General features: G+C 38.2%; 5 protein-coding genes across 5 annotated transcripts; 2 read left to right on the forward strand and 3 right to left on the reverse strand.

Annotated features, from left to right (window-relative positions):
* Positions 1-4,773: 4,773 nt before the first annotated feature.
* On the forward strand, positions 4,774-7,885 carry LOC311294483 (uncharacterized protein). Its single transcript, XM_084415392.1, has 4 exons — positions 4,774-4,911; positions 5,004-5,100; positions 5,186-5,257; positions 5,563-7,885. Exon 4 carries the CDS (start codon positions 6,418-6,420, stop codon positions 7,498-7,500), a length of 1,083 nt encoding a protein of 360 aa, XP_084271518.1. The 5' UTR covers positions 4,774-4,911; positions 5,004-5,100; positions 5,186-5,257; positions 5,563-6,417; the 3' UTR covers positions 7,501-7,885.
* Positions 7,886-10,845: 2,960 nt separating this feature from the next.
* Positions 10,846-13,170, forward strand: LOC311294568 (uncharacterized protein). The gene is made up of 4 exons (XM_084415517.1): positions 10,846-11,893; positions 11,986-12,082; positions 12,168-12,239; positions 12,545-13,170. Exon 1 carries the CDS (start codon positions 10,878-10,880, stop codon positions 11,610-11,612), a length of 735 nt encoding a protein of 244 aa, XP_084271643.1. The 5' UTR covers positions 10,846-10,877; the 3' UTR covers positions 11,613-11,893; positions 11,986-12,082; positions 12,168-12,239; positions 12,545-13,170.
* A 42,492-nt stretch (positions 13,171-55,662) lies between these two features.
* arhgap25 (Rho GTPase activating protein 25) lies at positions 55,663-73,680 on the reverse strand. The gene is made up of 11 exons (XM_084414208.1): positions 70,038-73,680; positions 65,957-66,156; positions 65,395-65,476; positions 65,129-65,242; positions 62,734-62,938; positions 60,445-60,577; positions 60,298-60,371; positions 60,078-60,199; positions 59,351-59,511; positions 57,734-58,347; positions 55,663-56,708 (listed from the first exon to the last, which is right to left on the reverse strand). The coding sequence occupies exons 1-11, from the start codon at positions 70,099-70,101 to the stop codon at positions 56,507-56,509; spliced, it is 1,971 nt and encodes a 656-aa protein (XP_084270334.1). The 5' UTR covers positions 70,102-73,680; the 3' UTR covers positions 55,663-56,506.
* On the reverse strand, positions 72,806-91,522 carry cds2 (CDP-diacylglycerol synthase (phosphatidate cytidylyltransferase) 2). Its single transcript, XM_084414209.1, has 13 exons — positions 91,364-91,522; positions 86,981-87,120; positions 85,505-85,601; positions 83,667-83,764; positions 82,424-82,563; positions 81,407-81,465; positions 80,270-80,352; positions 80,021-80,108; positions 79,621-79,689; positions 77,586-77,738; positions 77,134-77,253; positions 76,822-76,925; positions 72,806-73,832 (listed from the first exon to the last, which is right to left on the reverse strand). The coding sequence occupies exons 1-13, from the start codon at positions 91,427-91,429 to the stop codon at positions 73,700-73,702; spliced, it is 1,350 nt and encodes a 449-aa protein (XP_084270335.1). The 5' UTR covers positions 91,430-91,522; the 3' UTR covers positions 72,806-73,699.
* Positions 91,523-94,669: 3,147 nt separating this feature from the next.
* Positions 94,670-111,671, reverse strand: hs3st1l2 (heparan sulfate (glucosamine) 3-O-sulfotransferase 1-like 2). The gene is made up of 2 exons (XM_084415478.1): positions 111,315-111,671; positions 94,670-96,068 (listed from the first exon to the last, which is right to left on the reverse strand). The coding sequence occupies exon 2, from the start codon at positions 95,989-95,991 to the stop codon at positions 95,080-95,082; it is 912 nt and encodes a 303-aa protein (XP_084271604.1). The 5' UTR covers positions 95,992-96,068; positions 111,315-111,671; the 3' UTR covers positions 94,670-95,079.
* Positions 111,672-111,897: the final 226 nt, after the last annotated feature.

The following is a 111,897-nucleotide window of genomic DNA, read 5'->3' on the forward strand; positions in this document are numbered from 1 at the left end:
TACAGGTGCTGTACAGTCTGACCCTGGTGCTGGCTCCTCTAAGCAAGTAACACTGGGTACGTGTGCAATACATTACTACTTTTAAGTTTTAAATATGGCTGACTGTATGTTCTGCAGTAGAGGGAAATACAGTGTCCCTGTTGAAGCCAGCACACATACACACAGTCTCCCACACAGAGGTCAGTATGCAGCAGACAGAACACCAAACATAACCTGCTTTACAACAGTTATGCTTTACATTGGCCTATTTTTATTTATTAGGGTGGAGGAAATGAAGACACTCTGTCTGTGTGTCTCAGACAGTTGCTGATGTGAATGCACTGGGTTTTTACTATGGCAAACATTTGAATGTGTGGCATAAAAAAGGGACTGGCCCTTACACATCTCTTTTATTGTAGGATTTTTCACAACCTGCCCCAGAAACTGAGGCCTCTACCTCAATGGGCTTCAGAAGAAATGTGTAAGGATTTAAAACCCTTGACATAAATTACAGTCAGTCCTGTGTTTGTAGGAAGTCAAGGAACTTTTTGTGATCTGATGAGCCTCCAGAAAACTTGTAATGATCATGTTTGTGGTGGAATTATGTTTCAGGTGGAAACAGACTCAGTCAGGGCCCTGTACAAAAGGAGTCTTGAACTAGACTGCACACTAGGAGACTTGAACTAGACTGTTCACTAAAGGAGACTTTAACTAGACTGCACACTAAAGGAGTCTTGAACTAGACTGCTCACTAAAGGAGTCTTGAACTAGACTGTTCACTAAAGGAGACTTGAACTAGACTGCTCACTAAAGGAGTCTTGAACTAGATTGCTCACTAAAGGAGTCTTGAACTAGACTGCACACTAAAGGAGTCTTGAACTAGATTGCTCACTAAAGGAGTCTTGAACTAGACTGCACACTAAAGGAGTCTTGAACTAGACTGCTCACTAAAGGAGTCTTGAACTAGATTGCTCACTAAAGGAGTCTTGAACTAGACTGCTCACTAAAGGAGTCTTGAACTAGATTGCTCACTAAAGGAGTCTTGAACTAGACTGCTCACTAAAGGAGTCTTGAACTAGATTGCTCACTAAAGGAGTCTTGAACTAGACTGCACACTAAAGGAGTCTTGAACTAGATTGCTCACTAAAGGAGTCTTGAACTAGACTGCACACTAAAGACTGTTCACTAAAGGAGCTGGACTGTGCGCTGAGGAGGCTCAAAAAATAAATAAATTGGAGCTGGATTAAACTGATCTCAGTATGTGAACTTATTTAACCAAGTAACACTTTAGTATGAATATTTATTAATGCAACTTTCTCTTGCTCTCTTTCTCCCTCCCATCCCACAAAACCAATAAAACAGTTTGAGACCTATCTGCAGTTTCAATGTGCTTTTTTAAGTGTAATATTGTATGGTGATTGCATCTACAGTACATCTGCACCAGCTGGGTGGTCCGCTCTGGTGACTCTGAAGTGCCGAACACATGTTGAAATGTGCCTTTAGGAGGCCAAAGGTCATCTCGATCTTCACTCTGGTTTTACTGAGGGCCACATTGAAATGGTGCTGTGGCCCTGTCTGAGGGTCATGATAGGGGGTTATTGTGTAAGTTTTTCTATCTCAGTTCAAGTTAACAGTGTTTTGTACTGTACCAAATTTAACTTGCTTTCCTCAAAGCGCTGAAACAACAAAGACTCACGGAAAATTTGTGAGTCAAGCACTGGAGCCAGGCCATTTGGCATCCAAACTTGTGATCATACGTTCATGACCACAAGTCGTCTGCAGATGAAATGTTTAGTAGATCATTGTTATATCTGTTAATGTTACTATTCATTTAAAGATTCATCTCACAGAAAATAATCATCTCACATATTCACATCATCTCTACCTGAACATTAAGGCTGTGATAGGACTTCCTATTAACATAATCTGCCTCATGTTGGAGCAGTGGAGATTGGAGCAATAGACTGCATACATGTTGCAATGACTCTATCTATCATAAGATTAACAGAATAATAATTAAAAAGATTTAAAATAATTCTTAACATGTATTGTATAATACATTTGTGAAATTTGCTTTTTTTTTTAAGTGTTCATGTGATGTCACCCTATCAATATATCTTAAACCAGCAATTTTATAAAAGCCCTCTTTTATGGACATGGTCGATAAATGTCCGGGGAACACTATTAAAGAAACTATCATGTACTCCTGCAGAGCGACCTTGCGAATGGTTTGACAAACCGTGTTTTCCCCTAGCTTCTGTGCGTCAGCCACCGTGCAAGTACCACTTACAAAAAAAAAAAAAACGCAACGCAATATTTGCGGTACAGTAAGTGCATGAATTCGACGTGTTAAATTCTTTATGTGCGGCGAAAGAAGTTTGCAAAGATAAGACATTGCTTCCGCGGAAAATCTGTATCTTTCATACAAATAACAAAAAGGGGATTTTGTCATGCTAAAAACTTTTTTTATTTGATTTTTACTTGATTTGGAAGAAAAGGTGAAGTCATTGCGACACTTGGAATAAGTTACGTCATATGGCAAGCCGTTTTAGCTTAAATTGTACCCAGCGTTACTCGTCGTAATTGCATTTTTACTAGTAAGAATTCAATTAGAGAGCTCTACAATTCAATTCTTACTAGTAGCAATTACAATTAGACAGCTCTCTAATTCAATTACTACTAGTAAGAATTACAATTACAGAGCTCTCTAATTCAATTATTACTAGTAAGAATTACAATTACAGAGCTCTCTAATTCAGTTCTTACTAGTAACAACTCCAATTAGAGAGCTCTACAAATGAATTTTTACAAGTCGTATGTCTCCATTGACTTCCATTCATTTTTAATTACGGAGCTGTACAATTGAATTGTTACTAGTAAGAATTACAATTAGAGAGCTCTACAATTGAATTGTTACTAGTAAGAATGCAATTGCAGAGCTCTTTAATTCAATTCTTACTAGTAACAATTTAAATAGAGAGCTCTCTAATCCAATTATTACTAGTAACAATTCCAATTAGAGAGCTCTCTAATTCAGTTGTTACTAGTAAGAATGTAATTGCAGAGCTCTTTAATTCAATTACAGAGCTCTGCAATTATACATATCTTTAGTTCATATTTTTACTAGTAAAAATTCAATTAGAGAGCTCTGTAATTGCATTCTTACTAGTAAGAATTTAATTAGAGAGCTCTCTAATTGTAATTGTTACTAGTAATAATTGAATTAGAGAGCTCTCTAATTGTAATTCTTACTAGTAACAATTCAATTGTAGAGCTCTCTAATTGTAATTCTTACTAGTAACAATTCAATTGTAGAGCTCCATAATTAAAAAATGAATGGAAGTCAATGGAGACATACGACTAGTAAAAAATCATTTGTAGAGCTCTCTAATTGGAGTTGTTACTAGTAAGAATTGAATTAGAGAGCTCTGTAATTGTAATTCTTACTAGTAATAATTGAATTAGAGAGCTCTCTAATTGTAATTGCAACTAGTAAGAATTGAATTGTAGAGCTCTCTAATTTAATTCTTACTAGTAAAAATGCAATTACAACGAGTAACGCTGGGAACAATTTAAGCTAAAACGGCTTGCCATATTATGGTACAATTTAAGCTAAAACGGCTTGCCATATTCGTCACCTATATGTTTCTTTGCTCTCAGCTGATTGGTCAAACTTCAGTCTGAGATCTTGAATCCAGCACATAACCTGCCCCGGAGCAGGTTAGCCGTGCAGCGTAAGATACCATGGCAACGAACACCGATTAAAGCCAAGCTACTATCATAGTACCTAACCCAGGGTTGGCGGAAACTAAACTGAAACATAGCTGGTGTTGACCTAAACCGGCTTCATGGTACAGGCCCCTGGAGTTGTAAGGAGGTGCGGATCGAGCCTGATATAAATTATTAACAATATTTTCGAGCCGCATCCTCGCTTCATTCTCAAATATTATTGTTTGTCTAAAGTGGTGTAGACAAACTATATAATAAAATATGACCAAGGATACAATCAGCCCACGCAGTCGTCTCTCCATAGTAAACAGCGGCGTGTTGTCTGACGGATTTTCCACCTCTTTGTTTACTTCCGGGAGTTCTGTTGGAATTTTCCCGCACGTTAATTCTGACCAAACGAAGTGCAGTTATGGAAATGCGTTCAAGACACATCTGGCCAACGAGTGATGTGGACGTTGCCACGTGACTGCATTTTGGTTCGTTTTATCAACTCATAACTACAGTATAGTGTGAAAAGGAACCAAAACGCCTGAAAAATGCTACAAAGTAGGCTATCATTTTTCGCCCTTGGTCCGGACCAAATGAACCGAACTGAAGATGTGAAAGCAAAGCACCCTTAATCAAACAACAAAAGAGAGCGAGAAGATTGAATCTTTATTTGATTTATTCAATGAAACATTCAATTTATTCAATTTCTGTAGTATCCCTGTACCTGAATAGCCTACTGTTAGACCTGAAAACCTTAACGCACTTGCATTTGTATTTTTTATTTTATTGTAAATATATTTATTTGTTCTTGTTTACGTGTCAATTTAATTCAAGGTTGAAATTAAGCTTCCTTGTGTGTAAACTCATGCACAACAGAAATACCCATAGAGTGAACAAACATTTAGCTGACAGCTGCTGTTGATGAGTGACAGTAACGTTTGTAACTAGGCTACTAGACTTTTTTGAAAGTTATATATGTAGCCTGTGGATTTGGGGTGCTCTCTTTTCCCTCTCTTCTCCCTCTTTCTCCACCTCTCGCTCACTTTCACTCTTTCCCGTATTGCTACGTCACCTAATGTGGGTGGGAGAGGTCGGCAATTAAGCGCAGGCAGGTGTATAGGCACCTGGGGTCCTCATGCCGGTAGCCATTCATTGTAGCTAGTTACTGACGCGTTGGAGTGCAGCAGTGTTCCTGGGTGCTGTTTGTTGTGCAAGGTATGTCCAGACTATCTGTTGTTGTATGACTATAATGGTTATTTGGGTTCAGTGCACTAAGGGAGGTTTTAATGTTTTCTTGATGGGTTAAGGTGTTACCGAGCGATTGCCAACGGCGCTACTGTTTTGTGTGTGTGCATGCGTTTCCAAAATACGTTGGGAATGCCTAGAGTGACAAGCGTAGAGAAGGTACCCTTTTATTCTATCTGTTTTAGCGTATCTTTGTTGGTTTATTACGTTAATTGTAATGAGGCTCCGTTGTTATGTTCGCCAGCGTCCAGTGACCCTGGTGAATGCGTGAAGCACGGAACACTGTCTACTCACCCAATCGCTAGCTTGCAAAAAGGTATGTTATGGTTTTAATTATAATGTGTTTGGTAAAAAGCAAAACGTGTAATAAAGTTATGTGCTTCATGGTCTTTGCTGAAAGAAGTAATGGTGAAGGGTTTTTCTTGCAGTAAATCTACCGGCTTACGTCTGGTTAGGATCTAACAGTATTTAATTTATGGGTCTTGTGTTTGCCGTGTGTGCGCGTGCATTTAGTAGCTATATGTAAATAGACTGACTGATTATGACTCGTAGGCGCACAGAGCACTCAACTGGGTCTCTTGTTTCTTTTTTGTTTGTTTGTTTGTTGGTTTGTTTTTATAGAGGCTACAGCAATCAGATTGTCGGCTGCTGTTCTCTTGAATGTGTTTGAATGTGTATGTATGTGCAGGTGCTGCTTCTTAGACACTTGTCCGTTTGGTTTATTGATTTATTGTATTTTTCTTTTTTTTCTTTTCTTTTACCACTAGCCGGCGGGCTGTAAGAGATGTGTGTTAGTGAACTGATGGTGGCCACCGGCTAGCGGTTTCTTCTCTTTGTTTGTCTCCCCTCCCCTTCCCTATTAATAGCCTAATGTGGATTGGGCTTATAGGAGCGATTAGCCTACCGGGCTCTAGTCTGGTTTCCTTAGAGTGTTTCACCCATTTGGAACTGATGTGTGCAGTGTAATGCTGTGAAGTGTGCATCTGTTGTAATAGCTCAACCAGCAACGTTGCTGTGGTGTGTAAGCTGAGTTTGTAGTGTTTGTTCTACTCTAAAGTGGTGTGCCTTAGCTCACGTGTGGTATCGAAACCTAGGCCTGTTTAAGCTTACATTCTGGTGGCTCACTCTACTATGGCTTATCCCTGTTAAATGATGAATTTGTGTGTTATTTATTGACTATCTAAAGCGACTCATTTTTTTTACTAAGATAAAATAAACATTGTATCTTTTTACTTTGCTAAACCAAGCCTGTGCGTGCTCCTTTATAAAGGGGTCCCCTTGCCCTTACCAGTCTTGTCCAAGGGGTGGCGTAGTCAGCACTGCCATCGCCCCACTAGGGGGCAACAATTTGGCGTAGTCGGCAGGGTAGCATTTGTGTCGCTAGGTTAGTTTATTCAAGCAGCACCTGTGTGTGTGTGTGTGTGTCTGAGAGAGAGAGTACGCAAGTGTGTATAGAGAACAGCAGCTGGCAACAAAATGAGTGACGGAGAGGAGTCCGCGGTGGAGTTACAGCAGCTGCGACGACGTTTGGAGCAGCTCCAGGCTGAAAATGAGAGACTCTCGGGGGGAGGGACAGCGGACAATGCTAGTAGCAGTACTACTAGTACCCAGCCTGCTCGACGGGAGCAAGCGCTCTTTATACCTCGAGAGCGGCGATGCCCGAAGTTTTCTGGCTCTGCAACTGCAGGGTCTTTGTCTGTTGAAGAATGGATTGAAGAGGCAAAAAGTTGTATTCGGGCAACGCATATGTCTAATTTTGACAAGGCCCTGTTTTTGTTTGATCACTTAGAGGGTGAAGCCCGAAATGAGATTAAGTACCGTCCTATAGCCACACGTGAAAACCCTGAGTCGATAATTGAAGTCTTAAGGGAAGTATATGGGTGTGCTAAATCATATGTGTACTGGCAACAGCGTTTCTTTAACAGAAAGCAAAAGGACAATGAAACTTTGTTTGAGTTCTCTCATGCTTTAATGGAAATGTTGGATAAAGTAAAACAGTCAAATGAAGGTGCCATTAGGAACCCTGATATTGTTTTGCGAGACCAGTTCTGTGAAAATGTTTGTGATCCTATGTTACGCAGGGAACTCAAGCGACTGGTACGAGCAGATAGTGGGTTGACTCTTCTAGCCGTACGGAAAGAAGCTATAAGGTGGGTGCAGGAGGGTCAGTCCAACCGAGACCGTAGCTATCGTGCTCCAGGTGCAAGCAGTGAAGCTCAGGTGGTGTCGCAATGTGTTACAGCCCCCCAGTCATCGGAATTCATTGAATTAAAAGACTTGGTCCTTAAGCAACAAGCTCAGTTAGACATGCTCGTGAGGCAGTTAGGACACCATAGTGGTAGATCACAGCCCCCTCCACCACACCGGGGTGGGCGATACAAACGTGCCCCCAATGGTCAGCCCATTTGTCTACGGTGCGATCAGCCAGGCCATATAGCCCGCTATTGCCAGGCAGTTCCCCCCACCCACAATAGTAGGTTAGCTTCACGTTTGCCCCCTGATATCCCCCCTAACCAAGCACCGGGCCCAGACAACCTCCCTAGTCAATCGGGAAACTAGCAATTCCCAGTGTGCAGAGCCACACGCTGGGAAGGGACGTGTCTGGCTCAATTTATTCTCAATCATATGATAAGTTAGTTAAAACTTGCCCTGTATTGTCTGTTTCTATGGGAGACGTAACAGTTCCCTGCTTGATTGACACTGGGTCAATGGTGACCACCATCACCGAGAGTTTCTTTCGAGAGCATTTTCATCATCTACAAAGGAAGGATTGTAGATGGCTTGGGCTTAAGGCCGCTAATGGTTTAGACATCCCCTATATTGGTTACCTAGAGTTGGATGTGGGGGTACTGGGGCAATGCATTCAGGGGAGGGGAATTTTGATTGTTAAAGACCCAGAGAATAGCACTCTTAAAGACCGTAAGCTTGTAACACCCGGGATACTGGGAATGAATGTAATTGGGGAATGCTATCCGGTCCTTTTTAAACAACATGGGTCACAGCTCTTTCATTCCCTTCCTGTGAAATCGGCGGCACCGGCAGCCCGACGTGCGTTGAGACACTGCGAACAGATCCAGGCCATTGTAAATGCACAGAAGCCGTTCAAAGTGAAAGTCCATGGGAAAAGGGCAGTCTGTCTGGAGGCAGGAGCCCTAACTATGGTCCCGGTTACATGCCCCCAGCTTGAGTCCGTAGAGTTTTTGCTGGAGCCCTTGGACTTTGACGAGGAGCAGTTGCCCGAAGGCCTACTAGTGTCCCCTACCCTGGTGCCGGCTAGAAAGGGTTTTTTATATGCACCTGTAGTGAATGTGGGTAACACAAAGGTATGGTTGCCCCCACGCCGCCCTATTGGCACTGTACAAGTTGTGGCAGCAGCTGTAACAGGAACAGCTGCCTCTATATCAGTCGACCCTTCATGGGAACAGTGTCAAGCTTATGTCTCCACCCAGGAGGTAGTTGAGTGCTGCAGTGTCCCTGAGTTCACGGTGCCAGACTTTCCGGGGTTGACCCAGCAACAAGCTGCTGAGGCCAGGGCCCTCCTTGTCCAGTATAGCAACATCTTTTCCCAAGGGGAGGGAGACCTAGGATGCACGTCCTTAATCAGCCATGAGATTCCCCTGTTGGACAATGCTCCTGTTCGACAGCCATATCGTAGAATTCCACCCTCCCAGTATGAAACTGTAAAAGCGCACATCCGACAGCTCTTAGATAGTAAAGTCATCAGAGAAAGTAGCAGTCCATATTCTTCTCCTATAGTCTTGGTGACTAAGAAGGATGGGAGTTTGCGCCTTTGTGTAGATTACAGGCAGCTAAATGCAAAAACCCGCCGTGACGCATATCCCCTTCCCCGTATCGAAGAATCGTTGGATGCACTTTCAGGAGCAAAATGGTTCTCCACCTTGGACCTTGCAAGTGGATACAATCAGGTGCCAATGGTGGAGCAGGATAAATCTAAGACCGCCTTCTGTACGCCTTTTGGCCTATTTGAGTTTAACAGAATGGCATTTGGACTGTGTAATGCGCCTGGAACGTTCCAGCGTTTAATGGAGCGCATGTTTGGCGATTGCAGATACCAGTCCGTTCTACTGTACCTGGACGATGTGATCGTCTTTTCCGCCACCATCCAGCAGCATTTGGAAAGACTGGGAGAGGTGTTTTCCCGTCTGCAAAAACAGGGACTAAAAGTAAAACTGTCAAAATGCCGTTTCTTCCAGCACCAGGTTAGTTACTTGGGGCATGTGGTCTCCGCTGAGGGAGTTGCCACGGATCCCGCCAAGATAGAGGTGGTTAAGGAGTGGAGGCGCCCTGGACATCTGGCTGAATTACGATCTTTCCTCGGTTTCGCGAGCTATTATCGGCGTTTCGTGGAGGGATTTTCAAAGCTGGCAGCCCCGCTCCACCATCTGGTAGGAAGACTCAGTGGACCTCGAAGGAAGGGAAAGACCCCCCCCGTTCCTTTGGCCTCGGCCTGGGATGAAGGATGTGAGCAAGCATTTCTGTCTCTGAAGGAGCGACTCACCTCGGCTCCAGTGCTGGCTTATGCCGACTTTAAGAAGCCCTTCATCTTGGAGGTAGATGCCAGCCACGGAGGTCTTGGTGCAGTCCTCTCCCAAGAACATGGAGGGAAAGTACGCCCAGTCGCATTTGCCAGTCGGGGACTCAGAGCTGCTGAAAGAAATATGGAGAACTATAGCTCCATGAAGCTCGAACTACTTGCGGTAAAATGGGCAGTTACGGAAAAGTTCCGTGAATATTTGCTGGGGAACCATTTCACAATCCTTACTGACAATAACCCCCTGAGCCATTTGCACACGGCAAAGCTGGGAGCAACCGAGCAGCGGTGGGCTTCTCAACTGGCATCATTCAATTTTACCCTCAGATATCGTCCGGGCAAGAGCAATCAGAATGCCGACGCCCTTTCTCGGCAGTATCTGGAACGCTTCACCTTCGGGACAGAGGTCCCCGCGTTGGGCGCATTGACCAGCCTTGGTCCGACGCCGGCCATAGAGGGCCAATGCGAGGAGGTGGTGGCCTTACCGGGGCGTACACCTCAGGATCTCAGCTCGCTTCAGGATGCTGACCCAGTCATCGGGCCCGTGAGGAAGTACTATCAAGAAGGGCGACGGCCAGGTGCAATGGAGCGTGAAGCGTTACCCAAGTCCAGCAGGGCCCTGCTCCGGCACTGGGACCGCCTAGTCAACGAGGAAGGAGTTCTGTACCGCCAGATTCATGCACCAGGGGGGGGTCCAGAGACTCTCCAGCTGTTGCTGCCTCAGTGCCTGCAAGCCGAAGTCCTACGGAGTGTCCACGATGAGCAAGGGCACCAAGGCATGGAAAGAACACTCCAGCTACTCCGAAGCCGATGTTTTTGGCCCAGTATGACTAAAGATGTTGAACAGTGGTGCCAGCAGTGCCAGCGATGCGTTCTGGGGAAGGCCGTCCAGCCCAAAGTCCGTACGTATTGGAGCACGATGCAAGCTACTCGACCGAATGAAATCCTGGCTCTTGATTTTACTCTGTTAGAGCCGGCCAGTGATGGACGAGAGAATGTCTTGATTCTCACAGACATATTTACAAAGTACTCGCAGGCTGTCCCTACTAAAGACCAAAGAGCTCCTACTGTGGCCAGGGCCTTGGTGCAGCAATGGTTCCATAGGTTTGGTCCCCCAGCTCGTATACACTCTGACCGAGGGCGAAACTTTGAGAGCCTCCTGATCCAGCAACTGTGTCAGATGTATGGTATACAAAAGAGCCGCACCACTCCGTACCATCCTCAAGGGAATGCCCAGTGTGAGCGGTTTAACCGCACACTCCATGACTTGCTGCGCACACTACCTGAGATAGAGAAGCGTCGCTGGCCACATCATCTGCCTCAGCTCACCTTTGCCTATAATATTACCCCACACCAGACCACAGGGCATACACCATATTATCTGATGTTTGGCCACCACCCAAGATTGCCAGTTGATTTCTTGCTTGGTATCAGGGAGGCTGCTCCAGACACCAACACCCTAGAAGAATGGGTTGAAAAGCACCAGCAAAGTGTCAGGATGACTCATGAACATGTCAAGCAGAGATCAGAAGAACTGGCCCTCAGGCGGAACCAGAACCATAATGATCAGGTGAACGATGCCGGCTTCCAAGAAGGAGATTTGATCTATCTGCGGAACCACCCACATGGGAGAAATAAAATCCAGGACTACTGGAACTCTGTGGCCTATCGAGTTGTACGCTGCCCTTCTGGAGCAGGAGCGGTATACACTGTGATCCCTGTAGATGCGGGTGGACCTGTTCGACAGGTGCATCGTTCTGAGATGCGCGCCATCCCCATGGGATTGAGGCCCGGGCCAGGTGGTGTTCCTGGTCCAGCTTGGGAAGAGGAGACCCTCAAAGATCCTCCTGCCTGGAACGATAGTGATGCCCGAGATGTGATCATTTGGTATGGGGCAGAACAAGAACCTCAAGCTGTACCTGCGCCAACCGGCACCTCAGCGTCTGAAGAAATTGACAGCGAGGATATGGCTGAGGTGCCTGAGGACAATATTGTGGCTGTGCGCCGTTCAGCGAGGTCTACAGCAGGGCAGCACTCCAATCTCTACCATCTACCCCGGCCGACTTGTGGCAGAAATGATGGTCCATCAGGAATAGAGGGTGAAGACTCCTGGGCATGAGGTGTCATCGTCGGGCCGCCGATTCATTTGGAGGGGGTGGATTGTAGCCTGTGGATTTGGGGTGCTCTCTTTTCCCTCTCTTCTCCCTCTTTCTCCACCTCTCGCTCACTTTCACTCTTTCCCGTATTGCTACGTCACCTAATGTGGGTGGGAGAGGTCGGCAATTAAGCGCAGGCAGGTGTATAGGCACCTGGGGTCCTCATGCCGGTAGCCATTCATTGTAGCTAGTTACTGACGCGTTGGAGTGCAGCAGTGTTCCTGGGTGCTGTTTGTTGTGCAAGGTATGTCCAGACTATCTGTTGTTGTATGACTATAATGGTTATTTGGGTTCAGTGCACTAAGGGAGGTTTTAATGTTTTCTTGATGGGTTAAGGTGTTACCGAGCGATTGCCAACGGCGCTACTGTTTTGTGTGTGTGCATGCGTTTCCAAAATACGTTGGGAATGCCTAGAGTGACAAGCGTAGAGAAGGTACCCTTTTATTCTATCTGTTTTAGCGTATCTTTGTTGGTTTATTACGTTAATTGTAATGAGGCTCCGTTGTTATGTTCGCCAGCGTCCAGTGACCCTGGTGAATGCGTGAAGCACGGAACACTGTCTACTCACCCAATCGCTAGCTTGCAAAAAGGTATGTTATGGTTTTAATTATAATGTGTTTGGTAAAAAGCAAAACGTGTAATAAAGGTATGTGCTTCATGGTCTTTGCTGAAAGAAGTAATGGTGAAGGGTTTTTCTTGCAGTAAATCTACCGGCTTACGTCTGGTTAGGATCTAACAGTATTTAATTTATGGGTCTTGTGTTTGCCGTGTGTGCGCGTGCATTTAGTAGCTATATGTAAATAGACTGACTGATTATGACTCGTAGGCGCACAGAGCACTCAACTGGGTCTCTTGTTTCTTTTTTGTTTGTTTGTTTGTTGGTTTGTTTTTATAGAGGCTACAGCAATCAGATTGTCGGCTGCTGTTCTCTTGAATGTGTTTGAATGTGTATGTATGTGCAGGTGCTGCTTCTTAGACACTTGTCCGTTTGGTTTATTGATTTATTGTATTTTTCTTTTTTTTCTTTTCTTTTACCACTAGCCGGCGGGCTGTAAGAGATGTGTGTTAGTGAACTGATGGTGGCCACCGGCTAGCGGTTTCTTCTCTTTGTTTGTCTCCCCTCCCCTTCCCTATTAATAGCCTAATGTGGATTGGGCTTATAGGAGCGATTAGCCTACCGGGCTCTAGTCTGGTTTCCTTAGAGTGTTTCACCCATTTGGAACTGATGTGTGCAGTGTAATGCTGTGAAGTGTGCATCTGTTGTAATAGCTCAACCAGCAACGTTGCTGTGGTGTGTAAGCTGAGTTTGTAGTGTTTGTTCTACTCTAAAGTGGTGTGCCTTAGCTCACGTGTGGTATCGAAACCTAGGCCTGTTTAAGCTTACATTCTGGTGGCTCACTCTACTATGGCTTATCCCTGTTAAATGATGAATTTGTGTGTTATTTATTGACTATCTAAAGCGACTCATTTTTTTTACTAAGATAAAATAAACATTGTATCTTTTTAGTTTGCTAAACCAAGCCTGTGCGTGCTCCTTTATAAAGGGGTCCCCTTGCCCTTACCAGTCTTGTCCAAGGGGTGGCGTAGTCAGCACTGCCATCGCCCCACTAGGGGGCAACATATAACTGTCTGAAAACAAAACAGTGTTCACAAACTGTCTAAATATGTTCACCATGGTTCATTTCTGCATATAAAAAAAAGAGTAAACTATATAATCGCATCCTAGTAAGATGTAGTCTAAGTCACAATTTGAATTGCTTTAACGTTTTTAGGGCCCAAGCCCTGAAGGGGCGAAGGCCCTATTGTTTTCGTTAGGATTATTATTATTATTATTGTTCTTCAAGGGTTCGGGGGCTTTTGGGGCCTTTAACGTGCTCAAAAACTCATGAAACTTTGCACGCAGGTCAGAACCTGCGGCCATTAGGGCCGGGCTGAAGCTGGTACCCGGGCGTGGCAGGGGGGCTCAACAGCGCCCCCTAGAACACAATCTTAAATCTTGGACACATACAAGAACGTATTAGTATGAAACTCGGTACACATATAGATCTCATCGGGCCGAACAACTTTCGCACTCTACGTTATTAGCTCTGCCCAACAGGAAGTCAGCTATTATGGGTTGTTTGAAAAATGCATGCTGTGGAATTTAATGTACTCCTCCTAGGGAATTGATCCGATCCACACCAAACTCGGTCAGCATGAAGTCAAGACATTGAGGATGCTAAATTGCGGACGGATTTTTGATATCTCGAACGGTTTGGCCGTGGCGATGAAACGAAATTATAGCGAGAAAAGATAAACAGGAAGTGTGTTATAACTTCTGCATACATTAACTGATCTTGATGAAACTTCCACAGTGTGTTCGTTGTAAGAGGCCGATCACATGGATGTGACTATTGTGAGTCAAAGTTATAGCGCCACCAACTGGCAGCAGGAAGTGTGTCACTTTCAAAATGCTTTGAAATCACCCTCTTATTTTTACCCGATTTGCTTCAAACTTTATGTGTATAATGTAGACACTTGGCAGATGTAGAACTGTGAAAGGTTTATTGATATCTTAAATACTGTTGCCGTGGCAACGCATCAAACTTTAATATTCTTTCCAGATGCTTTTGAGACTCTAAACATACTTGAAATTGGATGAAACTCGACAGACACATCACATTTATTAGCCGGTAGACATGTGCAAAGTTTCAGAAACGGGCGTGGTGAGGGGCTCAGTAGCGCCACCTTTAGTCAAAAATGGGGGCTTAGTTTTAAGTAGAGTCACAAAAATCGTTATGTATATTGTTCTCATCAAGCCGGACAACTTTCTAATTTATAGTCATAAGCTGTGACCAACAGGAAGTGAGATATTTTGGTTTGAATGTGATTTTTTGTAGAATTCTCTCCCTCTCTCTCTCTGCCTCTGCGTCTCTGTGTGTGTGAGGGGTGGGGGGATTTTTCTTTTGAGTGAGATTTGTTTAAAATTCCTGTTTTTCAAGGTTTCAGGGGCTTTTGGGGCCTTTAACGTGCTCGAAAACTCTTGAAACTTTGCACACAGGTCAGAACCCGCGGCCATCAGGGCCGGGCTGAAGCTGGTACCCGGGCGTGGCAGGGGGGCTCAACAGCGCCCCCTGGAACGGGATCCGAACACTTGTCCATAAATCAAACACACTTGGATGTAATGATATGAAACTCGGTACACATATAGATCACATCGGGCTGAACAACTTTCGTGCTCTAAGTTTTACGCCAGCCCAACAGGAAGTCGGCAATTATGGGTTGTTTGGAGAACGCTTGCTGTGGAATGCGAAGTACTCCTCCTAGAGAATTCATCCAATCCCCACCAAACTCGGTGTGCATGAAGTCAGGACATTGAGGATTCTAAATTGCGGACGGATTTTTGATATCTCGAACGGTTTGGCCGTGGCGAGGAAACGAATTTATGGCGAGAAAAGAGAAACACGAAGTGGTATAACTTCTGCATACATTAACGGATCTTGATGAAACTTCACCAGTGTGTTCGTGGTAAGAGGCCGATCAGATGGATGTAACTATTGTGAGTCAAAGTTATAGCGCCACCAACTGGCAGCAGGAAGTGTGTCACTTTCAAAATGCTTTTGACAAAAGTGGGGGGGTTAGTTTTACCCACAGTTTTAAAAATCAGTACGTACATTGGTCTCATCGAGCCGGACAACTTTCTAATATACAGTTATTAGCTCTGAACAACAGGAAGTCAGATATTTTGGTTTGAATGTGGATTTATTTGCAAATTCAGCCTCTGAATTTTTACCCACTCCTGCTAAGTGGTTTATTTATTCACATCAAACTTTTTCAACATGATGAAAATACATTAAAGATGCTAAATTGTGAACGGATATTAAATATTTCAAACGGTTTTGACATGGCGAGGGATTAAAATAATGTCAAAAAAGGAATCAGAAAACATCTCATATATTCTTAAAATTTAATTATACACCATTTATTTTTATATAAAATTATACAAATATTAGAACTAAACCTATTTTATTCTGTTTTTGCAATTCAAAAAGTATGAAAAAGTTAAAAACAGGCTATTTAGTGCTATTTGTTTCAACAAAAAAGCAAACATAGGGCTATACTGCCCTCTTGTGTCCAAAAGGATATCAAAATAGTATATAAAACGTTTTACTAGGTAGGCCTATTGTATTTAAATATAAATTTATTAGGTATATGACTGTGAGGATATTTTCCCATCGGTTAAGCGACGTGTGACACGAGCGGGTGCTTTTAAATCGCTAATATAAAAGTGAAAGTAAAAAAACGGACGTCCGCACGGACATTGATAATGGTGCACGTTGGAAAGAATGATACTTTTAAACATAACACTAAACCGCCGTTAGGTGTCGCCAGGCGACCATCTTAATGAGCGAGTCATTGATTCATTCGTTCAAACGATTCATTCCAATGACTGAGTCATTCATGATTGAGACAGATGTTTATGGATTGACCATTGAATCTTTGAGTCAAGCGATTCGTTTCAAAATGCTGAATCATTCAGTAATGAGAAAACAAGTTGCTGTGATCTTTGTTTAACTATTTTTGCTGCTGAAACAGAACAAAAACAGTCAATATTGCATCTAAAATGTAAGTGACTTAATTGTAACTGTTTATTAACCTGTTGTATGAAATCAATGTCACAGTTTCAATCGTGATTGTATTCAGGAAATAGTTGCCTACTCGTCAAGTGAGGTTGCTTAACTCTATCATATGTTATAAAATATATAAAAACTCCATATTTGTAATTTTTATAGTCAATATGTTGTTAACTGGGTTGCTTTTTTGTGTGCTGCGCTCATTTGTTTACAATTCTCCTGGAGAAGCAGCATGAGCCTCAGCAGTGCAACCTTGTTACCATTGATCAGTAATACATTTATTATTAACTGCTGATTGCAACTTAAAATGAATGTAATGAAATTAGAATAATCTCTCGTTTTAGTGATTCCCAAGTTATTTTTTTGTTATTGACGTTCTAATCAGGCTATACTTTGGTCGGGCAAGTAAAATTCTCTTTCAGGTAGGCCTATTGAATTTATATATAAATATATTAGGGATGTGACTGTGATAAAATTTTCCCACCGGTTAATCGACATGTAACACCGCTGAGGGCTTTTAAATCGCTAACTATAGTATACTATATACTAGTAAAATACAGACGTCCGCACAGACATTGATAATGGTGCGGAGTAGAGCGAGCATTTTCAATGTATTCCTATGGATGTAGGAATTAACTAAAACATTTTATTTATGTTTTTGTGTCCACTGTTCAACCGCAACCGCGTCACACACACATTCCAGAATTGCAATCTTGACATTCATTATAGCCCTAATACAATATAATAATAAAAATAGTCAACCTAACATAAACGAATTACACTGCTCTGTTTAAATAGTCAGTAGTACAATCTGTACCATTCACAGTAAGCAGAGCTCCACTGTGATGTTTCCAAGAACATTTTTGCGCGTGTGAAGAGGATGATTTTTTCCATCGATATTGGAACACGAGTGAAGTACAAAGCCTATAATAAAGAATAGTTTAGCATCCAAATACATCGCAAAAATTGAAACATTTTGATTCTAATGAGAGGGTTACGTGAGACCAACACTGCTTACTTTCGTTTTTATTTTTACATTAAATTTAAAGGATTTGTTGTGGAATATTTTGAGTGTATCATAAAATCAGAATAAGGTAAGACAAGTAATATTTTCTGTCTTATATATATATATATATATATATATATATATATATATATATATATATAGATATAGATAGATAGATATTTATATACACACACACACATATATATATATATATATATATATATATATATATATATATATATATATGTGTGTGTGTGTGTGTATGTATATATATATATATATATATATATATATATATATATATATATAAATATAGCTGCGAGCAGCGATGGAGGGCCAAAGCCGGTGGCACCGCCATCCCCGGTGCCTTTAGGTAACTAAAGGCACCGGGGTTGCGGTGCCACCGGCTTGGGCCCGTAATCGCTGCTCGCAGCTATATTTATATTTAGGGCCCAAGCCCTGAAAGGGCGAAGGCCCTATTGTTTTCGTTAGGATTATTATTATTATTAGGGCCCAAGCCCTGAAGGGGCGAAGGCCCTATTGTTTTCGTTAGGATTATTATTAGGGCCCAAGCCCTGAAAGGGCGAAGGCCCTATTGTTTTCGTTAGGATTATTATTATTATTTTTCTTACGACTATTTAGGCATTTTTGGGGCCCTTAACATGCTCAAAAACTCTTGAAACTTTGCACACAAGTCAGAACCCGCGGCCATCAGGGCCGGGCTGAAGCTGGTACCCGGGCGTGGCAGGGGGGCTCGACAGCGCCCCCTGGAACAGGGTCCGAAAACTTGGTCCATAAATCAAACACGCTTGCATGTAATAATATGAAACTCGGTACACATATAGATCTCATCGGGCCGCACAACTTTCATGCTCTAAGTTTTACGCCAGCCCAACAGGAAGTCGACTATTTAGGGTTGTTTGGAAACGCATGCTTAGGAATTTGAAACACTTCTCTTAGGGAATTCACCCGGTCAGCACCAAACTCTGTGTGCATGAAGTCAAGACATTGAGGATGAAAAATTGCCAGGGGATTTTTGATATCTCGAACGGTTTGGCTGTGGCGAGGAAACGAATTTATGGCGAATAATGGGACACAGGAAGTGTATTATAACTTCTGCATACATTGACGGATCTTGATAAAACTTCAGCAGTGTGTTCGTGGTCAGAGGCTGATCACATTGATGTGACTATTGTGAGTCAAAATTATAGCGCCACCTACTGGCAGCAAGAAGTGTGTCACTTTCAAAATGCTTTGAAATCACCCTCTTATTTTTACCCGATTTGCTTCAAACTTTATCTGTATAATGTAAACACACGGCAGATGTAGACCTGTGAAAGGATTATTGATATCTTAGATACTGTTGCCGTGGCAACGCATCAAACTTTAATTTTCTTTTTGGATGCTTTTGAGACTCTTAAGATGCTTGAAATTGGATGAAACTCGACAGACACATCACATTTATTAGCCCGTAGACATGTGCAAAGTTTCAGAAACGGGCGTGGTGAGGGGCTCAGTAGCGCCACCTTTAGTCATAAATGGGGCGGTTAGTTTTATCAACAGCAACAAAACTTGGTATGTGTATTGTTCTCATCAAGACGGACAACTTTCTAATTGACATTAACCATCTCCGACCAACAGGAAGAGAGATATTTTGGTTTGAATGTGGATTTTCTGAAGAATTTTCTCTCCCTCTCTCTGTGTCTGTGTGTGTGTGAGGGGAGGGGGGGGATTTGACTATTGCTTTTATATTGTTAATCAAGGTTTCAGGGGCTTTTGGGGTCCTTAACATGCTCAAAAACTCTTGAAACTTTGCACACAGGTCAGAACCCACGGCCATCAGGGCCGGGCTGAAGCTGGTACCCGGGCGTGGCTGGGGGGCTCAACAGCGCCCCCTTGAACGGGGTTCAAAAACTTGATCCATATATCAAACACGCTCGCATGAATTAATATGAAACTCGGTACACATATAGATCTCACCGGGCCGAACAATTTTACCCCCGTCAAGTTTTACGCCAGCCCAACAGGAAGTCGGCTATTATGGGTTGTTTGGAAAACGCTTGCTGTGGAATGTGAAATACTCCTCCTAGAAAATTCACCGTGTCCCCTTCAAACTCGGTGTGCATGTAGTCAAGACTTTGAGGATGCTAAATTGCGGACGGATTTTTGATATCTCGAACGGTTTGGCTGTGGCGAGGAATCGAATTTATGGCGAGAAAAGAGAAACACGGAAGTGGAATAACTTCTGCATACATTAACTGATCTTGATGAAACTTCAGCAGTGTGTTCGTGGTAAGAGGCCGATCAGATGGATGTAGCTATTGTGAGTCAAAGTTATAGCGCCACCAACTGGCAGCAGGAAGTGTGTCACTTTCAACATGCTTTTGACAAAAGTGGGGGGGTTACTTTTAACTACAGTAAAGAAAAAATAGTTTGTATATTGTTCTCATCAAGCCGGACAACTTTCTAATTTACATTCAATAGCTCTGGCCATCAGGAAGTCAGATATTTTGGTCTGAATGTGAATTTTTTTGCAAAATCAGCCTCTGAATTTTTAGCCACTCCTCTTAAACTATTTATTTTATTCGTACCAAACTTTTTCAACATGATGAAACTACATTAAATATGCTAAATTGTGAATGGATAATAAATATCTCAAACGGTTTTGCTATGGCGAGGGATTAAAGTAAAAATCTTCTAAAAATGTAATTATATACCATTTATTTCTATATAAAAGTATACAAATATCACAACTAAACCCATTTTATTCTGTTTTTGCAATTCAAGAAGAATGAAAAAGTTAAAAAAAGGCTATTTAGTGCTATTTGGTTCAACAAAAAAGCAAACATAGGGCTATACTGCCCTCTTGTGTCCAAAAGGACATCAAAATAGTATATAAAACTTTTTACCAGGTAGGCCAATATTGTATTTAAATATACATTTATTAGGTATGTGTCTGAGGATATTTTCCCATCGGTTAATCGACGTGTGACACGAGTGGGTGCTTTTAAATCGCTAATATAATAGTGAAAGAAAAATAATGATAATGTTGCACACACAAATCACACACATGTGGGAAAGAATGATGCTTTTAAACAACACTAAACCGCCATTAGGTGTCGCCAGGCATCCATCTTAATAAGCGAGTCATTGATTCATTCGTTCAAACGATTCGTTCGAATGAGTCGATCATGATTAAGACAGATGTTTATGGATTGATCATTCAATCTTTGATATGTCGTCGCCCATTGCATCTAAAATGTAAGTGACTTAATTGTAACTGTTTATTAACCTGTTGTATGAAATCTAGGGGTGGGAGAAAAAATGTATTCTTAGATGCATCGCGATGTGGACGTGGACGATTCTGAATCGATTCACAAATGTCAAAAAATCGATTCTCTAAAAAAATATTTTTCTAATAACGTAATATTGACGGAAGGCAAAAGGCGGAACTCTAAGCGGACGTGCGTGCAGTCTGTGGCGCGCACATAACAGAGAAGTTTCTTCTGCTCACCAAGGCTGCATTTATTTGATTAAAAATACAAACAAAAACAGTAATATTGTAAAATATGATTCCAATTTAAAACAGCGCACTTTCTATTTTAATATATTTTAAACTGTTATTTATTCCTGTGATCAAAGCTGAGTTTTCACCATCATTACTCCAGTCGTCACTGTCACATGCTCCTTCAGAAATTATTCTAATATGATGATTGATGCTCAAGAAACATTCATTATTATTTTAAATGTCGAAAACAGTTGTGTACAGTCTTTGATGAATAGAAAGTTCAAAAGAACAGCATTTATCTGAAATCTAAAGCTTTTGTAACGTTAAACACTACCGCTCAAAAGTTTGTGGTTAGTAATAATTAAAATTTTATTTTTGGGGGAAAGAAATAAAATAAATCAGTACTTTTATTTATGAAGGATGAGTTAAACTGATCAACAGTTACAGTAAAGACATTTATAATGTTAAAAATATATATATTTGAAATATATGCTGTTCTTTTGAACTTTACATTCATCAAAGCATTTTGAAAAAAAAAAATCTGTACACAACTGTTTTCAACATTGAAAATAATAATGAATATTTATTGAGCATCAATCATCATATTAGTATGATTTCTGAAGGGTCATGTGACACTGAAGACTGGAGTAATGATGCTGAAAACTCAACTTTGATCACAGAAATGAATTACTATGTAAAATATTTTAAAATTGAAAACAGCTGTTTTAAATTGGAATAATATTTCACAATATTACTGTTTTTGTTTGTATTTTTAATCAATAAATGCAGCCTTGGTGAGCAGAAGAGACTTCTCCTAAAAACATTAAAAATCTTACTGACCCCAAACTTTTGAACAATAATATATATATATATATATATATATATATACATATATATGTATGTGTGTGTATGTATGTATGTATATATATATATATATATATATATATATATATATATATATATATATAAATATAGCTGCGAGCAGCGATGGAGGGCCAAAGCCGGCGGTACCGCCACCCCGGTGCCTTTAGGTAACTAAAGGCACCGGGGTTGCGGTGCCACCGGCTTGGGCCCGTAATCGCTGCTCGCAGCTATATTTATTATTATTATTTTTCTTACGACTATTCAGGCATTTTTGGGGCTCTTAACATGCTCAAAAACTCTTGAAACTTTGCACACGAGTCAGAACCCGCGGCCATTAGGGCCGGGCTGAAGCTGGTACCCGGGCGTGGCAGGGGGGCTCGACAGCGCCCCCTGGAACGGGGTCCGAAAACTTGGTCCATAAATCAAACACGCTTGCATGTAATAATATGAAACTCGGAACACATATAGATCTCATCGGGCCGCACAACTTTCATGCTCTAAGTTTTACGCCAGCCCAACAGGAAGTCGACTATTTAGGGTTGTTTGGAAACGCATGCTTAGGAATTTGAAACACTTCTCTTAGGGAATTCACCCGGTCAGCACCAAACTCGGTGTGCATGAAGTCAAGACATTGAGGATGAAAAATTGCCAGGGGATTTTTGATATCTCGAACGGTTTGGCTGTGGCGAGGAAACGAATTTATGGCGAATAATGGGACACAGGAAGTGTATTATAACTTCTGCATACATTGACTGATCTTGATAAAACTTCAGCAGTGTGTTCTTGCTCAGAGGCTGATCACATTGATGTGACTATTGTGAGTCAAAGTTATAGCGCCACCAACTGGCAGCAGGAAGTGTGTCTCTTTCAAAATGCTTTGAAATCACCCTCTTATTTTAACCCGATTTGCTTCAAACTTTATGTGAATAATGTAGACACACGGCAGATGTAGACCTGTGAAAGGTTTATTGATATCTTAGATACTGTTGCCGTGGCAACGCATCAAACTTTAATATTCTTTTTTGATGCTTTTGAGACTCTTAACATACTTGAAATTGCATGAAACTCGACATACACATCACATTTATTAGCCAGTAGACATGTGCAAAGTTTCAGAAACGGGCGTGGTGAGGGGCTCAGTAGCGCCACCTTTAGTCAAAAATGGGGGCTTAGTTTTACATAGAGTCACTAAACTCGCTATGTATATTGTTCTCATTAAACCGGACAACTTTCTAATTCACACTTATTAGCTGAGAGCAACAGGAAGTCAGATATTTTGGTTTGAATGTGATTTTTTGGAGAATTTTCTCTCTCTCTCTCTCTCTGTCTCTGTGTGTGTGAGGGGTGGGAGGGAATTTCCAATTGATTTCAGTGTGTTTCAAGGTTTCAGGGGCTTTTGGGGCCCTTAACGTGCTCGAAAACTCTTGAAACTTTGCACACAGGTCAGAACCTGCGGCCATCAGGGCCGGGCTGAAGCTGGTACCCGGGCGTGGCAGGGGGGCTCAACAGCGCCCCCTGGAACGGGATCCGAACACTTGTCCATAAATCAAACACACTTGCATGTAATGATATGAAACTCGGTACACAAATAGATCTCATCGGGCCGAACAACTTTCGTGCTCTAAGTTTTACACCAGCCCAACAGGAAGTCGGCAATTATGGGTTGTTTGGAGAACGCTTACTGTGGAATTTGAAACACTTCTCCTAGAGAATTAATTAAATCGCCACCAAACTCGGTGTGCATGAAGTCAAGACATTGAGGATGCTAAATTGCGGACGGATTTTTGATATCTCGAACGCTTTGGTCGTGGTGAGGAAACGCATTTATTGCGAGAAAAGAGAAACACGAAGTGGTATAACTTCAGCATACATTAACTGATCTTGATGAAACTTCAGCAGTGTGTTCGTGGTAAGAGGCCGATCAGATGGATGTAACTATTGTGAGTCAAAGTTATAGCGCCACCAACTGGCAGCAGGAAGTGTGTCACTTTCAAAATGTTTTTGACAAAAGTGGGGGGGTTAGGTTTACCCACAATTACAAAAATCAGTAAGTATATTGGTCTCATCGAGCTGGACAACTTTCTAATTTGCAGTCATTAGCTTGGACCAACAGGAAGTCAGATATTTTGGTTTGAATGTGGATTTATTTGCAAATTCAGCCTCTGCTTTTTACCCACTCCTGCTAAGTGTTTTTTTTTTTATTCACACCAAACTTTTTCAACATGATGAAAATACATTAAAGATACTAAATTGTGAACGGATATTGAATATCTCAAACGGTTTTGACATGGCGAGGGATTAAAATAATGTCAAAAAAGGAATCAGAAAACATCTCATATATTCTTAAAATTTAATTATACACCATTTATTTTTATATAAAATGATACAAATATTAGAACTAAACCTATTTTATTCTGTTTTTGCAATTCAAGAAGTATGAAAAAGTTAAAAACAGGCTATTTAGTGCTATTTGTTTCAACAAAAAAGCAAACATAGGGCTATACTGTCCTCTTGTGTCCAAAAGGATATCAAAATAGTATATAAAACATTTTACTAGGTAGGCCTATTGTATTTAAATATAAATTTATTAGGTATATGACTGTGAGGATATTTTCCCATCGGTTAAGCGACGTGTGACACGAGCGGGTGCTTTTAAATCGCTAATATAAAAGTGAAAGTAAAAAAACGGACGTCCGCACGGACATTGATAATGGTGCACGTTGGAAAGAATGATACTTTTAAACATAACACTAAACCGCCATTAGGTGTCGCCAGGCGACCATCTTAATGAGCAAGTCATTGATTCATTCGTTCAAACGATTCATTCCAATGACTGAGTCATTCATGATTGAGACAGATGTTTATGGATTGACCATTGAATCTTTGAGTCAAGCGATTCGTTTCAAAATGTTGAATCATTCAGTAATGAGAAAACAAGTTGCTGTGATCTTTGTTTAACTATTTTTGCTGCTGAAACAGAACAAAAACAGTCAATATTGCATCTAAAATGTAAGTGACTTAATTGTAACTGTTTATTAACCTGTTGTATGAAATCAATGTCACAGTTTCAATTGTGATTGTATTCAGGAAATAGTTGCCTACTCGTCAAGTGAGGTTGCTTAACTCTATCATATGTTATAAAATATATAAAAACTCCATATTTGTAATTTTTATAGTCAGTATGTTGTTAACTGGGTTGCTTTTTTGTGTGCTGCGCTCATTTGTTTACAATTCTCCTGGAGAAGCAGCATGAGCCTCAGCAGTGCAACCTTGTTACCTTATTTGGTATTGCACTCGGGAGTGAACGACATCAGGCTGCGCCAGACGGAAGTTCTGAAGAAAGACTTCAGGAATCTGATCGATACGGTACGCAGCACATCGCCTGATATAACGATCATTGTGTCAGGACCGCTTCCCACGTACCGTCTAGGACATGACAAGTTTAGTAGATTATTCGCGCTAAATGAATGGTTAATGTCATGGTGCAATGAGCAGAAACTGCTCTTTGTAAATAATTGGAATCTGTTTTGGGAGCGTCCCAAGCAGATTCGGATCGGATCTTCTGTCAGATAACATCTCCAAAATGTTAAATACCTTTTGACTAGTAACCAAAAGTCCAAATCATAGTCTCTGCTGCACCAAATTAACTGATATAAATACTAGTGTAGAACATTGCATAGAAACTGTGTCTATTCCTCGTTTAGTGCGATCAAATAATAAATCTACTGCAGGATTTAGGAAAAATCTAATTGTTATTAAAACAGAAAATGTTGCTATTAGTAAACAAAAACAATTTCTAAAGCTAGGTCTTTTAAACATTAGATCACTCACACCTAAGGCAGTTATTGTAAATGAAATAGTCACAGATAATAACTTCGATGTACTTTGCCTTACTGAAACCTGGCTTAAACCAAATGATTATTTCGGTCTAAATGAGTCTACTCCATCAGGATACTCCTATAAGCATGAGCCCCGTCTGATTGGTCGTGGCGGCGGTATTGCAACTATCTATAGAGATATTCTCAATGTTACTCAGAAAACGGGTTATAAGTTTATTTCATTTGAAGTACTTGTACTAAATGTTACGCTCTTAGATGATAGAAAAACATCCCTATTATCTTTAGCCTTGGCTACCGTATATAGACCACCAGGGCCTTACGCTGATTTCCTAAAAGAATTAGCAAATTTTCTCTCAGATCTATTGGTCAATGTCGATAAAATATTAATTATTGGAGATTTTAACATACACGTAGATAATCAAAATGATACGTTAGGGGCTGCGTTTATAGACTTATTAAACTCCTTTGGGGTTAAGCAAAACGTTACCGGACCAACTCATCGTTTTAATCATACACTCGATTTAATTATATCACATGGAACCGATCCAACCGATATAGATATCATTCCGCAAAGTGATGATGTAACTGACCATTACATGGTAACTTGCATATTACGTACCCCGGTAATATATCATGCTGCGCCGCGTTATCGATTAGGCAGAACAATCCTTCCATCCACCATAGATAATTTTTCTAATTGCTTATCGGATCTGTCTCAGCTGCTGCCTGAACCTAAACAAACAGATGAACTAGACGAACTAACCAGCACTATGAGCACCATTCTCTCTGGAAAATTGGATATTGTTGCACCTATGAGACTAAAAAAGGTCAGAGAGAAAATTAAAGCACCATGGTACAACAATACTACTCGTGTTCTAAAGAGAGAAACCCGTAATTTAGAGCGTAAATGGAAACAAACTAATTTAGAGGTTTTTAGAATCGCTTGGAAAGACAGTACGTCACGCTATAAAAAGGCCCTAAAAGCGGCCAGGGCTGAGCACCTCCGCAAACTAATAGAAAACAACCAAAACAATCCTAGGTTCTTATTTAACACCGTGGCTAGACTAACAAATAAACAAGCGTCACCTGAACAAAATATTCCGTTACAGTTTAGTAGTAATGATTTCATGAATTTTTTCACTGAGAAAATAGAAAACATCAGATCCACAATTGTAAACGTTCAATCTTCAATCGCGCCTTATAATTTAGCCTCGATTATCACCCCGCAAGAACAATTACAGTGCTTTACAACTATAGAACAAATAGAGTTAAATAAACTTATCATTTCCTCTAAAACAACAACATGTTTATTAGATCCCATACCAACTAAACTATTGAAAGAAGTGTTACCTGTAGTGGAAGAGCCTCTCCTCAATATTATTAACTCGTCTTTATCTTTAGGTCATGTTCCAAGAACATTTAAATTGGCAGTTATAAAACCTCTCATTAAGAAACCACAATTAGACCCAAATAACCTAGCAAATTATAGACCCATTTCAAATCTTCCATTTATGTCTAAAATATTAGAAAAAGTTGTGTCTGCCCAACTGGGCTCTTTCTTGCAAGAAAATGACACCTATGAAAAGTTTCAGTCTGGGTTCAGGCCGCATCATAGCACTGAAACTGCGCTTGTTAAAATCACAAATGATTTACTCTTAGCTTCTGACCAAGGCTGTATCTCAATACTAGTTTTACTTGATCTTAGTGCTGCGTTCGATACTATAGATCACACAATACTCTTAGATCGACTACAAAACTATACCGGTGTTCAAGGACAAGCATTAAGCTGGTTCAGATCATACCTATCTGACCGCTACCATTTTGTCTATTTAAACGGAGAAAAATCGATCATAACTCCAGTAAACTATGGAGTGCCGCAAGGATCTGTGTTAGGACCTCTATTATTCTCAATATATATGCTGCCACTTGGAAATATTATAAGGAAACATGGAATTAGTTTCCATTGTTATGCTGATGATACTCAACTATATATTTCATCACGGCCGGATGAAAACGCTAAATTATCCAAATTGACAGAGTGTGTTAAAGATATAAAAGATTGGATGACGCACAATTTTCTTTTATTAAATCCAGATAAGACAGAGGTAATACTTATCGGTTCAAAAAACCACCCGCAAAACCTCTCACAATACAACTTTAACATAGTAGGGTGTCCTGTTACTTTATCCTCTACAGTAAAAGACCTGGGTGTTATATTGGATTGTAACTTGTCTTTTGAAAATCATATTTCATATGTTACAAAAACAGCCTTTTTTCACCTTAGAAATATTGCTAAGTTACGTAACATGCTATCAGTTTCTGATGCAGAAAAGTTAGTTCATGCATTCATGACCTCGAGACTAGATTACTGTAATGCTTTATTAGCTGGTTGTCCTGCATCCTCAATAAACAAGCTACAGTTAGTCCAAAATGCCGCCGCTAGAGTTCTTACTAGATCAAGAAAGTTTGACCATATAACACCAATTTTATCATCACTACATTGGTTACCTATAAAGTTCCGTATTAATTACAAGGTATTGCTACTGACTTATAAAGCCCTAAACGGCTTAGCTCCAGTTTATTTAACGGATCTTCTATCGCCCTATAATCCATCGCGCTCTTTAAGATCACTAAATTCGAGGCTTTTGGTCATACCTAGGATATCCAGATCCACCAAAGGAGGGAGATCATTTTCACATTTAGCTCCAAAACTCTGGAATAGCCTTCCTGATACTGTTCGTTTCTCAGATTCGCTCTCCCAGTTTAAAACTAGATTAAAGACGCATCTCTTCAGCCAGGCATTCATATAATATTTTAATCTTACAGTTAAATCCGGTCTCTACTTCATAAACGCCAGAGGAGAACTGGCCCCCGACTGAGCCCGGGTTCTCCCAAGGTTTTTTTTTCTCCATTAGGTCACCTGATGGAGTTTTTCGGTTCCTTGCCACTGTTGCCTTTGGCTTGCTCAGTTGGGGATACTTAAATTGATTAATCGATTCAACAGTGCTATTAATCTGCATTATCAAACGTGGATGTTTTACACCAGAAACAAACACTGATGTACTATTTTATTTAATACTGTGAAGCTGCTTTGATACAATCTGTATTGTGAAAGGCGCTATATAAATAAAGTTGACTTGACTTGACTTACCATTGATCAGTAATACATTTATTATTAACTGCTGATTGCAACTTAAAATGAATGTAATGAAATTAGAATAATCTCTCGTTTTAGTGATTCCCAAGTAATTTTTTTGTTATTGACGTTCTAATCAGGCTATACTTTGGTCGGGCAAGTAAAATTCTCTTTCAGGTAGGCCTATTGTATTTATATATAAATATATTAGGGATGTGACTGTGATAAAATTTTCCCACCGGTTAATCGACATGTGACACCGCTGAGGGCTTTTAAATCGCTAACTATAGTATACTATATACTAGTAAAATACAGACGTCCGCACAGACATTGATAATGGTGCGGAGTAGAGCGAGCATTTTCAATGTATTCCTATGGATGTAGGAATTAACTAAAACATTTTATTTATGTTTTTGTGTCCACTGTTCAACCGCAACCGCGTCACACACACATTCCAGAATTGCAATCTTGACATTCATTATAGCCCTAATACAATATAATAATAAAAATAGTCAACCTAACATAAACGAATTACACTGCTCTGTTTAAATAGTCAGTAGTACAATCTGTACCATTCACAGTAAGCAGAGCTCCACTGTGATGTTTCCAAGCACATTTTTGTGCGCGTGAAGAGGATGATTTTTTCCATCGATATTGGAACACGAGTGAAGTACAAAGCCTATAATAAAGAATAGTTTAGCATCCAAATACATCGCAAAAATTGAAACATTTTGATTCTAATGAGAGGGTTACGTGAGACCAACACTGCTTACTTTCGTTTTTATTTTTACATTAAATTTAAAGGATTTGTTGTGGAATATTTTGAGTGTATCATAAAATCAGAATAAGGTAATACAAGTAATATTTTCTGTCTTATAAATATATATATATATATATATATATATATATATATATATATATATATGTGTGTGTGTGTGTGTGTGTATATATATATATATATATATATATATATAAATATAGCTGCGAGCAGCGATGGAGGGCCAAAGCCGGTGGCACCGCCATCCCCGGTGCCTTTAGGTAACTAAAGGCACCGGGGTGGCGGTGCCACCGGCTTGGGCCCGCAATCGCTGCTCGCAGCTATATTTATTATTATTATTATTGTTCTTCAAGGGTTCGGGGGCTTTTGGGGCCTTTAACGTGCTCAAAAACTCATGAAACTTTGCACGCAGGTCAGAACCCGCGGCCATTAGGGCCGGGCTGAAGCTGGTACCCGGGCGTGGCAGGGGGGCTCAACAGCGCCCCCTAGAACACAATCTTAAATCTTGGACACATACAAGAACGTATTAGTATGAAACTCGGTACACATATAGATCTCATCGGGCCGAACAACTTTCGCACTCTAAGTTATTAGCTCTGCCCAACAGGAAGTCAGCTATTATGGGTTGTTTGAAAAACGCATGCTGTGGAATTTAATGTACTCCTCCTAGGGAATTGATCCGATCCACACCAAACTCGGTCAGCATGAAGTCAAGACATTGAGGATGCTAAATTGCGGACGGATTTTTGATATCTCGAACGGTTTGGCCGTGGCGATGAAACGAATTTATAGCGAGAAAAGATAAACAGGAAGTGTGTTATAACTTCTGCATACATTAACTGATCTTGATAAAACTTCAGCAGTGTGTTCGTGGTCAGAGGCCGATCACATTGATGTGACTATTGTGAGTCAAAGTTATAGCGCCACCAACTGGCAGCAGGAAGTGTGTCACTTTCAAAATGCTTTGAAATCACCCTCTTATTTTTACCCGATTTGCTTCAAACTTTATGTGTATAATGTAGACACACGGCAGATGTAGACCTGTGAAAGGTTTATTGATATCTTAAATACTGTTGCCGTGGCAACGCATCAAACTTTAATATTCTTTTCAGATGCTTTTGAAACTCTTAACATACTTGAAATTGGATGAAACTCGACAGACACATCACATTTATTAGCCGGTAGACATGTGCAAAGTTTCAGAAACGGGCGTGGTGAGGGGCTCAGTAGCGCCACCTTTAGTCATAAATGGGGCGGTTAGTTTTATCAACAGCAACAAAACTTGGTATGTGTATTGTTCTCATCAAGACGGACAACTTTCTAATTGACATTAACCATCTCCGACCAACAGGAAGAGAGATATTTTGGTTTGAATGTGGATTTTCTGAAGAATTTTCTCTCCCTCTCTCTGTGTCTCTGTGTGTGTGAGGGGAGGGGGGGATTTGACTCTTGCTTTTATATTGTTAATCAAGGTTTCAGGGGCTTTTGGGGTCCTTAACGTGCTCAAAAACTCTTGAAACTTTGCACACAGGTCAAAACCCACGGCCATCAGGGCCGGGCTGAAGCTGGTACCCGGGCGTGGCTGGGGGGCTCAACAGCGCCCCCTTGAACGGGGTTCTAAAACTTGATCCATATATCAAACACGCTCGCATGAATTAATATGAAACTCGGTACACATATAGATCTCATCGGGCCGAACAACTTTACCCCGGTCAAGTTTTACGCCAGCCCAACAGGAAGTCGGCTATTATGGGTTGTTTGGAAAACGCTTGCTGTGGAATGTGAAATACTCCTCCTAGAAAATTCACCGTGTCCCCTTCAAACTCGGTGTGCATGTAGTCAAGACTTTGAGGATGCTAAATTGCGGACGGATTTTTGATATCTCGAACGGTTTGGCTGTGGCGAGGAATCGAATTTATGGCGAGAAAAGAGAAACACGGAAGTGGAATAACTTCTGCATACATTAACTGATCTTGATGAAACTTCAGCAGTGTGTTCGTGGTAAGAGGCCGATCAGATGGATGTAGCTATTGTGAGTCAAAGTTATAGCGCCACCAACTGGCAGCAGGAAGTGTGTCACTTTCAACATGCTTTAGACAAAAGTGGGGGGGTTAGTTTTAACTACAGTAAAGAAAAAATAGTTTTTATATTGTTCTCATCAAGCCGGACAACTTTCTAGTTTACATTCAATAGCTCTGGCCATCAGGAAGTCAGATATTTTGGTCTGAATGTGATTTTTTTTGCAAAATCAGCCTCTGAATTTTTAGCCACTCCTCTTAAACTATTTATTTTATTCGTACCAAACTTTTTCAACATGATGAAACTACATTAAATATGCTAAGTTGTGAATGGATAATAAATATCTCAAACGGTTTTGCTATGGCGAGGGATTAATGTCCAAAAAGGAAACACTAAAAATCTTCTAAAAATGTAATTATATACCATTTATTTCTATATAAAAGTATACAAATATCACAACTAAACCCATTTTATTCTGTTTTTGCAATTCAAGAAGAATGAAAAAGTTAAAAACAGGCTATTTAGTGCTATTTGGTTCAACAAAAAAGCAAACATAGGGCTATACTGCCCTCTTGTGTCCAAAAGGACATCAAAATAGTATATAAAACTTTTTACCAGGTAGGCCAATATTGTATTTAAATATACATTTATTAGGTATGTGTCTGAGGATATTTTCCCACCGGTTAATCGACGTGTGACACGAGTGGGTGCTTTTAAATCGCTAATATAAAAGTGAAAGTAAAAAAACGGACGTCCGCACGGACATTGATAATGGTGCACGTTGGAAAGAATGATACTTTTAAACATAACACTAAACCGCCATTAGGTGTCGCCAGGCGACCATCTTAATGAGCGAGTCATTGATTCATTCGTTCAAATGATTCGTTCCAATGACTGAGTCATTCATGATTGAGACAGATGTTTATGGATTGACCATTGAATCTTTGAGTCAAGTGATTCGTTTCAAAATGCTGAATCATTCAGTAATGAGAAAACAAGTTGCTGTGATCTTTGTTTAACTATTTTTGCTGCTGAAACAGAACAAAAACAGTCAATATTGCATCTAAAATGTAAGTGACTTAATTGTAACTGTTTATTAACCTGTTGTATGAAATCAATGTCACAGTTTCAATCGTGATTGTATTCAGGAAATAGTTGCCTACTCGTCAAGTGAGGTTGCTTAACTCTATCATATGTTATAAAATATATAAAAACTCCATATTTGTCATTTTTATAGTCAGTATGTTGTTAACTGGGTTGCTTTTTTGTGTGCTGCGCTCATTTGTTTACAATTCTCCTGGAAAAGCAGCATGAGCCTCAGCAGTGCAACCCTGTTACCATTGATCAGTAATACATTTATTATTAACTGATGATTGCAACTTAAAATGAATGTAATGAAATTAGAATAATCTCTCGTTTTAGTGATTCCCAAGTTATTTTTTTGTTATTGACGTTCTAATCAGGCTATACTCTGGTCGGGCAAGTAAAATTCTCTTTCAGGCAGGCCTATTGTATTTATATATAAATATATTAGGGATGTGACTGTGATAACATTTTCCCACCGGTTAATCGACGTGTGACACCACTGAGCGCTTTTAAATCGCTAACTATAGTATACTATATACTAGTAAAATACAGACGTCCGCACAGACATTGATAATGGTGCGGAGTAGAGCGAGCATTTTCAATTTATTCCTATGGATGTAGGAATTAACTAAAACATTTTATTTATGTTTTTGTGTCCACTGTTCAACCGCAACCGCGTCACACACACACACACATTCCAGAATTGCAATCTTGACATCACAGCCTGTTCATTATAGCCCTAATACAATATAATAATAAAAATAGTCAACCTAACATAAACGAATTACACTGCTCTGTTTAAATAGTCAGTAGTACAATCTGTACCATTCACAGTAAGCAGAGCTCCACTGTGATGTTTCCAAGAACATTTTTGCGCGTGTGAAGAGGATGATTTTTTCCATCGATATTGGAACACGAGTGAAGTACAAAGCCTATAATAAAGAATAGTTTAGCATCCAAATACATCGCAAATATTGAAACATTTTGATTCTAATGAGAGGGTTACGTGAGACCAACACTGCTTACTTTCGTTTTTATTTTTACATTAAATTTAAAGGATTTGTTGTGGAATATTTTGGGTGTATCATAAAATCAGAATAAGGTAATACAAGTAATATGTTCTGTCTTATAAATATATATATATATATATATATATATATATATATATATATGTGTGTGTGTGTGTGTGTGTGTGTGTATATATATATATATATATATATATATAAATATAGCTGCGAGCAGCGATGGAGGCCCAAAGCCGGTGGCACCGCCATCCCCGGTGCCTTTAGTTACCTAAAGGCACCGGGGATGGCGGTGCCACCGGCTTGGGCCCGCAATCGCTGCTCGCAGCTATATTTATTATTATTATTATTGTTCTTCAAGGGTTCGGGGGCTTTTGGGGCCTTTAACGTGCTCAAAAACTCATGAAACTTTGCACGCATGTCAGAACCCGCGGCCATTAGGGCCGGGCTGAAGCTGGTACCCGGGCGTGGCAGGGGGGCTCAACAGCGCCCCCTGGTACGGAATCCGAACACTTGTCCATAAATCAAACACACTTGCATGTAATAATATGAAACTCGGAACACATATAGATCTCATCGGGCCGAACAACTTTCGTGCTCTAAGTTTTACGCCAGCCCAACAGGAAGTTGGCTATTATGGGATGTTTGGAAACGCATGCTGTGGAATTTAATGTACTCCTCCTAGGGAATTCATCCAATCGCCTCCAAACTCAGTCAGCATGAAGTCAAGACATTGAGGATGCTAAATTGCGGACGGATTTTTGATATCTCGAACGGTTTGGCCGTGGCGAGGACACGAATTTATGGCGAATAATGGAAACAGGAAGTGTGTTATAACTTCTGCATACATTAACTGATCTTGATGAAACTTCAGCAGTGTGTTCGTTGTAAGAGGCCGATCACATGGATGTGACTACTGTGAGTCTAAGTTAAAGCGCCACCAACTGGCAGCAGGAAGTGTGTCCCTTTCAAAATGCTTTAAAATCACCCTCTTATTTTTACCCAATTTGCTTCAAACTTTATGTGTATAATGTAAACACACGGCAGATGTAGACCTGTGAAAGGATTTTTGATATCTTTAATAATGTTGCCATGGCAACGCTTCAAACTTTAATATTCTTTTTTGATGCTTTTGAGACTCTTAACATACTTGAAATTGCATGAAACTCGACAGACACATCACATTTATTAGCCAGTAGACATGTGCAAAGTTTCAGAAACGGGCGTGGTGAGGGGCTCAGTAGCGCCACCTTTAGTCATAAGTGGGGGGGGTTAGTTTTATCAACAGCAACAAAACTTGGTATGTGTATTGTTCTCATCAAGACGGACAACTTTCTAATTGACATTAACTACCTCCAACCAACAGGAAGAGAGATATTTTGGTTTGAATGTGGATTTTCTGAAGAATTTTCTCTCCCTCTCTCTGTGTCTCTGTGTGTGAGAGGGGAGGGGGGAATTTGACTATTGCTTTTATATTGTTAATCAAGGTTTCAGGGGCTTTTGGGGTCCTTAACGTGCTCAAAAACTCTTGAAACTTTGCACACAAGTCAGAACCCCCTGCCATCAGGGACAGGCTGAAGCTGGTACCCGGGCGTGGCAGGGGGGCTCAACAGCGCCCCCTTGAACGGGGTCCCAAAACTTGGTCCATAGATCAAACACGCTTGCATGAATTAATATGAAACTCGGTACACATATAGATCTCATCGGGCCGAACAACTTTCCCCCGGTCAAGTTTTACGCCAGCCCAACAGGAAGTCGGCTATTATTGGTTGTTTGGAAAACGCTTCCTGTGGAATGCGAAGTACTCCTCCTAGAAAATTCACCGTGTCCCCTCCAAACTCGGTGTGCATGTAGTCAAGACTTTGAGGATGCTAAATTGCGGACGGATTTTTGATATCTCGAACGGTTTGGCCGTGGCGAGGAATCGAATTTATGGCGAGAAAAGAGAAACACGAAGTGGAATAACTTCTGCATACATTAACTGATCTTGATGAAACTTCAGCAGTGTGTTCGTGGTAAGAGGCCGATCAGATGGATGTAACTATTGTGATTCAAAGTTATAGCGCCACCAACTGGCAGCAGGAAGTTTGTCACTTTCAACATGCTTTTGACAAAAGTGGGGGGGTTAGTTTTAACTCCAGTAAAAAAAACTCAGTTCATATATTGATCTCATCGACCCGGACAACTTTCTAATTTAAAGTCATTAGCTCTGACCATCAGGAAGTCAGATATTTTGGTCTGAATGTGGATTTTTTTGCAAAATCAGCCTCTGAATCTTTAGCCACCTTTATCTAAGTGGTTATTTTATTCCCACCAAACTTTTTCAACATGATAAAAATATATTAATGATGCTAAATTGTGAACGGATAATAAATATCTCAAACGGTTTTGCTATGGCGAGGGATTAAAGTAATGTCAAAAAAGTAAACACTAAAAGGCTCATATATTCTAAAAATGTAATTATACACCATTTATTACTACATAAAAGTATACAAATATCAGAACTTAACTCATTTTATTCTTTTTTTTTTCAATTTAAGAATGAAGTTTAAGTTTAAAAACTGCCAGAATGGTTGTTTAGTCTAAACAATAAATAAATAAAGTCAAACATAGTGCTATACTGCCCTCTTGTGTTCAAAATCAGGTAGGCCTATTATATCTATATAAAAATATACTAGGTATGTGACGGTGAGAATATTTTACCACCGGTTAACTGACGTGTGACACTGCTGGGGGCTTTTTAATCGCTAACTTAAAAACGAAAGTAAAATATGTTCGTCCGCACGGACATTGATAATGGTGCGGAGCAGAGCGAGCGTTTTCAATAAATTCCTATGGAAGGAGGAATGACCTAAGAAACGTTGACTCTGTTCTGCTCGTTCCTCGCTGAGGACGCGCACCATTATGAATGCCTGTGCAGCCGTGAGCATTTTAGTTTCATTTTCGGGGCGGATTGCTTGAATGTATTTAAAAAAAGCACAATGTTGTGTTTTATTGCGACTGTACAAAAATATAAGTTACCACTTTGCAGTTTGAATGATGTTCTGAACAAAATGACAGAGTATGTTTTTATGTGTCCACTGTTCAATCGCGCCCTCGTTTTAGTGATTCCCAAGTTATTTTTTCATTTAAGTTTTTTCATTGTTCTAATCAGGTCAGGCAAGTAAAATGATCTGTCTTATCCCTTACATTTTTATATAATTATATAAATATATAATACACTACTGTTCAAAAAATTGGCGTCAGTAAGATTTTTAAGCTAAGTTTCTTCTGCTCACCAAGGCTGCATTTGTTTGATTAAAAATACAAACAAAAACAGTAATATTGTAAAATAGTATTCCAATTTAAAACAGCTGCTTTCTATTTTAATATATTTTAAACTGTTATTTATTCCTGTGATCAAAGCTGAGTTTTCAGCATCATTATTCCAGTCGTCACTGTCACATGATCCTTCAGAAATTATTCTAATATGATGATTGATGCTCAAGAAACATTCATTATTATTTTAAATGTCGAAAACAGTTATGTACAGTCTTTGATGAATAGAAAGTTCAAAAGAACAGCATTTATCTGAAATCTAAAGCTTTTGTAACATTAAACACTACCGTTCAGAAGTTTGGGGTCAGTAATAATTTTTATTTTATTTTTGGGGGAAAGAAATAAATAAATCAATACTTTTATTCATCGAGAATGAGTTAAACTGATAAAAAGTTACAGTACAGACATTTATAATGTTAAAAAAAATTATATTTGAAATAAATGCTGTTCTTTTGAACTTTACATTCATCAACGCATTTTGAAAAAAAATCTGTACACAACTGTTTTCAACATTGAAAATAATAATTAATATTTATTGACCATCAATCATCATATTAGAATGGTTTCTGAAGGATCATGTGACACTGAAGACGGGAGTAATGATGCTGAAAACTCAGCTTTGATCACATAAATTAATTACAGTGTAAAATATTTTATAATAGAAAACAGCTGTTTTAAATTGGAATAATATTTCACAATATTACTGTTTTTGTTTGTATTTTTAATCAAATAAATGCAGCCTTGGTGAGCAGAAGAGACTTCTCCTAAAAACATTGAAAATCTTCCTTACCCCAAGCTTTTGAACGGTATATATATATATATATATATATATGTTTGTATAATATATATATATATATATATATATATATATATATATATAAATATAGCTGCGAGCAGCGATGGAGGGCCAAAGCCGGCGTTACCGCCACCCCGGTGCCTTTAGGTAACTAAAGGCACCGGGGTTGCGGTGCCACCGGCTTGGGCCCGTAATCGCTGCTCGCAGCTATATTTAGGGCCCAAGCCCTGAAGGGGCGAAGGCCCTATTGTTTTCGTTAGGATTATTATTATTATTATTATTATTGTTCTTCAAGGGTTCGGGGGCTTTTGGGGCCTTTAACGTGCTCAAAAACTCATGAAACTTTGCACGCCGGTCAGAACCCGCGGCCATTAGGGCCGGGCTGAAGCTGGTACCCGGGCGTGGCAGGGGGGCTCAACAGCGCCCCCTAGAACACAATCTTAAATCTTGGACACATACAAGAACGTATTAGTATGAAACTCGGTACACATATAGATCTCATCGGGCCGAACAACTTTCGCGCTCTAAGTTATTAGCTCTGCCCAACAGGAAGTCAGCTATTATGGGTTGTTTGAAAAACGCATGCTGTGGAATTTAATGTACTCCTCCTAGGGAATTGATCCGATCCACACCAAACTTGGTCAGCATGAAGTCAAGATATTGAGGATGCTAAATTGCGGACGGATTTTTGATATCTCGAACGGTTTGGCCGTGGCGATGAAACGAATTTATAGCGAGAAAAGATAAACAGGAAGTGTGTTATAACTTCTGCATACATTAACTGATCTTGATGAAACTTCCGCAGTGTGTTCGTTGTAAGAGGCCGATCACATGGATGTGACTATTGTGAGTCAAAGTTATAGCGCCACCAACTGGCAGCAGGAAGTGTGTCACTTTCAAAATGCTTTGAAATCACCCTCTTATTTTTACCCGATTTGCTTCAAACTTTATGTGTATAATGTAGACACACGGCAGATGTAGACCTGTGAAAGGTTTATTGATATCTTAAATACTGTTGCCGTGGCAACGCATCAAACTTTAATATTCTTTTCAGATGCTTTTGAGACTCTTAACATACTTGAAATTGGATGAAACTCGACAGACACATCACATTTATTAGCCGGTAGACATGTGCAAAGTTTCAGAAACGGGCGTGGTGAGGGGCTCAGTAGCGCCACCTTTAGTCAAAAATGGGGGCTTAGTTTTAAGTAGAGTCACAAAAATCGTTATGTATATTGTTCTCATCAAGCCGGACAACTTTCTAATTTATAGTCATAAGCTGTGACCAACAGGAAGTGAGATATTTTGGTTTGAATGTGATTTTTTGTAGAATTCTCTCCCTCTCTCTCTCTGCCTCTGCGTCTCTGTGTGTGTGAGGGGTGGGGGGATTTGTCTTTTGAGTGAGATTTGTTTAAAATTCCTGTTTTTCAAGGTTTCAGGGGCTTTTGGGGCCTTTAACGTGCTCGAAAACTCTTGAAACTTTGCACACAGGTCAGAACCCTCGGCCATCAGGGCTGGGCTGAAGCTGGTACCCGGGTGTGGCAGGGGGGCTCAACAGCGCCCCCTGGAATGGGATCCGAACACTTGTCCATAAATCAAACACACTTGCATGTAATGATATGAAACTCGGTACACATATAGATCACATCGGGCTGAACAACTTTCGTGCTCTAAGTTTTACGCCAGCCCAACAGGAAGTCGGCAATTATGGGTTGTTTGGAGAACGCTTGCTGTGGAATGCGAAGTACTCCTCCTAGAGAATTCATCCAATCCCCACCAAACTCGGTGTGCATGAAGTCAAGACATTGAGGATTCTAAATTGCGGACGGATTTTTGATATCTCGAACGGTTTGGCCGTGGCGAGGAAACGAATTTATGGCGAGAAAAGAGAAACACGAAGTGGTATAACTTCTGCATACATTAACGGATCTTGATGAAACTTCACCAGTGTGTTCGTGGTAAGAGGCCGATCAGATGGATGTAACTATTGTGTGTCAAAGTTATAGCGCCACCAACTGGCAGCAGGAAGTGTGTCACTTTCAAAATGCTTTTGACAAAAGTGGGGGGGTTAGTTTTACCCACAGTTTTAAAAATCAGTACGTACATTGGTCTCATCGAGCCGGACAACTTTCTAATATACAGTTATTAGCTTCGACCAATAGGAAGTCAGATATTTTGGTTTGAATGTGGATTTATTTGCAAATTCAGCCTCTGCTTTTTACCCACTCCTGCTAAGTGTTTTTTTTTTATTCACACCAAACTTTTTTAACACGATGAAAATACATTAAACATGCTAAATTGTGAACGGATATTAAATATTTCAAACGGTTTTGACATGGCGAGGGATTAAAATAATGTCAAAAAAGGAATCAGAAAACATCTCATATATTCTTAAAATTTAATTATACACCATTTATTTTTATATAAAATTATACAAATATTAGAACTAAACCTATTTTATTCTGTTTTTGCAATTCAAAAAGTATGAAAAAGTTAAAAACAGGCTATTTAGTGCTATTTGTTTCAACAAAAAAGCAAACATAGGGCTATACTGCCCTCTTGTGTCCAAAAGGATATCAAAATAGTATATAAAACGTTTTACTAGGTAGGCCTATTGTATTTAAATATAAATTTATTAGGTATATGACTGTGAGGATATTTTCCCATCGGTTAAGCGACGTGTGACACGAGCGGGTGCTTTTAAATCGCTAATATAAAAGTGAAAGTAAAAAAACGGACGTCCGCACGGACATTGATAATGGTGCACGTTGGAAAGAATGATACTTTTAAACATAACACTAAACCGCCATTAGGTGTCGCCAGGCGACCATCTTAATGAGCGAGTCATTGATTCATTCGTTCAAACGATTCATTCCAATGACTGAGTCATTCATGATTGAGACAGATGTTTATGGATTGACCATTGAATCTTTGAGTCAAGCGATTCGTTTCAAAATGCTGAATCATTCAGTAATGAGAAAACAAGTTGCTGTGATCTTTGTTTAACTATTTTTGCTGCTGAAACAGAACAAAAACAGTCAATATTGCATCTAAAATGTAAGTGACTTAATTGTAACTGTTTATTAACCTGTTGTATGAAATCAATGTCACAGTTTCAATCGTGATTGTATTCAGGAAATAGTTGCCTACTCGTCAAGTGAGGTTGCTTAACTCTATCATATGTTATAAAATATATAAAAACTCCATATTTGTAATTTTTATAGTCAGTATGTTGTTAACTGGGTTGCTTTTTGTGTGCTGCGCTCATTTGTTTACAATTCTCCTGGAGAAGCAGCATGAGCCTCAGCAGTGCAACCTTGTTACCATTGATCAGTAATACATTTATTATTAACTGCTGATTGCAACTTAAAATGAATGTAATGAAATTAGAATAATCTCTCGTTTTAGTGATTCCCAAGTTATTTTTTTTGTTATTGACGTTCTAATCAGGCTATACTCTGGTCGGGCAAGTAAAATTCTCTTTCAGGTAGGCCTATTGTATTTATATATAAATATATTAGGGATGTGACTGTGATAAAATTTTCCCACCGGTTAATCGACGTGTGACACCGCTGAGCGCTTTTAAATCGCTAACTATAGTATACTATATACTAGTAAAATACAGACGTCCGCACAGACATTGATAATGGTGCGGAGTAGAGCGAGCATTTTCAATTTATTCCTATGGATGTAGGAATTAACTAAAACATTTTATTTATGTTTTTGTGTCCACTTTTCAACCGCAACCGCGTCACACACACACACACATTCCAGAATTGCAATCTTGACATCGCAGCCTGTTCATTATAGCCCTAATACAATATAATAATAAAAATAGTCAACCTAACATAAACGAATTACACTGCTCTGTTTAAATAGTCAGTAGTACAATTTGTACCATTTACAGTAAGCAGAGCTCCACTGTGATGTTTCCAAGCACATTTTTGCGCGCGTGAAGAGGATGATTTTTTCCAGCGATATTGGAACACGAGTGAAGTACAAAGCCTATAATAAAGAATAGTTTAGCATCCAAATACATCGCAAATATTGAAACATTTTGATTCTAATGAGAGGGTTACGTGAGACCAACACTGCTTACTTTCGTTTTTATTTTTACATTAAATTTAAAGGATTTGTTGTGGAATATTTTGAGTGTATCATAAAATCAGAATAAGGTAAGACAAGTAATATTTTCTGTCTTATATATATATATATATATATATATATATATACACGTGTGTATATATATATATGTATATGTATATGTGTGTGTGTGTGTGTGTGTGTGTGTGTATACATATATAGATAGATAGATAGATAGATAGATAGATAGATAGATAGATAGATAGATAGATAGATAGATAGATACCGGTAGATAGATAGATAGATACCGATAGATAGATAGATAGATAGATAGATAGATAGATAGATAGATAGATAGATAGATAGATAGATAGATAGATAGATAGATAGATAGATAGATAGATAGATAGATTGATAGATTGATTGATAGATAGATATTTATATACATATATATATATATATATATATATATATAGATAGATAGATAGATAGATAGATAGATAGATATTTATATTTATATATATATATATATATATATATATATATAAATATATAAATAAATATAGCTGCGAGCAGCGATGGAGGGCCCAAACCGGTGACACCGCCACCCCGGTGGCTTTAGTATAACTAAAGGCACCAGGGTGGCGGTGCCACCGGCTTGGGCCCGCAATCGCTGCTCGCAGCTATATTTATTATTATTATTATTATTATTTTGTCAACCTTTCGGGCACTTTTGGGGCTCTTAACATGCTCGAAAACTCTTGAAATTTTGCACACACGTCAGAACCCGCGGCCATCAGGGCAGGACTGAAGCTGGTACCCGGGCGTGGCAGGGGGGCTCGACAGCGCCCCCTGGAACGGGATCCGAACACGTGTCCATAAATCAAACACGCTTGCATGTAATAATATGAAACTCGGTACACATATAGATCTCATCCGGCCGAACAACTTTCGTGCTCTAAGTTTTACGCCAGCCAAACAGGAAGTTGGCTATTTAGCGTTGTTTTGAAACGCATGCTGTGGAATTTAATGTACTCCTCCTAGGGAATTCATCGATTCGCCTCCAAACTCGGTGTGCATGAAGTCAAGACATTGAGGATGCTAAATTGCGGACGGATTTTTGATATCTCGAACGGTTTGGCCGTGGTGAGGAAACAAATTTATGGCGAAAAAATGAAACAGGAAGTGTGTTATAACTTCTGCATACATTAACTGATCTTGATGAAACTTCAGCAGTGTGTTCGTTGTAAGAGGCCGATCGCACAGATGTGACTATTGTGAGTCAAAGTTATAGCGCCACCAACAGGCAGCAGGAAGTACATCACTTTCAAAATGCTTTGAAATCAGTGTCTTATTTTTACCCGATTTGCTTCAAACTTTATGTGTACAATGTAGACACACGGCAGATGTAAACCTGTGAAAGGATTATTGATATCTTAGATACTGTTGCCGTGGCAATGCATCAAACTTTAATATTCTTTTTTGATGCTTTTGAGACTCTTAACATACTTGAAATTGCATGAAACTCAACAGACACATCACATTTATTAGCCAGTAGACATGTGCAAAGTTTCAGAAACGGGGGTGGTGGAATGGCTCAGTAGCGCCACCTTTAGTCAAAAATGGGGGTTTAGTTTTTCCTAGAATCACAAAACTTGGTATGTGTATTGTTCTCATCAAGACGGACAACTTTCTAATTTACATGAACCATCTCCGACCAACAGGAAGAGAGATATTTTGGTTTGAATGTGGATTTTCTGAAGAATTTTCTCTCCCTCTCTCTGTGTCTGTGTGTGTGTGAGGGGAGGGGGGGATTTGACTATTGCTTTTATATTGTTAATCAAGGTTTCAGGGGCTTTTGGGGTCCTTAACGTGCTCAAAAACTCTTGAAACTTTGCACACAGGTCAGAACCCACGGCCATCAGGGCCGGGCTGAAGCTGGTACCCGGGCGTGGCTGGGGGGCTCAACAGCGCCCCCTTGAACGGGGTTCTAAAACTTGATCCATATATCAAACACGCTCGCATGAATTAATATGAAACTCGGTACACATATAGATCTCATCGGGCCGAACAACTTTACCCCGGTCAAGTTTTACGCCAGCCCAACAGGAAGTCGGCTATTATGGGTTGTTTGGAAAACGCTTGCTGTGGAATGTGAAATACTCCTCCTAGAAAATTCACCGTGTCCCCTTCAAACTTGGTGTGCATGTAGTCAAGACTTTGAGGATGCTAAATTGCGGACGGATTTTTGATATCTCGAACGGTTTGGCTGTGGCGAGGAATCGAATTTATGGCGAGAAAAGAGAAACACGGAAGTGGAATAACTTCTGCATACATTAACTGATCTTGATGAAACTTCAGCAGTGTGTTCGTGGTAAGAGGCCGATCAGATGGATGTAGCTATTGTGAGTCAAAGTTATAGCGCCACCAACTGGCAGCAGGAAGTGTGTCACTTTCAACATGCTTTTGACAAAAGTGGGGGGGTTACTTTTAACTACAGTAAAGAAAAAATAGTTTGTATATTGTTCTCATCAAGCCGGACAACTTTCTAATTTACATTCAATAGCTCTGGCCATCAGGAAGTCAGATATTTTGGTCTGAATGTGAATTTTTTTGCAAAATCAGCCTCTGAATTTTTAGCCACTCCTCTTAAACTATTTATTTTATTCGTACCAAACTTTTTCAACATGATGAAACTACATTAAATATGCTAAATTGTGAATGGATAATAAATATCTCAAACGGTTTTGCTATGGCGAGGGATTAAAGTAAAAATCTTCTAAAAATGTAATTATATACCATTTATTTCTATATAAAAGTATACAAATATCACAACTAAACCCATTTTATTCTGTTTTTGCAATTCAAGAAGAATGAAAAAGTTAAAAACAGGCTATTTAGTGCTATTTGGTTCAACAAAAAAGCAAACATAGGGCTATACTGCCCTCTTGTGTCCAAAAGGACATCAAAATAGTATATAAAACTTTTTACCAGGTAGGCCAATATTGTATTTAAATATACATTTATTAGGTATGTGTCTGAGGATATTTTCCCACCGGTTAATCGACGTGTGACACGAGTGGGTGCTTTTAAATCGCTAATATAATAGTGAAAGAAAAATAATGATAATGTTGCACACACAAATCACACACATGTGGGAAAGAATGATGCTTTTAAACAACACTAAACCGCCATTAGGTGTCGCCAGGCATCCATCTTAATAAGCGAGTCATTGATTCATTCGTTCAAACGATTCGTTCGAATGAGTCGATCATGATTAAGACAGATGTTTATGGATTGATCATTCAATCTTTGAGTCAACCGATTCGTTAAAAATGCTGAATCGTTCAGTTATGAGAAAACACGTGATGCGTGATGGTTCTGCCGTGATCTTTGTTTAACTATTTTCGCTGCTGAAACAGAACAAAAACAGTCAACATTGCATCTAAAATGTAAGTGACTTAATTGTAACTGTTTATTAACCTGTTGTATGAAATCTAGGGGTGGGAGAAAAAATTTATTCTTAGATGCATCGCGATGCGGACGTGGACGATTCTGAATCGATTCACAAATGTCAAAAAATCGATTCTCTAAAAAAATATTTTTCTAATAACGTAATATTGACGGAAGGCAAAAGGCGGAACTCTAAGCGGACGTGCGTGCAGTCTGTGGCGCGCACATAACAGAGAAGTTTCTTCTGCTCACCAAGGCTGCATTTATTTGATTAAAAATACAAACAAAAACAGTAATATTGTAAAATAGTATTCCAATTTAAAACAGCTGCTTTCTATTTTAATATATTTTAAACTGTTATTTATTCCTGTGATCAAAGCTGAGTTTTCAGCATCATTACTCCAGTCGTCACTGTCACATGATCCTTCAGAAATTATTCTAATATGATGATTGATACTCAAGAAACATTCATTATTATTTTAAATGTCGAAAACAGTTGTGTACAGTCTTTGATGAATAGAAAGTTCAAAATAACAGCATTTATCTGAAATCTAAAGCTTTTGTAACGTTAAACACTACCGCTCAAAAGTTTGTGGTTAGTAATAATTAAAATTGTATTTTTGGGGGAAAGAAATAAAATAAATCAGTACTTTTATTTATGAAGGATGAGTTAAACTGATCAACAGTTACAGTAAAGACATTTATAATGTTAAAAATATATATATTTGAAATATATGCTGTTCTTTTGAACTTTACATTCATCAAAGCATTTTGAAAAAAAAAAATCTGTACACAACTGTTTTCAACATTGAAAATAATAATGAATATTTATTGAGCATCAATCATCATATTAGTATGATTTCTGAAGGATCATGTGACACTGAAGACTGGAGTAATGATGCTGAAAACTCAACTTTGATCACAGAAATGAATTACTATGTAAAATATTTTAAAATTGAAAACAGCTGTTTTAAATTGGAATAATATTTCACAATATTACTGTTTTTGTTTGTATTTTTAATCAATAAATGCAGCCTTGGTGAGCAGAAGAGACTTCTCCTAAAAACATTAAAAATCTTACTGACCCCAAACTTTTGAACAATAATATATATATATATATATATATATATATATATATACATATATATGTATGTGTGTGTATGTATGTATGTATATATATATATATATATATATATATATATATATATATATATATATAGCTGCGAGCAGCGATGGAGGGCCAAAGCCGGCGGTACCACCACCCCGGTGCCTTTAGGTAACTAAAGGCACCGGGGTTGCGGTGCCACCGGCTTGGGCCCGTAATCGCTGCTCGCAGCTATATTTATTATTATTATTATTATTGTTCTTCAAGGGTTCGGGGGCTTTTGGGGCCTTTAACGTGCTCAAAAACTCATGAAACTTTGCACGCATGTCAGAACCCGCGGCCATTAGGGCCGGGCTAAAGCTGGTACCCGGGCGTGGCAGGGGGGCTCAACAGCGCCCCCTGGTACGGAATCCGAACACTTGTCCATAAATCAAACACGCTTGCATGTAATAATATGAAACTCGGAACACATATAGATCTCATCGGGCCGAACAACTTTCGTGCTCTAAGTTTTACGCCAGCCCAACAGGAAGTTGGCTATTATGGGATGTTTGGAAACGCATGCTGTGGAATTTAATGTACTCCTCCTAGGGAATTCATCCAATCGCCTCCAAACTCAGTCAGCATGAAGTCAAGACATTGAGGATGCTAAATTGCGGACGGATTTTTGATATCTCGAACGGTTTGGCCGTGGCGAGGACACAAATTTATGGCGAATAATGGAAACAGGAAGTGTGTTATAACTTCTGCATACATTAACTGATCTTGATGAAACTTCAGCAGTGTGTTCGTTGTAAGAGGCCGATCACATGGATGTGACTACTGTGAGTCTAAGTTAAAGCGCCACCAACTGGCAGCAGGAAGTGTGTCCCTTTCAAAATGCTTTAAAATCACCCTCTTATTTTTACCCAATTTGCTTCAAACTTTATGTGTATAATGTAAACACACGGCAGATGTAGACCTGTGAAAGGATTTTTGATATCTTTAATAATGTTGCCATGGCAACGCTTCAAACTTTAATATTCTTTTTTGATGCTTTTGAGACTCTTAACATACTTGAAATTGCATGAAACTCGACAGACACATCACATTTATTAGCCAGTAGACATGTGCAAAGTTTCAGAAACGGGGGTGGTGGAATGGCTCAGTAGCGCCACCTTTAGTCAAAAATGGGGGTTTAGTTTTTCCTAGAATCACAAAACTTGGTATGTGTATTGTTCTCATCAAGACGGACAACTTTCTAATTTACATGAACCATCTCTGACCAACAGGAAGAGATATATTTTGGTTTGAATGTGGATTTTCTGAAGAATTTTCTCTCCCTCTCTCTGTGTCTGTGTGTGTGTGAGGGGAGGGGGGGATTTGACTATTGCTTTTATATTGTTAATCAAGGTTTCAGGGGCTTTTGGGGTCCTTAACGTGCTCAAAAACTCTTGAAACTTTGCACACAGGTCAGAATCCACGGCCATCAGGGCCGGGCTGAAGCTGGTACCCGGGCGTGGCTGGGGGGCTCAACAGCGCCCCCTTGAACGGGGTTCTAAAACTTGATCCATATATCAAACACGCTCGCATGAATTAATATGAAACTCGGTACACATATAGATCTCATCGGGCCGAACAACTTTACCCCGGTCAAGTTTTACGCCAGCCCAACAGGAAGTCGGCTATTATGGGTTGTTTGGAAAACGCTTGCTGTGGAATGTGAAATACTCCTCCTAGAAAATTCACCGTGTCCCCTTCAAACTCGGTGGGCATGTAGTCAAGACTTTGAGGATGCTAAATTGCGGACGGATTTTTGATATCTCGAACGGTTTGGCTGTGGCGAGGAATCGAATTTATGGCGAGAAAAGAGAAACACGGAAGTGGAATAACTTCTGCATACATTAACTGATCTTGATGAAACTTCAGCAGTGTGTTCGTGGTAAGAGGCCGATCAGATGGATGTAGCTATTGTGAGTCAAAGTTATAGCGCCACCAACTGGCAGCAGGAAGTGTGTCACTTTCAACATGCTTTTGACAAAAGTGGGGGGGTTACTTTTAACTACATTAAAGAAAAAATAGTTTGTATATTGTTCTCATCAAGCCGGACAACTTTCTAATTTACATTCAATAGCTCTGGCCATCAGGAAGTCAGATATTTTGGTCTGAATGTGAATTTTTTTGCAAAATCAGCCTCTGAATTTTTAGCCACTCCTCTTAAACTATTTATTTTATTCGTACCAAACTTTTTCAACATGATGAAACTACATTAAATATGCTAAATTGTGAATGGATAATAAATATCTCAAACGGTTTTGCTATGGCGAGGGATTAAAGTAAAAATCTTCTAAAAATGTAATTATATACCATTTATTTCTATATAAAAGTATACAAATATCACAACTAAACCCATTTTATTCTGTTTTTGCAATTCAAGCAGAATGAAAAAGTTAAAAACAGGCTATTTAGTGCTATTTGGTTCAACAAAAAAGCAAACATAGGGCTATACTGCCCTCTTGTGTCCAAAAGGACATCAAAATAGTATATAAAACTTTTTACCAGGTAGGCCAATATTGTATTTAAATATACATTTATTAGGTATGTGTCTGAGGATATTTTCCCACCGGTTAATCGACGTGTGACACGAGTGGGTGCTTTTAAATCGCTAATATAAAAGTGAAAGTAAAAAAACGGACGTCCGCACGGACATTGATAATGGTGCACGTTGGAAAGATTGATACTTTTAAACATAACACTAAACCGCCATTAGGTGTCGCCAGGCGACCATCTTAATGAGCGAGTCATTGATTCATTCGTTCAAACGATTCATTCCAATGACTGAGTCATTCATGATTGAGACAGATGTTTATGGATTGACCATTGAATCTTTGAGTCAAGCGATTCGTTTCAAAATGCTGAATCATTCAGTAATGAGAAAACAAGTTGCTGTGATCTTTGTTTAACTATTTTTGCTGCTGAAACAGAACAAAAACAGTCAATATTGCATCTAAAATGTAAGTGACTTAATTGTAACTGTTTATTAACCTGTTGTATGAAATCAATGTCACAGTTTCAATCGTGATTGTATTCAGGAAATAGTTGCCTACTCGTCAAGTGAGGTTGCTTAACTCTATCATATGTTATAAAATATATAAAAACTCCATATTTGTAATTTTTATAGTTAGTATGTTGTTAACTGGGTTGCTTTTTTCAATTCTCCTGGAGAAGCAGCATGAGCCTCAGCAGTGCAACCTTGTTACCATTGATCAGTAATACATTCATTATTAACTGCTGATTGCAACTTAAAATGAATGTAATGAAATTAGAATAATCTCTCGTTTTAGTGACTCCCAAGTTATTTTTTTTGTTATTGACGTCCTAATCAGGCTATACTCTGGTCGGGCAAGTAAAATTCTCTTTCAGGTAGGCCTATTGTATTTATATATAAATATATTAGGGATGTGACTGTGATAAAATTTTCCCACCGGTTAATCGACGTGTGACACCGCTGAGGGCTTTTAAATCGCTAACTATAGTATACTATATACTAGTAAAATACAGACGTCCGCACAGACATTGATAATGGTACGGAGTAGAGCGAGCATTTTCAATGTATTCCTATGAATGTATGAATTAACTAAAACATTTTATTTATGTTTTTGTGTCCACTGTTCAACCGCAACCACGTCACACACACACACACATTCCAGAATTGCAATCTTGACATCGCAGCCTGTTCATTATAGCCCTAATACAATATAATAATAAAAATAGTCAACCTAACATAAACGAATTACACTGCTTTGTTTAAATAGTCAGTAGTACAATTTGTACCATTCACAGAAAGCAGAGCTCCACTGTAATGTTTCCAAGCACATTTTTGCGCGTGTGAAGAGGATGATTTTTTCCATCGATATTGGAACACGAGTGAAGTACAAAGCCTATAATAAAGAATAGTTTAGCATCCAAATACATCGCAAATATTGAAACATTTTGATTCTAATGAGAGGGTTACGTGAGACCAACACTGCTTACTTTCGTTTTTATTTTTACATTAAATTTAAAGGATTTGTTGTGGAATATTTTGAGTGTATCATGAAATCAGAATAAGGTAAGACAAGTAATATTTTCTGTCTTATATATATATATATAGATATATATATATATATATATATATATATATATATATATATATATATATATAAATATAGCTGCGAGCAGCGATGGAGGGCCAAAGCCGGCGGCACCGCCATCCCCGGTGCCTTTAGGTAACTAAAGGCACCGGGGTTGCGGTGCCACCGGCTTGGGCCCGCAATCGCTGCTCGCAGCTATATTTATTATTATTATTATTGTTCTTCAAGGGTTCGGGGGCTTTTGGGGCCTTTAACGTGCTCAAAAACTCATTAAACTTTGCACGCAGGTCAGAACCCGCGGCCATTAGGGCCGGGCTGAAGCTGGTACCCGGGCGTGGCAGGGGGGCTCAACAGCGCCCCCTAGAACACAATCTTAAATCTTGGACACATACAAGAACGTATTAGTATGAAACTCGGTACACATATAGATCTCATCGGGCCGAACAACTTTCGCACTCTAAGTTATTAGCTCTGCCCAACAGGAAGTCAGCTATTATGGGTTGTTTGAAAAACGCATGCTGTGGAATTTAATGTACTCCTCCGAGGGAATTGATCCGATCCATACCAAACTCGGTCAGCATGAAGTCAAGCCATTGAGGATGCTAAATTGCGGACGGATTTTTGATATCTCGAACGGTTTGGCCGTGGCGATGAAACGAATTTATAGCGAGAAAAGATAAACAGGAAGTGTGTTATAACTTCTGCATACATTAACTGATCTTGATGAAACTTCCGCAGTGTGTTCGTTGTAAGAGGCCGATCACATGGATGTGACTATTGTGAGTCAAAGTTATAGCGCCACCAACTGGCAGCAGGAAGTGTGTCACTTTCAAAATGCTTTGAAATCACCCTCTTATTTTTACCCGATTTGCTTCAAACTTTATGTGTATAATGTAAACACACGGCAGATGTAGACTTGTGAAAGGATTTTTGATATCTTTAATACTGTTGCCGTGGCAACGCTTCAAACTTTAATATTCTTTTTTGATGCTTTTGAGACTCTTAACATACTTGAAATTGGATGAAACTCGACAGACACATCACATTTATTAGCCAGTAGACATGTGCAAAGTTTCAGAAACGGGCGTGGTGAGGGGCTCAGTAGCGCCACCTTTAGTCAAAAATGGGGGCTTAGTTTTAAGTAGAGTCACAAAAATCGTTATGTATATTGTTCTCATCAAGCCGGACAACTTTCTAATTTATAGTCATAAGCTGTGACCAACAGGAAGTGAGATATTTTGGTTTGAATGTGATTTTTTGTAGAATTCTCTCCCTCTCTCTCTCTGTCTCTGCGTCTCTGTGTGTGTGAGGGGTGGGGGGATTTGTCTTTTGAGTGAGATTTGTTTAAAATTCCTGTTTTTCAAGGTTTCAGGGGCTTTTGGGGCCTTTAACGTGCTCGAAAACTCTTGAAACTTTGCACACAGGTCAGACCCCGCGGCCATCAGGGCCGGGCTGAAGCTGGTACCCGGGCGTGGCAGGGGGGCTCAACAGCGCCCCCTGGAATGGGATCCGAACACTTGTCCATAAATCAAACACACTTGCATGTAATGATATGAAACTCGGTACACATATAGATCACATCGGGCTGAACAACTTTCGTGCTCTAAGTTTTACGCCAGCCCAACAGGAAGTCGGCAATTATGGGTTGTTTGGAGAACGCTTGCTGTGGAATGCGAAGTACTCCTCCTAGAGAATTCATCCAATCCCCACCAAACTCGGTGTGCATGAAGTCAAGACATTGAGGATTCTAAATTGCGGACGGATTTTTGATATCTCGAACGGTTTGGCCGTGGCGAGGAAACGAATTTATGGCGAGAAAAGAGAAACACGAAGTGGTATAACTTCTGCATACATTAACGGATCTTGATGAAACTTCACCAGTGTGTTCGTGGTAAGAGGCCGATCAGATGGATGTAACTATTGTGAGTCAAAGTTATAGCGCCACCAACTGGCAGCAGGAAGTGTGTCACTTTCAAAATGTTTTTGACAAAAGTGGGGGGGTTAGGTTTACCCACAATTACAAAAATCAGTAAGTATATTGGTCTCATCGAGCTGGACAACTTTCTAATTTGAGGTCATTAGCTTGGACCAACAGGAAGTCAGATATTTTGGTTTGAATGTGGATTTATTTGCAAATTCAGCCTTTGCTTTTTACCCACTCCTGCTAAGTGTTTTTTTTTTTTATTCACACCAAACTTTTTCAACATGATGAAAATACATTAAAGATGCTAAATTGAGAACGGATATTGAATATCTCAAACGGTTTTGACATGGCGAGGGATTAAAATAATGTCAAAAAAGGAATCAGAAAACATCTCATATATTCTTAAAATTTAATTATACACCATTTATTTTTATATAAAATAATACAAATATTAGAACTAAACCTATTTTATTCTGTTTTTGCAATTCAAGAAGTATGAAAAAGTTAAAAACAGACTATTTAGTGCTATTTGTTTCAACAAAAAAGCAAACATAGGGCTATACTGCCCTCTTGTGTCCAAAAGGATATCAAAATAGTATATAAAACGTTTTACTAGGTAGGCCTATTGTATTTAAATATAAATTTATTAGGTATATGACTGTGAGGATATTTTCCCATCGGTTAAGCGACGTGTGACACGAGCGGGTGCTTTTAAATCGCTAATATAAAAGTGAAAGTAAAAAAACGGACGTCCGCACGGACATTGATAATGGTGCACGTTGGAAAGAATGATACTTTTAAACATAACACTAAACCGCCATTAGGTGTCGCCAGGCGACCATCTTAATGAGCGAGTCATTGATTCATTCGTTCAAACGATTCATTCCAATGACTGAGTCATTCATGATTGAGACAGATGTTTATGGATTGACCATTGAATCTTTGAGTCAAGCGATTCGTTTCAAAATGCTGAATCATTCAGTAATGAGAAAACAAGTTGCTGTGATCTTTGTTTAACTATTTTTGCTGCTGAAACAGAACAAAAACAGTCAATATTGCATCTAAAATGTAAGTGACTTAATTGTAACTGTTTATTAACCTGTTGTATGAAATCAATGTCACAGTTTCAATTGTGATTGTATTCAGGAAATAGTTGCCTACTCGTCAAGTGAGGTTGCTTAACTCTATCATATGTTATAAAATATATAAAAACTCCATATTTGTAATTTTTATAGTCAGTATGTTGTTAACTGGGTTGCTTTTTTGTGTGCTGCGCTCATTTGTTTACAATTCTCCTGGAGAAGCAGCATGAGCCTCAGCAGTGCAACCTTGTTACCATTGATCAGTAATACATTTATTATTAACTGCTGATTGCAACTTAAAATGAATGTAATGAAATTAGAATAATCTCTCGTTTTAGTGATTCCCAAGTTATTTTTTTGTTATTGACGTTCTAATCAGGCTATACTTTGGTCGCGCAAGTAAAATTCTCTTTCAGGTAGGCCTATTGTATTTATAAATATATTAGGGATGTGACTGTGATAACATTTTCCCACCGGTTAATCGACATGTGACACCGCTGAGGGCTTTTAAATCGCTAACTATAGTATACTATATACTAGTAAAATACAGATGTCCGCACAGACATTGATAATGGTGCGGAGTAGAGCGAGCATTTTCAATGTATTCCTATGGATGTAGGAATTAACTAAAACATTTTATTTATGTTTTTGTGTCCACTGTTCAACCGCAACCGCGTCACACACACATTCCAGAATTGCAATCTTGACATTCATTATAGCCCTAATACAATATAATAATAAAAATAGTCAACCTAACATAAACGAATTACACTGCTCTGTTTAAATAGTCAGTAGTACAATCTGTACCATTCACAGTAAGCAGAGCTCCACTGTGATGTTTCCAAGCACATTTTTGCGCGCGTGAAGAGGATGATTTTTTCCATCGATATTGGAACACGAGTGAAGTACAAAGCCTATAATAAAGAATAGTTTAGCATCCAAATACATCGCAAAAATTGAAACATTTTGATTCTAATAAGAGGGTTACGTGAGACCAACACTGCTTACTTTCGTTTTTATTTTTACATTAAATTTAAAGGATTTGTTGTGGAATATTTTGAGTGTATCATAAAATCAGAATAAGGTAATACAAGTAATATTTTCTGTCTTATAAATATATATATATATATATATATATATATGTGTGTGTGTGTGTGTGTGTGTGTGTGTATATAAATATAGCTGCGAGCAGCGATGGAGGGCCAAAGCCGGTGGCACCGCCATCCCCGGTGCCTTTAGGTAACTAAAGGCACCGGGGTGGCGGTGCCACCGGCTTGGGCCCGCAATCGCTGCTCGCAGCTATATTTTTGTTTTTGTTTTTACATAAACTTAAGTTTAAAATTGTAATTTGGCAATTTCTCTATAAAAAATTCCTGTCGTCACTGTTTTTCACCTACTATATGGAACATGCTATTTCGGATGCAGCCCTATGTAACCTTTTGTGCTCTTGTGGTGAATAAACAAAAACGGCATGCGTCTCGCGGAAGAACATTGTAGCCGGAGCAACTTCTCTTGAGTCACGCAGGTACTGGGCTACTCCGCCGAGGTTTGTGTCTCACTCCATCTAAAATAGTCTGAATATAAACACTTATTATAGGCGTACCGTAACCGTAGTAGTGATGGATGGATTCATGATGTAGCCTACTCGCTAATTTTGAACAAAAAAAAGTTAGCGTACCTAAATTAGGTTTATGTGCATGAAATGTTGACCCAGTAACCAGTTGTCACTGTAATGCTCACCCTCACTCTCTTCCTCTTAAGATAATAATTCTTGTGTAGGAGATACACTTGATCACAGTGTTGTTTATCTTTGAAACTATGTTCTGCCATGATGAGATCAATTTACAGTAGGCCCAAGTGTAGGCTACAAGAAAAACAACTGAAGAAATGTCCATTGAAAACCCTCACAGAACAAACTGGAATCTACCACATGAATGACTCTGAACAACATATATTCATATAATCCGCATTTTGTTGATTTTGAACAGCACATTGTCAGTATAATTCAGTTGGAAATAGGAAATTCCTTCCCTATCATTTAATTATGACAGCAGACAGACACAATGCTATCTGGTCTCTTCCTTACGTAATGCCTAGTGTCTTTTTACCCCTTCCTTGAAAACATACATGTGGTCTCTTGTGTGAATTCGGTTCTAAAAAAGCATTCTTCTCATTGCTCTATCACACTCTGTCACATTTTATCTCCTCTGACACACTATCTCTTTCTGACTGCAACCAGACAACAGAAGTGAAGGTGTAGGAAAGAAAAGCCAGATAAAACTGTTTACTTACTGACAGTAATCCACATTTTTTGTCCTTTTCACCAAATTGTTCACAGACTCCAATGGAGTCTAATGCAGTCTAGCGATCACATAAATAATAACTATTTTAAAACTCTGCACACAATAGTTCTTTCATTTATTATTTATAATTAAAGGTGGAAACAATTTTCTCTCTGTTGAAAAAAATGGCTTAAACCTAAGATGCTTTTCTGGCCTTACCCAGCTAAAATATGTTCTAAGAACTTTTTACCAATGTTCAAATTAAAGGGGTGGTTGAATATGATTTACCCTTTTCTAACTTTAGTTAGTGTGTAATGTTGCTGTTTGAGCATAAACAACATCTGCAAAGTTACAACGCTCAAAGCAAAGGGAGAGAAATTGCTTTTTAAGGACTACCGACATTCCTCTCTAAAATTTACATATGTACTATGAATACTATGTGCTAACTATCCATTAGAAAATACTATGAACATTTCAACAGAAATAATTAAATAGTCTTTATAAATCTCTAAACTGTTCAGTCCAATACTGCATAATTTCAGAGTTCACATCTTGTCATGTTACAAATTACAATCCCAATGTGAAACCAAATAACTAGATCATATCTATAATTTCTGTACATAAGGTGTCAGACATTGTAGAGATTTTACATCTGCCAAATCATGGACAGAAACTGAGAGATGGACATTACCACTGGTCTTATTTCATGAAGACATTATTCATAGCAGTTCAAGGTGTAAAACACAATGGAGTTGTCCAGATAGCTCGTCTTGTACTCCTGTGAGAAACTAGACAGGACTAAGCTTGAACTTTGTTTGTTTGATAGTGTCACTAAGATGGTCCACCAGTGGGTCTGTTGAGGAACTCCTGAATCTCTCTGTTGAGCTGCTCATTGCGTGTGAGAGCTTCGTCCCTGCTGCGCTCTGTGTTGCGCAGTAAGATCTCTAATGCAGCTTTGCGGCGTCTCTCTGCCTCTAGTTCTGCCTGCAACTCTACCACTGTAGCGCTCAGCTCTTTGTTCTTCTGCTGGAGACTAAAGGTACAAACACACACACACACACACACAATATACATTTATATATTATCAACATTAATAATAATAATAATTGTTCCAAATCAGCATATTAGAATGATTCCTGAAGGATCATGTGACTGAAGACTGGAGTAATGGCTGCTGAAAATTCAGCTTTTCTCTTACAAGAATAAATTAGCTCTCCAATAAGTTTTATTTATTTGATCTTTTATATATTATAATTATATGTATTTAATACAGGGATGGGCAACTTCAGTCCTGGAGGGCCACTGTCCTGCAGAGTTTGGCTGTTTCTCAATTCCAAGAACGCAGAGAACGGACTTGTGTTCTTGTGGAGACCGGTCTTGCCAAGCTTCCTTGGAAGAACGAACTCGGAACCGGCCGCAATGACTTCTGGGACACCAGGCGAGTACTAGCTCAAGTCTGCATTCGATGCATCCTCGGTATCAAGAACACATCCGGGTTCTTTCATGCGTCCTCTGTACTTGCGTTCTTGAGAATTGGGTCTGAACTTTGACGGTTAATGATGACGTAAAACGAGAACACAAGGACGCAAGATCGCTGAAGAACGCATATTGAGAAACACCCTTTAGCTCCAACCCTAATTAAACACACCTGAACAAGCTAATCAATGTTTTCAGGATTACTAGATTACCTTTGCCAGGGTTGGAGCTAAACTCTGCAGGACAGTGGCCCTCCAGGACCGAAGTTGAACATCCCTGATTTAATATATAATATTTTATTTAATATAAAATCTGGGTGTTCTGGGTGGTCGCTAGATGGTTTCTAGGGTGTATATGTGGTTGCTAGGTAGTGGTTACTTACTGGGCCACATAGAAAGAGCTCATTCCCAAGTCTCTGACATTCTAGCCCTTAAATGTCTTTATAATGGATTTTTTTGTCTGTTTTATTGTCTGGCGTGCAAAAATCTATGTCTGAAGGATGTTTGTTCAAATCCCTGACCCTTAGCAAACACTGTTAATTACTGTGAGGCAAATATTTAGCAGGTATGTACTGTGCTATACCTGCTGATGATGTTTGTTGAGTCTGTGTTTTCTTGCTGTGCTGCATTGCTTTTCTGTAGAGCAGGGTCTACTGGTGCTGCTGGTTTCTCTCTGCTCAAAGCCACCACACTCTCCTCGTTTCTCGGCTGAGGTTTGGGCAGGGGGGCTGTGATCTGTGCCTGTGTTTTTGGAGCGTCTATCTGCTTGACAACAACATTGCTACCTGTCTTACACAAGCCTGTGTCCTCTGTGTCCGTTTGTCCTTCCACTTTTTCCTTTTCACTTTTCTGATCTCCAGAAAATAGTGTCACTTTCTGCAGGTCGAGTAACTTAAAGATGTCCTCCGAGAATGTTTTCTCGTCATTCTCGTTAAAGCTCTCCTGGAACCTGCTCCAACGATCCCAAGTGGGCTCACGGCCTGTTCTTCCCGCTGCCGGACAGCCCAAGCTGGGTAGAGTTTGCGTCCTCTTTCTGGGGCTGTCGGGCCACGGGTCCATTGTGGGCGAAAATTCAGAGGAAGGAGAAAGAGGTGTGTCTTCTGACCCTGCTTCAGATGACCACTCGTCCCTCTTCTCATCCTCAGGCGTGTCTACTTCCTCTTCCTCCGGAGATTCAGACAGGGAGGACACTTCACACTTTGAGAAAAGAGTGATACGATCAGTTAAGAGGTGCAGGTGTGAAAGTAATGCTGTGAAAGCTCAAAAAAAAAGTAAAAAACCTTTAAAGAACAGTAGATGTTTTCTTAAATATGACTAAATTGTCAATTTCATGCCTACAAACTAAAAATACTTCCAGCCATTTTTCCAGCTTTTTTTTTATTTTTATTTTTTTTAAATAAATTACATTATAACGTTAGCCTCATAGCATAATTGCCTAAGTCATTTTTTGGCCAAATTGTGATATCTGCCTAACTTTACTGTCCTACCACTGCTGCAAAACTTGTCTTGTTTTCCAAAAACATTGAAATATGACTTAGGCAATTATGCTATGAGGCTAACGATAAATAATGTAACATCTAACTGCTTAAAATTTATGAAGAAAATGTGAAAATAATTGTTACAAAGAGCAATTTCTAGCTGAATATTTTAGAACTGATTAAATATTTTAAGATTTTTAAATTGCCTGTTATTTTCTAGCATAAAGACAATTCTATATTTAAAACTTTTATACACTAGTTCAACGAGTAAAAAAAAATTTTTTTTTTACTCAGCAAGGACATTAAATTGAACTTTAAAAGAAATGTATAATGTTACAAAAGATTTCTATTTCAAATAAATGCTGTTCTTTTGAACATATTCATCAAGACCTTCTGGAGAGAAAAAAAAAAAGAAAAAAAAAAACCTTGAGCACCAAATCAGCGTATTAGAATGATTTCTGAAGGATTGGAAGACTGAAGTATTGACACTGAAAATTCAGCTTTGCCATCACAGTTATAAATTACATTTGAAAGTATTTTAAAATAGAAAAAAAAAAAACAATATTACTATTTTTCAAAAAAATTTAAAGGTAGTGTAATATTCAAAAATTTTCCATGATTTATTAATTTTACAGGCCTACAAATCACAATTCGGAAATAGCCTGATATTTCTTACTTAGTTTTCCATGTATATGGAAGTTGTTAGATAATGTGATCGGTACCTCTGCAGACTCCCAGCCCACAAAACTGCGAGGGTTACTGGTCTTCTTGCTTTTGTTTTTCTTGCTGGGAAGAGGAGACGGCAGCTTATCTTTGGAGGGTGGGAAAAGATGCTCATGGTGTCTGATCATAACCGTCATTACCTTCTGTATCATGGGAGTTCCTGTTTATGTGAGCAAGAGGTGAGAGCACGGATCATTACCACTGCAATGTGTTAACCAATAACACCGTACTTGTTATCTTATTCTTTGCAGTTCAGGTTAAACACCCCATGAATTTCCAGTGTTAATGCATCTCTAGCTGAAACAAAGGACTTTTTTTTAGGCAATAGCCTTTAGTTTAAAACATATCACCCAACTACTGAACTACAACTAAATATAGCATAAAAAGTAGTGCTATCGTACCATTCTGAATTCAGCCTATGATGTGCTTCTTGGTTTTAGGAACCAGGACATTTTCATTCAAAAGAGCTTTTTATTGGACAAAAATCATTGGAGCAAGAAATGATCAAAATACCTTTTTTAATAAATCAAATATATTTTTAGCAGGTTTACAATATTAAAACTGTATGTACTGTTTAGTTTTGTAATTTCTAATTGTTTAATACAGTACATTAACATTGTATCTATTATATCTGGTAAATATATATTGTATATTTGATTTCCTCATCGGTTATTTTAAAAACAATGTAGGGCATAATGTTTTATGAGTCTTAGGATGATAACTGACCCTTCATCATACTGATGGCGTCCTCCACTTGCGGTTTGAACAGGTTTACCCCCATCACTGTGGCCAGATTCTCAACACTCATCTTATTCACCTTTGAGTTTTGTTGGACCTCAAAAAGGAATCTGCATTAACAAATATGGATATATGTCAGCATTTCACACAGTTTACTGTTATCAATGTCTGATCTGTTTTTACACTCTTATAGTAACTCATACAGTACCTGCAGATGTAACTAAGGAGGTTGTAGTTCACTTTTGGTAAAAGGCTGATTTGTTTCTCCAGCTTTTCTTTGCCCTGGAATTGATCATATTGCAATTAGTCAAAGAATCCTTACTCATCTGCTATACTTTGTGAATGTGATTCTCACAGTTGCAGTGGTGGCATCCAGCATCAGAGTGCTGTCAAGGAAGTCCTGATACTGAGTCCATGGCACAACAGGTTCAGGAAGCTCTCTGAGGTACAACTTGAGTAAGGACCCCACCGTGTGGACATCAGTGTCACTGCAGGGAGAAGGTATAAACAAAGTTTGACATTCAGTCATTATTACAGTATACTATTATTGTTTTCAGACAATTATTGTGTGTGTGCTTTAGAAAGTGAAAAAAGTTACTTGTCGAATGTATATGTGCGTGTGTTGAATGGCAAGATCTCTGTTAGTCAGGACAGGATGTGGCTCAGCCGCAGATCATCGATGTGTGCCAGGTTCCTCTGAAATACTGTGCTACTGTCACTCTAACTCTCATGCTTTTGCACATCTCTCTCTCTCTCTCTCTCTCTCAGATCTAGTTTAAACTTTCTGGGTCAAACCCTTTACCTATGCTACTTCCTCAAAAAGTCTGTGAAGACTATAGTGCTGTGTTTCACCATAAATGGTCATGCAGAGTGTGGTTATCCACATAAAATCCCCATTCGCATGCATACTTTAAAAAACACTGCAAAAATAGAAGTCTGGAAACCAATGGTCATCTGACACAGGTACAAAAATCATATGAAAATGAAATATTTTAGTAGAGGATGGTTATTTATTGTTGGACATTTATTTAATAATTTGATTTATTTAATAATCTCTTCAAAGTAACCTGATGTTATTACAAACAAAATAAACAAAATTATAATAAAAATACATTAAGTTTTTAACATATACACTATCATTCACAAAGAAATTAATTCATTTATTCAGCAATGACCCATATAATTGATCAAAAGCGACAGTAAAGACATTTATAATGTTACAAAATGTATATATAATATAATGTTTTTTTGAGGTTGCAATAAGGATGCATTCAATTAGGTAAAGACATTACAACAGATTCATATTCCAAATAAATGCTGCTCTTTTGAACTTCCTATTCATCAACTCCTGTTTTTATTTAAAAAATATATATATATATTAACAAGAATAAGAAATATTTCTTGAGCAGCAAAGCAGCATATCAGAATGATTTCTGAAAGATCATGTGACACTGAAGACTGGAGTAATGATACTGAAAATTCAGCTTTGCCATCACAGGAATAAATTACATTTTAAAATATATTAAAATAGAAAACAGTTATTTTAAATTGTAATAATATTTCTGCATGTTTTATCAAATAAATGTAGCCTTGGTGAGCATAACAGACTTCTTTCAAAAACAATAAAAATATGAACACGACCCCAAACGTTTGAAAGGTAGTGTACTATGGTAATATCTTAGTATCCTTTGAAATACTTTGTAAATGCCATGTAATTATTCAGTAGAATGGTATAGAAGGCCTCACTGGTTTCCATGAGGTGAAACCCAAAGGCCTACACTGCCTACTAGCTGCACAAATATAAAAACATTTTAATAATTATTTTTTATATATATGGGAGTTTACAGCAGTGACAATGACATTCTATAACCGAACTCGCTCCAGTAAATTTTCCAGACTCACAACCTCATCTCGGCGAAGCCCTGCTGTGCAAACAAAACCGGACTGGACAACTAGTTTTCTGTAAGGTTATACAGTGCAAGAGAGCCCTTCTGTGGATATAATCTGTGTGTCATCTGAAGGTTTTAGATCAGTTTTGTGGTCTGAGCATGACGCAAATGCTCCTCTTTCACTCGGGTATTAAAGCCGCTGTCAGTTAACTTGACAGATGAACGTGCGCATCGACTTTTTGTCATTTCAAATGTGATAAGACTTTACACTTTTATTTATGTCGCCATCTTTGCAATTCCTTTAGTCACTGTCACCATGATTACAGTTGATAGATACAATTGCACGTTCATACATACAGTGTTGTAAGCTGCTATGTGAACGGGATATTTCGACACTCAAATACTCACATCATACTCAAAACTGTCCATGGTAAAAGAAAAAAAAAAGATTTCACTGGTGTTATCAAGGATTTTTTAGTTAGAAAAACAAGGAAGAAACATTTCTAAAGTTATGTCATTTGAATTCATTCATATTAGCGTACAAATTGAAAAGTCTGTGTGTTGACTAAGTGACATTCGTTTTTGTAGCCCAGGGGTCTCTGGTTATCTTAATGTGCCCCATATATTAGTGTTACCATTGCATACCATTACTAACCTATGGTACCACCATAATACTTTTTTGTAAACGTATGCTTTACTCAAATCAGTTCTCTACTACACTATCCCTGAGCCGTTCTAGACATGTGAAACTTTACCTGGGGAAAGAGGGTCTTTCTCCAGCATCAAAGGCCTCTCTGAACTGCTTGACCTGGTTGTCCTGTCCTGGCAGGCGAAAGATGCCCTCCTCATTCAAACCATGCTCTCTGATGAATTCAGCGCACTTCTCCACCAGGATGGGCACCAGTCGATGCCCAAATTTCTTCTCATAAACCATGATGTCTGAAAGGCTCTTTCCAAAGACTTTGAAGAAAGAAACATAACTCTTCTATTGCATAGCAGTGGGAGTCCATGGATTCATATCGTTATGAATAAAACACCCTTTGGACATTATACATTAGACACACAGCCAAGTTATGGTAAACAAGAGGCAAATGATTAGGGCAAATGATTGTTTGGGGTGAACTATCCCTTAAGGAAGCACAATGTATAGGACATTGTGCTTCCTTAAGGGATAGTTCACCCCAAACAATTCTGTCATTAACTCACCCTCATGTCGTTCCAAACCTATAAGACTTTCGATTCATCTTTGGAACACAAATGAATCTCTGAAGAGCTTTCTGTCCCTCCATTGACAGCTATTCAACTACCACTTTGACGCTTCAAAAAGTTCATAAAGAGATCATAAAACTAATCCATATGAATTGAGCGGTTTAGTCCAAATGTTTTGAAGAGACACGATTGCTTTATATGATGAACAGATTTAATTTAGGCTTTTATTCACATATAAACATTCATCAACTCGCATATTAGTTGTGGTAAACGGAAGCCCAAGCATGTTCGGTTGTCCTATGACACCCGATGTACCCGTTACATCATAAGAAGAAGGGCATCTACGCTAATGTTAGTCTTTCTGCTTATCCCGAGGTTCACTGTAATCAGCTGGATCCAGGCTGTATCCAGATCAGATGGTGGACCTGCGCCTAGACACGACCACAACGCATCCCTGAAGTGTCAGCGGAGATTGTGTCAACTAGAGACTCCCCTGTGAAGGCCTCATGGACACGACAGCCATCAGCACTGATCCTCAACAAACTTGTCTCCATACCGGCGTGATGACTCAGATCTTCAACCAGATGGAACCGGATAACATTCTGATTGTTCCAAACCAATCTGACTTCTGACCTATAATGCTGCCTGAATCATAACTTGATAACATCATACACGGTTACTGGGTTCTCCCAAGGTTTTTTTTCTCCATTCTGCCACCTGATGGAGTTTTGGTTCCTTGCCACTGTCGCCTTTTTCCACCTTTGTTGCCATTGGCTTGGCTTGCTTAGTTGGGGACATTCAATTTTACATTTAATTTAATATTCAACAATAATATTGATCTGCCTGCATTTACACTATTATACAAGAACTGAACTGAGCTGGACGATGACATCACAGTTTACTCCAGAGCGGCTATATATAAATGAACTAAATTAATAACTTTTTTAAAACAAAAATAAACATCACTGAACTTACTTAAGCTGGACTGTGACGCTATTTTCTTCTGGAAACAAACTTTTTTTGCATTATTTTCCTGTTATCTCTGTAAAGCTGCTTTGAAACAATCTGTATTGTAAAAAGCACTATATAAATAAATGTGACTTGACTTGACTTGTGAAGGTTCATTCTCGTGTGTTACGCAGCAGGTTTGGGCTTCTGCAAGAACCAATGAGGTTCATTCTCGTGTTAAGCAGGTTCGGCTGAGCTTCTGTTTATGTTTGCTGATCAATATGTGAATAAAAGACTAAATTCAATCTGTCCATCATATAAAGCGATCGAGTCTCTTCAGAAAATTTGGACTAAACCGCTCAATTCACATGGATTAGTTTTACAATCTCTTTATGAATCAAAGTAGTACTTGCGTGGCTGTTGATGGAAAGAAAGAAAGCTCTCAGATTTCATCAAAAAGATCTTCAATTGTGTTCCGAAGATGAACGAAAGTCTTATGGGTTTGGAACGACATGAGGGTGAGTAAATGATGACAGAATTTTCATTTTTGGGTGAACTAAACCTTAAAAATGTTTAGGTTGGTCCAGCTGTTGAGCCATTCATACCATTCATATAAACTGTAAATACGAGTGGACTGTCTCGGCCTTGCACGGTCTCTGTTTGCAAGATTTAGTCAGTCATTTAGTTAATTCCTTCATCCAAAGTGACTAATATGTATTTTTTACAGGGACTTACTATAGGGACAGTCCCTCTGAAACAATCTAAGCGTGCAGTAAACAAAACCACATTGTTATGTTTTAGGGATAAAGGAAATGTCTGTAAAATGTAACAAATAATCTTCTGGCAGCAAATGAAAAGGTAGCTTTCCGTTCTTCCACAGATCTTTTCTTACAGTGTGGAAGAAAATGAGTGTATATTAGAACCTCCTCAATCTATCATTAACCTTATAGACAAATATGTATGGTATATTTTTTTATGACGAACAATAGATACCTCCATTGGACCGTGATCCAATGGCCTTCCGGATGGAGCGCACCCACTCTTCCATCTCGCTCTGACTGGTCGCCATGAGAACATAGGCATCTCGCTCCCGATCTGTACTGCAACCTGTGGCATCAGGGACACAAGAAAAAAACGTTATGATATTGCCTTCCAACACATATAGTAGCCCATGAGATCATCTTATACACTGTAAACAACTAGCATATATAACAGGCCTGTGACACACAGTGCTACAGAAGTATAAAAAAAACCCTCACCTGGTATAATCTCAAACAGGAATTTATCATCTGCATTTGATGGCAGCTCATTAACTTGGCATGAGAACAAAGGTATGGTTCCCTGAGATCAAAATGAGACAAAAGGGAATAGTTACAGACAGTTACGTCTGATTAAATCTTAAGTGGTAAATAAATATCATAAATACAAATACATAATTTTAAATAAAAAAACATATTTTGTTAGAAAGCTTTAGTTTCATTGTTATTTGTTTTCGAATATCAATATTAGTTTGGCAACATTTTGATGACATAGCGAGACTCAGAAGTTTAAGACCACACTGAAAATCGAGGAAATCAAGATATAATTTGAACATAATATTTAAATTGAACTTTTTATTTAAAAAAAAAATGTAAACGCAGATTAAATAATTAGTTTTAGTTTAGTTATTTGACTGACAGAAATGGCATTGCATGAAAAAAAACATTGCATAGGCTACAGTTAAAACCTCAGGAATGAAGAAATAAAAATATGCATTACAAAATAATAATAATAATATAAAAATCTCACTGTTTCAATCACTTATGCTTGCATGCCTCCTACCTGGAGAGCGCTCTCTCTGTCGTCCTTATGGTATGTGAGAACGTTTCCTCTCAGCACAAAGAAGCGCAGCTGCCAGTTCTTCACGATGGATCTCTGCTTCTTCAGCCAGCCTGTTTTCAGAGGTTTCTCCATTGATTTCTTAAAACCAGTGTGAGTGGATCCAGGGCTCCCTTCCCCAGGTATAACACTCTTGGAGCGTGCTGAGTGGAAACCGACAACAAGTAGGCAGAGAATAAGAAACGAATACGCAGAGGAGTCCGACTTGCAGAAAGTGAAATCACCTTTGACTGATATAATTTAGTGAGTCTATATTTATATCATGAAAACACCATGAAGTGTGGTGAATGTCAGTGGTAACTCTCCGAACCCAGCAGCTTCCTGCATGACAAACATTTGCAGACTGGCTTTGATTATCGAAGTACTGAAGAAAATGTCCTGCTGTAACTTTAGGACCATCACAAATGAAAAGGACAGCTCTGCCTGGAACAATACAATACCATGCACTTTCGATGTTACTGTGCAATAGATTATTTCAGGTCAAAAGGGTATTATTGGATTTTGACTCTTTCACACAGGGGTTTTAAGAAGTGAAACATCAAAGTTGAACATCTCATTGTTCAAAGATTGCCCTTTTCTACCTTGAGAAACCTAATGGAGTTCTCAGTTGTTTCACTCAAGAATAAACCTTCTGCTAACATATATATATACACACACACACACACAGGTTGACCTACAATAAGAGTGCAGAGCTCAGAAAGTTTGGTTCCGAAAAAAAAAAGAATAACCCTACTGAAATAAATATATGGTTTGCTGGTTTTAGTAGGTTTCCAAGACAGGTCAAACTGGTCTGTTGGCTTTTAGAGTGGTTTTGGACACTTTTCCACTGGTCAGGCTCAGAGATCAGATGGCTGCCAGACCAAACCAGCTAAAGCCAGCTTAAATCAGTGAATACCAGCCCAAAAATGTATGGTTTTTTTTCAGCAGGAGAAATTTTTTTTTCATTGAAATAGTTACTGGAGTTTGATTGCCGACTTAATTGCAAGTATCTTTGTACACTTGAGAATAGTGTGAAAAGAATTTGTTTTAAATTCTCAGAAAAACCTCCATTTGTGTTTCATTTAAGCCCATTGGTGTCTGCAAGAGACAACTAAGAGACTAAAGACATCTAATTTGTGATTTTGCTTTCTGACAGGATAGCCCATAGTAAACAGAGGGTGGGGTAGGTAGAGAACCTTGTGATTGAGAGATAAGAAAAAACAGAGATGTTCAGGGTGGTAGAAAATATGAAAACCATACAAGCATTGCAATCAGCATTCATCATAGTGAAAGCTGCTCAGTGAAGCCACAAACACTTGACTTCATGTGAGTCTCTTTGATAAGAAAACATCTACAATAAATACATCTCTAAATAGCAACCAATCAGCCATTATCTAATTGACAAGAGATGGTGTCACGTTGATTTAAGCAGCTTGAAGCTTTTGTCGTCAAATTCACTATAACCCATTGAGAACAGAGGAAAGGGCAGAAGAGAGAGAACTAAGATAAACAGGAAGTTACAAGCTCATCAGCAACAGGAAGTAGAGTTTTTGAAAGATCCCCACCTAACGCCAGCTTCTTTGGTCTATTTAGAGAAGATCTTGCCTGATGGAGAGCACGGACCACTGTTCTCTCTCCTGGACCACAGGCCCACACACATTGACCTCACCCAAGTCTATGACACACGCAGGGATCAGGGGAGCTTTTATGGTGGGGAAGGGAATTGAGTAGGTTGAAACTCCCTATAAATTACCAAGGAGATCATAGCAAAGATGCAAGAAGCTGTTTGCGTCAGGCCGAGCTGTTCTGCGTCAGGTTTAAGTGTGTGACATTAGTGAAAAGGGAATGTTGATCATTCACGTTCAGCAGCTCAGATGCTGTTATTGTCTCTGGCTGAGATGCACAATTTAATAGTCTAGCAGCTAAAATCAACATTCAACTAAAATACACATTTTAAAATAAGAATTCATCAGTGCATGTTATTCCAAAGAAGAAGAAAAAAAAGTTTAATCTTTCATTAAAAGATCTTACTTCACTCCTGAAACAACTTTCAACTTATCATTTGACATCACTATCCTCCACTTTTTTATTTCCCTATACCAATTCCTGATGGATAAAGTCAAGACCTGTCTTTTTTTCATTAAATACCGTTTCACTAATGCATCATATGGGTTTCAAATTTCAGATGCACAATAACAAAATATGAAAGGTTGGAAGGTATTTATTTTATGGATGGTAACTGATAAATGGCTGATATAAAATTTCTAAATAGTTTTCAAAAAATCTAAACAGTTTAAATAAATATTAATACAGTAAACATGGTAAATGGCTGATAATAAATTTCTAAATAGTTTTTTAAAAATCGAAATAGTTTAAATGTATATTAATACAGTAAAAAATATTTCTGTTATGGCTGGTAACTGATAAAAGGCTGATTTAAAATTTCTAAATAGTTTAAAAAAATCTAAATAGTTAAATATTAAAACTAAAAATATATATATGTTATCGCTGGTAACTGATAAATTGTAAATAACTGATCAAATTTCTAAAAAAATATATAAAAAATCTAAATAGTTTAAATAAATAAAAGGAAAAAGATAAAAAAATAATCAGTAATTTAAATTTGTAACTTAAATCAATAATTTCAAATGCTACAAGTGAATATCACAGCATTAGAATGTTCACTATGAAAGATAGATATTCATTTTGAGAAAATGATTAATAATTAAATTGTATTAATATAATTATAAGTGTAATTAATATTGTTAATATTTTAACATTATATGGGAAACGATAATGCACATTTAAATATCCAACAACAACTGATTTAAAACAGTGACTGATACAAAAATAAAATGATAAAATAATAATGAATATCTGCCTAAAATTGATATCTTAAAACATGTCTGCTAAATATCAAGTTATAATACAGTAATAACAAAAATGTGAAGCCACCAATGTAAAGAAAACTATCACACAGCAAGAAACACTCGCTCTCATAAACTGGCCTCAATTATCATACAACGCCTGTGTCGTCCATTGCAGATAGGATACTGCAGAGAACATTAACCAAATACCTTGTAATGGGCTGCATAATAGATAATTACCTAGCATAATAATGCTGACATTTTGAGCTGAGACCGAGCATGTTTCTCAGACAAAAGTGAGTGTTGCAGTGTCTTCCTGCCTGCATGAAGATTAAACACAGAGGAAATCACAAATGCTTTGCATCTCCACCAGACAGAGCAGAATGAGACCAGAAACACCACAAGTCACCATCACATACAACCATAAAACTGCCTCGTTTTATACTCGATTGCTCCATAAAGCTGGTGAAAGACATGCTTTAACTCTTAGCAATACATTTAAGCTACACTCCATTTTAAGGTGACGTAGTTACATGCTACTACATGTACTTACTATAGTAATAACAGTAAATTACAAGTAACTAACCCTAAAACAAACACTAACCCTAACTCTATAGTAAGCAAGTACAATGTAACTACGTCACCTTAAAATAAAGTATAACCGAGATTTTAAACAGCCTGGAGATGAATGAGAACATGTAGTCAAATCAGTAAAGTAGTATTAGTAAAGTGGGCTAGTCAAGTACTAGAAACAATCTTGTCACAACACATCAAAATATCCAACAAATCAAAAAGAGGTTATGGGATTCAACCGAATTACAAGGAAACACATGCGTGTAGCAGATTAGAAGAGCTCAAGAGAATTATATAGCCTCAGGGTGAACGCTCAACAATCACTATGCCACTTATTTCTGTGATTTACAGATACTGTAAAATCCAAGATACACTAAACACATCTGGCCATCACGGCCCAGTTAATTACATTTATCATCAAATAAGTCACACATTACATGAGCCAGTGTAGATCAAACCTCTAGTTCCTAGTGACAGGAGGCCTGCTGTGTCAATGAGATACAAAGGATAACACAGAAATCTACCCACTTGGCCAACTGAAATTCCTAAAACACGGAAAAGACTTTGACCTTTGACCACACACCCAAACGCACAGTGTCACTCACCTATCTTGGCAGTTTCAGCTCTGAATGTGCTGAAGTCCCAGTTGCGAGGTAGTCTCAGAGACATTTCTTCAATTTTAGACAAAGGGTTACACACACAGAGACACACACGCACACATTCTCTCGGTCGCACGCACACAAACAAACAAACAAACACAAAACATACAGTGAATTCTAAGAGTACATTCTTTCCAGTCAGCCCCTCTTCTCCTCTTTACTTCCTCCTTCCTCTGCTGATCTGATGCCTCTTCTCTTTTTTTTTTTTTTTTTACTTCCAAACACGTTGAATCTTGCCCCTCTGCTTGCCTGTAGATTTTGTGCGACCAAATCAAGTTATTTTTAAATTATTACATCAAGCATGTCTGTCAGACTGTAAAGAAATGAAAGAGAAGCACTGTCATCATACCCACAATCTTCTTGTGCTGAGGAAGTGAGTGGCAAATGCAAGAAAACCACAGAAAAATAATGAATTTTAACACAGGCGAACATGCAGGCTACAATTGTGCAGGATGTACCTCAATCAGTGAGGCCAACTTCATCTCAGACATTTTTCATTCTCTTGAAGAGATGCAACATGCAGATCTTCTGATAGTATGTTAACATCTAAAACGGACACACAAAACTGTAATCATAAAAAAAAAAAAATGCATCTGGCATAGAAAAGGAAGTTCAAACAGCAGGAAGAAGATTTATATTTATATATATGCTGAGCTTTCCTCTTTATTAACCATTTACAATGAGCAAATCACTGTACACAAAGCGGCAGGGAAAGCACATTTATCTGCTTTATCAAAAATTACAAAACAAAATACATCAGAATTACAGACCATTATACTCAATGACAAATAATAACAACAGCATATTGACCTGTTGTTGTTCATTTGTTCAACAGAGAGGAGTTTTGTTTTGCTTATCATAGGCAAACTAAAAGAAAGAATGGGCTTTAGCATTTCTGTTTTCAGTTTAATGGCTAACACTTTACAATAAGGTCTCATTAGTGCATTAGCTAACATGAACATGAATGAGCAATACATTTGTTAGAGTATTGATTACTGTTTGTTAACGTTAGTTAGGCCTAATAATTGTTCACTCAGGTCCATTAAATAATATTAACATAAGCTTTGATTTCACAATGTATAAGTAAATGTTGAAATTAACATTAACTAAGATTAACTTGTGTAGGCCCAGTTAACTAATGTAACCTTATTGTAATTTTAATGGTAGGCTAATGAATAAATCGCCAGAAACACAGATAAAACAACTGCACTGCAGTCAGTTTCTCTTTGACACTACAAGAGACCGCTACATTCGCATCATTTCTAAGAAGTATAAAATGTCACGGCAGCGTTTACGGAAACGGAATCAATGTATTAAATAAAAAAGCAAGCCTCGTTTCCCTAGTGTTAACCACACATGAAAAACGACGGGTTAGCGTCCTCTATTGGCTATGAATGGCACGCGTCAAATACTAATCACAGAAACGAAACGAGCCAGATTTTTTTTAAACATGCATTTAACACTTTCATAATTTTGTCTCTTTACTAATGTTTATGGTCATCGCACACAAACGCACTCCTGACATCAGTGGTTGCACAGTAACATCACGGGTCTGTAAACTCTCTCTGTTGTGTTGACTAGAAAACATTGAAATTGCTCTGCTAATGTCTGGACTTTGTACGCTAATGTTTCAGCACAGGGGCCTATACATACACAGAGCACAGACTGGCTTAGAGGACCATTAAACACAGTAAAAGATAAGAATAGAATCATCTCTACGTCAAACATATACAGTATACTATATAATCTTATATAATAACAATGTATGCAATTCTAATAAAATCAATATCTAATAATTTGATCAAATCAAGACATCGAGCTGAACTAATAAAGTACAACGTTAAAGAAAAAAATCTGCACCACATAACAGATGAATATCACAACTTTAGTGTTTTTGTGTACTGAATTGAAAAAAAAACATGCATTTATGGTGGATGGGGATATGGAGGGGCTTCATATAGTATACACTGATTTACACATTGACTGCTGTGCTTGTTACGTCAGCAGTGAAAAGCAACATAAAATTGAAACCTGCTATAAAAGACTCTTACTTAAGACTTGTATATGGATTGGGCTGTCCATCAAACAAAAGCAAGACATTGATTCTGAATGTCTTCCATTGAAAGATGAAAAAGTAATTGAAAAAGTAACTATCACTGGAGACTCAGATAATAAGCTGCCTATTTATCTCTCAAGATCTGTGGGTATAGAAATGTTTTTTAAACAAAAAAATGAGATTAAAATACCTCAGGTATGACTTGCCCAAGTTTAAATTGCTTATCCAACTTATCAGGTCTGAAAGTATGTGCTCATTTATCTTTAGTGGACCTATAATTTGATTAATCAATGGACCGCACATACAGACGAACCTGAGCTCATTACAACCTCATATGTTATTGTAGCACTACTGTGCTCTCCTTTTTTAAAGCTGCTCAATGACACCCAAGGTTTCCTTTTGAAAGTAAATAAATATAGCTTATGGCACATGTTAATGATCAACATGTATTAGCGGAGAATAAAATACCTTAAGAAAGACACAGAATAGTTCTGACCCTTTATCCATGAGTTTACACAGTAGGTGAAGGTAAAATCAAAACAGATGGAACAGAAATAGACTTTGTCTCATGCAGTGAAAACGGTACAAAATGGTTCATATGAAATGAATTTAAAACCAAAACAGTCATTGAGATTTGATGGCCCAACCTGATCCTTAACTTTTAGCATGTAACAGTTCACAAACACACACAGAAAACTCGTTTACGCTTGACAAAGATTAGCTAGTAACTGCTCAGTGACAATTGAACATTAGGGGAAAGCATCTAGAAATGAACAACAATTCTTGAACATTGAGTGAAATGTCTGTCAACATCTTCCTGTCAAACGCTGAATAATGAAATCTGAATCTTCTCCGTACTGTACCTTCAGGAAGTACAGTATACGTATATTCCCACACATCTGAACTGTAACAGTCACCACCTATTGGGCTGAAGCACATCTTTGATTTCAATGACCATATTGCTTTTAAATATAATGTTACGACAATGTCAAAACCCAAGATCAGGGAAAGAAACATGAATTTACGGCACTCTGCAGTGGAAATTCAAACTTATGATGGTGTATGGAAACACCCGTTAGCACAACAACAAAAAACATGAACAACGGCTAGCCTGAGGTTGAAATGACAGTGTGATGAGCAGTGCATTAAAACAAATAAAACATAAACATTATAAAATATTCAGACAATCTATAGGTACGGAACATTTGTACACAAGTGGAATTGTGCGACTGTAACAATAAATGTCAACGTCTTCTCAATATATATATAATATTCTTTTGTGGCATAAAAGATAAACATAAAACGTTCACCAAAAAAATTAAATGACAAGCAAAAACACTGATTTGTACACGCACTCACTCACTCACTCTTTCTCGCAAACACACTGAAAATGGAATGACCCAAGGTTGTAGTTCAGTTTTCCGTTGTTTCCCTTTCTATGTTACTCGTCTCATCTCCCACTTGTATTCACGCCTGGATCTGTTTCCGTTGCACTCTCCTCCCTCTATCTATGGCTCACTCCGGTGGGATGTCCCTAGGGTGGTCCGAAAAGTTAGGCTGCTTCTTCTAGGGCAGGAAGCAGGCCTTTCTCTGTCAGATGAGCCTTGAGCGAGTTGAAGATGTGGAGCTGTTGGTCTAGTCTCAAAGCAAGAAGCTGTTGGATGACCTTAGAGGGGTTTGGCCCTCTAAAAGAGAGGAAATTTCAAAGCAAACTGATTTTATGCTCTGGAAACACTGACATGATTAAAGATTACTCTGATTGTAAATAACAATGCATGATTATATTAGTCTTTGAAAAACAAACACTAAACCTAACAAGGAACTTGCTTGATAGAATGATAGAGTGCATTAATGTCTGGCCACTTTTTTTTAGCAGTTTTGGTTCCAGAAGTATTTTTTCCATTCTTTTTTCCCATAGGGATTAAAAAAAGAAAGAAAAAAGACTTTGTTAAAGCATTATAAGCCATGAAACTAAGCCAGCCAGGTATGTGGTGAATCACAACATTACATTTTTTTTTATTTAAAGCAAAAAAGTATTTAAAAAAAACAGACAAAACGTATTTTGACAGCATAGCAAGACTGATTATATCATTAGCGGGATTGGGTGTTCCCTGGAAGCTCTTTGGGTGAGATTTGTTCGTTCAGACCAAGGTTATTTTCGTAAACGAAAACTGAAACTAAGACTAAAACTATTGGTCAAAAAACATTTTCGTAAACTGAAATAAAATTAGAAATTCATAATAAATGAAAAACTAAAACGAAACGAAACTAACAACATTTACTGAAAAACTAACTGAAATAAAATAATAATTAGCAAAAATAAATAATCGTTTTCGTATTTAATAAGCTCTTTACTTTGGTGGAAAATCTGACCTGTGGCTGTTTAGGGAAATGCCTGTAAATGGCGCTTCACACACGTGAAGTTGCTGAGGCGATTAACCGCTGTCCTGTGACGCGCTCAATGAAGGACCAGCGAACACATCGCTAGTCCTGAGCGACTGTTCATAAAGGATGCGTCCGTGGCAGTGGAATGGGAAATAATAACTCAAGGTAATGAGACGCAAGTTGAACTTCTTTTTACTTGAGCGAAGCGTTTTTAGAATGTCCTTTCATTTGCGAGACGCGGGTGCAACAGCAAAACAAGTCCGTCAAGCACAAACATACCTTTAAGGTGGTGATGACATGCTTTCATGAAGGTTGACAGGCTGAAAGGTGCTGTTGTTATCTTTGTTTTTACAAAAGATTTTCTGCTAATAATATTGTTATCCATGTGGAGACATGTCCCGGGACACTACACACACACACACACACACACACACACACACACACACACACGCAGACAAACACAGACACACACACACACAGACACACACTCTCTCTCTCTCTCTCTCTCTCTCTTTGTTGGGACTCTCCATAGACATAATGGTTTTTTATATTGTACAAACTGTATATTCTGTCTCCTTACACTAAACCGACCCCTAAACATACCCATCACACACACACACACACACGCACACACACTAACCTGACCCCTAAACCGACCCATTACACACACACACACTAACCCGACCGCTAAACCGACCCATTACACACACACACACACACACACACACACTAACCCGACCCCTAAACCGACCCATCACACACACACACACACTAACCCGACCCCTAACATACCCATCACACACACACACACACACACACACACACACACACACACACACACACACACACACTAACCCGACCCATTACACACACACACACACACACACACACACCCATCACACCCATACCAACATACCCATCTCACACACACACACTAACCCGACCCCTAACCCGACCCATCACACACACACACACACACACACACACACACACACACACACACTAACCCGACCTCTAAACTGACCCATCACACACACACACACACACACACACACACACACACACACACACACTAACCCGACCCCTAAACCGACCCATCACACACATTTGAAAAAAAAACTCATTCTGTGTGATTTAATTTAGGCCCACAGTGACACAAGTCCCCATGAGTGTGTGTGCATTCAGGTTTAAGTCCCCACCACGATAGAAAAACATGTACACACTCATACACACTCACACACTGCATAGATACTTCATTATTTAATCACACTGGCTTCACAGCAGGTTGTCAGATTAATTTAGCTGTTTTTTTATTGTATGTACTAGTGTCACTCTGAAAAAAGTAAACTATGTTTAACAAGATTTCATCTTTAATATGAAGTAGTTTGTCTGTATTATTCATCGTTTTTTTTTTTTTTATATATACTTTTAAGTTCCATTTATTTGGTGCTTTGTTCAATCTCAAACCATTATTTTTATTTTTATTATTAAGATGTCTGCACAAGAGTTAACTGTAATCTCGGCAAACATTAAACTTTGCTGAAATTGTGCGTCTCGCTTTGGTCTACCCTGGAAGTGTTCTGTTTGCTCTGCTAAACTATAATTACTAAAACTAAAACTGAAACTAAATAAAATAAAAACTAAATAGAAATGTGTTTGCAAAATAAAAACTAAACTAAAACTAACAAAACCATTAATGAAACTAACTAAAACTAAACTTAAATTTAAAGCAAAATTGAAAACGATATTAAAATAAAAACTAATTTAAAAAGAAAAACTATAATAACTTTGGTTCAGACTGATTGGTGGAATTTTCTGTATAGCATCATGGGTAATGTAGTTTTTTCACCTTGAATTCAGCTGTTAAACACTATTATTTTAAAAATAAGTTAAAAAGCATATACCATTGATTAAAATAAATGCTGTTCTTTTGAACTTTCTATTTATTAAACAATCTTAAAAATGTAATACTTCCCTCAAAAATATTAAGCAGCACAACTACTTTCAACACTGATAATAAGAAATGTTTCTTGAGCAGCAAATCAGCATATTAGAATGATTTCTGAAGGATCATGTGACTCTGAAGACTGTAATTGAGTAATGAGGCTGGAAATTCAGCTTTGCCATCACAGGAATAAATTACATTTTAAAATATATAAAAAAATAAAAAGCAATTATTGAAATTGTAATAATATTTGATGTTTTTATGCATTGATGAGCACAAGAGACTTGTTTAAAAGAAAAAACCCAATGTTTTTAATGGTAGTGTATATATAATAACCGTCCTACCTGATAAAGCTGGCGATGTAAACATTTACAAATGTGGCCATGAGGTACTGACAGTCGAAGCGGTCCATGATTCCTCCATGACCAGGAATGGTGTTTGCAAAGTCCTGCAGAGAAGGACAACACAGAGAAGGTAAGACCAGAGTGTCGAACACATGACAGGAAACGGTTCAGGTAGTCTGATCTACACTGTATCTCATCTAAATGGGCCTTTCCATTTAAGATGCCATGTAGTGAAGAAAGCTGTAGTTAATCGTTTTAAGACTGAACCAGTTTCAGATCTGTATGATCTGTGGGTGGACAAATTACACCTACCTTGATTTTGAAGGCCCTTTTGAAGCCGCTGGCAAAAAAGCCTCCAAAAGGTCCCATGATGGAGGCAAAGCTAGACAGGGCGATGCTGTGGATTTGGAAAGGGTACAGCTTTACTGTGGTCTAAGAAGAAAATGGGAGAGAGATGGAAATGTGTTAGACACTGACTTTACTTGTATGCATTTTCAAAATAAGTAACACTTGAAGGATTTGAGTTGCTTTTGCTTAAAACATTGTGTTTTTGTGGTCCAGAGAATAGTGAAGCAGAGCTGTGACAGGATCACAGTGAGTGGAGAGTCAGCAGATGGCTGTGTCTGAGCAACGAGAAACGAGAAAAACGAGAGAGAGAGAGAGAGAGAGAGAGAGAGAGAGAGAGAAGGAGAGGACAGACCAAATAAGAGACATGAGGAGTAAGTGTCTAACAGATTGTGTACTTGTGAGTGTGTGTGTTTTACCCAGCCCGTGATGGACTGAAGAACAGTCGGCAGGCCGTAGCTCTGAAGCTGGAAGAGTTCAGATGGCTCACAGTCCACTGTGAATCTGTTGGAGTCGTTGTTAAACTCAACCGGGCACACAAAGTAGCTGTAACCTGCCATCACATACGACAGCTGGAGAAGGGGAGAAAGGTGTTCGTTATTTTTCAGATGCATCTCATTAACGTCTTAAAGGTGCAGTATGTTATTTGTCAAAATCGTTTCTGAATATTGTTAATAGAGATGCACCGATTGATCGGCTGGTGACCGGAATTGGCCGATTTTCACGTGATCGGCCATGACCGGCGACCGGCCGGTCAGTCTGACAAATGCCGATTTTATGCCGGTCAAATGCACTCGGGCGCCGCATGATTAACCTTTTGAGAGGTACGGTCTCATATATGGGTTTTTAATTTCTGTGCCCATGAGAGTAACGTTACGGTGCCACATTTAGAATGTTCAGTGACGTCGTATAACTGGTAACTGCCAGATTCAAACTGTGCTTTCGCGCGTTGGCTGGCGCTGAGCCAGAGTCGGACGCGTTCAGCGCTGTCATATATCACAACTAAGCAGTGTTTACTCTATTCTTCTCAGTTCAACGGCCACTTTCTTGCATTTATTTCGGGAGAAACTGACGAATTCGCGTGCTGTAAATCCGACTGACAGGACATTGCGGCACCCATCTCATGTTATAGATCAAGATTATTTATAAAGGTTTTTAAACAACCAAACACACTCACTTACACGTATTTGAGAATCGGAATATCAGATAGGCTAGTTGATGACATGGTAAGCAAGTTTGTTATATTATAATATTTTGAATAAAAAAGGAAAAGCGAAATAAAAGCGACACATCTATCATACAGTATTGTTGTGGCTGCGGTGTATCGCGTGACGCGTCCCCATGGAAACATTAAAGGGAATGTTCGCCTTGAATCACTCTGGGAGTGGGGGTGTCAGTTAGAATATTTTAAACTTACGCATGAAAGGGTTAAAGAAAAGATCGAAAATAAATATTTGTGTGTGCTGAAAAGTGGTTAGAAAAAAATTTAATCGGAATCGGCTAAAATCGGTATCGGCAGGTCAAACTCAATGAAAAATCGGAAATCGGAATCGGCCTAGAAAATTGTAATCGGTGCATCTCTAATTGTTAATATTTGAAATCAACCCAAACAAACACACCACCTCTCTTCATTGCTCCCCCTTCAATCCTAACCACCCTGCTCTGAGTCTGTCTCGAGGCGAGTGCACTGACAAGGACGCAAAACAGTAAACACTGCATTCTCTAGCAGTCATCAGCCTGCACAACTCTCACTAGCAGGCCTCTGTTACACACGCAATGCAAGAGTGGATGTCTGTACCGTAGCAGAAGCGCAACAAAACAATGCTTCAAGAAAAATAAAGTGAATGTGATGAACAAACGACAAGCAAATTTTTTTTAACATACATAGCATACACAAGAGTAAATATAAACAAGGGTTTGTTTGTTGCCAACAGCACAGCAGCTCCAGACAAACAATGACACTCAAACCCAGTGTTACTCACGTATTCCGCTAATCAAAGAAACCGTCTGTTTTCAAGCCTTCCAGCTTAGCTCTCTTCAGAGCTGAAAAGCTTTTCTAATGTTAACATGGGTCCTAAAGCTCTTTCCTGATAATAACCCTTCATTTTTCAGTGATATTCTTAAGAGCTTTTCTCTTTTGTAATGTCTCTCAGCCATCTCTTACTACAGTCTTCAAATCTCCCTCTTGCCCGTTCTCTCTCCTCCACTGTCATACGCCCCCTAATGCTGATTGGCTACACGTTGTTTGTTGTGTCGGTCCGACCAACTTTCAAACAGTGTTTTTCAAATATTGCTTACCCCACCTTTAAGTACAAAGGTAAAGGAGGAACTTCATCAGCCTATTCCAAGGTATCAATAAAGGGAATTTTCATTCTTACATCTCCAAAGTTTCCAAATCTACATAAAACATTCACTAAAGACCAGAAGAAGAACAGGAAGAGGGTTATTACTCACTAGGATTCCAAAAACAATAGTAGCGAAGAAGCCACCGATAAACCCCTCCCACGTCTTCTTGGGAGACAACTGCAAAGATACATCAGCATTAAGAGAACTGTACTAACAATAAATGCACATTGCACAGAAGCCACAGAAAGTATTTAAGCCACACTCATAAATGCATGAATGTTACTGCATTAGACAAAAATACAAATAAATAAAAGCAACTGGTATTTCAAGCAAAACATTCCAGAAAAATAAGTTTGTTGGTTTTTACATAATAAAACTGCACATATGCTGTTCAACCTTAAGTGTTTGGTTAAGTATTATACAGCCATTTTATTATTATTAAGACGTAATGAATATTTGATTTTTAAATAATATGGGATAATTAATTTGGGATGTCAAAAACACAAACCTTGATGAGAGGGGTGCGACCGAAAAAGAAGCCAAACATATAAGCCATGATGTCATTACAGATAACACAGGAGATGGGAACAATGAACCTGCGCACATAGAAACAGATTACTTTATACAAACAGATCACCTACACCAGAAAATCAACTGTACTGTTTCCAATATTCTAGGATGTCATAGGATTTTAAAGTTTAAATTTGTAAAATGGTGTTTGATAGTGGTAGTGGTAAAACAGGAGGCATCATCTTACCAGATCATCCCCTCAAACAGGTTATGAATGATTAAGTGGGACTGAGTCACCACAATCAGCAGGGTCACATGAGTCCAACCGAACTGGGGAGAGAGAAAGACAGGATGAATAGCTCTATTCACGTCAAATCTGGGACAAAAGGCAGTTCTATAACAAGGAAAAGATAGGAAACGTGTAGGGTCTGTGGTCACGAATAATATCAGCAAACATATCATGCAGGCTGACATGCATGACGAATACATATGTAGCCTATGTAAATATGCAAGCAAGTGAATGCAAAAAAAAGTACACTGAATTTCCTCTAAGGGTGCTTTCACACCTGAGCGTTTGTTTCGGAATCTGGTATGTTTTCTCCCTTGGTTCGGTTCGTTTAGGCATATGTGAACACGGCAATCGCGCTCAGATCCGCACCAAAACAATCGGACCGATTGCAAATTAACTCTGGGGCGGTTCGCTTGAGATGTGAAAGCAATCCGACCCAACGGACCAACAAACCAAATGGTATTATAATTCATAACGTAAATGTGCTATATAAACAGCATTAGTGTCTGATTCTATGAGTGAGCACATTAGTTGTCACAGTTGAAAACTAAAAGAGCACCTCTTCATCTTAAAATGTTGTGTAATTGCGCTTCTCTGTGCAAGAATGCTGTCCCGATAAAGCCTTGATTCCTGCTCTATCTGCATTATAACATTCATATAGTGTTTGCGTGCATCTTGACAGCGCTGGGAGATCCAGAGAGAGCGTGTTTGAATTTGCTGTGGTATTAATACGAATGTAGTATATCATTTACCAGCGGGAATGGCGGCTACATTCGTATAGTGTTTGCGTGTGTCTCGACAGTTGCAGATAAAACCACATTAAGCTCATGAAGCGAGCTTGTCAATCATCTTGACAGATGAAGCAGAGGAAACTCTGACTAATAAGAGGACAGTTGTATTTGCATGTGACTTGCACAAGCACATTTTGGTACGCTTTGAAAGATTGTCTTATGAAAGCGAACACAACCAAGAAGAAAATGCAACATTGTAACAAATTAAGTCTGGTTAACGATCTAGGTGTGAAAACGCCCTAAGGAAGTCTAAGGAGTCGAACCTGTAAAACAGACTTAATGCCACATCAACACACTCACTCACCATGTAGAACTGCAGACGATAGTGTTTTTTCACCAGGCTCAGAACAAACATGCAGAACCCTGGACAAGAAACAGACATCTGTTAAAACAGACAGTTCCACTAATGCCATCACCACATGTCTATTTTTAGCCAGTCACACTGTTACTAATTATGCCCTGTTTGAAAGGACGCAGCTAGTATAAAACCAACCGCGCTAAAAAGGCCATCTGAAACTACATAAATTAAGAATCTGAAGTACATGGAAGGTTTATACATTTTGTAACACTCTGTACAAATTGATAAAAGGAACTTTGATTATTTGGCTTACTTTTGGACCATTTATGGCAAGCTAAGACATGATTTGTCTCAAGCAAGAGTGAGCACAGTTCAGCTATTACAAATGAATACAGCACATTATGTATTCATTTGTACTGGGCATTATGCAATACATGCAATACAAGCAATACATAAAAGTAACTGAAGTGATGTTCCACAAGGAGATCAGGTCTATTTATGAATAAGCAGTTTTAGAAGGTGATTTTCCATCCATTTTTTTCTAGCCTAAATTCAATTTAATTATTCACAATTTGTACTTTTTTTCCTGCTTCAATAAGCATTGTTTGATTGTCTGTTTAAATTGTTATTTTTAACAAAACATTTTTGTATATAAAAAAAAAAAAAGCATTATGTTGCTTTTAGCTCAGGAGGAAATCTGGTGTCTTGTAAGAGAAAATGAGCGAGGGGTGCACAGACAGGCAGAGAGCCTAACCACATCCTGGATGACATGAACTTCATACCTATGAAAAAAACGAAAAAAAACAAACGCTCCAAAAAACGTAAGTAAATCACCACGTCTGCATTCGAACTGGTAATATAAAGCATGTCTGCATCTGACTTTGCCTTCAGCACTCTGTGTGGAAAGGTTGAGAAGTAACTGTGATAACTATTAGTTCTAAAAGTTTCCAAAGGCCTTTAAGCCTCCAGAAACACCAATGATGAAATGAAGTACCGTGTTTGTGCAACAGAAAAGGTTCTGACCTGTGAGGTACAGGGCGAATGAAATGAAGCGATGGTATTTGCTGAGGATGCGTAGAGGCTCCTCCCTCTGCACCAGACTGAAGAAATAATCCGTCACCGTTTCCCCATAGAAGAAGTAGTTCACACACAACAGGAAGTACCTGACAAAAACCGTTACAATCTGCAGTTAGGCATCATTATCATTACGACAAATGCCTTTCACATGCAATCATTAAATCAAAGTGTTTCTAATGCTTGTGAAAGCAATTATAATGTGCCCATTTGATAGCAATAGAAGATGAAGGAAATGGTCAGAGTTTAGCTGATCATCAGCTGACTAGGATTGTGACCACATGGAAGAACGATGTGTTAGGCTACACACAGCAGGACTAATGTAGAGAAATGGTTCTACTCATATCTGATTTGCCAGATAACTAATCTACAAAACCTTAAAACAAGTTAAAAGAAAAGTTCACCAGTCTTTGAAACAGGAAGAATCACACAAATGTCATACTTCACCCCAAAATAGAAATAAGAAAGATATTTTGCATAAAGGAATTAAAGACTAGGTTTAGGTGTTTTTTTGTTTGTTTGTTTTTTGCATAGCATCGCATCCCTTCTTACATTTTCAGTAATCCAATGTAATAAAATGAATTATAAAGCTATTTAAACTGTAAAAGTAAATCCTTGGTTTAAACCTCAACTTGAGGGTGAGTAAATGATGACAGAATTTTCATTCTTGGGTGAACTATCCCTTTAAAACTGACATTTTGCATCAAGTGAATGACAGTTGTGCCAGATTTAAAAAATGTTTCAACCCAACACAACCCTGCATTTTGCAACTTTTAAAGGCGTTCGGTGGGATTTTCACATTAATAAAACATGGTGAATCTTTCCTGCAACATTTGAAACAAACTAGACTAAAGTTTAAATGCGGCCTACATCAGAGTGAATTTCTCATACCTCTATACAGCTGGTGATAGCATGTATAGCTGGATGAATAAACAAGCGCAGTGGTTACTAATTCAACACAAAAAAATGAAAGAAGTTATAAGACATCAAGACAGAGCCATAATATGATAAGAAGAAAGTGATGATGATGCCCTCTAATTACAGGCCGTGCGCAGTGGGAGAGACAGAGAGAGAGAGAGAGAGAGAGAGAGAGAGAGAGAGAGATAATGAGAACAGGGAGAGAGGGAGAGACAATGAAGTGTGAAAATGAAGGTGGCAGGTGTGTGTCGCAGGTGTGTGTCGCAGGTCTCACCAGCTTAGTGTTCTGAACCAGGGCAGGTGGTAAGAGTGATACACACTGTAACCAATTGTGATGATCTCCTGGAAGCACTTAATCTGAACGCACATCACCTGTGGAAGACACAGAGGACAAGAATAAAAAAATACTCGAGTGTCTACTGTCTAGCTGTTTTTGAAAGCAAGAATGCATCCTGTGTGTGTGTGTGTATATAAGGCTTTAATTGGCAGTAAATAAAGCTTGTTGTAAATATGATATACAGGCCCATATAATTTATTAGCCATTATTAAAAATGAAACATCATCATTCATATGCATTGTCTGTTAAATTTGGATAATTAATTGTGCATAATCTTTTCCACCTATTTTTGGATTTTAGATTATGTTGCACCAACTAGAGCTAGTATAGTGGTATTTATAATATTTATTTATTTAGTTTATAATTTAACATTTTTTATATTTTCACTTGCTTATGTTTTAAAGTTTTTCATCTAATATGTATATTTTATTTGATAAATATATAAAAATGTATATTTAATAATAATAATAATAATAATAATAATAATAACAAGAATAAATATAGCCTATATTTAAATGGTAAGAAAAGATTTATTCAAGAGTACTTGCTTGCTTAAAACTGAGGTCCCAACTATTCGGCTTTGTAAAGTACACACCTAAAAATGAATAATTATTCATATTTCATATTATTGATTCAAATGTTGTGAAGCCTAAATGCATCACAACATTGATTTGACATTGAAAAAGAACTATTGATTTGAGTCTGTACATGATAGTATAGATTTTAATAGGTAGCAGCTATAGACCTTATGTAGCCCCGCCCCTTTTCAGCGATGCGCTCGTTGTCTTTTGACTTCCGGTCTGTATTTTCACAGCGATTTTGCGTGTTTATTAATGAACGGCTCGTTTTAAAATCTTCCCGGTCGACTGACATTTGCGAAGTCATCTGCTTTAAACATTACAGTCCTCATGATAACTTTCGTTAACTTGGCATTAAGTAAATCCACTTCAAAAGCTAAATTACTCCTGGACAGCAATGCCATAGAAATATACAGAGCGACCGCAAAAAAGACAATATTCTAAAGATGGCGGCGGCCTCGTTTCTCTGGCGCATAAGGTCTATAACATAAAAAATCATATCGGCTATCTGTAACAGCCAGATCGTGAATCAAAGTGGACATTTATTATTCAGAGAGGCCTCATAAGCACATCTGCAGGCCTGATTCAACAGCTCAGAAGAGTAATAATGTTTAATAATGTTAACCAAATAATCAACATCAATGCTCATGTCATGTGCACAAAAACACCAAAGAGACAATATCTCAACATTAATTGGTTTATGATTCTCCTATGAAACATTATCAGTGGTTGTAACTAGATTTTTCCATAACCTGGAATCTAGCAGTCTCCATTATTTCCCATAAGTGTCATCAACTCTAGAAGACCATGACTCCAGAAAATTGATTGGTGATTTTAGAAATTACCAGCACAATTTTCTTAAGATATTCCCTATAATGTATTATAAATGTCTCTCTGTTTGCATATGCACCATAGACTTCATTTATTCTTAGCAATTTGTCTGTGTCATGCTTATTAGGTTTGTTATCATACTAATGAAAGTGTAAATGCAACCAATACACAAAATAGATTTGACTGTAGGCAGGAGGCAGTTGAGCCTAGACACAAATTAGCCATGTGAAAATAAACACCAAACATTGATGCTGCATTTGGAAGATTCAAAACTAGCTGTTTTTGCTAAAAAAAATATGGCATCTGAGCAGTCTTAAGTGCCCATGTCCCTTGGTATCTACAACAACAGGTAGAGAAGATACTCACAATCATCATCAGCACTATCGGACCCAAATAAATAATGAAAAAGAAGAAGGAGATCATAGCCAGAGTTAGGATGCCCCTCACCCACCAGTTCCTCCATCTGCAAGCGAGACAAACACATTAGCGCAAAGCATATTGGATGGAAATATAATCTTCCTAATGCAAGGACTAAAAGCTCTGGTGGCCTTTTGGTTGATTGAATCATCTGGTGTTCACAACAACATACCAATAATCCGCTCTGAAGTAAGACACTTTTTATATTACATGACATGCAAATGCATTGTAATTTACTAAAGACTCATGTTAATTTTAGGGCTGCAACAACTAATCGATAATAATCGATTATGAAAATCGTTGTCAACGAATGTCATCTAAAGTCATCTAAAGCATGGGAGCATTTTACATTAAATGCAGCAAATAAGATTGTAACCTGCAAGTTATGCAAAGCTGAGCTTGTGTGGCATGGAAGTACCACAGTGATGCACGAACACATGAAGAGGAAACACGTTGGTGTCACGGATGAAGGTGAAACATCAGCACGCTAAGCAAAAACTGTATATCCTCATTATATGAAGATGTGAAAATGGTATAGTCTAGTTTAATTCAATGCTATCGTGTAAACAGCTTTGTTTACTAACTTCGGGACAGTCACACTAGATCTATTTTGTCTCGAGCATCAGGTTGCGTAATCAGTTCGCTCGAAACATAAGTGACGGATTAAAATAGCGCTACCGCAGAAATAGGTTAAATTAAATGGTGTTTACAAAGTGAAGCATTAAATATAAAAGGCAGTTAATAACAGCAGCAGTAAAAGATTGTTTTTTTAGTCACTGTAGTCAGTGGTTTTCAGCGAATGCTTGTGCACTAATGCATAATTTTTCCTGTCCTTTTAATCAAGCCTGTTAGCTTGCTGCGTACCTCCATTCCACTCTCTTTTTATAGCATTTGTCTACTATTAAGTTTTAATTGTTTTTCAAACGCGATCTACTGCGGCTCTACTACGTTCACATGCTTGTTTTCAGTCTTTCTATACTTAATTTATCAATATATCCTTATAATTCATTTAATTTTAAATAAAATTGTAATTAATTATATATTTTAGATGTTTTTGGTTTATATCTTCACATCTGAACAACATGTCTGTGTAAATTTGTTTTAACAAAATTTGTTATTATTACAACAAACATTAATATGTTGTGGCTTTAATTACTGATATAAGTGTTGCCACTATGTCAAAATTAAAGATTATATTAGTAAAACTCAATGTGTGGCTTTTGCACTTTTTAAAGTGCACTTTTACACATAAATACCCTGATGTAGGGTTATAATAAACAAAAACAAAAAATCAAATTACATTTTTTTAAAAACTTTTTATCCGATTAATCGAAAAAATAATCGTCCGATTAATCGATTATCAAAATAATCGTTAGTTGCAGCCCTAGTTAATTTTATTTCAATTGTTGATTTAGAGACGTTTACCGTGAGGAAAGGCCTGAGAGGGCTTTGTTGAGAACTTCTGGTGTGTCATCGGCAGAAACAGGAACCTCAGGAACCCCAGAATCTGATTTGGTCTCATTATCTGAGGCTCCATCTCTCTCCTTGCCCTCGGTCTCAGAACCCTGGAAATGGTTGGAGAGAAAACAAAAACAAATAAAGAACAGATGAATTCATTATTTGTTCATTAGCAAAGACTCTCGCAGTACCATTCAAAAATTTGTGGTCAGTAAGATTTTTAATATTTTTATTTTGCAAGGATGCAACTGGTCAAAAGTGACAGTAAAGAATGTTACACTGTTAAAATCTCCATTTCAAATAAATATTCTTCTGAACTTTCTAGTATTCATCAAAGAATCAAAATCTATCACTGTCTTCACAAAAAATATTATGCAGCACGTCCGTTTGCAACAATAAGAACGTTTTAATACTAAGAAATGTTTCTTGAGCAGCAAATCATCATATTAGAATGATTTCTGAAGGATCATGTGACACTGAAGACTGGAGTAATGATGCTGAAAATTCAGCTTTGCCATCACAGGAATAAATTCTAAATATGCTATATAAAAATTCTCAATACTACAGTTTTTACTATATTTTTGTTAAAATAAATGCAGCCTCTGTGAGCATAAAATACTTATTTCAAAATCATTTACAAAACCTATTGACCGACCCCAAACGCTTGAACTGTAGTTTATGAAGCACACAGGATGCGCTCATACTCTCGTCGATGGATCTTGCTGTGTTTTTTTTTTTTTTTGGGATCATGATGTGCAAACAACTTTTGTAATGCCCTCAGTTTTATTGGGCCATTCACCCAATAAAACTGAGGCCATTTCAAAAGTTGTTTGAAAGCATGAATTAAAGATAAACACAGACCACACTTAATGTTTAGGCTATATAAGGCAGCATCTGTATCTAACAGGCCTGCGTGCACAATGACAAATTACCTGCCTTCATCACCATAGAAACAGGGTGTCATCATCAGATGGGGCAGCACCAGTTGCTCGAGCGGTTACGATTGTTCCAGAAACCTCTTTTTCTCTGCCTGACATAAATAATTTGGATCTGGTTGCGAAGAGCACCCTAAAGCTAACAGACACATACATATACGGCTGACACTCAACTGACAGCAAGAGCTACAGAAGGATCCAGGGTTTCCATGGAGATGGGCTACATCCTGATATTCAGGATGCCAGAGTTAAAAATACCCTCCCTCTTTCCGCCCACCTCCTCCTCTTAACCATCCTCCCACCGTCTGCAAATAACTCATCAAGAACTGAGGACATCCCACTCTTCCTAAGAGAGACATTTTCAGTCTTCCTGCCAGATCGGGCCCTTGCTCAACGCAGAGTATGAGCAACACTTCGAAGAAATTGGCGGACAGCAGTCTCAGCCATCTGGAAATGTGGAATTCCCTGACAAACACAACATCAATGACAATCTTCAAAAGAGATGACTGATGTAAGCGTGTGTTAAATGCATCACAATCATTCAAAACATAATGTGTGACGGTATCAAACCAGCTTTTCACTATCTCCGACATTGGATATGAATCATAATTATGATTGTTGCATTTTGCCCCTAGTGGCAGCTGCACTGAACTTTTTAAATCGGCCGCAAAGCAGCCGATAACCTCTGTATATTCGCAGCGGTAAAATTAATGTATGAATACATCCACACAAAACAAATGCCGCATAATCAACATAAATAATTACTTAACAAATATAAAGTAATTATTTATAACAACCACACATTTACTTACAGTTTGGGATGTAGCTGTTATCAGATACAACACACAGCTCACAGGCATATGCAAATGTATTTGCCCATGTGACGTCACAAATCCAATACAATATTCAAACAATATCAAAACAATATTTATTGTTTCTAAAGCTTGTCTAGCCACGAAAGTTCTTTCCCAACTGTTAATGTTCACTTAAGACATAACCACTGTCTTTACATTCCATGAACATGAATACTCGGACAAGTCATGCATTTTGACATATCTGAGAGGCGCCTTTCTGCGCGCACGCTACGAGTGAGTATAAGACAGCGCGAGTCCCGGTTTTCTGCAGCTTATTGCGCTTAATAACTCTTTTTAATGTACAAGCAACGTTTTGAAGTAGCCTATTAAAATCATTCAGATATCGCAAGCCATAGAGATATGCATATCGCGATATGTTTATTTGTGATATTTTGATATGTAGTGCAGCCCTAGTAAAAAGGCAGCTTAACTTCCTTGTACAATATAACACCAGGACATCCTTCTAATTTCAGCGGCATTCTTGTTTAACAGGTGCACAGCCACAGAACATTCCCTAAGCAAACAATTTACATTAGAATGGGCCGCACTAAAGAGCTCAGTGATTTTTAACGTGACACTGTCATAGTAAACCACTAGTAAAATGATTCGGCCTGCTGTGGAAGAATTTGACTACTGTGCACAAATACCAAATCTGAACCCAACAGATGAATTGGAATGGCAACTGACAAAAGAGAAGCTGTTGCAGCAGCAAATTAACTATTAACAGGCATGGTTTTGAAATGAAATATTAATCGAGACAAGCACACATGGGTGAGTTGTCCCCATTTCTGACCATGTAGTAGGCTATACTTCATCCTGAACTCAACAGGGACACAGTGGCTTTCTCTATTTCATTACAATGGCATAGTTTAGTCTAATGTAATAAATTCAGCAGGCCTCTCTCACCTCTCACATGAATTCTTACAATTCTTGAACTCTCACAGCAACACAAATACATATCTGTGTAATATCCTGGGAAATGGGTTAAAAAAATCAATGCAACAAAAAAACAACATTTTGATTGGATGCACAAGTGTGTGTGACCGACCATATCATAATTATTTTTGATATGACCAATATTAAATCATGATATGGTCAGTTATGATTGATTAATCATAATACTTTATACAAAGGGATAGTTTTTTATTCTTTTTTTTATCCATACAACTGTTTGGTCATCACCAACATTCTTTAAAATATCTTTCTTTTGTGTTCCACAGAAGATAAGAAAGTCATAGAGGTTTGGAACAACGTCGGTGAGTAAATGATTAAATAATTTTCATTTGTAGGGAAGATATCCTTTTGAAATGAAATGCAAGTCTGAGAAGCCCAAAAATATGTAATGTTAGATTATGGAAGCAAAATTGGTTGCAAACTTTCATGCTGTCTTCAAAAACAAATACACAGACAAAAATATATGGTTATAGATTTGCCTGACTGCTGATATACAAATGCAGGCAGCGCAAGGTTTAATTTGCATGATCCAGTATCTTAGTCTCAGTGCTCCAAAATTAATCTATTAATTTTAGCATGATAGAGACCCGGTCACTAACCTAGCAAGCCGTTATAATTACACACGCTTAGGTTTTTCTTTCAACTCCAACAACCACCGTGTTGCCAGCCCTAAAGATAGAATGGGCTGTTGTGCTCATTTCATCTTTTAAAATAAAAGTATTACAGAAATACAACAGGAGGAAGTTATATGGCGAACCACACAAACCCAGTGACAAAAGAAACTATTGACCAATGATACAGATAAAGCCAGTTTAGTTTACCCCAGAATTCCTTAGATTGTAGTTCTTTCAATAACATTATCTCATCCTACAGACAAAACCTGCCCTTCAATACTCAATACAAAAAAATACACAGGAGCACAAATTAGCAAAGTATCCACAATTAACTATTAACTTAGTATTAGTAACTCAGATGAGTCTTCTTTATAAACTGTGATCTGGCTGTAATGGTTGAGCCCATGCCTACAGGTCAAGGACTTTTGACACATGAATGTTGACTCACCCATCTGCCCACGTCTCTCTCATGCTCCATGTTTTCTACCTTAAAATGTCCACACAGTATGAAGATCAGCCCATGCACTCCAGATATCCTCTATCTCTGCTGAAAGAAAAGCTTATCCAGAAGAGTTTAACCTCCCTGTCCTACAGTGAACAGTGCAGGGATTGTTCATGCCACTTAACTTCATTTCAGCAACATAGCACTGCAAGAAACACACTGGGGCCTGATATAGGTGATGTGTTTTGTTTTGGGACACAAGCAGGAAACCTCGAGACCCCTGAAGATGCTTAGATTATCTACACGAGCTCTAACCTGCTATATTACACACAGACTCGTCAACGCTAGAAGTAAAAAAAAAACAAATTATTTATCAAACCAGCACATTAAAGGTTGCTTTCGTGCTGTGACATGACACTTGCACGGGGGATCCAGAAACATAACGAGAAAGCGTTTTTTTCTCCTTTTTCCATGTATGACAGCATATAGCTCATATGATAGCCATTACAACACACATCTCTCCACATCAGTCTCTTTATTTGGTAACTTACCTTATCCTCCGAGTGTTGATGCTGCAGCTCTTTTTCCGTCGCTCCTCGGTGCCGTAAGTCTGTCATGGTGGGCTCGGTTTGTTGAAAATAAAGGCCCGATGAAGTAGCAATCTTCGGGGGTTGATGTTCGTTTTCAATGATTGTTATTGGGACTGGAGAAGGCGCGACTGCGCATGCGTGAGCCAAAGGGAGAGTGTGGAGGATCGCCCTCTAGTGGCCAGTGTTGGGAAAACATGCAGATAAATGATGGATGGACGATGCACATTTATGGATATTATTTTTTGCAGATTTTTGGATTGTAATCAATTTATTTAGATTTGTAAAGTAAAATATTAATTCTTATTTCGAAGTGAAAAGTTATTATGCAAAGTAATAATTATTATAATTCAAGGAGTTATTATTTCATTCGAATATACATTTCACACATCTTTATTAGTCACCATAACCTACAGGTTAACTCAGCAGAATTAATAGTCTACTATACCTCACTTCAATTATAAATATAGACCGATTTTTATATAGCCTAATAAGTTGGCCTTTCAGATTAATCTCTTTTTACGTTAACTGATGTGTCTGTCATTATTCAGTTATTCAACTAAACTGTCAAAATGCATTAATTTCTATATACTGTTTGATGTAGTATTTTACATTAATTGAAGCTTTTTTAAAGAAATAATTTATTTATAAAAATGAGATCTGGTTTATTGTGTATACAGTATTTATATTTTTTACCCAAGTAGTGGGGCAAGATGTCTCCTTTTCATTATTTATTTATTTATTTATTTATGTGTTTGTTTGTTTGTTTGTTTATTGCAAAAACATTAGGTATTGTTTCCATTTATTTATCTAATATTGTACATGTAAATTATATCTAATATATACAACCAGTTAAATACACAGCTTGTAATTTAAGTTACAATTGCTGTTTAATTGCTGTAGATGTGAAGCTCTTTTAAGAGAGGGAAACGACTTAATTTACCTTTAGTTTTCATTAAAGTTTCGACTCACATCACAAGAATCAAGTATTTCTCAGGTTTTTTTCACTGCCCTCCTCAGTTCTGTATGACAGAGACACTGCCATCTACCGGACGTGTGTGTAAACGACATCTACAGGATCCTTACCTGCTTGTTTAAGTGGCGAGGGATTGAAGTCACACTTCTTTCATGATGTACTACTAGTACTAATGTAAGTATCATGCCACGAGCATCTTCTATTTGTAACATATGACAGTTGTCAGTAAGTTTTAGTAAGTTTCTTTCTTCTGTTGAGCACAAAAGAAGATATATTAAAGAATGTTGTTAATCGTTGATGGCATCCTTAGCATTGGTTTGGCTACCGTCTGGTTACCAGCATTCTTTAAAATATCTTCTCTTGTGTTCAACAGAAGAAATAACGTCATAGCCTACAGGTTTGGAACAACTTGAGGGTGAGTGAGTAAGTAGGCTAATGACAGAATTTTCATTTTTGGGTGAACTATCCATTTAAAGCTGCACTCAGTTGTTTTTTCTCTGGAATGTTTTACCCCTGAAGAAGTGAGTGCTTAAAAATATTGTAATATTGTAATGTTGAAAACACACTTAGCTGTGAGTTTCTAGTGATCCTGAAGACATTGATTAGCTTGCTCAGGTGTGTCTGATCGGTGTTGGAGCTAAACTCTGCAGGACAGCGGCCCTCCAGGACTGAGTCTGAGGAACCCTGATATAAAGAAATGTCTCCAGAGGCTCGGGGCGATTTGTAGTCCAAACCTGCCCGTGATGCTTAAGACACTTAACGTTAAGAGTGTCCAGGGACTACGGGTGGAAATTAGCTCTTGAGCTAAAACCTGGTACTATGCATCTCTCCCCTTGAGGTTAATGTTTATTGTTTATTGTACAATAAATAAATAAAATATTTGTATTTTATTTTTCTAGTGTCAGGTAACTTATTCATCTTCTCCCTTTTAACTTTGATGTTATTGTATTGATTATCTTTGAATTTGATTATGTAATTGGCTTTATACATTTACCTGACTAATAATAAATTGTTACATTTATTCTGATTTACTCTGAAATGATTAACTCTAGTAGATCACGTTAAGTCCATAACGCCACAATTCTACGATCAGGTTAGTAAAAGGATTGAAATTCAGCTTAGGTGGAGCAGAGCACACCGACTGAAATTTCAGAGATCCGACTAACACATCGGCATAGTCAATGTAGAACTGTGAGGCTAATAATGGGTTTTCCGTTTAGAACAACAGAGTGTTGTTAGACCAATCTAAGCCTCAACCTCTAATTATTGTATAGCATTACTCTAACTTAGTGTACGTGGGAAATTACGGCACGCTAATACAAAGTTACCTTTAGAAGTTAAGTTGGTCAGCTTGGTTCTATGGTAATGGTTGTGGCCTCTGGTTATATATAATCTTACTTTAATTAAGTGTGTTTGGATCTATGGGGACTAAATAATATATTATAGAATGAGCAAAGTGGAGTGCGGCCATCTAGGATATTAGTCAATCGCCTCTGTCTAATGACCGAGACTGACGAGCTTGTGGTTATGAGATCGTATAGCCTACTTGGCCAGAGTGGAATCCAGATGAACCAGTGTAATTTCAATAAAGAGTTAAATAGAATAATCAAACATTCACCTAAATTTAATGATTAACAAACCTTCAATTAAACCTTTTTCATTTTTGGAGTCAGATGAAACAAAGAGGCAATTAAATGACTTTACCACGCTGAAAGACAGTAACGCGCAGAAACCTTCACCTGCTTATTGGAAATTGTCGTTGGACCAATTGAGCAGGTCTTACAATATACACTCAATTGTGATGAGACTAACATAAACGAAACATAAACGAAAATAGCTGAGCGCACCTTCATTTCATTTCACTTAAGATGTCTTATTGTCAAAAGGCCCCCTGAAATTAAGGTTTAGACATTTTTTAAGAAAACAGAATAAGTTAATACAGACATTTGACAATGTGACAATATGTTGTTGACTGAGGTGTGCAAAATAATGTCAGCGTTTTAGATGAATAGATGTGAGATGTTTTATGTACATGTATTTATTGAAAAGAAAACAGAATTTTGCAGTGCATTAACTTATGACATTATGAAATATCTCAATTTAAAGAACCAATTGTTTTAAAAAATAGACATTTCTATTAAAAAAAAAGTAAATAAAATATTCAAGTACAAATTAGTATATTAAACATGAGAATTAAATGATCAGACTACAATTATACAGATGACAAAGCAGTATTTTCGATAAATGCTTCAAGTACCACTGCAGTAACATTTTATTTTTTTATTTTTCTGAAGTCTTGATGTCTATCCACATTCTATCTTTGTTTATTATTAGAGAAAATCGAGTTTTCAAGTTCAGTCTCATCACTAACTGGGCATTGCCAATGTTTTCAACCTCATTTCCATATCAACAGTCTGTTTGAACTGGGACTTTGGAGTTAAGACTGGTCCGAAGAGTTTTTTAAAGCATATGAAGTCCTGTAGATTCTATTTTCCACAAAAGACAAACTGTAGGTCTATTAGTGTTCAGAACAGTTTTTGGCGCTGGCTTCCATGCTTAGCCCTCTTGCAAACTGGTTACCAAGGCATTTTTAACCATATTTCTTTGACAACATTACAACATTTTCACAAAAGTGGGTTGCCAATAGTATTATGAATGCACTTCTCGGTCTCTGTGAGAGCTGTCAGTCATTTTTTGGCTGTCTTTAGCACCAGTCAAACCTCTGTCCCACCATTTTGAAAAAGATTTGATTGGGTACTCGCAGGTAGCGGCAAAGCTTCTGGAAAGCCTCGTTGCTAAGTGGTGCATGTGGTCTTCCTTTAGATTCATCCAGGCATTTGTCGTGTCCCGCAGACATCATACAGTAAAAGCCCTTAGTGACGTTAAAATAGAAATTGTCCGTCTTTATCCGAGGTGGAAGCTCCAAGAACTTCTCCGCCTTCTGCAGCTCAGGGAACGGATTCTGAATCAGTGCTTCTCCATCCACAATGTGTATCTGCTCCCTGTGAAAAAGCTCCAACCATCTGGCCAGGTGCTGGTAGTAAAAACTCCTCTGAAGGGCCTTGTATTTGGTGTTGATGTGTCCGTCTGATAGTAGCATCTCTTCCAGTGGCTGGTATGGCTTGTTCTGCTGAATTCGGTTGTGGAGAACTTGCGTATAGTCTGACACGAGTCTCTCTGCAGGGTCACGAACGATCAGCAGCAGTTTCACCGCTGGATTCGTGGCCCATATCCTCCTTGGGGCCGGTGGTGCTGTGAAGTAACCAGGGGTCTTTTCCACCGTCAGCTGTCCGGGAAGGGTGATGGGCATCTGGGCACGGTACCAGTCCAGACCCTTACGAAAGTTTTCGTCCAGGTTGAAGTAGTGGATCTCGGTCTTGGCTACTTCCACATCTGGATGGAGGTTGAGCATCTCCAGCAGGGCCCTGGTGCCTCCTTTGCGCACCCCGATGATGATGGCCCCTGGCAGACGTTGCAAAGTCGAGGCATTGGAAGCTCCAGAAGGGGTCGCAGATGTCACTGAGGTCAAAGAGGCTCGGAGTTCATGTAGGCAAACAAGCAGCTGTGCCTGGAGCAACAGCAGTAGAATTAAAGCCAGGAGGAGCGTCCACAGCATGGCGTCGGTCCAGTCAGGTCAAGGGCGGCACACAAACAAACACGCACAGCAGCTGTTGATTTGGGTGAAGTCGATTTCTGAAAACGAACATGCACAGCAATTAATTATCTTTCAGAGAAAATAAGTAGTAAGACACACAGGAAAGTATTAATTATTCATAACAATAAATCCTAGAAGATATCAAGCGATTCATTGTCAGTCAAATTCAAGTTAGGAAGACGACATATGTAAAACATGTTAAAAGACAACAACGGCAGGGCAGGAGTGTACTTCCTCAGTGTGATTTAATTAACAGAATTATTAAAACACAGAGAGAAAAAACGCATTAAACATTCATGAACAATAGCGCCTCAGAAATCTCTCTGGAGAAATTTACTCATGGCATTCCCACTGCAGTCTCACTGCTTTCCTCTAGTGGTCACTATCAGAACAATCCTCAAAAATCTCTCCTGAGTCATTCCAGTTAAGCTAGATGAGGTGCACATTGGAGTTAATAGCCCAGTTCTTTTTGCCCAAGATTTATTTTTTAAGAAATCTGCAGTAAGAATGTAAAAGATAGAAAGGTTAATATCCTTGAGAATGATCCTGATAATCTACTAAGAAATGGTTGAGTTCCAAAGTTTAGAAGTATAAATGCAAAGAGCGCTTCCTCCACTGTTTATGTATTTCACATGTATATGTAGCGCAAATCTCACATCACATATAAGATATAGGCCTGGTTTCACATACAGGGCTTAGATTAAGCCATTAGGCCTTAGTTCAAATAGGACATTTAAGTAGCTTTTATATACATGCCTTAGACAAAAAAAAAAAAAACATTACTGGTTTGCATCTTGAGACAAAACAATAGCACTGACCAAGTTGCTTTCAGTTAAGACAGTGTCATGCATTTTAGTCGGGAACTAGGTTTAAGCCTTGCCTGTGAAACTGAGGGATAATGTTTTCTTCTGACGGAACAAAGCTATGCAGTTGTTTGTCGTATAGCCATGCATTAAAAACTGATGCTATGGTTACATGTTTTTTGTTTGTTTTTGTTTTTTAGTACATTGTCCACTGAAGCAATTTATCATGAAAATTCTTCAAAATGATTAAATATCTCTTAAAATGATCAAAATGTTGAATATCAAAAAGGAATACAGTTCTGTCATAATTGACTCACCCTCATATCTAACCATAATTAAAAAGTGATTATTTTTGGCAGAACGTCCGATCTGCCGATCTGAACGTCCGACCACGGCTGTCAAGAAAGACTTCACTCTTCTTCACACAAAGCTATCACATGGCTTCAAAAGACTCGGAATATAGTGTTCAAATTTTATTGACTATTTTTATGATCCTTTTTTTCTTTTTCTTTTTGGAGTTCGACGTCCCCTGGGGACCATCCACTTTCATTAAATGGACGATTTGAGCTCAGACATTCTGTTAAACTCTTTGTGTTCAGAGGAAGAAAGAAAGTCATGCAGGTTTGGAATGAATGAGAATGAGTAAATAATGACAGGATTTTCTTTTTTGAAAATATGTGAAAATTACTAAACTAAAAGGGTACAATAACAGGCTGATTAGGACATTATTTCTGACCTCTATATACTCCTTTAAAATGACTTGCCTGCCATGTTTAGACACCTCACAGTTGTGATGTTATTGTACCCTGCGGCTGCTGGAGTCACGGGTTATTAATCTGCTTCTCATCTAGTTTTGAGCAGTCAGCCTTTGTAAACGAGCTGTGGTGTTGCTCTGTATGCTGTATAATTACACAGTTGGGAGTAAGTGTTGAGCCCTGTGGTCTTGCCTCTCCTGCTCCAGCATCAGCGTCATCAATGCTGCTAAGCCTCATCAACTCTACCATTACGGGACTGAGTGTCTGTCTAATATCTCCCACTTTATTCCCTCATCTTGCAGCTTTAAGATAATCCTCAGATGTGCTGCTCCTGTTCCTCAGGTTATGTTATATGTTGGTGGTGACAAATGAAGCCAAATAACATAAGAAAATAATACATTTACCAGGAGATTTTCAGTATTGGCTGACGTATCTGTAGTGCTATATTCTGGATTGTGTTGTATGTATTAACAGTAAGCCATGGGCTGTTTGTTTTTCAGAAACTAAGTGGAAAGCTGTGTGTCTGTTTTGAGTGTGTATATTATATGATATTATTGTGTTAAGTGGCTAAGAAAATGTGTTTTTTTTTTAAGAAGTCACTTTACTCACCAAGGCTGCATTCATCTGATAAATATAGTAAAAACAGCAACACTGTACAATAAGGTTCATTAGTTAACATTAGTTAATGTATTAACGAACATGAATTAATAATGATCAGTACATTTGTTACTGTATTAGTTAATCTTTGTTAATGCTAGTTAATAAAAATACAGCTATTTATGTTAGTTCACAGTATATTAACTAATGTTAACAAATACAACCCTTGATTATAATAATGTATTTGTAAATGTTGAAATTAATATTAACTAGCATTAATAAATGCTGTAGAAGTATTGTTTATTCTTAGTTCATGTTAACTAACCTTATTGTAAAGTGTTACCGTAAAAACAGTAATATTGTGAAATATTACTCAAATTTAAAATCATGTTCTCTATTTTAATATATTTTAAAATGTAGGGGTTACATATTACATATAGTTACTATAGTAATTACGTTTAATTGTGCTTAATTACATGGAACTAACCCTAAACCTAATCCTAACCCTATAAGTATAGTTAATTATTATTAAATGTATAATTACACTGTAACACAGACACCTTCAAATTAAAGTGTAACCAAGATTTCTTATTATTATCAAGGTTAAAAACAGTTGTGCTGCTTCTGATGCGAGATACAATTTTTAAAAGAACATTATTTCTTTTGTAACATTATAAATGTATTTACTGTCACTTTTGATCAACTTAATGTTTTATTGCTGAATAAAAGTATTGATTTCTATCAAAAAAATAAAAGTTTATACTTTTTTTAAAAGGATATTTCCATCTAGTCCTAAAATGTAAAAATGTAATGATAGTGTAAATATACATTAAACCAAGTACATTGAGAGAGAAAGTGTTTTACAAATGTTAAAGACGGAACTATGTTGTGAACTGTGAAACTGTCCATTATCTTGTGATTCCTCTGATGTAAATTATTTTTAATTGGCCTGTTTCCACTTTTATTGAATATGTGTTATTGGAGAGAGAGAAAGAATGAATGGATTTAGATGTCACATAGATTGGACTCAAATGTGGTATATGTATTATTTCATGTTCATTTTGATTTTAGACGTGACCAAAGGTGATTTGAAATGATGATGTAAAAGTAATGGGTGAGTTGTTTATTCTGTTTTCACCATTTTACCTATTCAGGTTGATTTGTGGACTGTTTGTGAACATGATATGCTGGCTTTATCAGATTGATACCACAGTGTTTTTTTGCAGGGCATCTACACACTTGAGTTTTTCATGATTGCTGCCTCTCTTGCCCTATAGGAGAAAGCAACCCGATGTTATTCGTACAATCTGACTCGTACAAAAAAGTATGATTTGTTGGTTAAGCTTCACCATGATGGTCCACCCCTAAATTTAACTTAATGTACAAATGAGGTTGTTCAAAGTCATATGAATGTGCAACCAATTCATCAAATCGTAAAAAATATTTGCAAACTGTCATGAGACTGTGTTGGAAAAAACACTCCTGATGGACACCCAAATCGTCTTATAGGGATCTATAGCGTGTCTCTCTCTCTCTCTCTCTGTGTGTGTGTGTGTTTCATCTTTATCAGGGACTCACAGACCTACTGATTGAGTCAGACTTTCAGTTCATTCACTCTCAAGCAAGCAAAGCTAGTCTCTCCCTTCCTCTCTCACAGACAAACTCTGTAGCTGAGAACAAAAAAATGCATCCCTAATATAAACACCCTCCACTGTCACCTCATACTGTGCAATATAATCCTCTTTCCTGAATGCCATTGCACACTAAAAGAAAACCCAGTGATGCGCGCTCACACACACAAACCTCTGTTGATTTTCGTACACATTTTTGCAGTTAGGCTCCTGCAGCTTAGTGCAAACTTAGTCTCTCTTCTGTTTCCAGCGCGCAGTAATCCTGCACACGGCCATATATGCACCCAGCAGACTCGCTCGTGAACACAAGACAACCGCACACACTCACGCATACATATGCATGCACTACAACAGTGTTGGTCTCTCGTAAAAGACAAAAAGAGGACCTGCGGGGAATGGGATCAAAGAACTTTCTGTCATATATTACCATTTTATCTCCGTTTCTGATCTGACTCGAATGTTTAGAGCTCAGTGGCTTCATGCATGACCAATGCACATTAGTCACCTTTCCTTGATGTCTTAGAAATTTTTTTTTTTGTGTGAACAAAACTAAAGCTGTGTTGTTTGCAGAAGTGATCATATCTGCCCTCCAAAGGCTTTATCCACTACTTTGAGAGCTTTGAAGAGTTGAAGCGTGTAGAGGGAAATTAACTTAGACCACCCTTTTTTAACATCATCTTACCTTACTTGTATATCTCTTACAATAATAAAACTGAAAAAGATTAGGTATTATGGATGACATATTGATGCCTGTATATTTTACAACGATTTTACAACTGTGTATCATTTATGTTAATATAGCCTATCTACTTGAATGGCCAAAATCTGCTTTTTACCATAAAATGTACTGCCAACCACCATAATAATACAAGTGGTACAATAGAAGGCCAATAGTCGCATAAATAAAAATTAACAGGGAACACACATGGCACTAAAATAATGCAATACTATTAAGTAAATAAATAACAGGAAATGTAACCCTAATGTACATTACTGATAACACAAATATTGAGATACTAAATTATTTATATAAAATATATTCATATTTGATGTAACGCATGCAGGGACTTATGGGAATGACCTCCCACAGTAAATGATATGGTAATTCATAGGTTTTACTCGTAAAAAAACTCAAATATGACAGGATTTTACAGTAAAATTACATATTATGCAATGTTAAATGTTTAATTGACAGATCTTCACAGCTTTGTGTTTACAGAAGCAGAGCATGTTAGCTTGTGCAAATTTAAAGACTTTTTTTTTAGAAGATGTGAGTGAAACGTGGATGTGGATTGTAAAAAGTGAATAGATTCATCTGTTAAAGGTGATAAGACAGCTGATTTGTCTCACACACATACGTGCAAAAAGATTAATCAGCCCTACTATGGGAAAAAGCCGAATGACTTAAGATTTCGCCTGGATTTCCTCCTCTTCCTCGTAAGTGAATGCAAATAGAGAGAATGAACGAGAGGATTAAACGGCGTCTGAGAGGATCCGATTGTTTCTGTCGTCGGACTGAAAGAAACGAAAAAATGTGCAGAAACTGTCCCTTTGGATGCTTCTGAAAGATCTCATTCAATCTGTCCAATAGACACTGTCCTTCAGCAAATCTGCTTAGTTTTTAGCACACGGACGCCCCACTAAGCCTCAAATTAGTCTCTTCATGAACCTCCCTGCACCCCACCAGCCTCTCACTCTTCCTCACTTCCATCTCTCTCCATCCCTCCCTCTTCTCCCTCGTTCTCGCTCTCATTTGCACTTGAAGATCTGGGTCAATCGAATCACACACTCTACAGCCCCCTCTGGTCTGCATGTTCCTCGCATTGATAATGGGGAGTGTGAGTATAGAGTGTGTGTGTTAGGGGAGAGCGTTGTGGTGTTTGGTTTGAAAATGGGTTGGGTTGGGTTGATTGGGTTGGGGGGGGGGGCTGTCTGGTACCAGCAAAGGGGAGGGGGAAGCATGAGGGGGACTTCACTCTAATTAAAGAGGTTGTTGGCATGGAGAACATGGCAACATTATTGGCATGGAAATGTGTCTGAGTCTGGTCAGGTTTTACAGATCCTCGTGACTAGCAATCTTTTCGTGTGTGATACAGTGTGTTGATGAAAGTTAAGAGAGCAAAAGTTGAAAACAGGATGATGGAGAAGTTTGGTTTAGTCATCCATAGTCATGTTTGGCTTTGCTTTTGTCAAGAAATCATAGATTGTGTGCTCTTCTATTATTCTCATAAAGCCCTGAGAATTCTTTAGCTCGGGTTCTAGTTTCTAATGTGTTTCAGAAGGTTTTCGTTGAATTAGAACAGTATTTTCTGAGGTTAACACTTTGAAAAGAAATCAAATTGCACAAGGTCGTACCACGTAGTGGATTGTTATTACCACTAGAACTTATCTTAAGTAGCAACTTTCAACTTGTTGGTAACTTGAATTCAAAAAGCACACTCTACAAAACTATTCTAAAAACCCATTAGAAATTCTAGTGGAAAATTAGCTTTTGGGTTAGCAATACTATCCCCTTATGAGAATTTATGTAGCCAGTAAATATTTCTCTCTGCCCTATCGTTTTGATAGCTCAAAGACTGTTGACTGAATTATATATTATCATTATGTATTTAAAATACATTAACTAAAATTATTGTTTGCTTTCAGCTATCAAATCGGTATGACAAGCAAATAATTCAATGATAAGCAATCTGGACTGAGCCACAGGGGGGCAGAGATCGGGTTAGTAGTGCATGTCAAGTGATTTGTGTTTGCCTTTCACAACAGGGGAAATAATCTATCTATTTCCTGTGTGTGCATGTGTGTGTGGCAATATCAATATTGTAGATTTGGAAGGAAGGGGTAAATATTGAGAGTCAGTGGTCACGTCAGGGGTAATCTGTCTCTCTGTAGGGGTGGGTGGACAGATGGAGGATGGACTGTTCTGCTCAATACAACTAACCACCACAACTGAACTGAGCATGTGGACCTGACAGCTACTGCAGGGTCACGCCAGGCATGGGGGCTGAAATGACACATTTAATGATTTCATGTTGTAGAGTGAAAGAAATCTAATGAAAAGGGACAGATGAAATCAACAACACAACATGTTCTGTGTTGTAGGGCAAGTGCTAAAGCTGTTCAAAATTTTGGAGTAGGTACGATTTTTTTAAAATGTTTTTGAGTCTCTTATGCTCAAAGGCTGCTTTTATTTGATCAGAAATACAGTAAAAACTGTCGTATTGTGTGACATCGAAACACAACTTCGATGACACTCAAATATATATTTCATCACGGCCAGATGAAAACGCTAAATTATCCAAATTGACAGAGTGTGTTAAAGATATAAAAGATTGGATGACGCGTAATTTTCTTTTATTAAACCCAGACAAAACAGAGGTACTACTTATCGGTTCAAAAAACCGCCCACAAAACCTTTCGCAATACAACTTTAATATAGTAGGATGTCCTGTTACTTTATCCTCTACGGTAAAAGACCTGGGTGTTATACTCGATTGCAACCTGTCTTTCAAAAATCATATTTCATATGTTACAAAAACCGCCTTTTTCCACCTTAGAAACATTGCTAAGCTACGTAATATGCTATCAGTTTCTGATGCAGAAAAGTTAGTTCATGCATTCATGACCTCGAGACTAGATTACTGTAATGCTTTATTAGCCGGTTGTCCTGCATCCTCAATAAACAAGCTACAGTTAGTCCAAAATGCCGCCGCTAGAGTTCTTACTAGATCAAGAAAATATGATCATATAACACCGATTTTATCATCACTGCATTGGTTACCTATAAAGTTCCGTATTAATTACAAGGTATTGCTACTTACTTATAAAGCCCTAAACGGCTTAGCTCCAGTCTATTTAACGGATCTTCTATCGCCCTATAATCCATCGCGCTCTTTAAGATCACTTAATTTAAGGCTTTTGGTCATACCTAGGATATCCAGATCCACCAAAGGAGGGAGAGCATTTTCACATTTAGCTCCAAAACTCTGGAATAGTCTTCCTGATACTGTTCGTTGCTCAGACTCGCTCTCCCAGTTTAAAACTAGATTAAAGTCGCATCTCTTCAGCCAGGCATTCATATAATATTTTTAATCTTACAGTTCAAATTACAATCCGGCCTCTAGTTAATAAACGCCAGAGGAGAACTGGCCCCCGACTGAGCCTGGGTTCTCCCAAGGTTTTTTTTTTCTCCATTGGGTCACCTGATGGAGTTTTAGGACACCAGTAGGTCACTTGATGGAGTTTTTCGGTTCCTTGCCACTGTTGCCTTTGGCTTGCTCAGTTGGGGATATTCTGGGGATATCTAATTTGATTTTATCAATAAATTCCACTAGAAACAAACCTTGTTGTATTATTTTAATTTAATACTGTGAAGCTGCTTTGATACAATCTGTATTGTGAAAAGCGCTATACAAATATACTTGACTTGACTTGACTTGACAACTTTGTGATTGTGACACAGCTGAAAATAATGTTGTATTTTGTTATTGTATTTTAAAATGTCATTTCCGGTGATGGCAAAGCTGAATTTCATCATAATTACTGCAGTCTTTAGTGTCACATGATCCTTCAGAAATCATTCTAATATGCTGATTTGGTGCTCAAGAAACACATTATTTTCAAAGTTAAGTAGAATAGTTGTGTTTTTTTGGAAACCATGATGCATTTTCCATGATTTTGTTTCAGAAAGTTCTAAAGAACCGCATTTTTAACAATGTAAAAATGTAATGCATCCTTGATTTAATAAAAGTAATCATTTCTTTTTTTTAAATCTTGCTGACCTGACTTCTGAAGGGTAGTGTACAGACTAAAAAATATGCAATAATTCAAAATTGTCTTATCATTTCAAGAGTTTAAATGTGTTTTAAAAATTCCAAACGTGATGACTTGCTTTCCTCTATGAAACACAAAAGAAGTTTAGCAGATCATCCCATGTAATCCACCTGTTCCTTACTTAAAACATGTTGATTGGACTACTTTTATTGTACTATTTTGTGCTTTTTGTTTAGTTTGACAGCACCAATCACCATTTCCTTGTATAGAACAGAGCACCTGGGACATTCTTCTTTTCTGTTCCATGTAAAACGTGAGTAAATGACAATTTCGGGATAAACAACTCATTTCAGAAATTGTGAATTCTTTAAAGTCTGCATGAAAAGGAAGTTGTGATGGTCTTTTCTTCCTTATTGTGACATATTTTCAAGTGAAACAGCTTCCTGAGCAAGAAAACATGTAGGGAAGGACTTGATTTTGTCCATTAGGAATTGATTGGATAATTAAATAGTTGTGTTTCCTACTGCTGTGATGTCATGTGAGTGACAGGTTGTCTCGCCCTCAATGCAGTAAACATGCCATTAGTGAAGACGAGATGTTGTTGCAATAGGGAGGGGAAGATGTTCTGAATAAATATTATGACATGAATCAAAAAAAATAATGATGTGTACGGATAAATAATTTAAAATAAATACTGGAATATTTCATAAAAAAAAGAAGAATTGTCCATTTTGATTTCATGATGATAATTTTATGGGAGTATACCTTTTTACAGAAGGTATAACATGTATTAACCAGCTTTGTCCTTTTGGCTGTGAGGTGTAAAAGTATGCAGTAACTAGGGGTGGTTCTCAGTCTCATTAGTTTTATTCCATTTGTCTAGTGAATCCCAAAATGGGCAGACAGATAGAGAGTGTTTCTACAAAACAAACAGTAAGAGGGTGAGAATGAACTTGTGCCAAAAAAAGTGTTTTTCGAGATTTGTCTTCGCAATTGGCAATTAATCCCTGGAAAGGAAAAAGTTGTTTAGAGGCCAGCTGAATGGAACTGTCAGTCTCGGAGCAGGTGGTTGTGCGTCTGCGTGCGAGCTTGCCGTCTTTCAGCCGCTCTGAAATCTCAGAAGTAACGTCTTTGGTTCTGCTCTTTCTCTTTTCTTGTGCTCGCATTTCCACGCCAGGTTGCTGCTTTTTATTCGTCCTTAAATCCCCTCACATTCAAAGAACAGTGAAAAACATCTTTGTAATTCTTTAACCGCTTGCACGTTGAAAGGGCCTTGAGCGCCGGCTATATCTTTTGCTTGTGGATATGCTTGCAGTGAATGGATGTGTTGTGCAGGGAGATTTCTGCATCACTGGCTGTTGTTTTTCTTCTATATTGTGAGCAGTGGTATGATTTGTGTGTGTGTGTGTGTGTGTATGGACAAGAAGGGGGTCCCGTCGGGCCCTGCTGGCAGTTCTGCACTTTGTGGGACATTTGGGAGTGAAATGTATAAGATGATATTTTTCTTGGTTTGCAGTGTGTTGGTTTTTCATATGTATATAGAGACCTCCACTATGTAAAGATGCAGTCGAATTTGATATGTTTTTTTGGACATGCTTAGCAATGCTTTTGTCCCGTAGGAAGGAATGGAGATATGTTTGATGCCTCAGTTATTGCTTAGACTGTGATGAGAATGGAATGTGAATGAAGACTTCTGCTTAAGTCTGCTGTTTCTCTCATTTTTCTCCTGACAAAAGACTGTAGTATGTCTCCTCTAGAGTTTTAAAAGAGATCTCAACAATGACACACGCACTGCGATTTCAGTAAATGTTTATCATCGTCTGACGATTATCTGAGCAATACCACCATATCATTCCATTTGTGGTGGGACTACACTCTTAAAAAGGTTCTAAAAGAGGGGTTTTGCAGTGATGCCATAGAAGAACCATTGTTTTTTCCCCAAAGAAACTTTGTGTGAACAGTTCTTAAGTTCTTAGCATGAAGAACATTTTGAAAATCCAAAGAACAATTTGTGGAATGGAATGGTTGAATGTTAAAGGTTCTTCACGGAACCATCAATGCAACCCAAAAAATAAAGGCCCTTTATTTTAAAGAGTGAATGTGAATAATTTTGACAGAAACTGGGCAGAGGATTTCTAGTTCCCAGCATGCTTTGCAATGGAACTGGATCAGGAGAGTAAATTAGGGCTGGGAATTTCCACAGACGTCCCGGATCGATGCTTAGGTTAAAGGGGAATTCAATGTAGAATTCAGAAACCCTGGTTATTAGCTGATTCAATGCCCTGACATACTCAGTTATTTTTCATTCTTCGCTTAAAAAGAAGATGGAAATACCATCCCAACCAAACCCGTCCACGCTGCTGAGGGCAATGTTTAGATGAACATGTAAGTATTGCGTGCTTTCCTCTTAATAACAAAAACTGTACACACACCAACATGATAGCGGTTACAAAAAAGCAGTTTAGATATGTTTGTACTAGCTCTGCAATTCACTGGTAATTAAAATTACACTGAAAGTTTGATTATAAAGTATATTTCAGACTATAGATCTCTGGCTATGTGAGACTATAGTGTGAATTAATTCTTAGCATTACAGTAGTCGCATCCTTATGATTTTCCCAGCAAAAACGTCCTGAGTCCTTTACATTAAAATCAGTCCACAGGCTTTCATAGACAACCTAGGACAGAGGTCTTCAATCCTGCTCCTGGAGGGCCACTGTCCTGCAGAGATAAGTTCCAACCTGCTTCAGCACACCTGCCTTTGAATATTCAAGCGATTCTGAAGAGCTTGATGAGCTGATTCAAGTGTTTGATTAGGTTTGGAACTAAACTTTGCAGGAAAGTGGCCCTCCAGGATCAGGATTGAAGACCTCTGACCTATAGGATGTCGGGGAAGGTCTCGTTTTTAAAGTTTCGTTACAAGCTGTTCAGACATTGACAATAAAAAAAGTGATTAATGCATGAAATGTATACATATATCCCCTTTAAGGATGGGTTCACAAAGGCTGTGATGTATGTTATTTTCATGAGCGATTGCTGCAAAAAAAGCCAGTTCTCTGACCAGTGTCTTGTTTCTTTCTCATCTCATACATATGACAAAAAACAGTTAGGTACATTTACAACGCTAACACGTGTTAACTGTTTCTAGCTAGTTAACCTGAGATTTATTTGATTTTTTTTTGACATGTCAGCATTCAGAGGCAAAACATTTCTGAATAATAGCTTTCTAGCAATGCTGTATTTTATAACTGACTGCTCATCTGGGAAACATATCTTTTTCTGCTGTGCGTTATCGTGTCTCTAAGTAAATAGTTGTCTTAAGTTATTTGCATTAGCACAATTCAAAGTATAAGCTGATACTCAAATGAAGCATTACTGAGAACTCATAACTAAATGAAGCATAGCTGTTCGTCTCCTGAGCTATGAAAGAGCAACTTCTAAGCAATAACATTTTCCTCTGGGATGTTCTCGGGCCTGTGGTAATGCGCTGTGTTTTGTGGATCCGTGTTGTTGGGGTTTGCGGTTTCATTTTTCCCTGTTCTCTTTCTTGTGTTGTGGTTCGGGTCCGTGAAACTGCAGGGGAGAGCATTGCGTGAAGGGTGGTCAGAAGAAGAGCAGTGTCCTGTCCTCCTAATGGACTAAAACTGTCAGCACTAATGACCCAAGAAACAAACCAACTAGACAGCACATAAGCACACACACTCACATGCATATAAACATACACACACACACACACACACACACACACACACAAATCCCTGTCTGCTTATCCAAGGATACGCCAGTCTAATATTAAAAGGATCAAACTGGTTTGTTTTCATTGACTTCATGGGGATTTTTTTCCCCGAGAACAGAGCAGTTTTGTCTGGAGTACAGTCTCTCTGACGTACATAATCACCTCTGTGCCACAGCGTAACCTTCACTCTTATCCGTATATGGCCTGAGGTCGCTCACTTTATCACAAGATGAGTTAGGACATTAAATGCATATCACGGGGTCTCAACTACAAAAGTACTTAAAGTCAGATAAAAAATGCTAGGCTGACCTTCAACAGATGACAGAATTGAGACATGTCACTTCCTGTTTGTGTTCCATGCTGATGATTCTAGAGTTTAGTTTATTAAAAACTGTTTATATGAATTTCTACTACAAGTTGACTAATTTAACATGTACACAGTGTCCATCTTTCTGTTTGAATAGGGAACCCCACACCATATTTGACCATCTGTCAATCAATGGGGTTTCCAAGCTGTCCAGTTTGGACTTGGCCCTTTCAGCTGTATATTCCTGTATGAATGTGTTTGTTTTCGTGTAATACATGGTTTCTGTGTAAGATACGATAGCATAAGTGACTCACTGACAGATTAATGACCCACCAATGTCATTTAGTTATCCATAAACTAAGTCAGATGACCACTATGTGTAAGCCAGTTCTGTAGAGTAGAGTATCTCTGAAACTCTAAAAATACAATATATAGGTCACAATATTAGAATAGGTGTTGTTGTATTGTGTGCATCAAATTACAAATTAGACAAATACAGGATGTTAAGACAGTACAAGTTATTTTTTATTCACATCAAATTAAATATGGCATTTGCTAGTAGGCCCATTTAATACTTGATTTCTTTTCTGCTTTATTCTGCTTTTTATTTCTTTTCTGCTTTACTGGCAGATGTTCAGGTTATTTTGTCCTCTATTGCCTGTGTAATATGCACATAGTTTAATAATCTCTATTTGTAATGCATAAATGTTGCTGAATTTGAAATAGTGTAAGCATTTTCACTGACTATCAAACACTATGAACTAAACTACATCTCATTCAGCCATATTTTATATATATTTTTTGTTTTTAACAATGATGTGGATTTGTATTCCATATTCTAGATGTATGTGTTATGATAAAAGCAACCCACACGTCTTTTGTTTGATTTGTTGTGGAGTGAACCTGTTTGATCTTGTTCTGAAAACTTTTATACAGAGATATATAGGCAACTATTTTCCTCTCATCTCTCTCTTTCTTTATGTATGGTTCATTGCACTTAGAGCAGTTCTGCGCTCATAAAATATGATATCTATTATTCACATCTTCCTCTATCACTAATGCTCCAACATTTTATGCCCCCATGAAGTCCTGCTAGCTCAGAGGTGACAGAGATTCGTCTAATCTCAGAGTCAGCGTCAAGAGAATAGCTCACTATATCCAGATCCATCTGTTTTATTCTCATCATTTTGTCAACATCTTGCACTGAACATCTCAATCAAATATGTTTATGTAAAGGAAAGCAGCTTACTGCGATTTCGCCAAGTAGGACATGTTTCTGGATCAACATCCTTGTCGGTCCTAGCGCAACATTATTTTCAACCAATCATATTTTAGGTTTTGGGTTAGACCTAAGGCTTGAACAGCATCCATTTTATCTATCTGGTTTTAGTGGTAGGTTATAGTTAGGGATGGGATGAGTACCCATCAGATTTTCCCTTTTCATTATACATCAGCTCTAAATTCGAGTGTGAAGTCACATGCTGCATTTAGTGTGATAGTGTGATACAGTAATTTTTGTGTCATGTGTGAAGCACACAACATATTAGCCCTGTTAACCTACTCGAGACCCCACAACCTTCTAGAAACCACTGACTCGCATACACATCCACACACAAGAGAATGTAAACCTCTAATCTGAAAATGAACTTTCTCATTAAGCAAAACCTCAAATATAATCCAAGTATGTATTACTTATTTAAACAGTGTGTGTATTGAATGAATATTTTGCCTTTTAAGTGCACAAACAGCTTTTGTATTCATATCTACAGTAGCTATTGTGTATAACATTTGTGATCCTGGATCACAAAACCAGTCACATGTCGCACGGGTATATTTGTGGCAATATCATAACATTGTATGGGTCAAAATTTTTCTTTTACGCCAAAAATCATTAGGATATTGAGTAAAGATCATGTTCCATGAAGATAGTTTGTAAATTTCCTACCGTAAAAATAAATAAAATATTTGTTTTTGTGAGTGAATGCAGCAAAATCGCGAACATAAATGGTCAACTTTAAAGGCGATTTTCTCAATGTTTCGGTTTTTTGCACCCTCAGATTTTCAAATAGTTGTATCTCGGACAAATATTGTCCTATCCTAACAACCCATACATCAATGGAAAGCTTATTTATTCAGCTTTCATGTATGTATAAATGTTTTCACATTTGTTTTCACTTTACCAGGTGATTTGCATTCATAGACATTTGGTAATTTCACAAGCATTTACTTGCTACTTTAATGAAAGACAAAATAAATTTGCTTCAATGAATAAAATTATAACAAATTTGAGAAATGACTATAATTTATGATTTGCAAATATTTATACTGTTGAAAAATCCAAAAGAATAAAAGTGTGTTTTTCAGGAGATTTGAGATCCTATATTGTTCTTAGTTATAAGTACAATAGCAAACATCAGGTCTGTAGGAAGACAGTGTCTACAGTCCTGCTATTGACTAAAGATAAATGCACCTTTTTAAAGCACATTTTAATTCAGACATTCTGTAGGCAACCATACACATGTGATTTCTTTCATTTTATCTTAAGTACAGTTCAAAGTTCTGGTTTAAATTCAGGCATTGCTGAGGAACACAGAAATGTTTCAGTTTACAGAGTTTCTCTGACCCAACACGCCTGCCAACCAGGGGGTAATGAAACAGAAAGAAAACCGGATGAGAGCTTACCTGAACTTTGTCTTCTTCAGTCAGCTTCTCTCTTGAAGTGTGTCGGAGTGCTTCGTCCTGATGTTTTCGGGGACTTTCATTCTTCTCTATTCCATCCTTCTGAGCCCTTCAGTGCATCTCCAGCCTCTTTTTTGTTTTGTTCTGTTCTCCCTGTCTCTTTCCTTCTCTCTGTCTCGTGTTCTCTCTAACGGCAGTTTTGAAGTTGCGGTGGGTGGCGTAGCTTCTTCTCCAGACTAAAGGTGAAATAAAACTCAAGGTTGTAAGAAGAAAATGTGTGTGTGAGTGAGGAATGTGAATGAATTAGAAAGTGTCTACATGCTGCGTGTGTCTGTCAATGTGTGGATGGAGTGTGTGTATGAGTGAATGAACAACAGACAGAGAGAGACAGAGAGAGAGAGAGAGAGAGAGAGAGCACAAACACGTCGCCCCTGAGGGAAATTCCCCCTCCCTCCCTCTCTCTCTCTCTCTCTCTCTCTCTCTCTCTCACTCTCTCTCTCTGTTTCTAGCCCTCTCCTATCATCTATACTATCATTCTGCCTCTTCTCTCTCTCTCTTTCTTTCTTTCTTTCTTTCTTTTCCTCAT

The sequence above is a fragment of the Rutilus rutilus genome, assembly GCF_951802725.1.
Source record: "Rutilus rutilus genome assembly, chromosome: 7".
Classification (NCBI taxonomy): domain Eukaryota; kingdom Metazoa; phylum Chordata; class Actinopteri; order Cypriniformes; family Leuciscidae; genus Rutilus; species Rutilus rutilus.

What these genes read in the sequence shown, in the direction of transcription:
- LOC311294483 (XM_084415392.1), top strand. Translation starts at nt 6,418, where the DNA reads ATGAGTGACGGAGAGGAGTCCGCGGTGGAGTTACAGCAGCTGCGACGA.
- LOC311294568 (XM_084415517.1), top strand. Translation starts at nt 10,878, where the DNA reads ATGTTTGGCCACCACCCAAGATTGCCAGTTGATTTCTTGCTTGGTATC.
- arhgap25 (XM_084414208.1), bottom strand. Translation starts at nt 70,101, where the DNA reads ATGTCTCTGAGACTACCTCGCAACTGGGACTTCAGCACATTCAGAGCT. An exon ending in TGGATGCCACCACTGCAACT is followed by an intron (nt 60,372 to 60,444) that starts GTGAGAATCACA and finishes GATCAATTCCAG; the next exon opens with GGCAAAGAAAAGCTGGAGAA. An exon ending in TCAACAAACATCATCAGCAG is followed by an intron (nt 56,709 to 57,733) that starts GTATAGCACAGT and finishes TTGTACCTTTAG; the next exon opens with TCTCCAGCAGAAGAACAAAG.
- cds2 (XM_084414209.1), bottom strand. Translation starts at nt 91,429, where the DNA reads ATGACAGACTTACGGCACCGAGGAGCGACGGAAAAAGAGCTGCAGCAT. An exon ending in ATCGTCTGCAGTTCTACATG is followed by an intron (nt 80,353 to 81,406) that starts GTGAGTGAGTGT and finishes CTCTCTCCCCAG; the next exon opens with TTCGGTTGGACTCATGTGAC. An exon ending in CTATTGTTTTTGGAATCCTA is followed by an intron (nt 77,739 to 79,620) that starts GTGAGTAATAAC and finishes CCCCTTCTCCAG; the next exon opens with CTGTCGTATGTGATGGCAGG.
- hs3st1l2 (XM_084415478.1), bottom strand. Translation starts at nt 95,991, where the DNA reads ATGCTGTGGACGCTCCTCCTGGCTTTAATTCTACTGCTGTTGCTCCAG.